The sequence below is a fragment of the Rissa tridactyla genome, chromosome 3 (genome assembly GCF_028500815.1).
Source record: "Rissa tridactyla isolate bRisTri1 chromosome 3, bRisTri1.patW.cur.20221130, whole genome shotgun sequence".
NCBI classification, from domain to species: Eukaryota; Metazoa; Chordata; class Aves; order Charadriiformes; family Laridae; genus Rissa; species Rissa tridactyla.
This window is the reverse complement of record NC_071468.1, coordinates 68,192,436-68,336,614: the sequence shown is the minus strand read 5'-3', so window position 1 is coordinate 68,336,614 and position 144,179 is coordinate 68,192,436. Positions and strand designations below refer to the sequence as shown.

The 144,179-nt window shown below is 42.3% G+C and overlaps 3 protein-coding genes across 12 annotated transcripts in view; 2 read left to right on the top strand and 1 right to left on the bottom strand.

Annotated features, from left to right (window-relative positions):
- Nucleotides 1-50,794, top strand: part of RSPO3 (R-spondin 3) — a 60,788-nt gene extending 9,994 nt beyond the window's left edge. The window contains exons 2-5 of one of the 2 annotated variants that reach the window (XM_054197185.1): nucleotides 24,941-25,132; nucleotides 26,650-26,796; nucleotides 29,182-29,379; nucleotides 49,754-50,794. In XM_054197185.1, coding sequence (XP_054053160.1) covers nucleotides 24,941-25,132; nucleotides 26,650-26,796; nucleotides 29,182-29,379; nucleotides 49,754-49,947 — 731 coding nt within the window. In that variant the 3' untranslated portion in view covers nucleotides 49,948-50,794. Of the gene's footprint in view, nucleotides 1-24,940; nucleotides 25,133-26,649; nucleotides 26,797-29,181; nucleotides 29,380-29,464; nucleotides 30,195-49,753 lie in introns of those variants that run through there. The other variant, XM_054197184.1, reaches the window with a different exon arrangement.
- A 25,600-nt stretch (nucleotides 50,795-76,394) lies between these two features.
- RNF146 (ring finger protein 146) lies at nucleotides 76,395-87,791 on the top strand. Of its 6 annotated transcripts, XM_054196016.1 has the most exons (4): nucleotides 76,472-76,534; nucleotides 82,165-82,321; nucleotides 85,417-85,549; nucleotides 86,021-87,791. In XM_054196016.1, the coding sequence occupies exon 4, from the start codon at nucleotides 86,022-86,024 to the stop codon at nucleotides 87,078-87,080; it is 1,059 nt and encodes a 352-aa protein (XP_054051991.1). In that variant the 5' UTR covers nucleotides 76,472-76,534; nucleotides 82,165-82,321; nucleotides 85,417-85,549; nucleotide 86,021; the 3' UTR covers nucleotides 87,081-87,791. The 6 variants fall into 6 exon arrangements, with proteins under 6 accessions (XP_054051990.1, XP_054051993.1, XP_054051991.1 ...); XM_054196015.1 differs by lacking the exon at nucleotides 85,417-85,549 and having other exon boundaries at nucleotides 76,395-76,525; XM_054196013.1 differs by lacking the exon at nucleotides 85,417-85,549.
- A 4,295-nt stretch (nucleotides 87,792-92,086) lies between these two features.
- Nucleotides 92,087-133,152, bottom strand: ECHDC1 (ethylmalonyl-CoA decarboxylase 1). 4 transcript variants are annotated; one of them, XM_054196009.1, is made up of 6 exons: nucleotides 133,043-133,152; nucleotides 125,191-125,412; nucleotides 120,093-120,235; nucleotides 115,546-115,598; nucleotides 113,562-113,642; nucleotides 92,087-95,033 (listed from the first exon to the last, which is right to left on the bottom strand). In XM_054196009.1, exons 2-6 carry the CDS (start codon nucleotides 125,408-125,410, stop codon nucleotides 94,628-94,630), a joined length of 903 nt encoding a protein of 300 aa, XP_054051984.1. In that variant the 5' UTR covers nucleotides 125,411-125,412; nucleotides 133,043-133,152; the 3' UTR covers nucleotides 92,087-94,627. The 4 variants fall into 4 exon arrangements, with proteins under 4 accessions (XP_054051984.1, XP_054051986.1, XP_054051987.1 ...); XM_054196011.1 differs by lacking the exon at nucleotides 133,043-133,152 and adding an exon at nucleotides 130,677-131,638; XM_054196012.1 differs by lacking the exon at nucleotides 133,043-133,152 and adding an exon at nucleotides 130,707-130,729.
- Between the last annotated feature and the right edge of the window lie 11,027 nt (nucleotides 133,153-144,179).

The window sequence follows — 144,179 nt, the reverse complement described above, 5'->3', positions numbered from 1 at the left end:
ATGGTTTTGTGGTCTCTTAGAGGTCAAAGTGGACTCGGTCACCCCATGGACATGACGATTGTGGAGGAGGTTTCAAATAGTCTTTCTTTTACCATTTTTCTATGTACTGTGGCTGGATACTTCGATGAACACAAGTCTTCCCAAGCTTTATGGAGGTTAGAAGCACTGGGTGGGGAGCGAATGGAGTGGGGGGGTCTTATTCCTATTTGCCAGGATCTGGCTGGCCACAAAGGAAACTAAACTGTACGCTTTCAAGACGAGGACAGGTTATTCACCTCTTTCTGAGGTGAGTTTATTCAGAAGAGGTTATTCACCTCTTTCTGAAATCACATCTTTTCCCAGCTACCCAGTGAGCAAAGTTCATTTCTTCCTCAGCATAAATCACACCTGTGTCCAGACAAAATAGATTGATCAAAAAGAGTAGTCTTCTCTTGCATTTCCATGCTTCATTGATTATGTAAAAAAAGAGCATTCTAATGATAGCTACCACAAAAAGACCACCAAGCATTATGAAATACAGTCTTTTCTGAAGCCTTGCATAATTTGTTGAAAAATAAGTTATTCATCTATGGAACTTGCTGGTTGAGCCTTCCACCCTGGTTCCCTAATTGACTGTGGTTACTGCTGTGTGCACCAAAAAGGGCCTGTGTTTTCCAACTGGAAGTCTGCATGGACCTTGGACACATCTTGTCCAAAAAAGATCAGCCACAGAAATTACAGTACTGCATATAAGAGAGCTTATTCAGAAGAAGAATCTTCCATTGCACACTCCCTCACTCCTACATAAGCCTTCTCTGGCTTACATACTTCATCCCCTGGAACCCCCTAAGCCTACAGCTGTAGTCCTAGAGCTGGAAAAACTCATTTACTCAAGCCCATGATGTGCTAAAAAGACCTTTTTGACCATCAGCATATATAATACTAGGCAAAGGTGTCAGAAAACAGTAAACCTACCAAAAGTGCAGGGTCACAATATTGATAAAATATCGACAAAATTCATAATTTTGATGGGAAATTTAAAAACATTTGATAAACCATAAACAAAAATTATTAAATTTAAAATATGAATGATAAATAAAAATAATGGAAATGCTCATACATTTAGTCGTCTCTGCCTTCTCCCCTACACATTCATATCTGGACCTGTATATACACGTTCAGATACATACATACAATTTCACACAGACACAAGCAAGAATTAAAGGTTCTTAAAGTATTTTCACTTTGAGATTGTCTTAAAATACAGGTTGAAGGACACCAATAACCGCAGACAGAGGAAATTTTATTTCAAGCCACACAAAGCCCTTTGTTTTATTTGAAAACTCCATCTCTTCTCCCACTTCTTATGGTCTGTTTAGTCACGGAAAACGAAATCATTAGTTTTATACAGGTTAAATCAAACACTAAATTAAAAAAAAAAAAAGGCATGGGAAGCTTGGTAGGGGATCCTCTTTCTGTTGAGCCTGGCATGCCTAGAAAGTTATATGGACCCTTCCCTTTTTGGGTGTATACAGGTGAAACCTTTATGGCTTTCCATATGATGTGTATCACAAAGCTGGAAATTTTCTTCAGCCAATAAGGAGGAAAATAACGTTCCTTCAGCTGGGCTCTGGGCAGGGGAAGTTGGTGGTGCTAGAGAAGAAGCATCTTTCCTTGCCCCCGTGGCAATCCAGCAGCACTACTGCTGATGTTCTCCAGCGGTAGTTCGTGTGTACGGGTGTATGTGTGTGCCTGCATCTGTGAGTCTGCTGAGGGAACAGCAAGAAAAGTTAATATTCCTTCCTTTTATCAGAGAACAGAAATGTCACAATCGTAAGGCACATGCCCGACTAACACAAGGTTTTCAATTAGAGCCTCTGCATTGTTTTTAATGGGAGTTGTTTTAGGCAGAATAAACATCTCATAAAGGTTAAGGGATTGATTCTGCTTCTAGTTAGAACTCGTGTCAGGAAGCAAATAACTCACAGAGTTCTGCCAGCAGAAAATTTGCATGTGCTCAGAATCCAGCCTAAATGTTTATACAGGCTATTAAAAAAACATGATAGTTGGTGGGTGATTTTTGTTCTCACTCACCAAGAAAAGGAGCAGCAATGCAATCTGCGCTTCTCTTCCCGAGGTGCCGGTAAAGGTCGCGAGGGTATTCCACTGTGTCTTCCAAGAGAACAGCTGCAATTTGCCACTTAAAAGTGTGGGAGGGATACTTTTACTGCTTTCCCCATGCTGTCCTTATTCACCCTGCCCAGCACTCATGAGCTTTCTCCAACTTTGCCATATGCTCAGTTACAGTTGTCAAGCTTCCCTCTTCCCTTTCTTCCTACAGGTATTGAATTTGGGAACTAGTTCTCAAAGTACTGACTGAAGTAATTTGCAGAGTGAGAAAATACAGCAAACCAGACTAGCCAAATGAGTGAGCAGAGGGATAGACCTGAAATGCTGCATTTTCTGAAGTGGCAAGTGGTAGAGGAACTCTAGATCAGCACCATTAGGCCGCCTGATTTAATACAGGCATGGTCCACGTCCTCCTCACTATGCATAACATGCCTGGATCCAACCCAAGCCCACTGGAAACCAGAACTAGCAGGTGAATGTAGTGAACCAGAGCAGACACACCAGAATTCACACGCAACAGTGTTATGTAAGGTATATGATAAAGTGCCCTTTGTCAAACGATTTTTTAAATTTTTTTTTTTCTCATTGTCCTATCAATTCCTGTTCTTCCTTAGTGTCACCCCAAAGGAACACTCCCTTAGTGTTCCCTCTCCCTCGCTCCCCTATTCGTACCTATTAGCAAGTTTCCTCCTCAGCAGACTTTTCCCTTTTGATGCCAAGCCACACGCGACTCACACTTCTGAGCCCAGGTTTCTGAGGAGAAATGGTGGAAAGAGAACGGATGCCCTTGAGCTGTGGTGTGATGACTTGATGATAGCAGTGGGTTTCCTGGTGAGAGAAAAGAAGCAGTGAACAGCTTCTTTGATTTACAAAGACAGATTGTATAAACAAGCTATGAATCTTTGCATATACAAAAAGATGTGAATCCTTGGAGCCGTTGTCAGACATGGCCTGGTAGAAGTAAGGAAGGAGCTGGAAAAGTTTGCATACTGTAACAGAGTACGTAGCCCTGTGGTCTATCAAATACAAAAATATGAAGGTCGGAGCCTGGAAAGTGGTGAACTATTCTGAATGTGTCAGTTGACATCAAACATGGCTATGGCTGTTTGACCAAGCACAGATACCAAAATATTCACCCAGCTGGTCTACTGCTTTCCAAGCAGCAGTGCAGGGCCCTTCTGGGACTAGCAGAAGAAGTTCACTTTTTGCAAAAATATTGGGGGGAGGTGAATGTCCCGTCCATAATGCTTTACATTTCCCCACAACTTTGTCAGGGGGTGCCATGATGGACGGCAGGGCAACTGGCCTCAATTTGGTACAACTTACAAGATCCTTCTCCTCAGCTGCAGAGCAACGCGGTGTTGCAGAAGGGATGGGCAGCGGAGTTCATCAGCCGAACTGCAACGTGCAGCACTGCTTGCTGCTCTCTATAAGCAATTCCCAGCTTTCGTAATGCCTGATGGTCCTAACTTTCCCTACGCCAAGCCCTTTCTCTGACACATTTAATTCCTCAAAGCTCTGCACATCTCTATTCTCTCTTGTGACAGCAGTTGAATAATGTCTACAAATGGAAATATCTACTCCTCCTCTTGGCTTGCTTTGGAGCCATAACCCCCTCCCCCAGTATATTCAGTCTAAGTGGATTTACAGAGTTAGTCTGACAGTTTCTGAAATAGAAAACCTCTGGTTAACAGCAGAGCCCAAGCACTGCTCTCTCTATAGGCAGGCCGGTGGTTCTCGTGTCTCTTTAAGATGGACCCCCTCTGATGACGTTGGGACAGAGGAGATACCACACCCTGTCCAGTCGTCGGCCTCTTGCTGAGACAGCTATCACGACTGCCAGTTCTTCTTGAAGGTTTTACAATGCATACAGTTTCAAACAAACATCAGATGAAAGCAATTTTGAGTCTAAACCAAGCACGGCCAGGTTTGCACGGGTGATTTATTGGTGAAAGTCATCAGGTCCTATTACCTATTTCTTGAGCCATCCAGTTCTTTGGCTTCCGGCCATTCCTAGGGCCTGATTCTGTTCCTATTGAAGTTAATGGGAGGTTTTGTCACTGATTTCAATAGGAGGCCTTTAACTTTCCAACTTTCTGTCTATAGAGGCTTGAAGTGCTTCCAGGTTTCCATCATAGTCTGCGGTTCCCCTCTTTAAGTCAAGTGGACATTAACGGATTGCCTGGGCCCACACCTTTGGATTTAGGAAAGCTCTAGATCTGATTCAGCTCTCACTCACACACCAGCTTTATACCTCAGTGGAGTCCCTCCTGATTTATACTGGCAGGAGAGCGAGGTCCAACGTTACTTATGCCTGGGTCACTGCCAGCAGAACGCGAAGAGAATTCAAGTCACTTGTTATCCCCTTCCCTGCACCTCTCAATCACAGCATATGCGTACGTATATGTATGCGGATATATTAGAATCATCTGGACTCTTTTAAGTTATTCACCATCGAAACTGACTTCAAATTCAAGTTTTAAAGTTGAAATAACAAAGAAGGAAAAAAGAGCCAGAAGGGAGCCAGCTGCAAGGGTACTCACAATTTTCATCAGTCTATGGGACACTCCTAATAACATATTTTACTACTTTGTAGTGAACTTTCTTTGCTTCTGCCATAAATATATTCCCTATGCTGTAAATGAATAGCTTGCAAGCTCAGTAAAGTTAATATAGAAGAATAAATCTTAACTACCTAATGTCAGGTCAGAAATATAAATCTTATCTAATATGCCAGGTCAGAAGGAAAGAATACTTTTAGCTGAAAATAGCAAATACTTTCCAGTGCAGAGTAGGAACTTATTTTTCTCTTTAAAAAAATATGCTGCCCCTAATAAGATGAGTTGAACAGTCTCCTTTTAGAATCTCCAAAAGAAAAATAAACACATAGAGCAGAGTTAATTTATAAAATGCTCCAAAGTTTATCTTGGCAGAACAGTTTTAGGCAGTGAGATTTCTCTCCCTCTCGCACATGCATTCATAGACACACTCACACACACACACGCACGCGCGCATACACACACATCTCAAAATCAGGACAGGCCCTTACAATAGCCAATACTACAAAAAACTTCTATATCTGGGTAAATTCGGAGATCCTTATTCAGGCAAAGCTCTCATTTTCAAATAAATGGGAATTTTTCCAGAGCAAGACAACAATCCTTCAAGCCTTTCTGTGTAAGTGCAGACCTGCTGTGTCCCAGTGAGAGACAGCAAGCCACACAAGTGCCTCCTGTCCCAGGTCCCCCTCCCATGCGCTGGCACTTCTGCCAGCTGTGAAGCAGCGATTCAGTTGCTGTACCCTCCTCTGCCCTGTCCGGGGGCTCCATTTGTTGGGCACAGGTGGCTAGCCTGGTGGGTGATCTGTCAGCCAGCTGCTGCTGGCACCAGGTTCCTCCCAGGAGCCACAGGCTCCCACTGCTGTCCATCCTCTTGTTCCTCCTCCACACCTTCTTCACACACATCTTGCACATCAGAGCCAGGCAACTTCAGAGGCTGTGGAGGTGAAGCCCACCAAAGGCTTTCTTTCAGCCTCATGGTCTTAGCTTTTCATTTTCTTTTTTTTTTTTATTGTCCGTATGCCTGCAATCAGCCTGTGCCAGGGAGCCACAGAAACAGAGGAATACTGGAGGCTCCAGATCTAACAGCCAAGAGTCCGCCCAAGTGTAGGGCACAATGCAGCCAACAGCAAACAGCACTGTGCGCTACGCTGACACCCCCAAACAGCTGGAATCTCCTCCACCTCTTGGTGGAGCACCCACTGGCCTTTCAGACACTTTATTCACTTCAGGGTCTGCAAAGCAAACAGTCACTTCCCTCAAGATTAGCAAGAACAGAGGCAGTTTTACGTGGCTGAGGCACAACTCGAGGCTGGTGCACACACAATTGTCTGGACCATCCTTGCTCAGTGCCACCAAATTACAGAATGCAGACCCTGACTTACTAAAACCCCACATAAGAATGCAACGACGAGTGGGTTCCTTTTCACTTCTCTTCTCTTTCCTTTTTGGCTGCTGGGAGGTTGCCAGTAATTTCCAGCATTTGGTCTGACAACTGTTCTACTGTAAATATTTAGAAGAATCCATTAGAGATTAAACAAAGTGTAAGTAACTGCTCCTAAGTGATAGCTCTTATTAATGTTTGCAGCAATAGGCGATTTACAAACGCGCGTGAAAGTCCTACCTCTAGGCTGCTTGTAGGAAAGGGCAAGATAGAAGGCAGCAGCCAGAACACAGTGTAATCTGAGCATCAGTGTGTTATCATTATAAATAATCAGTGCAGAGACAGCATTCTGTAGTGTGTGCACCATGCTTGCAAATCTTCTAGACAGCAACGGGTAGAGTGTGCTATCCCGACTGATGTATTTTAAATGATCTCTATCAGGCTGAATACTCAGAGCCCCAGTTTGGACTTTGCCTTTCTCTGCTCTGCCCCAAAAATACATACATTTAAAAAATACACAAAACCGCCAAGCCCCCTCCCACCCCAAAATATATGAAGAATTGTCATGTTTACAAAAAACTGAGATGAATGAAGATGTATAAAGGCATCTACACTCTAGCCAATTTCTTTGCTGAAAAAATACACGATATTCTAGGAACACAGTGAACAGCAGTTATACGTCTATGCATGTGCATATCATAGCAGAATTTTCTCTCCCAACAAAGGCTGGTGATTCTGATTTTTTCCCCGTTTAAATTGCATTACGTATTGTCAGTTCATGGTGAGTAGAGTGTGCTGGTTCCAATACAGAAGAGGTTAAAAATGGATCACAAGGCTTGGCTGTGGTGTCCACCTTGCACCAGTTAGGTCCTGCAAGCAGAGAGGCCTGTGGCTTATCCAGGCCATCATGATGCTTTGCTAGGGTGGTATGTCTGATATTCAGAAATAATGCATGTAAGGCATAATTTTTTTTAAGCTAGCAGCCCCTTTCTACTTTCCTGTCCCCTACCTTAAACAAAATGTCTACATAGTCTCTAGGAGTTATCTGAGTTGTTCATCCTTTCATTTTAGTTCCATAGCCGCATCTGACTTTTCAAATTTAGAGTCACCATTTTCTGTATGCAAGTTTATATCTTTTTCTGAGGAAATAAATAAAAAGCAAGCTGGGTAACTGGGAGAGTTGTGTGTGAGCTGCTGAGCAGGAACATGCCGACTTGTCGGGTATTCCCATCACTGACTGTGGCTTATGGAGTTGCTGGATTCAGTGTTACAGCAGGGAAGAAGGATGAAACTTGTTAAGGTAAAGTTTGGTGCTGCAGGTTCCCCAGAGAAAGAAAAGGGGAAGATACAATCCTTGTGATCACCTGAAGCAGACCTCAGCAAATTAAACAGAAAGCATGGTGGTAAGAGAAGTTACTAACAACCTCCTCGCTAGTTCAGATGCTCAGCTGGTGTCAAGTGTGAAGAGGAAGATAACATCTGCTCCTACTTCCCCTCTGCACTGTCAACTAGTACCCAGCACAAATGAAGTAAAGGTGCTGTTATCACCTGTTCCCAAGTACGAGATGGACTCGAAACACCGGCAGCGATGTGCTGGCCTCCAGTGGGTGCAGTACATTTTTTGAGGTGCTGCTGAGGCAGGGCCACCTCTGACATTTGGCTGAAGTTAGTAGCTGTCTGCCAGAGAATGACTGCTACAGGCTGGGTCTGGCCTTGCACCACACATCGTTCATGTCTGAAAGCAGGAGACAGAAAGCCATGAAGTCTTCTTTAGGCCTTGGTCTTTCTGAACTTGTTTATAGGCTTCCAGGTGACAACGCTCTTCCACCTCCAGAGCCAGTAGCCAGCAGGGGGAGAGAGTGAGGAAACTGTCCTGAGCTTCTTGACAGTGGCAAGGATAAAGAATGTCAGGTAGGATGTAAGGCGATTTATATTCTTCTGTATCTCCATGTGTGCATGTATGGGAGCTTTGGGAAGTCAGGTAGAAGAGATGCTCATGCTCTAGAAAAGCTACAAAGGGGCAGACTAGGTGGTCTCTTCAAGGAAGAGGAACATTAGCAACGAGTGTTTCTAAGCTAGTGGGCTTGGATAGCTGAGAGCAACTGGAGATGTTCTGCACAAAACTCCCCTATGTGACTGCATTCATCTTAATATAAAAACAATAAGAAGAAGCATCAAGAATGCACCTTTCATAACCTGTACAAATATCAGTTCTTTTTTCATATTAATCCTCTTGACAGGTTTGCAAGAGGGCATTGTCATAATTTTTCAAAAAGTGAAAAGGAGGTGGCAAATCTTTCTGAAGTCCAGGTGGTCAGACCTCTTATGTACCTCAAGGAACAAATCTTCCACTGCATAATTTGGCAGGGCTCTGTTGATTTTTACAGGACAGTGACATTTGACCCAAATAAATAATTTGAACATCTCCCTTGACTGCAGGCATCGAAAGCATAAACACCAACAACTGAGCTAGTCATTGGACATTACATGGCAATTCCCAGGCCATCTCACCCTCAGGCAGAGGTTTAAGATAGTTGCGATGGACTGAGCCGCAGAAGTGTCTGTTTGCCTCCAAAGACTGCAAAGTCTGATGTGCCCAAGCCCAGAGGATCTCCCCCTCTCTGTCCATAGAAGAGTTAAACCCAACAAGACCCATGCTGATGCTTGAGAAGCCTGGACAGCTGGGTCAATCATGGATGTCCAAATCTTCAGTGCCTACAACCAGGGGAGATTAATCCCAGCATGGGTCCCTAAGTGCAGGCACCTTAATTTTTAAAATTAGATAAAAATCTTTCAGAGGTGCTAAAATACAGATAAAAGGGAACTGAACCTCCAGAGCTCTTAATTCATACTCTGGGGTCATGCTTGAATGTTGAAGGGCAGAAGATATTTTAATTATACCTCATTTCAGGGGGGTTGTTGGGATATAGTTTCTCCTCAAGTTTGTGGTGCTGTGGGCCATTCCCATTTCTCTTACCATGTAACGATCACAATGAAAACAATTGTTTCTCCAAATTTGCTATTCCATTGCCACGTGGTTGGTTACGGTATAAGCCCATGCAATTTGAGTGTGCAACTGCTGATTGAGAATAGAAGAACTTTACAGCCACTTAGCCCAGAAGTGAATGCATACCTCGGCACCAGTGGGAGGGGGGATCTAGTCCAGAGCAGCGCAATAGGGATGAAAGAAAAGTGTAAAAAGAGAAGCTATAATAATAAAGGTAATTTTTCTTCTTTTGCGCACAGCCATGCTGGCTGAGGGAATGTGCTGTTTAAGGTAATGTTGTCTCCAAGTTCAGTATAAGACAATACCTTAAACGCTCCTCCCAGATGCTAGTTTGAAGAAACAAAGTGGAATGTATGCTGTAGTGCAGAAAAGACAGAAACAGTAAATAACTTGGCTTGTTATTCCTTCTGCTTTTTGAAAGAGGAGAAGCATTCCATCATTTCACTCCATTTTTACATGAAAAAACATTCCATCTTTGCATCCTCTTTAAAATACTAATTTATTAGTGCTTTCTTAATTTCCTCTGATACAAAGAATAAACAAACTGAGGAAGAGACCATATTGCTGAATAATTTAGATACATGTTTAGGTTGCAAAAAATGAAAAGGTACTTTTAATTTTCTTTTGTTTTGCCAGTAATTTCATATGAATGTTAAACTGCGTTAGACAAGTGACTAAGACACAGCAAGAGAGAATTATGTGAAATCAAAAGGATACTTTCTTGAGATTCTCCCCTTCTCTATCCTGCACAAATATATCGTGGTAAAATCAACAAGTCTCCTACCATCTGTTTGCTTACACGATGCCTCATCCAGCAGATATGCTACATTGAAACCTTATGAGACATAAAAATCCAATTTTGTTCATAAGGCAACAATGTGGAGTTTGTTTTAAGGAAACTGAAGTTTATTTTATTTCTGAAAACTCCTGTGAAGCGAGTAGTTCTCAAATCACAAAGAAAATATTGGATGATCGGCCTATATAAAAAATACGGCATTTCTATTTGCTTTTTTGCACAATTATTTCATTCTCTTTTTTTAAGTCATCAGAATCAGATTGATGAGCATAATACAACTCACTGCGAGTAAGAAAACGATGATATTGCTGATGCTATCTTAAGGCGAAATGCTAACAAACGGCTGGCTCACTAGCACGTGCAGCCCCTAGCCAGGGGCGCAGCGGCAAGGGATGTCTGAAGGTACCGAACAAACACTGTAGGACCCACTCAATGGTTCCTCTCTCAGGCACAATAATTTATGGTTAAACTACAGCATGCTCTTGGAAAGATGTCTGACCTCTGATTTGAAGCATACATGTGACTGAGTTTATACTGCCTCCCTGAGACGGCTGCAATGATTTAACTACCAAGGCTTTCTGAAATTTGTCTTGGATAATGCAGTTGAGACTCACTCGTCCATTGATCTGTTTTACCTTTAATTCCAGTAGCATCAGATATTTTAGGGGCAACGCTTAATTACAGACTGACATTTTTTCCGCCTGGAGAAAAAGGTGGTGGTGTATAGCATGCCTCAGGCAAGGCTGGTTTTGGAGAAAACACTCCACAAAGCTAGAAGGAGTTCTTACTATGCTTTTTTATCTCTAAGAACAGGCATGACTGAGGCTTTAACGTATCTGATCTCAGCGCTGTTCTATGCCAGTGTAATTCTTGTGGTGTTAAACTTTCACGGAGCTGTTTTTTGCTTATAAAACCATAACAGAAGAATTGGAGCAGGGTCCACCACAGTGCTGTTCCTATCTTGTGACCAAGCAACTGTTTTCCTGATGGAAAGGAAGACCATGAAAACATCCCAGTGACACTTTCCCTCATGCCTGTGTCCCACCTACCACCAGCAGCTCCCAGGCAATATGTAGCATCAAGACACTTAAAAGCTTAGAGATCTTCAGAGGAAGAAAACAGCAGTGAGGCGATGCGCTGACCCTTCTGGATCCCTAGTACTGAACTATTGCTTCAGCAAGGGCATTGGGATGGCTACGCCTCCTCCTTGCAATACAAAGTGGAATCAGGCCGATAGCAATCATGCTGGGTTTGCTGGTAAGGGCCAAAATTTCAGCTCCAGAGGTTCCCCAAATGTCTCAGTTCAGACTGGTTCTAGCAGATATCAAACAGGAGGTGCATTCCGTTCCTTCTCCAAACATGTGTTGTTAAAGAGCTGCTGCAGTCACCTAAGAGAAAGGTAAAATGACCCCTAAAGGCTTTACTTACATCATGGAGCTGCCTCTTACCTCATTGCTATAAAGTGCTTTGAGGACCACTGGGTGAAAGGTCCTACAGAACTGCATATATATTTGGAGTCTTACTGTTATTGCTGCTGTTGCTATTTGATTATATGATGTTCTTGGGGGTTTTTAAGGATGGTTGAAATCACAATACAGTTTGCAAAAATTGTATATATTCTCTTTTTCACATGTCTGTGGAAAGCTCTGTAATCATTTTCCCTCATGATTTGGCCTGCTTTTCACTTGGCTTCCCTTTGAACACCTCTTTCTAATTTTCTGTGAGAACACCTTTGTTGCACTGGCTTTTTTCCATATGGAGTGTTACATATGATGTTGGTATGGAAAGTATTACATAGTAAACAGCAGATTTAAGCTGAAAAAGATACTTTAGAGATTAATGAACAGGCTTTGAATATGTCCTTTTATAGGACACCAATTTGATTCTTCCTGAAATCAAAGCAATGTTTTCCTTCTTGTCAGGGTATAGTTTAGTAGCCCCTTATAAAATTATTCAATAATCTCAAAGTTGAAAATCTTTATATTAAAAAAGCAATGAAATTGTCATCTGTGTTGGATCTCCTGCTGAGACACAAAGAAACAGGGCTGCTAACTCCAAGCACTGTAGAAATCTTACTCCCCGATATAATGGCAGTGATTTAAAATGCATGAACATTAATTTTAAAAAGTTAATAAATTAAAGTAGTACTTTTTGAATTCACATAGCTATGCTTTTCTCTGCAGAATTAGGGAAGAGAATTTATTTTTTTTAAATCTTTTAAAAAAGGAGAAAAGAATAATGGTTTTGTTCTCTGGAACACCATGAAAACATAGTCATTATGTTTAAAATATTTGATATTTCATTTTCTCCACTACAAAATTACCTAAAAATATTGAAAAGTTAAAAAATGAAAAATAGTTTAAACTTTGAATTAGTTAATGGCTGAGAAGTTCAAGGCATTATTTTTTCAAAGTTAGTATGTTAAGAGTTAGGCTTTTGCCTACTTCAGGAAGATATGTGTCTGCTCCAAGCACAAGAGCCTCTATTCAAGAATGTGTCCTTAATTTTAATCAGGTATTTAAGTCTAATTGAAGTCAAGGGGTCTGTAACACATGTGTGAAGGTAACCATATGCTGATGTGCTTTTTCAAATGGGGAGGAATTTAAGCATGGTTTTGCACAGTAATTGTTCAGGGTTTTTTTTTTGCAATTGGGTCTGGGTATGCAGAAAGTAGCATAAAAGGGATCAACGAACACTAAAGCTTGTTAACTTGGTGCTCAGTGTAGAGGAGAAAAAGGCTCTTTTATTTCCCTGAAATTTCTGACCGTTTTTGTTATTTTTCTTCTCCCTGGTGCTCTTTGCTCACCAACCACAGCCCTCGTTTGCTGTGGACAATTCCCAAAGGGAACATTCCTCGCTGGAGTAACTTACCCAGCTCTTTTCTTTAATTTACAGCGAGTACAGCACCCCTTGCAGAATGCATAGCAGACCCTTTGGCTGCGAGCCAGCACTAATAGCATGTTTTCCAATAATCTAATCTCTTCAGTCACAGAGCAGAAATCAGAAAGTTAAAAGAACTGGCTTCTCAACTTGTCTCACTCTGCCTTTGAAATCTGTGCATGGAAAGGTTGTGCGAGTGACTACAACAAATTGTTACCACACTTGCACCCATGGCTCGGCAGTTGTGTTCATAACAATCTGATGTATATGAGAGAATCCCGTATAAAGCAGGGTTTAATGTAGCGCCAGGAACAGAATCGCACATGAAGGCTTACATGTGCAAACAAGCCAGGAATTTCAGCCAAAGCTGAGGACATATTGTAAACATCCATGAATTAAACACCTCAACACTCCTAAGAGATAGGTATCATTTCTCCTTTGCAGATGAAGAAATTGAAGCCCAAAGATGACAAGGCCAAAACTTTCAAGTTTGGCTCTTAAGTAAAGCAGCAATCCTTTGGTTGGACTCCTAAACAAATAGCTGCATTTTCAGTCCTCTGGCCATCTGCATCTTCCACAGGCACTCTGAAATTCAGGTTATATAGGTAGGAATGAAGCAGGAGATTAGTTGTCTCACTGGAGGCCCTGGGTTTGGAAATGCGACTGCTAATACTTTTGACTTTCCAATGCTAGAAGGGGACCATAAGCTGGCAACTTCACCAACCTTCAAATCCAAGAACCCCTAGCTTTCTCCAAAAGCACATAACTCAGCGGTGCTGTTAGGGGGGTTTCAAATATAGGAAAAGATAAAGTACCTAGATGTGGAAAGTTCACCTATTTTCTTCCATGCTGTTTGTTTCTTTTCTATGCGTACTGGATTGTGTATATGTTTGCTTTGGGGGTGGGGAACCCATACCATCACAACCATTTTTCCTCATTTCTAACATTATGCAGACTTACTGTGGTCTACAGATTACAGGTTGATAACTGGGTCCATCACTCCACCCCAGGACAGAATCCCCTATACGTCCAATTTTGCTTGCTGTCATCGGGGGCATGTACTTGTGGGGAACTGCCACCTCTCTGTGAAAGCAAATTGCTTGACTTGCTTCATGCAACTCCGTGAGGTCAAGCAGTTAGCTAAGAAGGATGTTTTCATACTAGGGCACAGTTCAACCTTTCCTTTCACTTATTCCATTTTGGCATCTGTTTGTGTCATTTTTTATCACATTTTTTGCTGCAGCAGCCCAGCATTTGGAGTGGTGTTGTTGCGGTCATCTCATATCCGAGCCCTGTCTCATGGCAGCCCAACCAAGTGGTGCCGCAAGCCACTAGCCACCAGTCGAGCTGCCAAATATTCATCGTATTGGATGCTTTAAAAATAACTGCTGTGATTTCATGTTTTTCTAATATCTAGGGGATGTTTGGTTTTCACCGAAGCCTAACTAATTGTTGGTATAACTTATATTAGACAGTTCTATTTGCAGTAACAGATTCTATTTCTATCATTTATTCTGCATCATCTTAACTTAATTATTTTACAGCGTGACAAAACAGAACTGAACAGTCCTCTCTTCCTCATTACTGTAGCTATTAGAAAAATGTTCTTCAACGGAGCACTGTTGCAAAGTGCCAAGGGTATTTTGCAAGCTGGCTAAGGCATCCAACACCTGAAAAAGCAGCTCGCTCAGGCCACGAAACAGCAAACGGATCATTTTGTTGTGCAGCAGGTTGCGTAGGAAGAGGTGCCTCACAAATTTGTACTTGCACGTGCAGCGGAAGGTTAAACATGTGCCCTCAGGATGCTGCTGTGATCCAGCCTAAATTACGTGGCTCCTACCATTGCCATTGGTGAAATACTTTGGCAAAAGTTTATTTTTAAGACCACCTGTTCAAATGTGCATAAAAAGTATCAGATATCATTTTGGATGTGCATCAGCAATATTAAAGAACATATCAGACAAACAGAAACCAGTCATCCCTAAAAGTTATAATTCTTAAATTAACCATTAATCTTTCCAAATGTTTTTTCTTTAGTTTAGGTTAAACTGGTTTTAAAGACACATAAAGCTTTTTTTTTTCCATATTTTTTTTGCTATTGTAGAAAAACATTAAAGTGGCTTCAAAACCTTAGTTCTTACCATACAATGTTTAATAACACTCATAACACTACTCTAAATTTCCTGGATATTTCATTCTTGATTTCATATATAATTAGATAACTTTGGTTGTTTGTTTTTCTTTACCTAGTATTGTCAATAGGTGGCCTCAGTTTATTTATTTTTTTACTTTAGAATTTCCTTTTAAATTGAAATTCTACATCTTACCATTCTTTATCACCTTTACGTTGTCACTATTATAATTTCAAAATAACGGCACTCAGAGAATCATTGACAGAACAAAATTCCATTAGAACGCATCAGTGTTTAAAAATAGAAATATTTTGTAAAAAAGATTCGACATAATTTTGTCAAAATCTTTTTCAAATAACTGAAACCAAGTATTCTTTTGTAGAAAATTTCGTAATTTTTTTTGTAGAATATTTCATAATTTTTTGCATTTTACAGCAATTTTGCATGAATCCCAATTTGAAAATCCTTGTGAAATAGCATTGCCATCATCCCCTATAGTGTGATCCTTACAGGCAGGCATCGGAGCGGAGCAAAACATTCATAGAGACCTTTAAGCAATTAAACTGATTTCACAGTTGCTGCACATCCTCTCCAGGGCATCCTCAAGAGGCTGGAGCAGCCTGACAGCTTTCAGCCTTAGGTTGCAAGGGAGGTGGTGGCCATGGGGCTCCTCTTAGTGGGAAGAACACTGGTGAAGGTGGGTACGGGGGACCTGGTTTCACCCTGCGTTGACCCAGCAGCTGTTGGGGGGTGTCTTCTACGCTGGAGGTGGCAGCAAGGGGACAACAGGGCATCCTCTGCCTGAACCTTTGTACCACTAAGGCACCCAATAGGACTGGTGCAAGCAAACTAATTTAGGAGGGAAAGCTCTGGTTGATTGGCTTACTGACTGCTGAGGTCATAATGGTGCTGCCGGCCATTTCGCTGCGTGGCTGACCAGAGCTCACCGGGTCTGCGCAACAACTGGCCACAACAGCCACTAACCCCATGCAGTCTGCTGTTTCTGTTTTCAAATACAGCCTGTGCATAAACTTTCCATTAATCTGCCTATCTGGAAAGTTTGATGGGTCAGCGTTTCCTTGGTTTTCGGATAAAGAACATATTTTTACAGATGTTACGTTAAAATACCCAACACAACAACAACCAGTTTTAATTAATTTTAATTCATTTTCTCTTGCAATCAACTGAGCTGATTGGCGCGCAAATCCTCAGGGAAGTGGTGGTACACCACCACATAAAAAATGAACTGTATCCCTGCTTAAGCACAAAATGGACGACAGCCTTGATTTCATCACCAGCACCCCAATAATTCAGCTCCAAAACTTCCTAGTGTGGCTTTAGCTGGACCGTAAACTGCCTGCTGTGTATCACTGCAGTGATGTTAGATGTATTACGGTTTGGGGGAAGTGAATGATGCTTGGTGTGAGCGCTGAATTTCTTTCATGTGGGTCAGCGTGTGAGGCAGCGAAGCCGATTGGGAGGGGAAGGCTCAGACTTCAAAGGGAGGGCAGCGCAGAAGGGGTGATGAAACAAGCCCTAACTACGTGCCATTCATAGTTACTTCACAAGAAGAGCCAGGCACGTGGAGCTGTTGAACTCAGTCCGTTTCTCCAGAATCAGATGCCTACTTAAATCTCGCCAGTCCTATTACTCTAATCCCAATGAAAACAGGCTATCCAATCACACTGCCCTCTAAAAATCAGATAGCTGTACTCTGAACCATGGGCTACTCTAATGCTGATTAACAAATTAGTGAAACCCTCACTCCCACCTTTTCGCAGGAGTTTTGCCATTGACTTCGGTGGGCCAGGACTTCGGTCAGCAAGTCCGAGCACACCGGTGGCAAAGTTTCTTGTCTGTTTTCCATCAGAGTTGAATTTGATTTCATATCATACTGTTCATGCTTTGCACTCAAAAACCTTTGACTTCTTTTTTTTAGACTGGCATGGGTCCCAATGGCATGAGGAAAAGTGAAAATAGTTGGGTCAGCCTTTGCTGGGTGTTGCTAGCATATGCATCGCTACACCGCGCTACAGCAGAGAAGCAGTCACCAGAGCTAGCAATTTAATCATTAATTTAAACTTGGAATTTTGGACAGTATTTTATGTCACTGACAGATGTATGGTCCGGCCAGGCTGGAGAATTTATCCTTTTTTCCTTTGCGAAAAATTCACATCAGGGTTTCCCCTTGTCACATATTGTAGCAAACAATTTTTAGAGACCTTCCAGCAGTGGGATACTCCTTAGTATCTATACTCTGGGTTCAAGTCTTGATGCGAGACTTGAATTTAAAGAGACAGGTTCTGCTTCAGTCTTTGCGGGCATCAGTCCAGAACAGTTCCACAGCAAACAACATACTTCTGGGTTTTTAGTTAGCTTCAGTGTGGTATGAATTTAATAGTTACACAGAAAAAATTATTTCATTCAGTACAAACTTTTGATCAGTTCCACTTAGGAAAATACACAAAATTGACAGGATATTAAGTAATTGACTAAAGGCACATCTGACCAACGCCAAGGCAGTGGGCTGGCTTGCTGTCTGGCTTATTAATTTTTTAACGCTGTAAACATGGTAGTAGAAAATCATAGCTTCGACATGGGATTACAGGCTTTTGCTGTCTAAACCCTTCTCCCTACTCCCCAGCATGGAAAGTAAAATCTGTTACATCCTGCTGTTCTTTCTGTGGTTTCTGAAACAAAACTTTGAGAGAAAAACTCTAGTCTCAAAAGACCCTGTGGGAAACAAGAAACTTGCAAATGCTACTGTAGTTGTGTAATGTTGACAGTATGAGCTGAGTGATCCTTATACAGCTTGGAAGTACACGAGCATCTGTGTAATACGCAACAATAAAAGTCTCCAGTATGTTAAAGGAACAAAACAGAGAAGCAAACGGGGGACAGGCTCTGCTGACACCAGAACAACCCGAGCACCAATGAGGTCTTTTAGAAACACATAAACGGTAGATGGGACACTAGCATCAAGCAGAAAATCAAGCAGAAAGACTGCATATTTCAAAGAATCAGCATGTGCAATATACAGCTGTGCTTTTTTACTTGATAGATGCATGCGTCTCTTGTAGGGAAGAGGCCGGGGAGTCATGGTAGTCACAGTGACGTTGGCAACTTTGTTTTTAGAGTTCTGCATGCATACGAACAGTGTAAAATAAACCAGGGAGCTTCATGACAGCATCTTGCAGGATTAGAGTATTAAAATACTGTCTAAATATACATGCATCAAACATAATCTCTTTCCAAAACTCACACCTCCTTTTTTCATCTCAGCACAGATGCTTTATTTGCAAGTAGCTGAGTCTGACAAGCGTCATGACACTTTGGTTATACAACTACTAGCTTACACAACTGTTAGGTTACTATTCTTTATAGACCCCATACTTTCCTTTCTATAACAGGTCTTCTTATCTAGACAATAAGGAGGAGATAACGTAATTCAGTTTTCCATTTTTAGGGAAGATTCATAATGTATAGCCTTGAAGGCTGGGTATTTGTAAACAGCTGACTCTAAAAGTAAGATCTGTAGTTGCTTATAGGATTTAGAAGTTGATGTGAGACGGTATTGCGCGACTGTGAGACGGTATTGCGTGACCTGGTCCTACCTTTACCATCACTACCAGGGTGCTTAAGGCAACTTCCCTCAGCGATCTTCTTTGGTTCCTATACTGGTTAAACTTCCTGGATCCCTGAATTTTGGTGGTGTTCCGTAGTACATGGGAAAAAAAAGTCAATTTCCCTTCTCTCTCCATGAAAAGAATTTTTCAGTTTATTTACAAAACTCTCTGGAATGAGAAGGAGCCATTTGTGGTTGCTGTGGCTGATTTCTGTTGTGCTGAAGATGCTAGGAGACTGCATAAAACTCTGCACCCCTGGTGAGATTTTTCAGCCTGTTGATGCTCTTTCTAACCAAATTCAGGGGAAATGTGTTCTGGCAGCCAGTATACTTAATTTTCAGGATCACTTTGCCAGACATGTGTTTAATAATGATGAGGCATTCCCCAGTGAGATCTTGGCCATTGGGCTGAGGGCCTCCTTTCTCGTAGACACCACTACAGAATGGTTACGGATACTCCCTCAGACTGTGGGACAGTCCCATGCTCATGTTTCTGTTGCTCTTTAGAACTGTTGACATTTGGTGAACAAAATAGGTTGGTTTCTTTTCCCTCAGATGGGAAGTGCCTCTTGAGGAGGAAAATATTCTGTCAAGCCAGGCAGATGTTTGAGGAAATTTTTTTTCAGTCGTTATGGGATCTTTTTCCTTCAAAACACAGGACACTTGAGGATCTTCTTTTTTATGTGTTTTGTACCGTAGAAGGCAGCAATGCTCTGAAATAAAATTTAAGTCAGGCAAATCTCTGGAGGAGCTACCATCATCTTAGAAAGAAATTTTAAAGTATTTGTGAAGCACAAATCACAAAGAGAAACAGAAGATATTAAGCCTTTAACAGTTGATGTTTAGACTGATATTTCCTTTTTGCAACTTTTGCAACTGCCTCTCCTTTCAGGCCACCTCAGAGTCCTGTAGGTACAGGGGAGGCTGGATGGAGAGTCCCCGTTCCTCAGCTATCACCACTGGTTCGGTTGCATCCCAGAAAACTTATGGCCAATCCAATATAGCAATTGCCCTGTATGGGTCTCTTTTCCCTGTAGACGCCAGCTGCTGCCCCATCATGATGTGTCAAGTCCCTTGCCTCCCTGTGGGTGATTTAAGGCCACGCGATCAAGGGGAGCTTAGCCTGCAAGACTGAGCTCAGGTTTCATCTTGGCCCAGGCTGGCAATCTGTTTAGCAGAGATAACACAAACTTGTCAAACCCCTGTGTATTTGCTCTCCCAGTGTTGTCCCACCACTCCTGGGCTTTCTCCTCGCTCCACACTGCATGTTGCCTACAAGTTGGTTCAGAGTTTTTGCCCCACCATTGTCTGTTCTGCTTCTAACATATTTCCACACAGAGAAATTCTGTCCAAGAAAGAGTCTGAGGAAATACGCTGTGGTTTGCAAACTGAATTCCTTAATGACTTTCTCATTAGAAGAGCTCGCTGCCAAATGCTGTTTGAGTTTGCCTAAAGGACGGTCCGCATGATTAAGAGTAGCTCTGCTTTGCATGAAGTATTGTTTTCAGGCCACTGCCACAGGCAGCTGCTTCGCACCAGGAGAGAGAGAGAGAGAGAAACAAACACCAGTGAATGCACGGAGCGATCAAGCAACACAAGAACCCATGGGCTATCCCATCCCAAATTCCCACCACCACATGGGCTAATGCCCGCATGTGTGCCATGCGGTGGGTAAAGCCGAGGCAGGGCCTGGGTCTCTTGGCGAGGGTCAGCCCAGCCGGGGAGGCTGAATTCCAGCACAGCTCTGCTGTGAAAATATTTCCTGTGAGAATGCGCAAGCCCAAGAAACCAGGAGTAGCAGCAGCAGCTCTCTAGCAGGGATGGATTTCATTTGTCTAGCACATCCATTTCAAGAGCGAGCCTCTAAATGGACTTCATCTTGTGGTTGAAGGTTGGTGATGAGACAGTGCACCTCAGCTGCAGCAAGTGGGCAAAGAATCTTCCACCCTGAGCTTTTCCCCTGGCTGTCAGAACATACATCCACCTGGATTCCTCCCGCATTTTCTTATTTTCTTTTTTTGATCCCATAAATTTTAATCTATATATAAAGTAAAACTGATAGAAAAATTTCATTGCAAAGGTTTTAGAATTTATTTGATGCATGCCGTCAAAATCTCCTATCATCTTGTCATTGAAAGTTCAGCCTCAAATTCAGCTCCTTGTCCCTAACTTTCTATTTTTAACACAGAGGCCACAACTCATTGTTTCCAAAGCAGGGCTTTGGAAAATATTCTGAGAAAGGAAAATCCCCAGTGATTGCATTTGCTAATGAGGCTTAAAACGAATATCTGGACAAACAGTTTGTACAAAAAAGGGCTTCCAAGCCAAAAAGGGCTTAAAGCCAGGCAGGGGAAGAGAATAGTTCAAGATTAACTTAGTGTCTTCTCTGATATCCAGTATTTACGCTCTATAAAAAGAAAAATGGAGGGATGGATTCCGGACCTAAAGCCAGTCATGAGCCTTCACATACACACTCTGTACCTGACGAGTCAGAAGGCCTGGCTGTCGCTTGTGTGATGGGGAAGAACTTGTCTGTGGGACTCTGTGCTTCCACCCTTCGCTTTGCCCATTGCTGTGCTGTGTTTTCCATCCTTATTTCACTGTGCTCAAAGTACGTTTGAATACAAGAGGGCAGACTGATGGCAGACATTGCTCCTAACAGCCCATGCACAGGATACTTCATCCTCATGGAAGTCAGTTCTGAGGGCTGTGGAGAATTTTTTATATTTCATTCTATTTGTCTGTATAATGGAGCAGGTAGCACCAAAGACGAAGCGGTTACAAGCGAGAGCATTTCTTGTACCTATTTGCAATGCTAAAGCCTAGACCTCCTAGTTCTGTAGCCAGTGCCTAACCCACGAGGCCACAGTGCCTGCCCCTCTGCCAAGAGTCCGGACGTCTCTCTGCTCCACTTACCACATCTAAAACTTGTGGCTAACAGGAGTGGTCTACACTCTCCTAGTGCTTTTTCACCTGTAGACTTCAAAGTATTTCTTGAAGTGGAAATACATTACTTTGCCCATTTCTACTATTGACCTAAGTATAGAAATTTGAAGCAATGCTTATACCAGGTGCGCTGTGGCTGGATTTCCCAGATGGGGTTTATGTTCCCAGCTTGTTGCAGCACATCACTTATATTTTGAGGTCACGGTGTCTGAAAAAAGGGTAAAACTTCTGGTTGCTTCCTCACGGTTATGGTGTGCAGTTGCTGAAGTGCTTGAGATCTGCAGGCACTAACACCTTGCTGCAATGAAAGGGGAGTAGTAAGGGCCAGTTCTGTACCCAGCAGTGATGAGTTCCCTCCCTGTGGCAGGAAGGAGTTTCAGAGCCTGAGTTTGCCCTGTTTCCTTCTGGGATCCCTTCGAACCCACTTGGCCTCTGCAGGAGGGGAGGGACCAGCCCCTACATACAGGGATCAGGCATGCACCTGGATCTGAACCAGAGAGGGAGGAGGCTGAGAGGTAACGAGAATGAGATCTTCAGCTGGAGCTTGGAGACGCCTTATTTCAAACATGCTATCTCATTCTCTAGACACAAATATTTTTCCTCCACCATTTATTTTCTCCCAGGTTCAATGACAAAGCCCAGTGCTCTGCTTTCAAACAGTACCAGTTCCTGGAGCATTTGGCTGTCCTTGCTTTGCTTCTTGCCTGAGCCAGAATAAGGCTCTACCCAGCATTCAGAGCAAACGCAATGAGAGACACTTTCATTACATAGATACAGGGCTCCAAGAAATGCCAGGCACAATAGGAGACAATCAAAGTAGGATCTCTTTAATAGCTTTTAAGAGAAAAAATTTCTGTCTTCATTTAAAATGTCAGTTCTACCTTTTCAACAAGAATTTTGCTCTACGCATTTCCAAGAACGGGAGCTTTTTTTGCTTCTCACATTGAGTTACAACATAGCATGAAATCAACCTTTAAATGGAGTTTGATCTACATATTTTAACTTATTCCATGCTACATAATACTAACAATACGATTCTCCATTTGGAACTACAGGCTTTCTTCTTTTGCTGTGTTGTTTGCATGAGATGTATCTGGGATGCATGAAAGGAGGCAGAAATTGTGAAAGTGGCTAGGAGTACACTTTATTTTATACTTAATACTTTTGGAGTTAAAGGGGAGATGGAAATTGGCCATGTAATGGATCTTAACTATAGAGAATTATCATCTTTCGGTAATAAAGTATTACCTGTCTCAAGGGCTCACACACACAGCTTGACCTCAGAGCACGTAATGTTTTCTCTGTCAAGAGAATCTATTCATAATGACGTGTCACAGGTGCTCACACATAATATGTTTCCCGTCAAAAGTGATCATCCATATTTTATATAGCAGCTTTGATGACAAATATTTTGTACTTCAGCTGCTTTTTCTTCCTTCTGTCAGATTTAATGAAGGAAAGTCACGGATAGTTTTTAAATAATGTCAGCTCCTTAGATCATGTTACTGTGTCTGCCTTTGAAAGTAGTTTTATACAAGAGCCGCAAGACAGGGGAGAGAGAGACAAGGACACTTTCATTTACTTAGCTTTAAAAAGAAAGCCAATTTTTCAGGCTCTTAATTTCAAAATAAATATATCCTCTGTATCTTTGGAGTCTTCTCAGAAAAAAATATGCTCTACTTCTTGAGCGCTCAGCATTTTGAGAGTCTAGCGAAAGCAAGTCTGGTAACTGAATTGGAGTTGCAGCTTCTCACTATGCAGAATGCTGTTTATTCTCATAGTAGCAGTGTGTTCAGGTGGTAAAACACCTTCCTCCAGGTTGCTCTACAACGTGAGTTCCTTGGGGGGCACAGAGAATTGGGTTCTTATATTCTCATTGAAATTATTTTTTCTGCAGCAGGGCCAAAGTTTGCTCTTCTCCTATGTGTTCATCCCTACGGAGTGAAATAACCCTCATTCCTCATTCTATTAATGAAAGAGGAAAAGTGAACTTGAACTCCCTTTGAGGTTTCTCAGATTGCGGGACTGGTCATTGAAACCTCAGAGCATAGAGGAGTGCTTTTCCCATTCATGGGCTGTGTCTTTTCTGCCAAAACTGTGAGTGAACAAAGTACAGAGGTATTCCTGAACGTTCCTGCTGCCAGGCAAACTCCCCTGAGCTAGCAGAGAGTGGTGGCTTCCAACCTGTAAGCCATGGATTTGTGGTCCAAGGGATCCACAGAAGGGAGCTGACAAAAGCAAGTTCATCGCTTATGCAAGCTATTTATCAGTGTCTGCAGATAAAAATAAAATCATAACACTAATATAGGCAATCAAAGTATGGCACGTGCATATTTATAAAGTTATCACTGGCCTGAGGATAAGGCAGAACAGGAAGACATTATTTATAAATAGGACGTACAACTGCAAATGAGGACTGGATTTCTCTAACATATGAAATATAACCAGATGTGTCAGGTTGAGAGATGAAAACTTACACTTAGAAAAATGCCTGGGTTTTTCATACAAGATGAGACCAAAAAAAAAGAGGGGACAGGGTCTGGAGCTGTTTGATGATTATTTATTTTTCAGATCCAACTGCTATTTAAGAATGCAACCAAGAAGGAATTAAAAGTAGGTAACAACTTCTAAAGTACAGGAAGATGCAAAACATTATTCTCTACGACTGAGAAATAATACACTGATTCATGTCTGCTCCTGAGAAGTCTGCAATAGCATCCTCTTTTGTGCTACCCCACACCCCTAAAGAAGAACTGAATAATCTTAAGCAGTGAGCGCAAAAAGTTTTCCTTTCCTTGTCTGAAGAATTAGAACAATTCAATTTAAAGGCAAATATAATCCTACCTATGCTCCATGCTGGGACTGGAGCAGGGTAAATGCCACAGTTAAGTCTGAACATCAGGTTGTAATTGTTAGAGATTAAAAACATGCCAGAGAGAACGTTCCAGGGAAAGAAGGAGGGTGAGAAGGATGGCTCTCCTGTGTCTTTTTATTAAGGCAAATTAGCATCAGATCTTACAAGGGCATATTCCTGCACAGCAGAACTCAATCAAAAGGCATTTAGTCAATGAAGGAAATGATACACTAAGTTGATTTTTAATCATCCAGCTAGGAAAAGCAAAGATAAGTGAACATGTATTTATCTGCTGAGACAAGTGCATACAAGGCAGAAAAACCACTGAAAAGAACTAAAAGAAAAATAACTGTTCTCTAGGATGCTGCTGTTCCATAAAATCTATTTCAAATATAATTTGCTGTTAGCTATTTCTGCAAGATGTGAGCACATCAGCTGAGCTTCTCATTTTTATGCAGATGAAATAATCGCTGAAATGAAATGTCAGGTCATAAGAGACACAAGAAAAAATGAAGCAATCTTTAAGAGCTGTCGGAGAGGTGGATGGTCCACCCTTCCAAGTACAGAGGAACCGTTATTTCATGGTCTTGTCTAATATCTTGTTCTCTCACTGTTTTTTTTTCTCTTTTTTTGATGCTTGTCTTCTCAGTGCATTCTAACGTGAGCCAGGGTTGCCAAGGAGGGTGTGCTACATGTTCTGACTACAACGGATGCCTGTCATGTAAACCCAGGCTCTTTTTTGTTCTGGAGAGGATTGGCATGAAACAGATCGGAGTATGTCTTTCCTCGTGTCCAAGCGGATACTACGGGACACGGTATCCCGACATTAATAAGTGTGCAAGTAAGTGCTGGGGAAAGGGGAAGCGCATGGATTTGTTCTCTTTTGAGTGCTGTGTCCCCTTAGGAGTCAAGTCAGCAGAGAAGCAAACAGACAGGCCGTGTCTTTATTTGTTCGGTTCTTTTATGGTAATGCAGTAAATATTAACCCCAGCAAGAAGTTCAGGTGAAAGATCACAAAATGGCCTAAAGCTCAGGGATCCCGGCTCTGCATGAGTCACCTGCCTAGGACCCAGGTGATGCTCTCCTCCTCGACACCCCCATGCGAAAGGGCAGCGCCGGTGGGCACCAGGCACTGCCCTCTGGCAACAAGAGGCAGCGGCAGCAGCTCCGAAGAGCGGGGACCGAGGGATGCTGAATCTCGGTGGCTGGAGCCGCTTAACCCACTGCCCTTACCCGCCCAAGCCCTGCGACAAGGACAGAAAATGGCAGGTGGCATTCTTTGGAGACGCGATTTACCCTGGTCTCTCTTTATAGCTTGTCTCACACTCAGTGTAGTCCTCTAAATGCCTGTAGCAGCTGGCCAGGTTTCAGCCTGATTTGGGAGAAGTTACTGATTCATGTCACCTTCGGGCTGAGGGACAGAGAACTCAACTCTATTCTTTACTGCTCAGGCAACATTTTGACCCCACTATGTATTTTGAACCATAAATGAGCTGGAAAAGATCGCAATGGCCTCCCCACTTCTCTTTTTGTTGTTGAATTCACTGTTTTTGATCCCGCAGGTGACATAAAAACGTAAGAGTGACGGCCAAGCAACTCTCCCAGTTTTAGCCTGGTAATAAAAGTTATTTAATGAACGGACCCCAGAGTAAAGACTTACAGAGTAACTTGACACTGTAAAGTATTTGCTCACTTTTTAGCAGTGTGTGGCATTGCATATCAGACATGAGCTGTGCCATACACAAGTTTTTATGTATTTCTTTTAAAAATATCTGAGAACTGGGAAACATACCACTAATGGCAATTTTTGTAGTCATGTAGAGAATACATAAAATACACCAGGACATCTGATTCAACATCAGGGAGTAATTTAAAAAAGAAAAAGATGTTGATGTAAAACAGTCTTAGGCAGATTCTAAATTCTGGCATATTTTTATTTCTCCTGGATGAATGGAGATAGATAATGTGGAACTGTCCCAGCGTTTGTGCCCTGTGGGGTTAATTAGTACCTGTGCTGTGTCAGTGGGGTTAATTAGTACCTGTGCTGTGTCAGTGTAGGGCAGAAGCAGCATATTGTTATTCTGATGGGCTGTGCTCTGTCTTCTCTTTGCATAGGTCTGCAAGAAGACAAGCAGTGTGAGGCCATTCAGCAGCAGGCCACCCTTATTAAACCCTCACTCGTGTCAAGGTCACTTGTGGCTGTCCTCACTGTGTGTGCAGGCCACGAAGAAGATCTAAATAGAACTTGCTTCCTTTGAAGATTGTTTAACATTGCTAGAATTGTGTGATTCCGGTATATGTGAGAGGGCGTTTCATGGCAAAGAGCAACAACATTGTTGTTTACTGTTTGTATTTCAGAATGTAAAGCCGACTGTGATACCTGCTTCACCAGAAACTTCTGCACAAAGTGTAAAAGTGGGTTTTACTTATACAGCGGAAAGTGCCTTGAAAAGTGCCCTGATGGGCTGGAAGCCAACAATCACACGATGGAGTGCACTAGCATCGGTAAGTCCCTGCCTGGTTTTCTCACAAGGGATGGGGGATGTAAGGAGGACATGAGTTGCAAGATCAGTTGCACCACCAGGGAAGTGCAACTTAAAATGGAAACGTTCTGCATCACCAGATGTGTTCCCTAGCACAAAAACGCTCAAGGTATTTCCCAAGTCTGCCGCTTCACAAGAGGCACAAGCTTGGTTGTGGCCCACAAACACAGCCTTGACGCTAAGGGCGATCCTGCCTCAGGAAATACGGCCTGTTTGGTCTGCCCTGAGGCAGAATGACATCCATCTCTTACTTGCTCTGTTACGGTGTTATGCAGCACTGCTAACATCAAAGGTTCAAAAATCCTGAGCCAGACCCCACATGTAGTTGAAAGATTAAAATACTAACTGCTTTGCTTTAGCTCCCTCGTACTACCTGAGCCTTCAAAGCATGCGTGCGTCAACATTTTGAAGCTTACCTTCACTAAAGGTGAAGGCTAGAAACTAAAACATTCATGAAAAAAAACTCCTAAACCCCCCAAACCGCAAAATGGTATATGTGCATAATCACCTGACTCCAGAAACCAAGGATTAAAATAAAACACCAAATAGTGTGGCACTGTCACTGAAGGAATGAGATTGGCGACACTGGTCCTGTGACTCACTGGCTGTGGAGAAGAGACCTGCTTTTGTATCTCTCCAGCCTCTGACTCACAAGCTCCGATTATTCACGCTGGGGCAATTTTGGAGGTCACCACACCTAACAGTCTGCTCCATCCCTCTGCCACCCCTCCGGCTGACAGCAGAACAAGTGATATATTTGCCTCTGGGCTGCTGCAGTTGACATCCCCTGCCATGGGCATGCCGAAGCTGCGGCAAGGTTCAGCTTATTTTAATACACCGGCTGTGAATTGTGGTGGCTGAGGGCTGCGAACTGCGGTGGAAGCGGTAACCTCTTCAGCCACCAGCAACCAGGGAGCACTTAGGCGCAGTCTGGCCGTGATGGAAATCTCCTCCCCCACAGTATCATGCACATAGCTCTCCCTGGCATCGCCTGTTTTGGAGGGGAAGTAATGCAGGAATAAAAATAATGTACAGTAGTTTGGCATTTTCCTTCTCAAATATATATTAGTTCAGGTGGTAGTGACGGTTTTTATGGTTTTATTTTCAACCAAAGACTTTCATCTTTGAAAGAAATTAAAGGGATCGTTTTTGTTTCTTGATGGCTGTTTCCAAGTGCTGTAGACTTAGCTGCTTTAACAATGAGTCAGTCTCAACTAGGAAAAGCCATTTAAAGCTACGGAGGAAAAACAGAACCTTTTTGTGCACGTGAAGGCCAATTATTTTAACAGGAGAGCTCCAGTGTAATATGAAAAACAAAATGACCCACATGACAATTCACTGGAGGAAGGCTCAGAGATTGCCTGAGGTCAGTTATATTTTCACGTTTTGAAAAATTTGGAAATAAATTCTAGAGCTGGAAAAATGTTGACTTACAAACTCCTCCTTATAGAGCGGCTGTAAGTCTGTCTTTCTTCAGCGGTGCTTTATGGTCTTAGGCCCGCACATGAACATAAAGTAAATATAAATGTTTACTATCTTTTTTCAAGAGAAGGATACTGAGGAGATGGCACAAAAGAAGGATAGTTATTAAAAGCACATTGTTAAGCTTCCAAGATTCCTCCCATTTTTGTCTACACTGTTTGGACAAGTGTCCAGCTGCACACCTTTTGAGTTGCCAATAGTACAGGATGCACATTTGGATCACTGTGGTTTATAAACTGTAACCCGCCCTTTTCTGAAAAGTTTGCACTCCCCTGACCCAAATTCTCCTCTGCTTTGCCTACTTAGAGCTTGTATATGCTACAGATGATGGTTCTTTCACTATTTAAGCTGAATACCAAGCAGCAGATCTCCAAAGATATTTGATTCTTAATGTAATGCATTTGATATCAGTTGGTCCTTTATAACTCTATTGATTTCTAAATTCAATACCTTTGAGACCAGCTGCAGCAGCTTGACCCCATGACTTCACTCTCCTTTCACATAGACACGACCAAAGTTTGATTCCACTGAAGCTACAAGGTTTTATACCTCCACAAAACCAGAGCAACCTCAGAACAAGCCCCAGTAACTGATTTCATTGAGATCAATTGTGGTGTTGTTGCCCCGTTTCAGGAATGGAATTACAAAACAGCGAATACAAAATAGTAACTGACAATTATTTGACATTATTTTGTGCAGTATATCCTCAGCAGCCCAATTTCTGTCAATTCACTGCTGTAAATCCTGATTAGTTCCACTAATTTTTGCCACCTTTTGGCTGATGCAGAATAAAATTAATGTACCATATGCATTGTGTATACAAAAAGATATTGGCCAGGCTCAGCTTGTCCTATGTTTATTGCAGTGCACTGTGAAGCTAGTGAGTGGAGTCCGTGGAGCCCTTGCACAAAGAAAGGAAAAACATGTGGTTTCAAAAGAGGAAATGAAGTAAGGGTCAGAGAGATCGTACAGCATCCGTCAGCAAGGGGCAATCCTTGCCCAGCTACAAGCGAGAGCAGAAAATGTATTGTACAAAGAAAGAGATGTCAGAAGGAAGGAAAAGGTACCACGTTATCATCATCATAATATGAGATTGGTATTGTGCTTGTTTAATAACTCACGTCTGAAATCCCAGGCCTTGATTGCAGGCTTCACCAAAGCTCCCATTGATGTGGTGGTCTTTGGGCTGGAGAGAACTGTGCCCTTGCCTGGAGTAAATAAAGTCCTAACGCTGCTCAAAAAATGTGCTTTGTGTGATCTAGAGAGGACAGGGTGGGCTGGATGGGAAGGCACATTGTCTCTCGGTTCTGCTGAAAGAGCTGCCAAGATGAGGAGTTGCATGTGGAGCTCAGAACAAAAAGCTCCGTCGTAAACATGTCATGGTGGGAGTTGTTTGTTGGGTATCAGGCAGCCAAGTTTCACCCTTCAACCATGGGATTCCTCCAAACCAATTCCTATTTCATGCTTCCCTACAGGTAAGACCATAATTCTTGCGACTGCAGCGCTGTGGCCTCTCTCCCACCCTGAACTCCTTCTACTAGCTCTGTCTGAACATCGTGGCCTGATCCTGCCATCTGCATCTGGCTTATGGAGTCCCAGCATGGGAGAAAGACCACAACACTGCAGGGCAGCCAAGGGAAACTCCACTTGGTTTCACCCAATAAGCAAGAGTGCCAGCAGAGCTGCCCCTCCATGCAAGCCAGCTTGTTGGACTTATTCCCCATCATGGCACCTAGTGAATGGTATCCCACATGTTAAGAATGGGAGATGCTTAAGAAGGCTATGAAATAATAATTTATTCAAATTCCACCCAGTAGAGATTGTTGTTCTACTGTTCCCTTTTCTCCCCTTCTTGCAGCAGGGAAGTTACTTGCTCTGTCCCGGGTGCAGTTACTCTGGTTGGCACAGGAGTGTTGATGGAATATTTCCTTTTCCCCATCCCTCCCATTTTCCCCATCCTTTCCTTTTCCCCATCCCTCTCATTTTCCCCATCCTTCCCATTTCCCCATTGCTTCGATTTCCCCCTTTCCTCCCAGCTCAAAGGTTTCACCCCTTTTGAGGATGAGCGGAGCAGGTGGAGCAGCTGCCCTCTGTGTGACCATCTGTGAGCCAGCATGAGCTGCTGATACCAAGTAGTAACTTACTGTTTCATTGTTAAGTGATCTCTAGGGTTTAAATGATCTCTAGTAATCTCTGCAGATTACTTACAGAAACGTTAAAGGGGTTCGGAGCTTGTAATGCTCTGGAAGTTTGGCGTGTTCCCTAGGGATATACCTCATGAGAAGGAAAATACCTCATGAGAAGGGAAATAACATTGAAGGAGGATCTTATGAACCAGATAGCTACAGGTGCCTCCTCCCCCTCAGCCAAGAACTGGGCAGAGTTACTGATTTAGGGAACCTATAGGGTAGATGTCACCTCCTCCTCCTTGTGTCAGGCAGCGCCTTGAAGAGGTAGAGAGGTGTATCTGCCTCAGGGGAGCAGCCAAGGCAAGCTATTTACAAATTCCCTTATGCTTGGAATCTACATCCAAAATGCCCGTGCTTGCTTCTGCTCCTGCTCCTGCCCAGTGGCACAACTTGAAACACAGACTCTTATTAGCCCACTGTAACTGGGGGAAATATCCTCTTTTTTTCTACCAAAGCTAATTTTGCCAGAGTGAAAAATGTAGGACTGAACCATAATTTTGGAACTGTGATGCTGTTTTTTTTTGAGGTGATAATGACGTTGTGTTATGGCAATTTGGCAGTCTCTTCAGATTGGACAAGCCATTTCTCTTTGACGAATGCCTGCTGTTCCCGTGTAGTAAGTACTTTAGAAGAAGTACTCACGTATTTTACTGTCAGTTCTTATTCTATGGGATCTGAGCCAAACCATACTTGAAAAATACTGCGCACCACAAGAATTCATTCACAATCATGAATCTTTTTTTCCTTTTTTTTCTTGCAGTGTGCATAAAGATGGGGTTTTTTCTTCCTTTTGAGCAAGTCACCGACTATATTCTACCACTTAGTAGACAATTCCTTCGAAATCAATGCAGACAGATGGAACTAATGTTCCAACTCTACCCATGCCCTTGGGATTTATATGTCTACGTCCGAGAGCCATTTTTTTTAATGTTCTGAAATCCTCCATTATATACTCCTCAGTATCCACAAAAGCTTGTCCCATTCACTTTCATACAACTTCACAGGGAGATGAATTTACATTTTTTTAATAAAAGATTATTCTTAATAAAACTGAGAGAATTCACACATAAAACATTAGGTTAAAATAGCTTTAAGGGGTGGATTATGGTGACAAGCCAGGAAACAGAATTAAGATAGCAGTTTTCCTTCTGTTCCTACTGGAATGGGGAAATGAAGCTTTCCAACTTAAACTCCAGGCAACTTATCTTCCCTACTGCTAGTGTCCCTTATTACATAGAGAAAAACTTCTATTCCTTTTTGAACAACAGAATAATTGCATGAGAAAGCAAGCCAGCCTCTGTTCTTATGGCTAGCTGCGTCCAGTCAGTGAGAGCAAAAGGGGGTAACAACAAAAACACTTTGGGAAAAGGAAGGGAAAGTAAATACGTTTGTATTTACTGTTGAGAAATATCAAAAATGCCCTTTTGTATTGTGTGGCTCCCCATTGTCGCTCAGGCATTGCTTTGGAGTTCAGCTTTCATGGCATCGGCTTTTGAAGTCTAGCAGCAGACCCAGCAGTCTGCTAACCTTTCCTCCGCGGCCATGAAGAGAGAGTTAGCTCGGCCATTTCCATGTTGAATAGATGTCTGTGGCCGAGGGAGTTAGGGCAAAGACCACATGATGACGGGGTATGCTCGTCACAGATGCCTCAATGACTTTGCTCGAGAAGTTGAGGTCAGAGGCAGGATGTTAGTCAGTTAAGTCGCTGCTATCACACAGAACCAAGGACATGTTCCTGGAATGGCTACATAAAACAAGATAAAACAGACGAAAAGGGTTGTTTTTTTTTTTTGTTTCTGTCTGCTGCGGTGTCATTAAAGCTGGTGAGATCTATTACAACTCGTTTTTTTCCCTCACTGGCTATAAAATTAAGTTTTACTGGGAGAAGGTGCTAGCATTTACAGAATGAATAAAAACAAATGGAAATAATGAGGATACAAATAGCCTAACTAGCTTAAAAGGTTCTTTTTACTCATTTTAGCACTGAATTAGTGGATCCCAGTGTATTTGATGCGGTAATTCCCATGCGTTTCACATACAGGGTCCTTTTATACCTCAGTCCCATCCAAACCTCACTGGATTTTATTTCATAATTCTCCTCTTTTAATCCCATGATGGTGAGTTCTTTTTAGTCTGCACGACTATATGATTTTAAGTTCCAGTTTCTTCTGCCTTTCTTTCTCTCACACTTTTTTTTTGTTCCCTCAGTGCAATGCACTGTTACTTTTACTTTCCCACACTTAGCATCTTCTTGACTCCCACCTGTCACTGATAGACATATGTTGAGAATCAAGTTTCCTGTCCATTAATGCCAAATGGGGCAAATAGATGTATCGGAAAAGCATAACTTGCAGGGCTCTTCAAACACTGCAAATTATCCATCAATATTATTCCTTTGCCTTAACAAATGTGCTCTAGCCAAGCACATGTCCCTTTGAACTGCTGTCAGCAAATGTGTGAGATTGACTTTTGTTGGCCAAATATCAGAATTGCATATGAACGTATCTCTGGGGAAAGAATTGCACATTTTCATGCATGAGCAATTCTGCCAAAAAGAGAACATTCACCGTATGACTTTCTGTTGAGTCCCAATTAAACCCCCCAGTGAGCAGACCGTTTTAAGCGCTTTCAGAGAACATGTTCTGATCAGTTTGAAGAGACTAAAAACACTCACCAACAGACTAAGTGTGAAGTCATGAGCAAGGAAAACATCTTAGAAAGCTGGGTATTATGCAACAGATAGGCTACATTGGTTACACAGTTCTATTGTTGTAAACAAATAAATAATACATTTCAATTGTTGCTTCTTCATATCTTGATTTATTTGCATGCTGGTGGCATTTAGATGTTCAAAGGAGACAACCAATGTTAACTGCGTCCAGTTCTGTGCAAACATAGACCAAAGAAAATTCCTGTTCCTAACAGGCAAAAGTTGAAGCATTAGACATGAAGACATGGTGAGATGAATGTAGAACGGCATATTTCTTTTTCACCGTGGAGTGTAGGAATTGTCACCTTGTAGAATCTGAAAGCAGAATACTGTCATGAAAGGAAGAGGGGCAATTTTATTTAAAATTCACAAGACTGCAACCCCCTGGAGGCAAGGTAGCTTGTCAGCTAATGGTTGGTGCTGTAAGGGGAATACAGATATTATGCTGTGAATACACCTGCTTATTCAAAGGTGAAGTGCCCTTTAGAGAATAAGCTATGAATAGTCTCTCCCTATACACTCCACACACCAAAGATAAAGGTCTCTTCCCAAGGCAAAGGAGGCCCACACCAGCCCAATAATTCCTCAGTGTACTATTTTTAAACAAAAAAAAAAAAAAAAAAAAAAGGAATTGGGGGAAATTCTGGATATTATTTTTGGTACTGAGTATTTTTACTTAATCACATTTAAGTCCAAATTGGGAAAATAAGATATTCCAACCCCAGCTCATCCCAAAAGTCGCATCCTCTCCCTCATGTATAGCTCAGTGGCATTTAAAACAAGGGTGCTGGAGCACATGAGCCGGGGAGACATCACAGCCCACAGTTCGCTCGCGTAACTGTGAGAGATGGGGTGTCCTGTGTGAAGGTCACTAGTGTGGTTATGGTTAATGACCTTACTCCACGGCAGGTCACAGGACTTCTGAAGCCTCAAAATGAACACAAAGCTAATTACTGCATCCCTGTGTTTACATACTGCATACGCCAATGGGTCATAACTCTGGCCTTTGCGAGTCTCTGTTACTATAATTGAGGAATCTGTCTTGTGAAGAGTTGGGTTGTTTATTTTCTGTTTGTTGCTGCCAAGGGGACCTCTCATTTCCTTTCCTTGAAGGGGTTTTGACTCTTTAACTTTAACACATTTCCAGCCTCCGAGAGTTAAGGCTGTTGGGACCGGGAATCCGCTTGTTGCAACATGAAGTGAAATGGCGTCCTGGGGATGCCTTGAGCAAGGACAGCACAGGGCTGCCCACTGCCGCCGGCCGGCACACAGAGGGGTCATCTAGAAAAGAGATCTGCGTGAGAAGGGTAAAGAGGGGAAAAATAGGACCAGCAGGAGTCGAAGCGATTTGTGAATCCAAAATAGCAGAGGATGTACTGTCACTACAATGCAAGGGTTGAAAAGGTTGGGAAAAGCCATTTTTAAGCTTTAATCATGGCTTTCTCAAAATTTAAACACAGGCAGTTTTGAAAGTCTTATTAGGTTACTACCTGCAAACGGAGACCTTAAAATATGAACTAATTCATAGTAATACTGCGTTTTTGTGCAAGTATGTTTATTTTGTTTGTGTTAGTGTGAACATTAAATTCTCATCATACCTCCCAGTTCTGAGAGACGCGTTATCAACCATGCAAGCAGGTAATACATAAACGCCGTGTGCCTCTGCACGCATGGTACTATATGCGTATGCACACCCTGTGTACATGTGTGCCATGCCAAGGCTGTATTCTCTCAATAATATGCATCTCGATGACCAGTCAGGCTGGAAATGGCTGTGGCTATACACCAACCTGTCAGGCCCTCAGGTATCAAAATTGGGTTTAGCCTCACAGGGCACTGGGCTGACGCTGTCTCTGTGCTCCTCGGGAGATGTTCTCCTCTCCTGCTGCCAGCTCCTCTCTTGCCACCTGCCATCTCCCCCCTGTCCCAAGGGGCCTGGGAGCAGAGGGAAGGTCACTCAGCAGCCCTGAGGTCCTCTGCAGCATGCTAGAAAAAATGTGCCGGACACACTGCTGAGAAACAGCATCCACCTCAAAGTAACAGGACTGGTATCAAATCTGAGAAAGAAGAGTGTGGTCAATTGCTCCCGTAAGGAAAGTGAATCAGAAAAAAACTGATTGCATTCTTCCATTAAATTGTGAACGATGTGAGAGCTGTTATCCTCGTATCGCTAAACCAAATAAGGGATAGAAATCGGCTCTTTTTTTTTCTCTTTCTGATCTTCCCTTCTGGTGCCTCCTTGTGCTCCAGAATTGGCTGGCTGACTATCTTTTAGATGCCTGAGCTGTGTAGGAAAAACAGGAGGGAATACAAACTTCTCACGAACTCCTCTTCCTCTCCCTTCCAAAGTGCCCAGCAGGTATTCATTCAGCGCCAAGTTTCCAGCACCTGCCTAAAATCTTCCCTCTTGATTAAAAATGTTTGGGATTGAGAAGAGCAGCTCCAGCTTTAGAAGGTGAAATCCACAGCTATGTCTATACTGCTACAGAAAAGCAGGCAAAGGTCCACTCCTTGGCCACAAGGCCACGGGCCACCTTCTGGCTTGTATCCAAACTAGCTGAGGCTATTCCCTCTGTAGCAGATTTGACTGGGGAAGAGGGATGGCTGTTGCAGGTCAAACAGGGTTCTACAACAAACTACCAGTTATGCTGTGCAGACACACAGGAGTCTGCCTGGTCTCCAACCTTCTTCCCTGGTACAGATGTACTTGACGTATCTATGGCACCTTCACCTTCAGTGAATTCACAATGTTGAGTTTCAGGGAGAGGCAAATAGGAAACTGTGGAACTGTGGCTTCTCTCTCTTCTCAGCTCAGGGCAGAAACCACATGCGAAAGAGCTGAGTATTGTCCTCTCTTACCCCACATCACTTCCTTGCCCTGCCTGCACATCCTCGCTTGCCTGTCTTTCTCTCCACCCTGGTCTTTCTATCGCTTTTCACAGCTGACGCTTCCAAAGTCCTTGCCCTAACTTCTAGTGTTTTAAGGAGCTCTTTCTGAGGGAGGGACATTTTTGTCACAGCTGGAAATGGAAATGAACCTCTTCCAGGCTGCGTGCCATGGCAAGATATCTTGACAACTTCTTTTTCTTGACTCTCCAGAAGACCACAGCAAGCTGTTTCCTCACCTTTGGGCAATATTACCATAAAGTAAAGGTGAAGGGAAGTGGCTGCTGACAGCAGGGCTCACCCAGCCCTCGCCACCTGGAGATCTAAACCCCTCACTGTTTTGGCCTGTGTGTCCTGGAAAGAAGAACAAACTCAAGAGAGAAGTTTGCTAGTACATCTATCAAATTTAGTCCAAGAATGCAAAACATTTGGGGTATGTGAGCTACAGAGTAAATCAGGCAGTGGATGTTCCAAGTCTAATGGTGACACACGCAGCTCTGTTTAATGAGCTAAATCCTGGGCTGTGGAACACTTCCATGTATAGCAATGCTGTTATAACACTGACAGTCATGGACAGCAATGGCACTCATTCACTATTGTATTATAGCCACCCTTCTTTTAAAGGGCCGGATCCAAGACCGACTGAAATCCCATTGACTTCAGAGTACTTTGGATCTAGCCACAAAGAAGGGATTTTCAGCATTCCTTTGTAACAAAGTGAAAACAAAGGAGCACTTTTTGGCTGCTGTTTCTCCTCATCTTACTGGATATTTGTCTGTTCTTCCCCACCCAGGCAGCTCTGTTTGCTTTTCCCCACCCAGGTCTCTGCATCTCCAGTCTTGTCGTCTCTTCTCAGCTCACTCTCCCTGCCAGCTCTGACACCTGATGTAGCCTTTGGTCTGCTTAGGCTGCCACCTCCCATCTCTCTTCCAACCTCAGAGCTTTGAAAAAGAAAAAGCTGGCTGCCATAACTTTCCTTTACAAAGGTCCAAAGGAGCTTCAGAGCGTTCCCAATGAGATGGCAACATCCAGTGTTATTATCAAAGATTGTAAAGACCAGGAGAGAGGTTGTGGGAATCTCCATCATGGAAGATTTTTAAGGAGGTTAGACAAACATCCATTGCAGCCAGTCTAAGTATAGTAGTCCAGCTTCATAGCCTAGTAAGGGACTAGGTAACACTTTGATGCTTTGCCAGTTGCCTTCTGTAAGACTTTCACAGAGAGGCAGCCTACTGCACATTTACAGAGCACAAATCCAAGTATCTCTATCTATTGACATCAATATAGGGCCTCCTGCTGTCTTTTTCAGGCTCAGACTTTTATTTGGGCTTGACCCAAGGAACTGAAACCAACTTCCCTTTCATTTTTTCAAGTTTAGTCATTTGCATTGCTGATATATCCGTTCATCTTCCTCTTTGCATTCATCAGCTTTGAATCATTGTTATAGGAAGTGTGTAGGGCTGGATTTTCTCACAGAAATTTTCAGTGAACTTGTTACACTAATTAACCAGAGATATAAGCTAGCACCTCTCTGCCAATGAAGCTATGTATATTTTAAGAGCAGTTGAAGATTTGTCCCATGAGGGCCATATTGCTGTATGCTTAGGCCTGAAAAGAAATGAGCTAATTTTAAGGACTGATGCAAACAAATATTATTTTTCAGTAATTTTTGTTGACGCAATTTTGCAGCGGCAAGAAATTAAAGGGGAGAAAAAAAACCCCACATTTATCATTTAAGGATGTGATGGACACGCAAAACTGAGAAAAAGCATTTCCTACATTTTCTATTTTTAGTTCGTTGAAATCCAAAATGGTATCAAAAGAATTAACCAAGGGTCCTTGAGTGAAATATACACAGGTGATATTAAAGCTGGAATTTAACGATTAACTGTGGGTTTTTTTCTATCAGTTTTTGTTTTACAAGCAAAGTGACCCAGTAATGAAATTTCTCAATTCTAATCTAATCCTCCTCAATATCTGTGGCAAACAGTAGCCCCAGTATAAAGATTTACAGCTACAGTTATGTCTCTGCTTTGTTCTTAAGCATGTATTTACTTCTGCCCATTTGCTTTCTGAAATTCTCTCTCTCATTTGTCATCTGAAGAACTCCATTTAAAAGGAAAACAGGCTTCAGACATGAAACACAGCTACATTCCTGAAACATGAGATGAACAACCTTTAATTCACGCAACCTTTCATTTACAGTAATGTTTAATGGATGGGCCAGTTTCATTATGGACAATGCCTCTCCCTGTCATTAGCCTGCAGAAAGGTCTAAAACTCTTAAGCATTTAAGGGTACGCTGTTTCAGGCTCTGTGCTCTCTCCTTCCCTCCCTCCCCCCCTCCCCATCACCCATTCTGACTGCCCTTGTTCTAAGTGCGTAATCTAAACGCTGTACTCTGCAAATTGCACTTATTGTTGGCTTGGAGCTTCGGAGGACCCTTCTGAACACTTTTTATACAAACCCTAACAAGGTCAGAGTTGGAAAAATCTCAGCTGGTGGACTTGGATCTCATGAGCTAGTGACCATTTATAATTAATATTAATGAATGGCAGACGACAGATGTTTATTGCTTAAGTAGAAATGTGCATTGCTAAACCAGAAGGATTTAGTTTAAATCCAGAGGAACTGACTTTATTTCTTGTACGGATGTGGGTGGTGGGAGGGAATGCCAGTGGGTGATCCAGTCCCTGCTACCTTTAAGCACAACCAAGGAAATGATACTCCGTAAAAAAGGATCCTGAGCTCTCTATTTCATTGAAGCATGATGTTTGGTCCTTCAAAACATTAACTGAAGTAAGGAGGACTCTCAGTCCACTTCAGTGGCTCTGATTTGCAGCAGTAGGGGTTTTTATCCATAGATCCCAAAGCGCTTACCCAAATTAAGGAACTCTTATCTCCATTTTACAGTTTTGGAACTTGGGGAAGTCATATGAAGACCATATTATAAAGAAAAAGAGGTTTGTCACTGAGATGAAGGATCACATTCCCAGCCACAGTATATTTTATGTTGCTGGTTTTTTTTCCGCAGTGGTCTTAAATCAAAATAAAGCTGTGATGGATAAATCTCTTAAGTTTAAATGTGACACAGTGGAAGACGCAACACGGAGATGCAAGAGTCTCTGTGAATCCCTCTGAATGCTACAGGCTTGAGGTTGATGGAACCTCTGTTTTCTAACTAAAAGCAAGTCATTCTTTCAGAGCACATAAACTAACTTCCTGGACATAGAGACAGCTTGGGTAACATTTTCAAAAGTACTTTTTTAAAGTAACTTCTTAGAGTTTCTGGTTGAGGTTGGCATAAGGGTCTGTTTGCTCTGGATTCTTTGGACAAAGCATCCTGCTCCTTTTGGTATCTTACCGCAGTATGTGTGTGCCAACTGTTTGCTGTTTTCTTGCCCCTGAGGTTTCTATGCTTCTGTATGACAGTCTATGAAGTGTTTCTGAGCACGTCATACCAGACCTTTGCAAAATATTATTGGTTTTAGTGGCTACAGGGTTGGTCTCAGATGTTACAGAAGAGTGCCTAAGGAGTTGCTAGCTAAAGCAGGTGGCGCTCAAGTCTGTAGAAATAGTGAGTAGTTTCTCCTTTTGACTAATATAAAAGTTCCTGGACCAAGCAGGACTTAGTTTTAAAGAGAAGCATGAACATATTATTTGACTGGTGTACAGTGGGCTTCTTCATCTGGAGGCAGGAGGCAGCTGGAAAAAGAAACCACTGGTCCCCATAGTCACAGTTTTCAGAGGCTAGAGAAGGTCCTGAGGTCCTGACTTCTTGCAATACATCGTAGTACAGAAAATATCACTCACTGAACTTTTGCTTCAGGTTCCCTAGAACCTTTTTGCAGCCCTACAATTCGGGTCCTGTACCCATCCCTGCCGTATGGACTGTGCACACCCCACAGGCACACCTGGAAGTGTAAAGCCTAGGATTGTTACCAATTTACCAGCGCCACTGTCGCACTCTTAAGACACCAGCCAAGCACCAAGCAGAAAAACAAAACTTGTCTACATGCCATTGTATACTGCTGGTGGGAACTGTGCTAGAGAGGATGCAGGACAGATCTCCTGGTGGGGTGGCTAAGGGGCTACAGGCTTTCCTTAGCACTTAGTGGTTCCCTGTGTCATGAGAGGCTGCTTTCTCATCTTGGTGGGGGCTGCATCTCCTCTAATCTTTGGGCCATGCGACCTCCTTCGTATCCAATCTAAATGGCGTGGTGGTCAGTTTGTAAAGTATACTAATTGAAGCGGACTCCAGTGATGCACTGTCACACGGCTTACTCATTCTTCACATTCCACTTCAAGCTACTCATAAAGCCGGCGGCTCACTTCAGTGTGCAAAGCTGTGTTACTACAAACAGCTCTAAACGCACAGTTCATTCCCAGAGGGATTTAAAAAGAATAAACTTATCACATTCTTGGAAAAAAAAAAAAAAAAAATGACAGCAAGACAGCCTGGATAAAAATTACATGGACAATTTCTATCTGTGATTCATTTTAAATTGAAGACTTACGGGCAATATTAAAATACTTGCATTCAAGATTTTTTCATGCGTGTCCTCCATGACCCCTACTTAGAAATCTTTTTTAAAAATATTTTATAGGGCTGAATTTTGCAAAGGAATGGAAAATACCAGATTATCAAAGTCATCACATTTCCCAGAAACTCGCTGATTTCAATGAAGTCACAGTGGAAAGTAGGCAGGTTTTGAAACAACTTTGCCTCTGTGTTATCCTGCCGGCTTGTCCATTGGGTTGGCCTTTGGCAACCCACCTGGCAGGCTGACAAGGACTCGAGAGCCTGAAAACCTGAGATCCCTTTGACAGCATCTTGGTCACCCCAGTTCCCCAAGCTTCCTAGGGCTAAGCTCTGAATCACTTTGGCATAAAAACTTCCTGGGCCTTTTACAGACACAGCCCAAGACTCTTGGTGATCCTGATTCCCTTTTCCACTGGCTGCGCTCTACCTGGTGAACTGCCAGGTGTCCTCTCAGTAGGTGAGAAAAACTCTTCGGAAACTACGGAGATGGCCAAAATGAAATGTCATGTCACCCTTTTTGAAAGGGGACCTTTGGAGTCCCTGATCTGTATGAAATTTAGAAACCTGACCTGTCATTCTAATCAGTGTGAAACTGTATTTGGAAATGCTAGCACTACCTAGAGAGGGATCAATGCTTTGACCAGCTGAAATAGTACACACAAGTTGGAGACACGAAACAGAAAGAAACAGTCATTTTTCAACACCTTGTTTTGAAAAGTATCCTTAAAAGAAAATTGTCCCTTCATTTACACCAGAGACCAACCTTGGTGACCTCCGTGTGTTTGAGCAAGTACAACAGAGGGCAGAATTGGGCCTCCAGCAAATTTAAGTAATAGCACCCTGGCTCTAGGCTGATGGTTTTGCTGAGTGGATCCGTCAGGAGCTGCCATCCCCCTGCGTGTTAGCTACTGCCGACCGGCTGTTCCATCTGTCAGGCTGGCCTGGGTTACCTGTGGGACACACATGGGCTCCCATCTACCTGTCAGCACAGGTGTCACCCCAGGTGGGAACGCAAACAAACCGCGCTTAGAGTGGAGGGGACAAGTGAACCGTGCAGAGCAGGGCCAGAGGGGCATCCTGTTGACTCCTCATCTTCCTTTACCTTCCTGGCACACTAGGAAACTTAAGGAGATGTAAGGAGGGGGCTCCAGGGGGAGCATATAGCTGCACCTATACCAGCAAATGAAATGGTGGAAGATGCCCAGGTTTCCTGGTCCCGGTGTCCGGTACCGGGGCAGGAACTGCTGGCCTGGTCCGAACTTTAAGCGTCGGCACTCGCAAATCCCCTCCAGGATCCGTACTCAGTCATTGGTATAGCCCAGCTCTGAGCCGTGGTCGCTTCGGGAAAAAGGAATTCTTATGGATGCATCCAAACATTGGGGTCATATCAGTATCTTCTGCATTGGCAGGTTACTTTAATGCAATCGGTTTAAGTAAAGCCAAGCAAAACGTCTTTTCTCATTTATCCCTCCCTTCAGAGCACTCCAAGTGCAAATTTGAGTACTAAAGAAAAAAGTTTCTTTGGGGGTTTTCTCCTTTTTACTATTGTACTAGAAAGAGTTCAAATGTCTGCTGAGGCACTAGCATCTGTCTCTTATCATGTATAACTTTTCTTGATTATTTCTAGAGAGGCAGACTAAACATGCAGCTCTGACATAATGCAGCATCACATTTTTATTTCTGGTTTGCTGAAAAGCCTGCACCAGCTGAACTGAGTCTCTAAAAAAGACTATATTTATGACCTCAATCTGGGCTAATGGGAGGGCTTGGATTATTGGTGCCTAAAAGGAAAACAAGCTATTACAGATTTGTGCCAATATCCTGACGCTCTAACAACAGGGTAAGGGGTTTCGGTACCAATCACTGCTATCGCCAATCTTTGTATTGGCATCTGATTCTGTTAGTCTTAAAAGAGGCTTATAAGGTGGATTTGGACACTCATCTACCTTTTTTGCTACTTCTAGGAGAACTGTAAAAAATAAATCCCATTCAGAAGCCACCATTAATAATCTCAGAGCAAGCTCGGCAAGAAAATGCCACTTTCCGAAATACCAGCATGGTGTATGTCACTTCCCATCCTAAGCAATGCGGACTGGTTTTTCTGCTCTGCTAAATAGCCATTACTTTCCTGTCTTTGGAAGCTGTGTTCAAAGTTTATAAGCTACGGGTTCTTAAAAGATGAAAACTTATGTAATTATAAAATTGCCATTGTTAGCACAACACCAGTCCTGATTAAAACAGGGCTGCTAACAAATTCCCTTAGTCCCAACAGACAAGTGCAAAGGAAATAAATCCCCACAGGCTCTGGTTTGAAGACACAGCAGTAAATGTCTCCACAAACAGCAAACAGAACTCATTACAGAAATCCTCCTCCTCTGGCCGCTTCTTTGACTGGAGGATATTCTTGTATTTTCAGACACTGGCAATGTCTTTTCTGTGGCACAAGAAAGGCAGATCCAACCCATTTCCATTGCAAAGAGGTCATCACAAAACAGTTAAGCCAGGGGCTTTCCATAAGCCTTGCTTACAAGCTCAGGAGTGTAGCAGTGTCTTTTCCCAAGCAATCCACAGAAGAAATGATCCTTTCCTGCTTCCCATACACCTAATGGGATACAACTTGCTCTTTATCTGCTACAGCAGCCAAGCCTGACATCGCCTGTCTTGGCATAGCTGATCTGCTCAGCCTCCTCTCTTTCCTCTCTGTCTGCTTTATGCAAACAGCTGTTGCACAGGCCTGAGTATTCCTGTGTTTAGACACAACGTTCTTGTTCCCTGTAACGTGTCTGTCTCAGCATTGTCGTCTTCTTGCAAGGACAGGCTATCACACACACAACATAAATAAGAACATTTTTCAAGTGAATACAATCTAGCAGTCCAGATCCTATTTTCAGAGGCAAATGACACTCAAGGATCCTAAATCTCATAGAAAGACTTCTGCAGGTGTCAGGCTCCAACATTGCCTAGAGTCTACATCTAAAGAACTATTTCCATTTTCAAGAGGAGATAGGGCATGTAAGTACAAGTTAGTCACTAAGTCCCCTAATGCTGGTGGGCAACCATAAGTGTCAATATCATTTGAGGTATGTTGGGTTATCTAAGATCACCACATAGGACTGTGGATATGACATATACCTTAAGACCAAATCCATCTGGAGTGGTATGTAAAAGCCAGTTAGTTAGGCTTTCCTCATACATCTCAACAGCAGGAGAACCTATGTCTGGCCATATTAATTGCTCTTTGCATGCCTTTGGGCCTTAGCTCCTTTAAAATTTTTACCCATATTCACTTCAGCAGTTGGTGCATCTTCAAGAGTAAGTAAGGCCAGGAAATGCACTGAGCTGTGCAGCATCTAGGTAGTGCTAAAGTTGTTGACCCTCACCACTCTGGTCACCTGAAAATCTAGTGATTATAAAATAGGGCCACTATAACTAGGAAAACAATGATTGCTGCTAAAAAAGTTATGCTGTTTGAATATCTAAAAGACATATCAGATGAATCAGCCTCTAGTGACTTGTGAATGAAAGGAGAATGCCCTTTGCATCACTGGGCAGTTGGGGATTTGGAGGCTTATTATTTTGGCAAGTAGCATGAGTACATGCTACAGCCTGTGTTCCAGAAAAAAATGTGTCACTTTTCTTGAAAATAAGAGTGATCGACTCATTTGCATAGTATGGCATGACTGTGTTGTAGACGGAACTGTAGTAAGTGGGTTTAGAGCCTGGAGCATGCTCCTCTTACTGGTATCTTCACTCAGCACATGTCATGCTGTTGTTCAGGTTGTGTCATGAGGAAAGGCTGGCAGACTTTTAGTCTGAGAGGGCTAAAAACGTCTCTGAGAAGGGCGCAGATAGGTGGGAAGGAGGGCGACACCAAGTGGTGGCACTTAGCCCCCAGGTTTTGTCCCCCTACGAGGTGGGGTACAGAGGAGGCATTGGGGCACTGGTACTGGAGCTCCAGTAGGCAGGAAAGTGCTGAGAGGTCAGCCAAGGCTGGGAGGGGTGTGAAAGAACACTGTGGCACGTTACAGCTGTGGCTTGTGGTCTTTTATTATAGCTCTTCAGCTTATTACAGTGTAGTGGGGAGGATTTTGTGGTCCGTGGTGACATGCACAGTAGAAGCGCCAGGACCCATCCAGATAGGGGCCTATTACGTCGGTGCCTGCAACCCCAACAGGCGCAGTGCAGTGACTCCTTTTGCCCCTTCTGCTCTCCCGGGGTAAATTTCTTCACAGGATTGATCTCTCCAAAAGAAATACACTCATTCCAAATGCCTGACGCCAGCTTCTGATCCCTCTGGGGTTTCCATGAGACCTACCCCGTGACAACCCCCCAGCAAAGCGAAGCAGTTTGCACAATCAGATTTTATGCCTTCCTATGGTGGTTTGGGGTTTCAGTGCCCGCGGAAGGGAGAAGGGAACAAATATGCTGCTCTGAGTTCCCTGTAGTAATTACAGCTGAATATAATAGGGTGGGACTAAGTGACAATGCCTAAAGTAGGTGAAATCTGGAACCTGCAGTAGTTAATCCACATCAGCTGTGATTTTTTCAGTAAGTAACTCTCTCTCGCATGGTGGTCTTAAGTACCAAGTTCTCCCAAGTCGTGACCAACCCTTCCTCCCTTTCGTCCATAAAATACGGTTATAGGTCTGGTGGAAACACCACATCCGATGCGATAATGCAAAGACATCTCTGAAATACTCTGGCTTGCATACTTAAAGATGTGTTCAGCCATGGATTGCATAAATACAGACGCTGTGATTTCTTCGACCAGGGGCTATAAATTAGATTAACAAGAACTCAGCACCTTTAAGCTGATTGGACATGTAATTATATTGTTGTCTGAATTAATTTCATGCCTCCATTTAATTTGAACTACTGCACTTCTCAAAATTATAGCATGTCTGTACATTTTCTTCAATATACAAAGTTGCTATTATTAGAAGTAGTAAAGTATCCCCTGTCTACAAGCAAATTCACTTGACAGTGCCTACAGACTAACTCTTCCACTACATCTGGCTGTACGAAGTTTCGTTTCTGGAATAAAAGCTATTTTAATGCCAAATATATACTTCACAGAACTATTAGAATCTCGTGAATCCACATCTTCATGAGCAAAACATTCTCTTGGAAAATGTTTTAATATCTCCTGTCTAAGGAGAATTCTTTTCTTTTCTTTTCTTTTCTTTTCTTTTCTTTTCTTTTCTTTTCTTTTCTTTTCTTTTCTTTTCTTTTCTTTTCTTTTCTTTTCTTTTCTTTTCTTTTCTTTTCTTTTCTTTTCTTTTCTTTTCTTTTCTTTTCTTTTTTCTTTTCCTTCCTTTTCTTTTCCCTTTTCTTTTCCTCTTTTCTTTTCTTTTTTCTTTTCCTTTCTTTTCTTTCTTCTTCTTTCTCTACTTTTCCTTTCCTTTTCCTCGTTTTTCCTTTTCCTTTTTCTTTCTTTTTCCTTTTCCTTTTCCTTTTTCTTTTTCTTTTTCTTTTCCTTTTCTTTTTCTTTTTCTTTTTCTTTTCTTTTTCTTTTCTTTTTCTTTTTTTCTTTTTCTTTTTCTTTTTCTTTTTCTTTTTCTTTTTCTTTTTCTTTTTCTTTTTCTTTTTCCTTTTTCTTTTTCTTTTTTCTTTTTTCCCTTTTCCTTTTCCTCTTCCTTTTCCTTTTCCTCTTTTTCTCTTTTCTCTTCTGAAACGTTTTATCGAAGCCACAAGAAGACATAGCCGCCACCAGCGCTGCCTAACCCCCGCCCCGCGCGCCCCCGCCGCCTCCCGCGCACGCAGGGGCCTGGCGCGGCACCGCGGCGCCCCCTCGCGGCCACCCCCGGCACCGCCCCCGGCTCCCGCTTCCCTGGGGAGACCCTCCTTTAGATACAGTAAAGCCACGTGAAAAGGCACATATACATAAACACACATATATGTATATGTATAAAAGGTGACATGTTCAAACACCAAAAGGTTTTCTAACAACAACATTCTTCACAAAGGAAACTGAAGTTTCAGGAGAATACTATCTTCTAAGTGATATTATTGCATTGTTTGCGGCTTTGATGAGCCTCAGTTTTAATGCTGTCCTTGCCTTTTCTTCTCCAAATGCGAAGTAGCTCAGAGACTAACTTGTAAACGTAACGGCCCATGTCATTTTTGCATTTTTTGTTTCACAGATAGCCAAATGCCCAAATTTCTAATGAATTTCCACAACTCTGGTGTCCAGTTCAATGCGCTGCTAAGAAGTGGGCTCCAGCAAGCAGTGGGAAGAAGGAAAAATATTCAGGAAGAAGTCTCAGGGAAGAAGAGAGCAGGGATATGAGCAGGGAGAGAGATGCATGCAAGGACACAGCTCCAGCTGCACCCCAGTGCCAGCAGATAACTGCTGGTACAATCTTCCCTTGGCTCTAAATTGAACCAAGGACTGACTGAAATTAACATTATACTGTCATATAAAAACTCTCATTTTTTAAAATAGCAGTGAAAGGAGCAAAACAACCAGGAGAGGTGACCCTTCTATGCGTTGTTGCATTAGCAGAACAGCACAGGTCCAGAGGGCAGACCTTTTCACAAATGGCAACAGCACGGGGGTGATGCCATTAAAGCATGTACAAAATTGCACAGAGGACTCCAAAATAGTCTTCCTCAGAGCAGAAGAGAATTAGGACTGAATTTTAAGCATTTTCCAGAGAGCAGTTTTGCTTTTCCTTTTATAATGACACCAGTCTGATTAAGACAGAACCAGTGAAGCCGTGCCTAGATAACTCTGCAGCTAGAGAGAGGCAGTGTATTCTGAGACACATACATATAAATACAGACGTGCTCATCCATGACCGAACGGGAAACCATTACATGTCATTCCAATATACTTAAAGGATCGTGGCTAGGAAGTCACAGCTGAAGGATTTTGGCTGATCATCAAGTGAACAATGTCAAACAATGAATGCCTGGACAGTTTCCATTCAAACAACATTTCATCTCGGGCCAACTGTATTTACAAACCGCTGGAACGAAAGCCCGTGCTGTCATTTATCCATTAGTAAGAGACAGCGTTACAGCTGGGTGAGATGCAGGCTCGCTTCTGCATGGAGCTCGCCCTGGGGTGGCAGCTCCCGCTGAGCCTCCCGTGCCCCTTCTGCAGGTCTCCCTTGCTCATCTCTGCGCATCTTAGATGGCATTGCCAAATTCAGAGAGGGATTCTGCAGGTATGTGGGCATATATTAGGGTAACCTCTGACCGGTTACCTAAAATTCGAGGTGCCATTTTACATTTAAAGCTTTACTGCATGTTTCAGAAACAACAGATGAGGAAGGCAGGTGTTTTCCCTACTTGACTTAACATGCGTATCTAAACCTTCTCTTGCTCTCTGATCTCAGGCAGCGATGGTAAGGAAAGGAGAAGCTGTAAAATAAGCCCATAGAGCTACACAAGAAGAGGATACAGCACATCCTGACAGCTTCGTCTTACTCCGTGCTTTCTGCTTTCTCTCCACCTCCTCTGAATTTCTCTCCTTTTATCTGACCTTCTCCTCCTTGGATGGTCATTCGTTCTCAGAACAAAGTCACTGTCCCTGTACCTACTCCCCCACTGTGTCCTACTCCCAGAGAGCCCACTGAGGCACCAAAAAGCTCACAGCTCTGGTTTTGACTCTGGAATGGGCACAATTCCCTGCACTCGGCACCCTCAACATGAGCTATTGCCAGGTTTCTGTAACTCCCACAACTTTGGTGTAGGAAAGCCTGGATTATCTCTGTTGACATTTAAAAGCAAGAAGTATTTTTGCCGTAACAGAGAGGGATAGATTATTTTCAGTAATATCGTTACCAGGATATCATAAAATAGTTTGGCCAGATGCTTTCCAATACTTGTCCAGAAATTTCTCCATGTAAGGAGGCATACAGGTCAGTATGACATTGTCTCAGTAAAGTCTCAAGCAAGGTTGCTTTTGAAGACGTCATCGGGATTCATCTAACCACAGGTGAATGTTAGCTGCATAGCTCTGTAGATGAACCAGTTCCACACAGAAACAATCTTGTGTGTATGTACAAGTTTGATTCAATGTCATACCTGCATTGGTTTGTAAAGTAAATAGAAGGAATAGAGTCATAGAATCACAGAATGGTTTGGGTTAGAAGGGACCTTTGAAGATCATCTAGTCCAACCCCTCCCTGCCATGGGACAGGTTTCACTAGACCAGGTTGCTCAAAGCCCCATCCAACTTGGCCTTGGACACTTCCAATGATGAGGCATCCACAACTTCTCTGGACAACCTGTTCCAGTATCTAACCACACTCAGCATAATGAATTTCTTCCTTAGGTCCAAGCACAAACGCACTACACAATATTATCTCCACAGCCAATACACAAAGTTTTAATGTTCCTAAGGGGATGGGAAGCTTTATTGGAGAGGTCTGTAGCAGTGACGACATCCTCAACATCTTACCTTTATAAGTATTTAAAGCAATAAATTACTTGAATACCTAATTTTGTAACGATGGTCTAAAGCTTGACTTGAGATTTGGAACACCACTTTTTGGTCTGAAGAGGGTCACATGCCTGTGCCGGAGCTGACACTTTGTCGTGGAGTTCATGTTGTAATACGAAGAATCCCCGGGGATGTGGATGTGGTGGGCATTAAGGGAGGGGAGAGGGGTTTTTAAAAGGCACGGATGCTGAGCATTGGCAGTGACGGGGAGGAACATGATGGCTACTTTCCTCGCACCATATGCCCTGGGTCCCAGCCCAAGATAAATTTAGACCAGTCAATAGTTAATGCTACCTGGCTTCAGCCATGGGTGTCCCCAAACCAGTTGTGTTTTGGTGGAGTCCATGGAGCTGTGCCCCTGGCTGTGGGAGACGGGCTATGAGCGTGTGAGATATTTATACCAGCTCTAAAGCACCGGGAATCCCCAGGGAGTTCTCAGCGCTTTGCTCGGAGTCAGACTGACAGGAGGTGCTAGTCCGGTGGCCGAATTTAGTAGTTTGATGAAGAGTTGGACATTTCTAAACACTAGTACTAGTGTCCAGCTTCTATTGGGAGGTGCTAATCCAGGGCTGGTTTTATAGGCTATGGCAAAGCGAGGGAGTCAGAAATTGCAACAGCCTGAGCAAGTCTTCTAACGTGCCATCATTTTTATTTCAGGGAAAAAAAATAGGGAGGAGAAAAGAAAAAAATCCAACAAAGATGAAAGCAAGGAGACAAGACAGGAAAGCAAAGGGCGAGCAGCCCGAAGACAAAACCGAGAACAGAGGGAAAACAATAACAAAACGCAGCCGAAGAAAAGAAAAGCCCCAAATAAAGAAGAAAACCTGGCACCTGTCGACACTGCACACTAACAGCCCTCCATGATTGTTTAAGTCTTATGATGCTGCTATCTCTACCAGACCGCCCTGACAGGTGCTCCAACTGTTCAGGCCGCAAATGGACAATGCTACCAGTTATTATTAAACTTTAAACAACATTCCAAATACTTACTATATTCTCCAAGCAACCATAGTTTATTAAAGAGATTGACATGAGCCAAGGAAAAAAAAATCTAAAAATGGGATACTTTAAAACTGTTATATTATATGCTTCCATGCATCTGTAAAAGGCAATTAAGAAATTTTGTATATATTAATAATAGGGTATAAAATATAGCAATATAATAATGAATGACATTCAGATGAACAGTGTTCTTTTTCTTTGTAAAATATTTTTCAAGTTATTGTTTAAGTATGAGGCAAGAGATATGTCTAAATCAAAGACGCAAATCGTATCCCTTCATATATTGTACATAAATATTAAGAGAAGGAGGAAAACGTTTCTGAAGAGCCAGTAGGAACCCAAGGTTTTACAACCTCTGGTGGAGCAGGGTGGGATTGCCCTGTGGTTCCCCAGTCCATGGGGGAGGAACCCCATAGGAAAGCCGGCAGGGCTTCACGAGCCAAGGGAAAAGAAGGAGAAGCATCTGCAGCTTTGAAGACTGAACCCCTGAGGCAGAAGGCGACGGAGCTGAGTTTGAAGAGTGCTCTTATCCGTGGGACAACACAATGTTTTCTGGTCTAAAGAGTGGTACCGTATGTGCTGTTTTATGCTTTTTATACCTATGTGTAACTTAAGTCTACATTTCAAATCTTCTGGTGAATGACAAATCGTATTTGTAGGAGACAATGTTGAGTTAATAAAAACCAGAAAAATAGATCATGCAAGTATGTGTTTTTCACAGTGGTGGTGTCTTCTTTTGTACTGGGGGAGGGAACCATTTCATAGCTTCACAGACAGAACAGGACACAGTCCATGATGCCATCTAGTGAAAGAGTATCCATGATGATAAATCTATTGAAGGATAGAAATTACAAACTTCTGCTCAATTTTACTTAAATTCTTGTTCTAGTTCTCTCTGATGCAGCAAACGTGAAAACCTCCACTGCTTAGAGGCCAAACCAACCCCCTTGGTACCATTCTGGCTATATTAGTGGCTAGAGTGACCCAGGAGTGAAGCACAGGCTATGCTATACACCGACTCACTGCTCAGAAATGGATGTACCCTTTACAGGAATACGTTGAGGACCCAACATGCTTCACGGCAGGTGTTTTGTTGCCATGCTTTCCCCAAGGGCAGCTGTCATAGGGGTAACAGCCTGCCCAGGGTGGTGCGTGGACTAGAAAACGTGTCAGGTAAGCCTTCACAGACAGTTCCCGTCCCTATTCACTATTTCTGTTTCTCACAGTGCGTTTGACCTTAAAAAAGACTTTGCCTTACACTGAAGTTTGTCTCTCAGGTTGAGGAAGCCTGAGTGACAGGCTTCAGTGACTTTTTGACGAATATCCTAATTATCCAGACAGTGAAGCAGGATAGTTTCCTACATTTTGCTTTGCAAGAGCTTTGTCTCTTAATGATACATGTATAGATGCAGTAGTATAATAACATGGGGTTTTAAGACTCTTACAGCTTGCCTCCAACTTTCATGAGAATTAGTCAAAACTTTCTGCAACCAGTCCCTGATTATATGAATATATTATATCTTTGCTGGTGAGAAGACCTAAATGCTACCGGCTGAATTTTACAGAGATGAGCATTGTATGCACATAACACTCATCACATACAGTGAAGTCCGAGTGGGTGAGAGAGAAAAGCAGGGTGTGCTGACTGCCTGTGAGGGGCACCTAACAGTGGGAAACTGGGGTGGGGGTGCCTATCTGTGGGCTCCCAGCTCCATCACATAACCTCTCCTCCAGAGTGAGCAGGTATGAGGCTCCCACTACTGATTCTGGCAGCAGCAGTCGTCTTCCTCCACCAACACCTTCCCACCTTATTAGCAGTAGCAGCTGAGGAGAATCTGGTCTCAGAGAAGTGGAAGGTGCAGGACCTGTGCTGATGCTGAAGGGAGGCAGAGAGACGAAAGGAGCAATCCTGCTGCTGCCAGACTCAGAGGCTGGTACCAAAAGATGAGGTGCAAGCAGCAGCTCTGGGCTGAGAGGGGTTAGCATCACCACAGAAAGCGGCACCCGGTGCTTCAAGACCCTCTCCTGCAGCTGCTGTCACCCTTCTGTCAGGGGTGCTGGTGGGCAGACAGGGATGTTCAGCTGCTCAGGAAGATCTACTGCTCAATTTACTGCTTCCAGGGATGGGTTGTTGGCTAGACAAAGTATCCCTCGCTGGATTCGGCAAACTAGACCATGAGCTGGCCCACACGGATAACTGAACCCAAGGAAACTTTGTCTGCAACTCTTAAAACTAAACAGTAGGACTGTGTCTTTTGCCTGCCTTAACTAAATATGTGAGTTAAATGGCAAGGGGTTTTCAGATGGAAGAATGGCTCTCGATAAAAGCACAAGGAAAAACTGTAAAAACGAACAAGTGTGATTAGAGGGGAACTGAAAAGAGGGAAAAGCAAAACAAGGAGCTAAACCCACAACGTCCCTGATCTCAGTTATTCTCCACTACAGCACTTGGAGGAGTAAAAGGAATACCATTTATCTGGCAAAGACAGACAGAAGACCAGAAAGGCAGTATCAAGTAGTAGTTCAAGAGCTACAGATTGAAGTTAAAAAAAAAAGAGGGTGAAAGGAAGAGAATTTAGGATACAAGTGCGAGATTTGTTATGCACTGCCACATAAACCTTTATTACAAACTCCAGCGTGCCTCTCCCTGCTTACTCAAGTGTCAGTGACAAGAGAAGGTTTGTCTTACCAAGAGCAGGACTTGGAATACTATCACCTTTCAGCAAGATATAAAAATGTAAAAGGAATTTGGCCCGTGGCAGTAATAATTCATAGCAATAATACCTGAAAAACCATGATACAACTTTTCCTGGAAATGATCAAGGAAGATGCTGTCATGTTGTTCCCTGCCACACAGGATAATGTTTGATAATATTGCCGGTAGCCATGGTGAAGCAGTAAAAACTACATCCAACTCATCTGGGCAACTAACATTTTCTCCAGTCCTGGCACTGAATGTAGACTGCTGTGATGGTAGGTGAACTACTCCACTGGGAACTCCCAAGAAACTGAAGAATAATAAGGACCTTTGTAGGTCGAATATATATTGCAATGACACCTTTTGCCCACCCAGTAATAAGTACATAAAATCAGGAGTCAATGATCTTACATGCTAATTGAGAAAGTGCTAATGGGGACTCATATGACCTTACTGGAGAAGATCTGATTAAGTTCTGCAAGTAGCTGTCACTAAATTTGTGTGAAACTTCTTTCCTGACAATTGCTTCCTAGTTACAAAATACCTCAAAAGCTTAAGAGTAATTTTTAAGTAATTTCCAGAGGATTATGAACAGAGTAGGATTACAAACAACTTTTCTTAAAATGGGACCTAAATTGAGTGGGTGTCAATTGTCAGCCAAATTCATAGTGTGTTATTTATTAAAGAACAGGTCTGGAATAAAATACTAAATAGCAGTTATGGTCAGTAGATAAACACAAATGAGGTGCTATTTCTGACAATTAAGCTGCTCAGGAAATTATAAACAGTAACAAAGAGACAGAAAAATGCCAAAAAAAGTGCGACTGTTATGGCCCAGGCTTCAGATCTGTCTGACCAAGCTGTAGCTTGTTCTCTCACCTGGCCCCTTCACATGTTAGTGAAGACCTGAATAAGGGTATCCAGTGTGCAGGTATCATAAACAGTTTAAGATCTGAACGCTGAACCCTTCATGGAAATTGTCCCAGCAGCTTTATTCTGAGCCACCAGAGCAGAATCATAGAATCATAGAATTACAGAATGGTTCAGGTTGGCAGGGACCTTAAAGGTCATCTAGTTCCAACCCCCCTGCCATGGGCAGGGACATCCCCCACTAGACCAGGCTGCTCAAAGCCCCATCCAGCCTGGCCTTGAACACTTCCAGGGATGGGGCATCCACAACTTCCCTGAGCAACCTGTTCCAGTGCCTCACCACCCACAGTTGTCAGGCTGATCAATGCACTAAATAAATGACAGGGTTTTGCTCTACCCAGTAGGTAAAGTGGCTGCAGAAGGACCCATCAGCAGAATGGGACCATCACCAATCATCCCCCACAATGAAGATCTTGTGTCATACCCTCTACCAACTGCCTCTGGATGCTTGTGGTTGACATGCTGATGGGAAAGCAGCACATGGATATTGTTATTAATTCAGAAGTATTCCTCTATAGCCCTCATGAGTCACTGTCATTTATTTTTTGTTTCTGTGGTTTTAGGCTCTGAAACTTATTGAAGGCTTAACTTTATGATGCCGCATGAATGTACCATGACTCTTCCACTTAATTGCTATGCATTGTTATTTTCAGAAGCTGCAGTTTCAGGCTTTCTTAAGCCCAGCAGCGAGGGCTTGGGTGGTACCGTCACACTGTCAGGCTCAGATCTGCTACTTCATTGCTGTTACTTAGCCCAAAGCTTTCCGGGTAAAGACCTTGCAGTCTTATGCAGCAAGCATACTCTGCAGCTACACGTCCTCAAATAATTTTCCCATATATCCTCTTGTTAAACGGGGAATAGATTTTTTCCTACTGTTTTGTAATTAGTATAATTTAAAGAGAAGTTAAGTCAGCATGTTTGTTCACCATTATAATAACCCGTCTGTCCCTTACATCTTCTTCTCCTACCTCAGCTGTGACATTTCTAGTGGATTTAGGCCTGCTCTTTCAGATCCAGAATGCTAATTGCATTTGCCTTTGAGAAACAAGAGTATCCATTCATTGGTTTAGCACAGAAATTTCTGTTTTTTCATGGGTAGATGAAATTTTTGTTGATATTGTTCTCTAGAGCATTTCAGAGTACTAATAATAATGTCCATACCAATCCCTCATACACAAGACAGTCATTCAATTTCTTAAAAATCAACTCTCTGCACTCCTGCAGAAGGCTGTCTGGAAGTCCATCTTGCTTGAGGGACATTTGTTAAAAATCTTTTTTAGATATAAAGCTGTCTGAGAATGATTATGCATGTGTCAGCAAGAAAATGGACCTTTAAGGATCTTTGAAATTGGCCGTTTGGTGCTGCTTTTTAGAATTTTCTAAACATTTCCTAGGAGTAGTCTTAAGACATATTTCATCATCTTGTGGCTCTGTTTCCATCTCAACCTTACGTCGTCCAATCTGGGCTGTTCATGGGAAGATTAATAACAGGTACAGTACTCTCCACTTTCCTCTCTCAGTGGACGTGCATGTCTGCACTTGTGCATACATCTAAAGTAGTCTGCCCTGCTTAGCTCATGTAGACACTGCAGATGGATTTGAGTTTGGATCATTAACCATTGTCCTTTCTGACTGGCTTTTCTTCAGTTAAGTGCACGTATATTCTGAATTTTCTGTCTCCAAATGAACTTTTGAAGCTCTGGTCATTGTGGCCCCACATAGAAGGAAAGAACAGTCTCACATTCACCTCTATTCTTTCATCTTCCTCCCTGTCCTCTCCACTTTCTGGCTAAGTGTCCTTTGCTCCCCCTTGCTTCTTTCTGCATTACCGCTGTTCCTCTCCTCCTTCTGATCCACCTTGAGTATCCTCACTGACAAATCCAACTGCCACCTGAGTGGCAAACTGCTTGACTTCCGACTGACTGCTTGACAAATTTGACTTCCGAGTCTCCTCTTTTTCCTTCCCTTCCCACCTCTCCCTTGCTTATCTTACTTCAGTTGTTCCTTCTTACGAAGGCTATGAAGTAAAGCGAAACCAAGCTGTCTTACCACCAGACTTGCTTGCAGTCATGGCCCCCCAGCCTGGAGAATGAGGGTAGGGTAAGCAGCCTCTCTTCAATAAAATTGCCAGCACAACTTTTTCTGTCATCGGTACTGTGGAGGCAGGAGAAATTCTGAAGGTACCACAAAAATAGGACGCGATATAACAGGGACTGGAGGGAAAAGAGTTGTCAGCTGGTCTGCTACCTTTAAAAGGATGTTGTGAACAAAATTAAACTAGCAACAGCAACCTCTTATTCTTGTGTAAAGGGAATTAAGGACTAGGACAAATGATCCCAGAATGAAACCAATAGGTTTTGATTTATCTAGTTCTTGATGTGCCTGTAGAATGAAACTAGAGATGAGACAAATTAATGCAGAGATGGGAACAGAGGGATGTCTGGCTGCAGATAAGCAAGAAGCTGAAAAACATACTGTCACTATTATTTAATCTATGCATTAAATAACCTCTACTCAGTCTACTCCAGTGCACCTATGGCTAAAAAGGTTCATAAAGTTCTACAGATGTCAGTATAGCCATTATTATCCAGGGGGAGCCAGTACAGCAACCAATACCTGGCACTACTGGAACAGGTATTTTCCCAGAGCATGAGATTAAGGAACTGCTTTTGTGATTTTGGGTTGTTTTTGTGTGACTGAAAAACAGGAGGGCAGTTCCCCTTTCTCCTTTATGCTATAGCAGAAAATACCTGGTTTCAAAAATGGTTTGATCCTCACTATAGCATCAATGCACTGGATAAATACACATCAGTCCATAAAACAGGCTTCTATTAAAAAGGAAAATGTGCTTAAAAATTCTTAGTCAAATCAACATAACCTGTTCAAGGGTATGTTCCTTTTTTTTTAAGAAATGACATATTGTTTTATTCTGCTGTCGAAGTTGAACAATGGTAGAAACTTCGAAAAACACCTTGCAGCAAAAGCATAATTCAACATGATAAAGGAAGTTATTTTTCACGGTGATGCTTTGTTCATAAAAGAAACCTCCAGTGAGCAAATGACAACAAAATCTGCCATATAGCTACTCTAGTAATTCTGTTTTCTGGAAACAGGATTTACAGTTTCAGACAGCAAGAGGGGACTAAAAATGGGTAAATTATCTCCACATGACACTGACAGATATCAGTGTACCCCTGCTAGTTATTGGAAAAGTAATGTCTGAGATAATAAATAAACCCAAGTTCATCCTTTTACCGCCTTTTCTCCCCACTGTTAGTAGAGCATCTTGTTTTGCAAGGCAGAGGCCGAACAGCTGGGCAAGGAGCTGTCACTCACTCTGTTTTTAAGCCAGGAGATTTCTTGAACTGTGGCTGAAGTGGTGGCATCACTTTTGGTGAGGATGCCTCCACGTCAGGTGCATCACGCTGTCACGCTGTTCACTAGCAGTATTTGAGATTTTACTCAAATACTCCCTTCCATTAAAGAGTGGCTTTGACTATTCCCGGAGTGTGATGAGCTTCTATTTTTTCCAGATCCTAGTTACTTCTTTCTAAAACACATTTCTACCCACCAGCCCCTGCCTTCTGTTCAGTAGATGGGCCATATGTAGGGTAACTAACCCAGTTCTGCTGACAGCAATATCATGTGATTTGGATGTCCCATGTGTATATGGATGCACACTGGGGTCAGGGATGGAAGGACTGGTGGAGACTGGCTTTTGGATCAAATCCCTCCAAAATAGGGAGGACATTAGATGAATGACCATTATAAACACCGTGAAAGCCTGCATTCACACATCTTAGTCTTTTGTAGTCATCCCTGAAATGAATCCCAAGAGCACAGCCTGACCTCTTGGTTTGGTCCGTTTCTACATGTTTGCAATATATCATGTTATTTCTGTGTCATTCTCCTCACTACGGATGCTCAGCTCACTTCCTAATGGGATTTGTAATAAATGAATGTTCTTCCTGAATTGTTTACATTACTGTTAATGAATAGCGAGTGCCGAACCACTCCTGGTTCTCCATCCTGACAAATCCTCTTTGGAGTATCTTTTGGTGATAGCTCTCCAGATCACCTGAAGTACAAGTACATATTCTACTCTTTATGAGAACTTTTATTTTACTGGTATTCTCTGAGCTCCAGTAGCTCATCAAATGATGCAATTAGCATCTCTCATCTGTGATTTCATTTCACATCCTGTTTCCTCTGACCTTACATTTGCTGTGCCTAATGCATTACTGAATCCTAGACATACTGTGCTTGCTGCTTAGAGGGAAGGAGAAAAGAGAACTAAGTATTCTCATGGTAGTAGCAATCTTGCTCAAGAGATCAATCTCTTGTTTTGGTTTGTTTTGCTTTTTGTACAAGGGAGAAATGTCAACATAAGACAATTTCTTAAGCACATGCACCCTGAGACTTACATTTTCAAAATTAATCCCAGGGGAAAGAAAAGAACGACAATTAAAAGTGAATATTTGAAAGTCAGCTGGGCACCTTAAGCTGAGATTCTGGTACACCATTAGGGGGCCATCTCAATATAAGATCTTAAGAATGAAGCTTTTAGAAAGACTTAGAAGTTTTATTCAGCCGAGACACACTTGCTCTGGGATAAGTAAAAATTCTTTGCAATTTTCTCATGGGTCCCGCAGAATCCTAGGAGCAATTTCATACATTAGGAAATGCAGGTCCACTGCACTTTAGAGACTGTCAGTGGGTGGTTAAAAAGCACAATGTCCACATTGTACCTAAGCTGTAATTAAAGAGGTATCAACTATTTTTCAATATAGAAAGCTTTGTCTTCTGACTAGAAGAATAAATAAGTCATCGGTCAGGAATGCTGGATAGTCATAATTTCAGGCCTATAAATCAAACTTAGTGTGTTTTGTAACCAGCTTTTACTGAAATGTTACTTCATAAAAAACCACACTAGCAGCACCATGCATTGTATTATTTATTACTATGAGTGGGAGCTGCAGAAGCATCCTCATCATCCTTCAGCTATCTCCCCCTGGGGGAGAGCAATAACTGCCATGTTTTGAAAAACAGCTGACAGTATCATGAGGAATTTCAATATTAATTTGAAAAGTGGACATTTTTGGCTTGCTATAAGGCAAAAGTCAATGCAAAGCATCTTGATGAAGTGGCTTATTTAGAGGATACATTGACACCACTGCGTATTTTCTTAAACATCTTTTAACTTGTGGTTTGTTTTTTTTTAATACAGTGACACAGATCTGTAGTCATGGTGTCTTTGCATATCATTTTTTTGTGTGTAAGCAATAACAGTGACTTATAATTCCATATAGAGCTGCCAGCACAAACACGTGCTCCCTTGCACGAGCTCTGCTGAAGCGGGTCTGAAGCTCATGCAGTCTCTTTGCTCAGCGAAGCAGAAGAAGGAGTCTCTCAGAAGGCTGCAGCCAAAGGCGGAGAAGGTTCCCACGAGCTTCTGCGAAGCAGCAAGATGAAATTCAAAGGGGAGAATGCAGGGCACTCCATGAAGGCAGGAATGTACAAATTCACGGACTAATAAGAAAAGGCCCCTTAGGTGGCAGTGGTAATTCAGAGCTGAATGCAAACAGTGTCATGATATCACAAAGAAAGCAAATATCACACTGGGACACACACGCAGGCATATGGCCTGTAATATATACGAAGCAATTCTTCTGTTCGACTCAGCACTGCTAGAAGTCTCAGCTGAAGTGCAGCGTCCCCTTAAGGTACCAGAGCTCAAAAAAGAGCTGGTCTAACTAGAAATAGTTCAGGCAAAAGCATGGAGAATGGTCAAAGCTCCAGAAAAACGTTCCCACATCTAACTGTACCTATGAAGCACATAATAGACATAGAGCAACACTGCCAAGGATGAGAGGGATATGGGCACGAACGGGAATCGTTTGGAGGGCAGCTGAAGGAAACAGGACTAAAGAAATCTTTATATGTATAAAATCCCCCTTTCTGGATATAATAAACAACAACAATTGCTGAAGGCAGGGAGCAAAAATAAAAATGCAGCACATGGCAAACACACTGAGAAATCTAGGTAGGTAAAACTAAAATATCCCTTCCATCCCATTTGTAGCCAGTTCATAATTTTACCCCTTCTCAGGATACGCAGTGCTTGCATTCCTAGCTCCCCTATTCATACATTTAGACAAGAATCACAGCTTTCCTATTCTTTTCCAAACAAAATTTACCGTCTACCCTCCCTGTTTCCCCACGACTGAAATGAACGCCAAAGCCTCCAAATTCAGAAGACAAATACACAACATAAACTTTATAATCTCCTTTCTTAGAGGAAAAAACCTTATGCTGTCATGATGGCTGGCTGGCAGCTACCTGTCCCAGCAACTTTTCAGTTTGCTGGTCAGTTTCACCCTGGTTTGGAAGAAAAAAAAATCCAACAAAATTAAGTTTGTAGAAGGTAGGCATTCAACAGCCAGATCCTGGGCTGCCAGGCAGCAGGTACAGACTTGTAGACCTGTCTGTGAGGGTGCCGTGGGGAGCACGGAGCAGAGGCAGGGTCACTAGGGAGAGGGGGAAGGGAAGGGCTGAGGCCCAAAGACACAAATCCAAAGGAAAACTGGCCTCCTTATTTTTGCTGCTCGTTGAGTGACCTGCTTTACTTTCTAAACCGGATCAGTGGTACCTGTTAGCAGCCAGGACATCACAACTGAAGGATGTTGCTTGGAAGAGCAGAGCCCCCTCTAACATGACACCCGAGCCTCCCCCCATCTTCAACAACAGGAAAATGATATCTGGAAGACCCCGTTAATGGCCAAGGCAGCTGAACTGCACGTACCTTGTACCACAACCCTGTCTAGCTCAGGGAAAGCTTCTCCACCATGGATTTGTGGCCAGAAGGCAGCCGAGTGCTGCAGGTCGCTCCAGCCAGCCTGAGTGCGAGGGAAGAGACAAGAGACGGAGCACACTCATGCCACCGTTCCACTGGCTCCCCTGGGCACCCACCTCTGTGTGCAACCCCCCCGGTGTCACTCGGCGGAGAAGCCGATGGGGTACAGCAATGCGGAGCCACCCCAGCAGTCCTCCTTTAGGTAGGCAGATGAGATGTTGAGAGCTGTTGATTCTGACATCTTAGGATATACACATATACATTATATCTAAAATTAATGAAAATGAAGTACTGTCCCGGATTTCTTGAAAGCCTTGGAGCTACATTAGAAATCCAGCTCCTTCCTTCCCTGTCACATATGGCACTTCCCAATATCGAGATAGTTTCCCCTCTCCTGGCAGGGTATCCTGAATGCAAGGTCCCTACAGGGATCCTCAGAAGCAAAGAGCTGCCCAACACAGTCAGAGTTGAAAAGCAAATGTTGGGACTGAATCCCCAGCTGGGTCCATCAATAGCTACATCCACCCGAGCAGGTGTGTCATTTCATGCATATGTTGTGATCTGGAAGTCAAAGAAACACATGCAAAGGGACAGGGAGAGACCTCTACTCCAAATACCAAGATCCAGGACAGTGACATTTCAGTGGACGGGCAGACTGCTGGGTTCACAGCTGAGTGTCCCCATTTGTAGCGGAGATGGGAACACAGCAGCGTTCCTACCGTGTGACTGTCCCAGTTTAGGCCGTGCACGCTAAAGCAATTAGGATCACATGGCTAGGAAGTAAAGGAACGTCTACTTAAAAAAACCCACCCTGTTTCAAGATCTCTTGGACACGTGGGTGGCCTCAGCACTCGAGCAGAGTTACACGTGTTCACCAGCCAAACACGGGTGTGCAGGGCAGAAAGCGGTGTGGCTGGAGAACTGATCTAGGCACAAGGAGCAGTTTTGAGGAAGGCAGTGGTTAAAACAGCCACTTCAAAGGCACCACAGGAGGCAAAAAGAGAGCCTAGTTACTGGTTTCAAGGCTGTGCTGTTCACAACTCGCTGCAAAGGCAATGTTGGCAACGTACAGTGTTAATCTGAGGCAGTGGAGCTGAGGGATGGACGTGTTTATGCACTTGAGCAGTCACCGACTTTTCACAGCACTCTTGAAAAGATTACAACTTCTCTAGCACAACAAGCTTCCTCGTGATACACCCAGTGCCAAAAGACATTTCCTTACATCATAACTGAAGGATATGAAGCGCAGGAGAGAGCCAGTGTCCCAGATCAATACTTATCAGCTCTTTGGCTGGAGGAAGTATTGAGGAAGAATGAAACAACATGAATAACAGATGGAATAGAAAATTTGGCGATGATAATATGCCAGTAAAACATAGTTTACCTGGAACTTCTTTACTACTAGCTCCAGATCATGTTTTTCCCTCCAAGTTTCTATTACAAAACCAAAAAATAACCCCTAGTGATCTTGGTTTTGTTTTGCTCCTACCCATGTAGGGTATTCCAGACTCTTTTCTCAATCAGTTTCAGCCTTAAACCTCGATATAGGATATGAGTGAGTCATGTTAACATTGTTCTCTGTATTTTCTAACTTACTGCAGTTTTCTGTTTCTAAATTTGAAGTTTTTGCACCATCAACCATTTTAGATCATGTAGCAAATTCCTTAGCTACAGCGTTCTCACTCATTTATTTTCTATAGAAGCTTAGGCGATCTGAAAACCTACCAAGGGACTTCTTAGTAACTTTTACTATTTGTCACCATGTTCAGATGATCTGAACAATGTCTTCTTTTTAAATTCAATGACACATTAATAACACATGAAACATAAGATTTATGAAGATCTTGGTTTTAACATCTGACAAATGCATACATACACACACACCTGCATATTCTCAATTGTTATTTAAAGGGCCTGCTTGTGGTAGAAACCTTGAAAGATCAACTTTGGCTTTTTTTACTCTATTTTCTATTATTCTGTTTAGACACAATGACCAAGACTCCCAGCCGCACCCAAAGGAAAGTGAAATGTCACCCTGAAGAAGGGCATGAGAAGTGATTTTAGCCTGTTTTTATTAGCTCAAAAAAATCCATGACCATTGTTTACCAGTCGAAGGGCTCCTGTACAGTTTTCTGGTTTCCAGTAACTAACAGAGCCTAAATGACCTCTCAGGGTATTTGAAGTACATCCCAACTAGACTTCGTCTTTCCTGGCAATGTCCTGCTTGGCAGGTGGGTAATGAGAGAAGCATTACACTGACTCAGCTGGCCCATGGGGTGATGTCTCCATAACTGACAGAGTCAGGAGAAGCAATCCTCATGTGGGAGAAATTTGAACCACTGATTCAGGGGTTGCTAATTGGGGATCTGAGACTCAGAAGGGCCTAACACTATCATTTTCTTCATTCTTGTGTTGTGGACTCATAATAATAGCTTAATTATGGTTTTAATTTTTGAAATACAGATTATTGTTCTTCAACGCACAGGCCAGACAGATAATGATTTCTTTGTCGCAAGTCTGGCAGAAGACAATGCTTCTTGTTTATAACAGCAACTGGATAATTTATTTGCATGCAGGAGGTATTTTGTTCCACTGGATACCCTTTACCCTTTACTTCTCCATTGTACAGAAATAACACAGTATATTACAATTACAAATATATTACAATAAGCCTTCAACTACTGGGTAAACCAATTTAATCAAACAAGAGCATGGCTCATACATAGCTGCAATTACCTGTAAAGTTATGGGTACTGGCAGTTAACAATACTGTCTTTCACTGCATCATGAGAAACAGCATCTCCTAATTTAAATATGCTCAACTATCAGCAAGACTTCCATTGTTAAAGAATATTATGGTAATTATTCTATTATGGTATTATTCCACCTTACTACCCACAGATGTACAGCGGAAAGATGAAAACTTTGGTGTCCCTTGTATACATTGTACAGTCCCCTCACTGCCACCATGCAGCAGAAATTTTTATGTACAACTCATTATATATGAAAAAGATCACGAGCGTATGCTCATGTGATGCAATTCTTCAGCATCTGCCGTCACGGCAGAAAAGCCTTGGCAGCCTTGGCCAGTGCAGCAGCTACCAGCCCTGTTAGCAACAGCATCTCTTTTGCTCACAGCTGCCCTGAAGACCTTTGGCTTCTACCAGCACACACGTATTTTGGCATGGGCAAGTGTAATTCCCAGCAAGAAAGGACAGTCTCAGGAGCAGGAGTTGGTGTCTTGCTGGGGCACAACCCTGTTGGCTGAGTCAGCCTCTGTGCATGACCTCTCTGTTTCAGCTCTGAGGGAAAGGATGAGGTTCAGTCTATGATTAGCATACCTAATTTTCACCGTCTCCATGAAGGTTAGGTGTCTGAAGTCCTGTTATTGTCAATGGAGAATTGGTGAATCCAGCCAGTGGAGTCTGGAGGGTGATTCAGTTGTCCAAAGGCAGTACCCAGGGCCATTTTACATTCCTTACCATAAGCCATCTGTCTTCCAAACAGCACTTCAAAAAGGCCATGGGTCTCCTGTAAGGCCTGTGTCATATCTCCAATGACACATGGTTCTCCCCTGCCCTCTGAAATGGCATTAGATGTCACAGCAACTGTGCCCCACCTTTGGCGTCTAGAGTAAACTGAATTAATTTAGAAACTCTTCCGACTGTATTGCCCAGGAGCTCAGTGCAGCTGCCTGAACACCACGTGGAGCGCCATCCAAGGTGCCCTGGGACATCCTGCCTGGAGTCCAACTACCACTGCAGAGGAAAATGCATATCCCAAAGACTTTGTGTCAGATGTACAAGCCCCAGGTGGGTGTCTCAGAAACTACAGCATCTCAAGTGGCACAAGACACCTGTACATGGGCACCTGAATCCTAACTACATCTCCATAGACTTAAATGGGTAGCATATCTATAGAAACCTACATATAGAGGCTGAAGTATGTATTAAACTCATACTGAATCTCATCCAGTGTGACGTAGCTTTAACCTACTTCCTTCTGGTTTAAAAGTTTATACAAAGACAGTTATGGGCACTCAACTAAGAGCATCAGCTCTTAAGCTGTCATAACTGGACTATGTGTCTAGCCTAAACCAAGTTAACAATTTTAAATGAGTGTAAAATATGAGATCTCCCTTCTCTACCCTTCTCAGTCTACTATCACCCCAGGCGCCTCTCCAATAAGAGCGTTCATATTTTCCAGGGAGATCTTGACTGCTAATGCATCTTAGCTGGATGACCAGTTAAAGAATGTTCCTTTATAAATTCTTGCTCTGTGTGAAGCTGCAGGCTCTCTCACCCTTATTTTAGCTACAAGAGCTTTCTATCCCATTGCTGGTCATAATCTTAACGAAAAAATCAATGCCCCAGAATCTGGTCTCCTAAAGAAAATTCAGCAGCTCTTCAGCTAATTGAAAAGGAATGATGATAGATACCATGCACCTCACTGAAGAAAGAGGCCTGATGTTATCAGGTAGAACTACAGAATGAGTAATCATACCACTGCTAAACTTTTCAGCAAAAATATCCAGCTTCCACACTTACCCAGCAATCCCAAACTGTCCACGACATCTGTCCAGATACCCTGAGTCCCAAACACTCATCTGCAGAGCTGGCAAAGCTTTCTGCTCCTCCTGCAGAGTTCTGTAATTTATCCCTCCTGATGCCATTTTACAGCAAACTAGAAACTGAAGTGGGAGTAATGAGGTATAATAAGCTAGATAATGCAAAGAATTGCTCCATCAACACAATTAGTCGACATCACATCAAGCTGAACCAAAACTACCAGTGCTAATTTACTTGAACGTACACAAAATATCTGCTTCGCTGGGTTGAGCATCACAGAAATTTTGCCACAGAACACCAAACATGAAACATCCACAACTGTATATGTGAGGACGTATACAACTGCACGCATTCCTTAAAAACCCACAGATATTTTCCATGCTATGGAAATGCAAATGAAAGTGCAGGTGCATTCATCATCTTCTCTCAAACCAAGCACACTATGCCTCCTATAAAACATACTGCTTAATCTTTGCAATCTATAGTCTTGCGGATTCTGTAATATGAATCAGAAGTAAGTTAATGCATTCATCCATATCTGCTCACCTCTTCTAGCCCTACTGCTCACTCTTTAAGACATTGCAGTCTGATTCCACTTTGTTTCACTATCCAATTGTGTTGGAGTATTGGATGAAATCATACAAATGTATCTGCAGCAGGTGTAAACCAGTGTCACTTCACTGGAACTCAAGGAATTATATGTTCTTACAGCAGCAATGAAATAAGTCCATGATCTGTGGAATAACATAGTTGCAGCATCTTGCTCAAAATGAGTAATGGAGACAGCTTTAAGCCCCCAGGTAAATAGATGCCATAAATTCAGCCCTTGAATAAGTCCAGGAATATGGGATGGATGCAACCTAGTCATCTTGCTGTTCACATGCTCTGTAGTTTAAAGGCTAGACATTACTCATTGCTGACGTGAGTAGCTGAAAGTCTGCTAAACTCCACGGAATGGCACTGAGCTATGCTGGCTGTGAGCATGTCCCTGTGGCATTGCCCAATACACAGCTGAAGTCAGTGGTGCCGAATGGTGACACAAAATGGAGACATGCAAAATGAGATTATTCAGAGCTCATTTCAAAGTTAATGGCAATTGTGTAGCCATTTCCTTTACCTGAATTGAAAGAAGCCTATCACAGCTCCCTTGGAGAGAGGACAACAGCAGTGGAAGAAGGGATTATTGTATGTTTGAATGAATTAACTGAAATTGGTGAAACTAATTCTGGAGTAAAGTGCTATCCAGCAAGAACAAGGGCCACGACTAAGCCCAAAGTAAAATTTTACTCAAACCCAGAAAGGGTGGTGAACTGAGACTCCTCATCTTTTTCTAATATGAACCCCTCATGGGTTCATATCAGCACTGCTGGAAGTCAAGAAGCAAGAACACCTGATTTCACTGCTCTTTCCCCAGCTTTCAATGCTCCACATAATTAGAACACCTCTAAAAATGCAGCTCATGTGAGGACTTTGAAAAAAATAACAAAATGTATAATCTGTTTACCTTAGCCCTTCAAAAGAATACACTTCCTTTCACATTAATGGTGCATTAATACATCAGAAGCTTTTCAGGATTATTAAAAAGGACCTAAAACCACAAACAAACTCAAAGTTAACATTACAGATGCACCAAGAGACCTAATTCACGCAACAATAAGCTCTGGTATAGCACTCTTTATCTCACTTAAATTCCATCGAGAACAATAATTATGAACTGACGCACACAAAGGCTAAGGCTCGGGTGTAGCAATCCCCTGGGCAGCGTCGCCACAAGCTGAACAAATGAATTTCATCTTGAGATCCTATCAGCCCTACGAAGGAGAAAAAAATGCAGTAGAGAAAATTCAAGTAGATATAAACTCAAGCATACATAATAGACAATTGACAATAAATGGTAAGTAACCAGTTTAGAAACAACTGCTCTCCTCAGAGGGTCCTCTGATGACACTTAGGAATCTGGAGAGGATTATGGTGCCAGCAGAATACTACCACTTCGCACTCTCCATCTTCAAAGGATTGTAACTAACGAACCCTCACAGGGCCCCTGTGAGACAGGTAAGTATTATAACCCATCTCACAGGTAGATAAATTGATTACTGATTTGGTAAGGCTTATGCCAGAGCAGAGATTAGAAAGCTGTACTTCCTGAACTCGGGATCCCAAAGGTACAGTAATCCTTCTGCGAACTTTCCTTCCCTGCCTTCTGCTTTCTTTTGCCTGCCCTCTTCCTCTGGGTCCAGAGAGGGAATATAGTGTCGCTGCAGCTAATTTTTGTCATTCAGTGAAATCCGCAGAACTGACGTGCACTCCATCAGAACAATTAGGACTACTAGAGCAGACACGATGAGCAGGAAACGGCCAAAGTTAAGGCATTAAGCATACAGAAGGAAAGGGTATTGCACTCCAGGCCACAGAAAATGCATCCCTTCCCTGGAGATTACGAGTCATTTATCTTCTACTGGAGTACCTCTTCCTGACAAATGGTGCTAGCAGGGCAGCCTGCTCATGCCATTTCTAAACGAGTTTGTCAGCGAACTCAACCAGGATGTAGATTTGTCCCTCTCTTCCCCTTGGGGAAGATCTACACAGGGGTTAATTGCACTCTCATGTTTTTAAACCTTTTCTTGTTCCCTTCTGTAGGATAAGGCACAAAACCCCCTCAAATGTGCCCAGGGCCAATCCAAGTGGATTGCAAGGCAGCAGGCAGTTAAACACACAGATATTCACGTGGGCAGTCTATCCTGCTGGATCTAATGAAACTACGCACAAAATGTAAGGTTGTGTGTAAGTAAGTGCTGGCTCAGGGGCTATGCGGGTAATCAGAATTATTAACTTTTGACTTTGTTCTTTTTAACGTTCAAATGGTTATTTTGCAAGCTATGCTGAACATCCCTTTATCATTGCTTATGGATGCTATTTCCCTTCACTGAATTTGTTAATTAAACTCTAAGACATAACAGGCAGTGCAGCATTATTGATTAATGCATGCCTCAAATCCTCAGTGAACTCCTATCAGCTCAGAGTTCATGCCACTAAGAAATGCACTTTTCCATGCTATGCTGTCATACTGTCTGAGAATGCTTTATAAAATAGACGCAAAAGATACTGTGTCGCTTCCATCTGCAACACCACCTTTGCATTCATTGTCCCACTCTGTGTGGCTCTTACAGGTGACAGTCATTAAAATTGCAATTATAATAATTATTTAAGCATTGATTGACATTGATTTTTGTCTTAGATTTTGTCAGAACAACTCTGTCTTCTTTTTCTTCTTTAAGGAGAAAAGCCTGGTGAAACCACGGAAAGAAACTCCTTCTCACAGACATTTATTTAGTCTACTTTATTGGCATTTAAAAATTCAAATAACATTAAGAAGCATTTCTCCACGGCAATACTACTTCAACTGCGTAGCTGAAAAGTGCATTACAAGTCTGACCTAATCCTGCACTCTCTGTAACATCAGCCATTATAGGCATCTCGCTGGGAGACGTGAGTGTACAGAGAAAGAAATGAGACTTCAAACGGGAACATTTACCCCAGTTATTTTCTTTACATCACGATGTTATTGCTCACTGAAGAAAGAAAGAGATGCTGCCATGCTACACGGTTACCTGTTGTAGCCAAGGTGAACGCTTCTTTTGGGTGGCATAGCTACTTACTCTCACTTTTCTCTATCATGAGCAGGCAATGCACACTTGCAGCCCAGAAAGCCAACTGCATCCTGGTCTGCATCAAAAGCAGTGTGGCCAGCAGGCCCAGGGAGGTGATTCTACCCCTCTACTCCGCTCTCATGAGACCCCACCTGGAGAACTGTGCCCAGCTCTGGAGTCCTCACCACAAGAAGGACATGGACATGTTGGAACAGGTCCAGCAGAGGGCCATGAAGATGATCAGAGGGCTGGAGCACCTGTGCTATGGGGACAGGCTGAGAGAATTGGGGTTGCTCAGCCTGGAGAAGAGAAGGCTCCGGGGAGACCTTACAGCAGCCTTCCAGTACCTAAAGGGGGCCTACAGGAAGGATGGGGAGGGACTCTTTATCAGGGGGTGTAATGATAGGAAAAGGGGTGATGGTTTCAAACTGAAAGAGTGTAGATTTAGATTGGATATTAGGAAGAAATTATTTAGGGTGAGGGTGGTGAGGCACTGGAAGAGGTTGCCCAGAGAAGTTGTGGATGCCCCATCCCTGGAAGTGTTCAAGGCCAGGCTGGATGGGGCTTTGAGCAGCCTGGTCTAGTGGGAGGTGCCCCTGCCCATGGCAGGGGAGTTGGAACTAGATGATCTTTAAGGTCCCTTCCAACCCAAATCATTCTATGATTCTATGATCATAGCTCTATACATCTTCAGAAAACATTTTCTCTTGCTGGTCTTAAGCACTACAAAAATTGATCTGTTCCCTGTGTCCAGAAACCGAAATTTGCTTTAGGGGGGACTCCCGTTCTGACAAGGATATTGTAACAGGATGGTGCTGCATCTGCGACTCTCTTCTCCTCGTTCGCCGCCTTGGTGCAACGCTGGGGGACTTCACGCCACACAGCACGTCCCCCATTCCTCACCCCCTTCCCTCCCGAGATCCGTTTTGTCCCACTCTTTCTCTCTGCCACTGGGGCAGAAAGGACATACCACCCAAGAGCACTGCCCTGCCAAACTTCGGGGAGAAGACTGGGGGGAGAGCAAAGGCACAGCGGGGCTGGCTGTGCAGAAGGGAGCCCCACACGCCGAGTCCTTCTCCACGGCATTTCATGTGGCTGTGGAAACTGGTGACACTGTGAGAAGCTGTTGTGAAAGCTTCAGATGATAATGAAAGGGTCTCTCACCCAGAAAGCCACAAAGTCTAAGCACAGGAGAGATCAAGGGAATGCAAAAAGCACAAACCACCAAAGAGCAAAGTAGCCTCCGAAAACTGGGTGCTTTTTTTTTCTTTTTAATTGCTAAAAAGCACCAAGAAATTGTTGGCTCCTCTACGGAACAGGAGAAATAAAGATTTAACTACAGAATTGTGCCCATAAATCTTGTTAATGTTACCCTTTACACACAAGTAAAGCCTAGAGGACAGAGTCATCCAGAGATGTTTAATTTTCAATTGAAAACTTTCAAACTAAAATGTCATTGTCATAATTGAAAAGCAGAAATAGGTCCCTTTAAGCTGTTGAACTGTTCAACCAAATGGAACAGCATAAAATGCTCTTGGTTGTTCTATAAAATTATAACAAAATCATCTCACTTGTTAATTAAAATACCGGGGTGCTTGTTAGTTGTTATCTTACTTGTTAGAAGACTTCTCTGCCCTGAGGCTGCAGTGTTTCCAGGCCCTAACAAGAGCTCAGGCAAGGAAGGTTTCTTCAGTCACATCAGCCTTTTAATGGATTCTGCAAGAGAATTTTTCTCAGATGTTAAAATTCACATTGATCTTCTTATAACATCTATGAAAAAATATTTTAACGGAGTTTTTTTAGCTATCCTTTGCTCATTTGTTCTATTATTTTATTTCTTTCTTTATTTTCCTATTCTACCTATTTTTAATCCTTTTTTTTCCTGTTTTGATTGTGCTGTTGTAGCATTCAAAAAAATTACCTGCAAAGGTAATAATGTGCCCTCTAGTGTAAAAGTAGCTGCTTGCACGGCAACTATACGATACTTCATATAAGCATAACTAAAATGGCAAGCCTGTATTTCCATTCGTTCTGTCTCGGTAAGGACTTTCAGGCCTCTCAAGAGCTCACCAGCAGGTAGCTCAGAGGGTCCAACACACGCAGTTTGAAGACTTTGCCAACTTTCCAAGAAAGTGTGGGTGTTTTCAAGCGTTTGGAGACAGAGTTCCTCTTTTTAAATATAACCCTGAGCTAGGGGCCTAACTAGTGTGCCGTTTCCTAGAAGACGTCAGCACAGAACCAAACCACTCGGCAAGTTTTGCCACTGACTGCAATAGGACCCGGGTTTTGGTATAAGAAGAAGCAGTTTTAGTTGTCAGGAACAGCTTTGCACGCATGTCCTCTCTAAGCCAGGAGTCTGGTCAGTGCAACAGCTGGATCGGGAGAAACAGCAGCACCTACGCTCTATCAAAAACTTTTTTGAAGCGCTCAGCTTCCCTACAGCTACCATATACCATCTAGTGATACAAAAGGAAACTGCAATTTCTAATTCATTATTTTTTAAATGAAAGATGAAGATGGCACCAACATGTTTTTAATATTTTGCTTTCCTTCCACTAAAGTAAAATGTAGTCCTGAGTGTGCCATTTCCTCTCTGCAATTAACAGATTTTCCATCTATCAAGAATCTTGTGACTCTGGCCAGTTTTCAAGATTTAATCTCTTGTAGATGTATGATTATACAAGATGTATGATTATACAAGAACCTCAGCTTCAATAAAGTTAAAATAAAGTCTACCTTATAGCTACAGAACTGCATTTTATCAGTAGTTATAAGTTATCCTAAGTCCTACAGATGTAAAACTCTGGGAAAAATTCAAAAGAAACCCAAAATCTAACCTTGTAATTTTTGTAAACGTCATGATTTTGAAGGTCCAAAATAATTATTTTATTTTTTTTAAAATACGAGGTTAATATTCCCTGTTGATGGGGAGGAAGTCAAAGAGAAAGATCTTAATGATCTTGACACTAAGGCACAAGATTCGCGAATGGGAAAAGTAGGCTTTAATCCTGGAAACTCTCTGCCTGGAAAACTAAAGGATTTAAACACGCTGTATTGTAAGGCAGTAACTTTTTTTGCAGTGTGTTTTTTTCTGCTCGTCTGTATCGCCATATGGATGATTTCAGTTCAACAGCAACATACACTGTGATATGATTCTGACAGCTGGGATAATGGAAAAAGTCAATGTTTACTTATTGGAGGAAGAAAATTTTACCTTGCCTGCCAACTGGGGCAATAAAATAAATTTGTTTTGTATGCTGTGTGGAATTTTTTACTGCCACTAAATGAAAGCAAAACAATCAGGATCTCTCCCTGGGAGTTCACAGACAGAATGGGTACAGATCCAGCGAAAGTCACAGATTGAGAGAACTGAGAAAGAGAACTCGCCTTCAGCTCCCCTTCTCCCACTTCCCTTCCTCAGCATGGTTCGACTTTTCTGTTTTTAGAGCAAAATGAGATTGTTCTTATGACTAACCAACACAATCCTTCCAAAACTGTTAAGTAACAGCTTATTTGGCAGAGGTCGCTACGTATCCAGATTATGTAAGCAAAATACAGAAATTATATGAGGTACAGTAGCTGGACTTTCAGACGCCAATTCAGGCTTTAATACTTTGTTCTGAATCTACAATTAGTGACTAGAAATCAGTTCAGCTACAGCACAGCGGGACCGTAAGTGCAGACTGCTAAGACAGACAACGAACCTCGACAGTTTCCAGCTAGTCAAAATGAAAAGCCACTTGCAAACCCAAGACCAGGCTTTGGACTCACGTCGATCAACTTGCCTTTTGTACATCACCAGAACAACTGCAATAGCATTTCAAGGGATGTCATTTTGTCTCAGTGACACCGTCTTGGGCACTGCTCTCACACTCTTTGCCAGGACTGCCAGGGCCAGAGACTGATGGAGGCAGCCTGATGTTGGTTGCCCACTGCCAGAGAAGTCCCTGGCTAGCCCAACTGGCTGTCAGGCTGCTCTGTGCTGTTAGCACGCTCAAACTCAAAACACTTGAAGCACAACGGACAAGCTTGTGTCACGGACTGTAAAAACTATAAGCATCATTTTAAAAAAAAGAAATAATTCTGGAAAAATTGTGAATCTTAGTCTTCAATGACGGTAAAAAAATTATCACTAATGAAAATCACAGAATCATAGAAGAGTTTGGGTTGGAAGGGACCTTTAAAGGTCACTTACTCCAACCTCCCCTGCAATGAGCAGGGACATCTGGTAGTGTAAGATGTGAATCCTGCATTCTACAGCAGCTTAGAGAAAAGGAACACAGTGAGTGATAAGCAACAGGCATTCATGGAAGAAATGTGCCACTGGAACACAATCGGGATTTGTGTTTAATATATTTATTTACACTTTGTAAATCAACTTGCATCCCCTCCTCTGGCTGCCAGCACAGAAGAACCAAGGGTACACGTACACTCGAGGGACGCATTGCTGACTCTACACCTTCTCTGTTCAGTACAGAGAGTTTGCTGAAGGTGCAGGAGTGTGGAAAGCAGGAGCATGATACCACTTGTCATCCACCCCTTTACTGCTAGCGTAACCTGCAGCCATTCTGAGGGTCTCCACACTAAGTCCCCAAACTGCTATGACATAAACTGACTCAAAAGCACAGCAGAAGGGAACTGGTTTTCTCCCCACTCTCCTTAACTGCGCCAAGATTGAGCTCTTGGTGAATATAAGACATTGGCATATCTGCAAAGGTTTATATAGTATCACATACACTTGAAGAAGCAGAAAAAGTGTTTTATAAATAGAATCACTGAAATATGGATTAATAGCTCTCCATTGTCAAAGCATCAGCAAAATATTAATGGTGGGACTGTAGACACTTAACAGGGAAAGCAGTGTCTTTTAAGGATTAGTCTGGTGATTCTTTACTTTTCAATCCACTATATTCATTAATAATTTAGTGGCAAGCATCAGACATACATTACAGATTGATGACATTGTAGACAACAGTAAAAACAAACAAGGAAAAACATGGGAGAGAACAGAACTGTGAAATAAGCAGAGGTAGAAAAGTTATAAATGAGGTGGTTTCAATTATAACAGAAAGGTATAAACTAGTAAGTGTCAAGGAAGCCATTGCTGGAATAGATGGATTCATGCCAAAAATAGAAACAAACAAACAAAAAAGAGATATGTAAATAATACACATTCTGACTGAAATAAGAGCTGGTAATAAGGATTGATAATAGTGTAGGTAACATTTTAGAAGGTATAATCTTACTAGAATTTAAGCAGATAATTTCTGATCCCCTTATTCCAATCTATTCAACTAGATACCTTTTGCTCCTTATTTCTTTAGTCCAGTAAAGTGCAATCCATTTAATCCCTTGGTTACTAGCTTTGGCACTGTCCGATATTCCCTTTAACTGCCGTGTTTGCTCCGTAACTCATGGAGTGTAGAATAAAATCTTGCCTTCTCTAGTGCATTTTCTCAGTCGACCTGCAGCTACAGTGAACAATCACAAACCTGTCCAAACACAGCCATGGACTTCTTTTTTTACAAAGAACAGTTTTCCAATGTGCTGCTTCTATTACGAAGCTGCACACACTGAGAGTAGCTTTGCATGAACTCTTTAGATCTCTTAAGAGCCCAGGCCTGCTTTCTTTTTTTAGGTCAGATTCTAACCAAAACCGACAGGAATTTGGCCTCAATAGCTTCAACAGGATCAAGGTCTGGTTCAGTAAAGGATTAAGCCTATTGTTGCTGAACACACACTGACAGTAAGGGACCTTTCCTTTTCTCTAATCTCTATTCTTTGACTCAGCCTCACACAAATCTCTTTAAATAGCCGTAGAGGTTGCCATGTAAATGTTTGTCCTTGGATGCCATCATGTCACATTTGTTAAAACCAGTGCTAATTACGGGTAGGCTCTTCTAGATTTTTTAGAAAAAGTCAGTGGTTTAACCAAATGCATTTGTTTTAGTATTCCTGTTCACATTTAGATTTTAGTATTCATAGATTTTTGATCTTTAATGTTCTCTGATGCTCATGATTTCTGGGTGTTAAAATACCAAGAAGAGCAGACAACAGGACCTCTAGGTCTATCAAGCCCTTGACTAGACAATTTGCACGTTTAGTCATGTTGAAACATTTTGTTTTCCATTGATGTGCAATGAGTACCCAGACACACAGCCCCTCTTCCCCCATCTAAATGATTATCATTCCATCTTAAATGACGCATGGATTATTGTTTCCCACCCTGGTTTATTCAAGAATTAATACAGCAGACTTTTCAATTGTTTCTGACAACAGCGGGCAACACAAGCCTCCTCCCCGCACCCCATCTCAAAGAGAGTAGATCAGCTTTGGGACAGTACGAGCCCCTGCAGCTACACCTGGGTCGTGCCCAGGTCCATCTCCACCTGTGGGAGGCCACTGAAGCAACCAGCCCTCCACCAGCCACCCAAACACAGCTGGGCAGCGTACAGTGGCACAAGTCACTGGCCTGGTTAAGTTGGAGCAGTGACTTTGCCAGGCTGCCACGCCGTTAAAATCTTCCAGCAAATGAGCCACAAGATGTGCTCCTGGAAAGGCCGGCAACCCTTCTTGTCTCCTGCTGGTTCTACTCTCTGGGCTCATCGGTGGGCAGTTACACCTGCAATCCGCCTTCAATCAAGCGTAATGGAGCTGTGCCAGTTCATTTTCCCCCAGCCCTGTCACCTGCCTGGGTCACCAATGCCATGACAATTGACAAACCTCAAGGAAGCATGCCCGTCTACTTTCTATGCAGAAAGCTCCAGGAAATCATAGACCCATAGAGTGGCCTACGTTGGAAGGGACGCTAAAGATCATCTAGTTACAAATTCCCTGCCATGGGCAGGGACACCTCCCACTAGACCAGGCTGCTCAAAGCCCCATCCAGCCTGGCCTTGAACACTTCCAGGGATGGGGCATCTACCACCTCTCTGGGCAACCTGTTCTAGTGCCTCACCACCCTCATTGTGATAAATTTCTTCCCGATATCTAAGTCTACCCTCTTCCAGTTTGAAGTCATTACCCCTCATCCTATCACTACCTGCCCTTGTAAAAAGTCCCTCCCCATCCTTCCTGTAGGCCCCCTTTAGGTACTGAAGGCTGCAATAAGGTCTCCCCGGAGCCTTTTCTTCTCCAGGCTGAACAACCCCAACTCTCTCAGCCTGTCCTCACAGGAGAGGTGCTCCAGCCCGCTGATCATTTTCGTGGCCCTCCGCTGGACTTGCTCCAACAGGTCCATGTCTTTCCTGTGCTGAGGGGCTCCCACCCTTCCACACCTTTGCTCTCCGAGGGAGGGGGCTTCTACCTGAGCAGGGGCCCCGGGAAGGCCGGGCCGGGCCGGGCGCGGTGCTCCCCCCAGTCCCAGGTACCTCGCCGGCCCCACCACCACGGGCTGCTCGGAGGGGCCGCAGCCGCCCGGGAGCGGCCCCCTCCCCGCTAGCCTAGGCACTGCAGTCCCCGGCGCCATGGCGGCAGCGGCGGCGCCGCCGCGAGGACGGGACGGCGCGAGGCGACGTCACGCAGCGGCGTCACACCCGCGCGCGCGCGGCCCTCCCCGCGGTGAACTCACCCCACCCCCTCCGCCGCGTCACAGTGGCGCGTTCGGCCCCCCCCCCGCCCCAAACGTTCCGTCCCGCGCGTGACGTCGGCGCGTCCCGCTGTCCCGGCGGCGGGGCCGAAGGAGGCGGCAGGTGCGGGCGGAGCGGCCGGAGCGGCGCGAGCCGGCCGGTCCGGCGGGTGAGTGCTGAGCGGCGGGGACTATGGCGGCGCCGCCGGGGAGGAAAGGGGATGGTAGGAGGAGGAAGAGGAGGCCGCCACCAACGGTCGCTCCAGCAGCGCCCCTCTTCCACCGCCGCCCGAGGCTGCCCCCCCCCCCCCCCTCCTCCGCCGGCTGTGGCGGCGGTGGGGAGCGGAGGCCTCACCGTGCGGGTGGGTGCCCAGAACAAAAGGCCGGCGAGCGGCGGGGCGCGGAGCAGTCCTGCCGCGGCGCCTCGGCCGCGCTGAGGGGCGGCAGGCCCAGCGGACGGCCGGGTGCCCGTTATTGTTTTGGCGGCGGCGGCGGCTGGGGGAAATCACCCACCGCCGCCCCGCCCGCGGGGTCACGTGATGGTGTCGGGGCCGCGGCGGCGCAGGGCGCTGCCGGCCGCCCCGCTGCCCCAGCGGGCAGGCCCGGCCCCCGCCCCCGCCGTGCTGGGAGGGGAGAGCCGGGACCGGGCTCCGGGGCGAGCCTGCCCGTCCCCGCCGGGTCCCCTCGGCCGGGCCCGGGTCCCTCCTGCTGCCGGCGGGGCTTCGCCTCCGAGAGAGGCGGCGTCCCGTGCGGAAGGAGGGTGCGGGCGGTGCGGCGGGCCGGGGCCCGCATCTCCGGGTTTCGTTGCGTTGTGTGGTGAAATAGGTCAGGAGCGTTCGCTGTGGCCTCGTCACGCGTGGCGGAGTCCCCCGAGGAGACGTGATTCTCGCACCGGTGTGCTGAGATGCTTCAAAAGGAGTCCCTGCGGGTTGTCACTTGCCTTTCAAAATGTCACTTTGGTGGCTGGTAAGGAGCGGTGTCAGCCTGGCAGGGCAGTCCTACAGGCAGGCACGGGAGCGCAGAGCAAAGCACGTAAAAAGAAGTAACTGGTGGTTTTTGGTGTTGTTTGGTTTTTGTTTGTTTTTTTTCATGGAAGTGCTTGTGTTTCTTTGTGCTCAGTGGTTTCGGCTCAAGTGTTGGGATTGTGTCCCTTCAGCACGGTAAAATGGGACACGGAAATAGGTCCGGCTTTTGGTGCAGTACATATTGCCACCACTGAAAAATTATTACAAAGTATTTAGTAAATACGAGTTTTTCATACAAAAAAACCCAACCAGCAACAAACCGATAATCAGAATGGTGAAATAGTTAAAACCAAATAAAGGTGTGGGGGTTTAAAATCCTAGTATAAATTTTCAGTGATATAAACTAGAAATGCTGTAGGTTTTGTTACTGGAGGTGTAGTATGCGAGCATACACTCAGTAATTACAGGGAGTAGAGCTCTGCTTTTGTCAGATTGTAACGCTAAAAATACGGTCCTGTGACTTTGTTAGCTGCTGCCTGCGGACAGCGGGCTATTTAAAAATAGTTCTTAAAGCATCTCTGAAAATGCACTACCAAAAATTACAGTTTGTAATAGTATTGAAGACACAGTGAAATCTGAATATTGATTTGGTCATTTTGAGTGAATCTTAAATATTGAATGTTTGCAAGAACGTGCTTTATAGTCTTGTGTGGTTAATACCGTGGTTTCTTTCCAAGCGAATCAAAGTACCAATTGTTTCAATTGCTGTAATGCAGAATCTGTACTGAGTGAAAGGAAAAGTTCTGTTCTTCTTGTTTCCTTCAAAATATACTGCATCAATTTAGATCTAATTGAACTGTCGTTTATTTAGAGAGCTGGAAGTGCAGTATTTTTAAAGGCTATTGAAGAGCAGACTGCTGGAATTGGTGGGGGAAAAGTCTTTTTGTTGAAATCGATTTTTTTTTTTCCTCTCTTCTGTGCATGCTAATCAAGTCTATATATATATGAAGAGATGTTCCTGTACTTACTTTCTGTTTCTAACATTGATAACTTCAGATGAACCAGTTTCTGCTTCATTTTCCACACAATATCATTTTATTTGTGTGAAAAACTAACATTTTGCTCTGTTAAATAAATTGAAATGGGATGTATGCTCAAAATTCAAATTCAGCGCTCCAGTTGTAGCACAGGAGAAGAACCTCATTTTGAATTAATATGTAGCAGTTCAATACTGAAATGGTTGACTGTTCTGTACTCGACTATTTTTCTGTGCTTCAGTTCCAAATGTACATATACGGGTTCGTTTTTTTATAAATGTGCAATAGCAAAGGATAAGGAATGACAGGCAACTTGAAGCCTCATTGCATTTGGCAATTCCTGAAGATATTCTAAATTTAAGAAACAGATACAGAAAAGTAGGTAACAGGAAACAGTGAGGTTATTTATCTGTTGTGCTATCCAGTGCCAGGGACAGTTTAAAAAAATACCCAATAGGCTCAGTACCTTGAGCCAATACTATACTGACAGTAGCGGACCTTCAGACAGGAGAGTGATTTTTCCTATTTAAAAAGCCAGCCACCTTCCTTCTTTTTTCCCACAGCGTTTGGTTTGTGGTGGCTTGTAGGGAAGGGCAGAAATCTGTGATGCTTTTTCCCCTCCTCCCCCTTCCCCCAATAACTGAGCTACGAGTTAGGGAGCTTGATGGAAAAATCCCAAGTATTTAATTACAGAAGAATATTTACTCTTTTGAAGTAATGCTGTAGCGGTTGAGTTTTCAACCTATGGCGGGGAGGGGGGAAATGGTGAATTTGTGATAGATATTTTAGAGTAATGTGTACAGAGCTGCAGAATTTGTGAGATCATGTGTCATTTGGGGTAGGACTCAAATAATAGTCTTTGGCTGGTTTGGTTAGGAGCTGGTGTTAGTTGAATTTATCAATGATTTATGCTTGTTTGTTTTAAAAAAGCTAAGCTTTTAGTTACAGAAAAGACTTCTTAAGAATGTAGGTAACACTTCATCGACATCTAGAGCTGGCTTCTTAAATATGTAAGTTACTGTCTTCTCCAAAGAAGTGGAAAAGTGGAAAAAATTGTGTTTGGTCTGATAGTTTGCTGGGAATCCACTGGGAACAAGAAATTATTTCATTCCATCTTGGTCTAGTAAAAGCTTGAAATTTTTCTTAAGGAGAACTTGAAATCATTTTTGGGAGGTCGGTCTGGTAGGAAGTCCACTACGTCAATGTCTTAAAGTTGGGTGGAAGAAGCAGTTGTGACTTCTCCCAGCCAGCATCCTGAGAGACTTTCAAGGGGACAGAGAGAGCGGTTAAATGGTGGCTGAGCCTCAGTTTGGGCGGGGATGTTGCCCAGTTTAAATTCTTTTTCCTGGTCAGTGGGGTTGTCCTTTTATCTGTTGCATCTTGAATGTAAGTCTCAAAATCAGTGTGTGATAGGATGCATGGATTTAATGAGTGTGCAGAAGGAAGGGATTCTTGCAGGTTGCTGCAGATAGCGTAACTCCTCATACTACGTGCTTTGCTAGCATAGAAGATTAATTGCTAAGTTTAGAACATGGCCCTTACCCACTTGACTTTAAAGGAGTCATCATCATCCAGGAAAGGGTGTGTGTGTAAGTTACCACAAGTGTCTTTTATCCCGTTTAGTAAGATTTTCAAGACTGGCTTATTAAATAAATAACAATGTCATGAAATATAGAGGTTACATGAAGTCAGTTTGTGAACTAGTTCTTTTTAAAAGCTATGCAGCAATTAGAAAGTTGCCTTACCATAATCCTATAATTATGCCCTAATTGGATTCTTCTAGGTATAATTACATACCTTGGATACGTGCATATATTTTTTTATTTCCTAAGAAATCTGTCAGAACTGACCCAACCTTTTTCTCCCATCTCCACATAAGATCTGGGTTTATGATGTGCTACCTCTAATAGTGGATTGCGAGAGGTAGTAGATAAAAGGCTTCAGTGCTACCTACAGAAGTAACAGAAAGCCAGCTCCTAAGATGAAGACCTGAACACCACACCCACAGCATCAAGCGTGTTGCAACTGTCCCTTTGATCGTAGCAAACATAGTATCTTGTCTGAGTGGATTAGTAGAGCCAAAATTTTAATGCAATTGCAGCTCTTGGTTTGAGATTGATGTGTGAAGAAAGGGGAAGCTGCTAGAACCATGAGGGGAGAAAAGGTGTGGATAAGCTTGTTAATTTTCGCATTTTTCCTCAGGAGCTCTTTCTAAAAATAGCTGCACAGAATGTTACTTGGAGCTCAGCTATAAAGAAAATAACATAGTTGAGTAATGTGTCTTATACTGAAGTTCTCTGAACGTTTCACTCTGATGTTGTTAATGATAAATGTTCAATCCTTCGATGAAGGACTATAACACAGAATACTATAATACTAAATGCTCCATGTTCTTTCAAGGGACTTACCACTCCTTGACTTTACTTGACTCTGTACATGTCTGATCTGCACTGTATTTATACTGAAATGATTCTTTCCTTGAGCAAATTGAAATCCAAGCTGTGACATTCTTGGGTCTGCATCAGATCATTCCTGTATTTTGCAGCAACTGGAAATTGTGGTTCAAAATGCTTAAAAATCATCTTGAAAGCTACAGCCCAGAAAGAAGATATAACCCTATGGCTCATCAGTCTTTTTACAGAGGATTCCCAACTACTTTCTGTAACTAAGGGTGACTATTTTAGGCCAAGACCTTCCTGGTTAGGGTGTGAGGATGCAACAGTGAAATCTTGATGGTCCTCCTGCCTTCTCTGAGTTTGCAGATTCCTGCTTCCCTATGGTAGAGTTATTTAGGTATTTGTTAGACACTCACTGGTTTCCAGTGATTATTATGTATTTGTGAAATGGCTTAGCTCAGATTCTGGTTGGTGACATACATAAAATATATTGTGACTGACATTACCTGCTAGCCTGGAGAGAGGTATATTACCTCAGAGGTGTGGAGGCTGAGTTGTGTCTTTGTCCCCTTTTTCAGAGACCACACGCATTCATTACATGAATGAACCTCACAGCACTTTCTCAAGAAATAAAGGAAGGTTCTAATTAATCCTTTTTTTGTTTACCTTGTTAAGCATCAAATCTAGGTCATAGAGTTTGTTTATAAGCTAGTATGAGGACATACATATGTAGACTCATTAAGAAAAAAATGTGCTGAAGAGTTCTGAGGTTCATTCATGAAATGAATGCATGTGGACTCTGAAAAAGGGGACAAGGATGCAAGGCTCTGAGCTACAGACTGCTTGAAATATGGAGAGGACCTAAGGGAAATCAGCTGTTTGCATGCACTGTTTTCTCCTCAAACATCTGACACTAGCCCCTGTTAAGAGACAAGATACAAGCCCAGGTAGTCCTTTGGAACGATACGATATGGATGGTTTTATAAACAGGTTTAGGAAGGTGTTGTGGCTTTTTAAACTCTCTGAATATAAGGAGTCATTTATTAGAGGTTAATTTTGCATATGCATAACGTGCTCCTAATTTTGGTTTCTCCTTTTGTGTACGTGGTCACTTTATGGAAATGAGCCATTAACTTATAGTTAAAGATAATTGCCTTTTGTAATACTTTAGAAAAAGATACTTTGCTTAAGTCAGACATCAAAATAATTAACATCAAAGCTGTGGGCTAAAATTGATTATTGCAAAAAAATAAAACAGAATTCTGATGATATTTTTTGTGAAAATCAGGTCAATGAAAGCATAGTAATGTCTTGTCTCTAACAGGACCGTGGCATTGTATTTTGCTTGCTCATACCTCTGTACTACAACATTGTAATGGTGATATTATTTGCTTTCCATTAGTTTGCAGAGAAGCTGAAACACCGTAGCGTACCATTGGGCAGGACAAGTAAGGAATGAGCCAGCCTTGGGAAAGAGGACCTGCCATCCTAGCTGGAGACATCTGAAGAGAGGACATTTTAGTCTTGTGGCATGCTCCAGTAGGAATTATTCAGAAAAAGTAAGCTCTTGTTTTGTTAATGGACTTATACATGTCATCTCCTTGACAGACTGCTTAGTTGCAGCTAGAATTTGACCTGGAGTTTGAAAAACTACTCAGTTTTGAGGTGCTTTTGTGGGAATTTACTTTTTCTTCAGTAGAGTCCTAGAAGGCCCAGGGCTTTTTCATATAGATTTTGTACATCACCTCTTCCATACTTGGTGTGTTGATGAAGGTGCTCTAGGCTGTGCATCCTAAGCTTACAGATTAAATACGTTTTAGTATTAAAAAAACAACAAAAAAAAAACCAAACAAAAAACCCCCACAAAAGGATAATAGAGAGGTGGGATCTGACAAGATTTTGGACTAGCTGCTTCTAGGTTGGCTTTAGGCCGTATTTATGTTAAAATGCAGTGTTCAGATGCTTATTTTTCCCTTATTTATACATGAACTGAGGATCTAACTACTTCAGATAAAATAATTTTTAGAACTTGTCTTTCAGTTTGATTAATTTTTAGTCTCCCTATTCAAGAATGTAATTTTCCCTGTTGCCATAAGTGAATTAAGGGAACCCAACCCTCCAAAACCCAGAGCTTTACTGTTTGATAACAGTTCTAATATGAAGTCGGTTTTGATTAAACGTTGTTATGAAATATTACTCTTAACTTCAGGAAAAATATTCTGCGGTCAGTTTTGTTTAGTTCTTAATACCATGAAGTTGCAATGGAAGTGCTTCCACAGCCATAATGTAGCAGAATAGCAGTCCTAGATGTCTTTCCTCCTTTCTGAAGGATTACTTTTTCAATAAGAATCTACATGTACGTTCTCATACCAGCTTATAAATACTCTCTACGACCTAGATTTGATACTTAAAAAGGTAAACAAAAAGGGATTAATTAGGATCTTCCTTTAAAAATAAAAAGTGAGACAGCCTCAGTTTAGTTGATACGAATCTTGAAGTGCATAATTGTCCTGCATTCTGAGCACATGCAAGTGCAGTTGTGCTTATCTTTTAAGAGTTTTATGTTGCTGGGTAGCGCTTGCTTAGAGATAAGGGTTTATTCCTCCAGCTGTATTCATTTTACACATCACATTTTCCTCTGAGCATTAAAAATCACATAGGAATTTAAAGATAAGGCATTTGCTCCTTTCTTTTCATATCCTGCATTATTGTCTTGATATAGTAAGAGTCAAAGAACCCTCACATTGATGGGTGACCTATTGAGCACAGTTCAGCTGTTTGCATTTTTGTGCTTTTGGTGAACAGGTGAGAACTTTCACTCTGCTTTTAGGTTATGAATAAGTTAGCTCATGGTATCGGAATTTGATATGTCAAAATGCATTGCATTTTTAATTACAGCATTGCATTTTAATCTCCTCCAAAATCTTAATTATGATACGTGACTTGTATAGAAGTTACTTATCTACATGTTGTTTTAATCTTTGACTCTGAAAAGTATAACCTTATAAAGTGTATTCAGGAAGAAGGAGCCTTTTGTAAAACTGTAGCATGGAAGTAAAAATCTCTACTGCCATGCCTTTTTGCACAATAGTATCTCATTGTGGGTGGGAGCACTTGAAAATTCAGATCCTTTACTTCACCCATGGTTAGCGCACATTAATCAATACATGGATTTCTCTTTCAGCTCTTCTGTTGTGAGATACTGGTTGGGTTGTATTTGTGGGTATTCTGAAGTCTCAATAGCTTTTCTTCTCCCCTTTTTTCTAATGAGTTTCTCACTCTAAACCCCTAGTTTTGGTGTGAAAATCTGTTGCAAAATATAACCTCAAGAGTGAGACTCCCAGAAAGCAACTTGTTCACAACAATGTTAGCATGGATCTCTCAGATAGATGTGTACTGTACAGTAAAAAGACAGTTATCTGGTGGTAGGTAATGCTGTGTCTCTATCTGGCATGCTGATTTAAGAACTGGTATGCAGATTTGTCTTTAATCTCAGAGAAAGAAATTCAGATACGAAACTGAAACATAGGTAGATACAATTATGTGCTACTTTAGGAAAAAATATTTGAGCTATAGAGCTTTTAAAAGAATGATCTGATAAAAAAAAATGGGATTAAAGAGGCATTGGTCTTCCAAGAGGAAATTACAGTGATAGAAGGGAACAGACAGCATACAGAAATACATTTTTAAGTAAATAGCACTTACATGTTACTGTGAAGCTAAATACAGATACTAAAGCCTAAATCTTTTTTTTTTGTTTTGTTTTTTTAATCCCAGCATGTACTCATAAGATGTTTAAAGCGGTGAAGGCTTTTACAGCAGCACTAGGCATTTTCTCCTGAGGTAACGCAGTCTGCTGGAAATGTCTCTAACACTAGAACAGGCTGTCTGGGGAGGTTGGGAGGTTGTGGTATCTCCATCGTTGCAGGTTTCAAAAAAACTCAGCTAGACAAAAGTACAGCTGATCTGGTCTAGTGGTGGTAGTGCCATGAGGAGCAGGAGATGGGACTACATGACCTCTAAAGGTCCCTTTTGGCCCACATGCCTGTGATAGTTTTGCATTAACTATTCCTAGCTGCTTGTACAACAAAGACTAGTTTCACTGAAAGGCTGTTTTGCTGAATATTAGTCCTATGCCTCAAAGTTCCTTGGGGATTTGAATGAAAAAGGCACCTTTTTAGATCCCATCCCCCAAAGCCCATTCTCCTCCCTCATTTGATACCTGGTGTTTGGTTTTGATTGCTAATAAATAAGAACATAAAAGGGAAATTACCATGAAACAGACTGTGGAAGATTGCCATGGCAAAAATGTAGTTGACAAGGCATTTGCATATTTAGGCTAGAATTTTTCAACTACTGAAATCCTACGCAATGCTAAATTGACACAGTTTTGCATTCCCTGCTCTCTTACAGTTGCTACAAAAATCATTTTTAATGACAGAGATAAGATATGGCCAGAGAAGGCAGAGGCAATGACTTCACAAACCAATCAAATCCTGGTTGTGTGTCTTCTGTGATATACTGCTCCTTCTGCTGGGCTGCAACGATTGCTTTTGAGATGCACTCAGCTATATCACTTGGTCGTTAGGAAAAAGAAATACAGGGTAACTTTTGAAAAAGCCACCTTAGTTTTCAAATCTGGTTCTTTCTGCAGCACTGTGGTTGTTGTGAGCCCAGTCTGAGGGATGGTGTTCAGTGGTGCATAGGGACTAAGAAACCGAGTGGGGGAATACTTCAGCTGGGTGCTGCTGCCAGACGTATTTTCCACTGTGGAAACGTAGCCTGAGGTACTGTTCAGGCAATCCCTTAATCAAATGGATGATCACCAATACCGTGAAGAGAGACTGTTTTAAGGTCAATGTTTGCAGCTAGATCACCTCTTGAGGAAAGAATTGTAGCTTCTTTAAATTTCCTGAGGAGGCTCCACAGTAACTGGCTGGCTGGAGGTTCATTAACCAGCACTTACTTCAGAGAGAACAGAGGAAATTCCAAAATTTGTTTTCTAACTTGGCATGAAAATGAAACAGATAAAGATTGGTGATTAGCAAAAGAAATTCTCCCAGTACTAATTTAGTCTGTCAGCTCAGGAAGCAGAATGTTAACCTGTCAGTTTCTTTTAGCTGAGCTTCGAAAATGATACCTTACCTTAATTTAGGGTAAGCATCTCATTCTGTGGATGTTGAGGTCAAAGGTCATGTAAGGTGCCGGTTTAGGTTGATGCAATAAACTGATTTAAATCTATCTTTGATCCTCTGCAGGATGGCTGGCTGTGGCGAAATAGATCATTCGATCAACATGCTTCCCACAAACAGGAAGACAAATGAGTCGTGTGCTAACGCAGCACCTTCCCTGACAGTCCCCGAATGTGCTATCTGTCTGCAAACGTGTGTCCATCCAGTAAGTCTGCCTTGTAAACACGTTTTCTGCTATCTGTGTGTGAAGGGAGCTTCTTGGCTTGGGAAACGATGTGCACTCTGCCGGCAGGAGATTCCAGAGGATTTTCTTGACAAGCCAACCTTATTGTCACCAGAAGAACTCAAAGCGGCAAGCAGAGGCAATGGAGAATATGCCTGGTACTACGAAGGTAGAAATGGTTGGTGGCAGTATGATGAACGTACCAGCAGAGAGCTGGAAGATGCCTTTTCCAAGGGTAAAAAGAGCACTGAAATGCTAATCGCTGGGTTTTTGTACGTAGCAGATCTTGAAAATATGGTTCAGTATAGGAGAAATGAGCACGGACGCCGCAGAAAAATAAAACGGGACATAATAGATATACCAAAGAAGGGAGTGGCTGGGCTGAGGTTGGACTGTGACGCTAACACTGTCAACCTGGCAAGAGAGAGCTCTGCTGACGGCGCAGACAGCACGCCCGCTCCGGGGGCCGCAGCTGTGCAGGCGCTAGCATCCATTTCTGCTAGGCCCCTGCCCTCACTAGATGGTCAGCTGGTGAGTCCTTCAACGCCATCACCTGATGCAAGCAATTCTCTTGAGAACTCTTTTGCCCACTTACAAATAAATGCAGACAGTATGGCTGAAAGGAGTCATAGAGGAGAGGGAGAAGAAGACCACGAATCATCATCTTCTGGTAGGGTGCCAGCCCCTGACACCTCTGTGGAGGAGACCGAATCGGATGCTAGCAGCGATAGCGAGGATGTGTCTGCCCACCTTCAGCAACGCCCGTCCTCTGTCCAGCAGAGACACTTGAACGCGAATGCGAGCCAGTCAGGAGCAGATAGACCAGTGGCAGGGGGCGGGGTGGTCAACACAAGCGTAAGATCTAGAAGGCCAGATGGACAGTGCACAGTCACTGAAGTTTAAATCTAGAGCCATGCGAATAAAAACTCAGTCCTGTACCTGTAAATTTTCTGTCCACGTTGGCATTGCACTCAAACCTAGCAGTGTGTTTGGTGGGAGGGTGGGGTGAAGGGGAGAAACAGATTTTGGCCTGTTTAACTTAAGTCTCTTAACATGTCTCAGCTGGAAGACTCTAACTGTAGGAAACTGGGTTGTCCTGCTAATGGTTTGAAAGCTGTTTAGCAATACCCAGTTTTCTTGAAAATGTCTTGTGTTTATTTTGTAGCATTTTCCCCTTGGAGATACTCGATCCCTTTTTGGCCAATGTGTATCTACTGTACAACTTGAATTGTCTTCATTATCTGACTGTTGCATTAAGTGTCTTACTACTTTCTGCATGGATTGATGTATGAAAAGAACACTAAAGCAATGTGGGAGCAGGCAAGATGTTGGGTGTGAGCAGGATGCTTAATTTAATGTGAGAAAATAGATGTGAGTTTGGAGTTAAAATGTGTTTTTACTAGACAAGAGCAATCATTTACCTTCCTTCAATGGAAATGTAAAAATGCTGTTAACTTTTGTTGCAAATTCTTACCTTTACACTCTTCATGGCATTTTCACTGGCTTTGCCATCTAGTCCTTGTAGTTTTGTTTTTGAGGTCTTTCTTGATCTGTCTCGTTTTTGTTACGGAATTTATAATTTAATAAAACTACATTTTATCAGTAACAATCTTAGATATGTCTCCGGTTTAATTGAACTTCACTGGAGGAACTTTAAAGAAAACTATCATAAAACAGCTTCCTGTGTTTGCCGCCAAAAGGGAGGACTGGCTCTGAGTGGTACCTCAAAGTTCTTGCATCCCTGGCTGGCTGGCTCTCAAACACAGCACTGCAGGAATATGTCTTTCTGCTGAAAAATCATGAGTTGCAGTCTGAACGCTCACTTCTCATCTGAAGAGCTGAATAACTTGCTTCACTGTTATGGTGGGCAGAAGTATCACACACAGCCTTATTTTAGCAGCAGAAATGTTGACATAAAAGAGCAAATGTTATCAAACTTGACCCTATAACAAAGAACACAGATGTTAAGGACTATGTTGCTGTTTATCTGATCTTCGTAGCAAAAGTAGTGGCAGCACAGGAAAGGTAGCTTTGTGCTTGTATTAGAAATGCATCTCCTGGATCGGCCCCCACTTCTGCAAACTGACTTCTGTGTGTTAGAGGTTAGAATCTTGAAAAGCACAGCTTGTCTTTTCTGTCTATGGCAGTTGTTTTATTTTGGTTTACTTTTTTTTTTTTTTAAATGAGAAACACCATCAGCTGATTCTGGACTCAATCTTTACAATAAAGCTAATTAAACTCCAATTCTTCATACATGTTTCCCTGAATAGAAAGGGACAGCAGCTGATACATGAAAGTACTACATATCTTCATACAAAAGGTGCTGTAGGCATATAACTGTTTGAAGGGAATTAAATAGACTGGTTTTAAAAATGTTAAACTTCTAAAATATTCTTTTTACTGTAATGATGGCTGATGTGTCTAATCTTGGGCAAAGCCAGTAGTGCGGACTTCAGAAGGAAAGAAGATGGAATGTTTTTTCTTCTGTTTATTAGGTGCCAGCTGTCCTATTTCTCTGTTCGGAGTTAGCACGCAGTGGCTTTAATCAAAGCCTGACTTTGTGCTGCAGAAACCTTCAGTAAGAACACTTCTGCTATCACGGAATCACGGAATCTTCAGAGTTGGAAGGGACCTCTAGAGATCATCTAGTCCAACTCCCCTGCTAGAGCAGGGTTGCCTAAAGCACATCCCTCAGGGTTGCATCCAGGCGGGTCTTGAAAATCTCCAGAGAAGGGGACTCCACAACCTCCCTGGGCAGCCTGTTCCAGTGCTCTGTCACCCTCACTGTAAAGAAGTTTTTCCGTGTATTTGAACGGAACTTCCTATGTTCTAGCTTGTGCCCATTGCCCCTTGTCCTGTCGCTGGGAACCATTGAAAAGAGCCTGGCTCCGTCCTCCTTAAACCCACCCTTTAGGTACTTGTAAACATTAATCAGGTCCCCCCTCAACCTTCTCTTCTCCAGGCTAAAGAGTCCCAGCTCTTTCAGCCTTTCCTCATAAGGGAGGTGCTCCAGTCCCACAATCATCTTGGTTGCCCTACGCTGGACTCGCTCCAGTAGTTCCCTGTCCCTCTTGAACTGGGGAGCCCAAAACTGGACACAGTACTCCAGTTGTGGCCTCACCAGTGCAGAGTAGAGGGGAAGAATGACCTCCCTCGACCTACTGGCCACAGTCTTCCCTATGCAGCCCAGGATGCCATTGGCCTTCTTGGCGACAAGGGCACACTGCTGGCTCATGGATAATTTGCTGTCTACCAGGACCCCCAGGTCCTTCTCCTCAGAGCTGCTTCCCAGCATGTCCGCCCCTAACCTATACTGGTGTTTGGCATTCTTCCTTCCCAGCTGCAGGACCCTACACTTGCTTTTGTTGAACCTCATTAGGTTCTTCCCTGCCCAGCTCTCCAGCCTGTCCAGGTCACGCTGGATGGCAGCACGGCCCTCTGGAGTGTCGGCCACCCCTCCCAGCTTGGTATCATCAGCAAACTTGCTGAGGATACACTCTGTCCCCTCATCTAGGTCATTAATGAATATATTGAACAAAATTGGTCCAAGTATTGACCCCTGAGGGACACCACTCGTTACAGGCCTCCAACTGGACTCTGTGCCGCTGATCACAACCCTCTGGGTTCTGTCACTCAGCCAGCTCTCGATCCACCTCACTGTCACCTCGTCTAGCTATGTGCGTGTATTTTACTTCATATGAGGGTATGTACTGTTAAAGAGAGTAAGAAGCAAGAACTTGACTGGCTATGTACTTAATTTCAGGACTTTCAGCCCAAACAGTGTACAAATAATTTTATCAGTGATTGATTATCCTTCGGTCAAGAACGGCCAAGTAGAGAGGCAGACCTCTGTTCAGCCAAACACTTGTGATGCTGCCTTTGGCTCCTGCTGCCTGACTGCAGCTGTGAAGTACTAAAATTAGTTAAAGTAAGGTTGGTGAGAGCTTAATAGCCAAGCATTAGAGTGGCATATGCACTCCCCCGATCAAGCCAGGAAAAAGTAGTAACCGGTAATTGCTATCTTGTATTTACACCATTGCTTTCAGCAGGAGACGTGTCAATTTTAGCTAAGCCAGGGCCACACTGCATTATGTGGTTTTCTGGAACTCCATGCATTAAGTGATTTTAAACTTGTACAGCATAGCTAGAGAAATGCACAGTGGAGCAGAATGGAAAGGAAAAAGCAAATTAAAATCCTATAAAATCTACCGCATCTCTTCATTTCCAGGAGAACAGATAACCACAGATATAGGAATTCTATGTCATCATAAAAAAAAAAATCACATAGTGCATCAAGCATTCAGCAAAGAACACCTAGCTTACCCAGGGTGCCCATTTGGTAAGTATATTTCTGTCAGCAGCAAATATGATAAAGTATCTGTAATGCTAAAAGCGATATCCAGCATCAACCCTTTAAACGCTTGGGACAGAATCCACACCCCCATTAAGCACGCAGGCTGTCCCACGATGCAGAGGCAAGGGAACAGGATGGGTATTTCACAATATAATAGGAAATCTAGCCCCTAGGAAATACAAAAGCTAGCACTCCATGTAATTAGGAGACTGGGAGTATCAATTTTGAACACAGGTTTCTAATTTATTTTGTGCATTTAGCACTTGGGTTTTTTTAGGCCGTTTCTGACAGGGAACAAAAACTGAGATGAAGCGTGTAGTCTTAAATAATTGTAAAGAAAATATAAATGCTTATCAGCTGCTGGTTACAGATATTTGTCACTTGAAGATGATAAGCATGTATTCTATGAAATAAAACATTTAGGTTTGAAATTGGTAAAATGGGATTCCATTTCATCTCACTCAGTCTGGAGCTCTCGTGCTAGCACTCACGGTAATTTAGTGGGGCTGGTTTTCATACGAAGGACTGTATTTGTTTTTAAAACAGAAGAGAAACCAGGAAATATGGTATTAAGCTGCTCATAAAATCCTTGATCAAAACAAACAGCTGCAATTACCTTCAGAATCTCCTGCAGCTATGTTTGGTATATTTGTGATTCCAACAGACCAGAGGACAAAATGAGTTTCTGTAACCTTTTCTGAAAGTGTCTTACTCAGGACTAGTTAATTATTTGTCCCATTCTTAGAAGCAAACGTTGGCCCTTCATACAAATTGGAGAGGATGGCTGGGGAAATGCATTTGCTGAAGTGAGAAGTAAGCTCATTGTCTACAAATGAAAATAGAAAGAGGCCCCTAATAGATGTAGGTACAGAGTTTCACTTACTGGCAGCACAGGTCTAGTTCAAAACGTGCAAGTAAAACAGATTCTGCTTTTCTGCTGCTATTTCCTCCCTTTCAAATTTTTATCACCCAGTGCAGAGAATACACTAATGAGCCTTACAGCCTGGCACCTGAAAGATCAAAAATGATTCAAGGGGCTTGCTCACGTTCTAAGCAATTTTCATACCCATTTTAAAAACATAATCACAGTATTAGTAATGGCAAGTTTATTCTTCTTACAGCAAAGACATAACCAGTTACCCTTTAAAGCACTAACTTTTTGACTCACGACAACGTGATGTGCTATTGCTTCAAAAAGTTGGAGGAGTATGGACGGGAGCGTGCTCTGAAGATTCAGTGATGTTGGCAGTCTGGAATCCCTCACAAGCCTTGAGGAACTTCATGAAAAGCAGAACAGCCTCATTACTAAACAGTCAAGTACGGCCTGACTATATTAAAACATTCATATTTCAGAAGTAATGGGTTTGAAGTCCTTTAGAGCACGGGAAAGAATATAGCCACACAGGGCACTAGCAGCTGAGCTACTGGATAAAAAAAAATGGGTGCATGGCGGGGAAAGAGGCGCAAACCAGAACACTTTCCCCATGTTCCCATTCCTGTCTCTTCTTTAACTTGGAAGTAAAAATTGAACTTCTTTTCTTTTTTTTTTGGGGGGGGGGGGGAGGTTAAGAGAGGTTTGACATCTTCCTCTAGCAGTAGCTTCAGGTGTGAAGGCAGAGGCAGAGTAAGTTCCTTATCCTCCCTGAGGTGCCAGCTCAAAACATACCCTTTTCTTCAGCACTTCTTTTGGTTGCTTCAGGCTATACACACTCCCCGCCGTGAAAGCCATATAGTAAAACATCCCCAGCAGAGCACAGCATCTGCTCAAAAGCTACAGGATCTTAACAGGCAATCCAGACCTAATTCCCATCATTGATTTGTCCCAAGTTCCTCAAACATATGTACAGTTACCTTGCTGTCTAAAAATCCATAATCCTGCCACACTGTAGAAATGGTAACATGGATTTCCACCCAAGGAATCGCCTCCTTTTCCCTAAAGGAAGCTTGTTGCATGTATCTAGAGTTAGTTATGCCTGATCAGAGCAAGAATGCATGTCAATGCCATCTAGTCCAGGTTCCACCTTAACAGGCTCCCCTGGAGTACTTCGTTCCTGGGCTCAGATCTCAGCCCCTGCTGGATTTAGAGACAAGCGCATCCTAACCAACAGTACAGGAAACTCTCAGTCATCACAGAATCTTCATGGTTGGAAAGGACCCTTAAAATCATCGAGTTCAACCAAACAACCTACAATCTCTGCCACTAGAGCATGCCCTGAAGTGCCACCTCTAGACGTTTCTTAAACACTTCTAGGAATGGTGACTCAACCACCTCCCTGGGCAGGCTGTTCCAGTGCCTGACCACTCTTTCAGTAAAGTAATTCTTCCTAATATCTAATCTAAATCTCCCCTGCCGCAACTTCAGACCATTTCCTCTGGTCCTGTCGTTATTCACCTGGGAGAAGAGGCCAACACCCACCTCTCTCCAACCTCCTTTCAGGTAGTTGTAGAGGGCAATGAGGTCTCCCCTCAGCCTCCTCTTCTCCAAGCTAAACATGCCCAGCTCCCTCAGCCTCCCCTCATATGACCTGGTCTCCAGACCCCTCACCAGCCTGGTAGCTCTCCTCTGGACACGCTCCAGCACTTCAATGTCCCTCTTATACAGCAGAGCCCAGAACTGAACACAGCACTCGAGGTGAGGCCTCACCAGTGCCGAGTACAGAGGCACGATCACTTCCCTGCTCCTGCTGGCCACAGTATTCCTGATACAAGCCAGAATGCTGTTGGCCTTCTTGGCCACCTGGGCACACTGCTGGCTCATGTTAAGCTGGCCGCCCACCAGCACCCCCAGGTCCTTTTCTGCCAGGCAGCTTTCCAGCCACTCTTACCCAATCCTGTAGTGCTGCATGGGGTTGTTGTGACCAAAATGCAGGACCCGGCACTTGCCCTTATTAAACTTCATACAGCTGGCCTTGGCCCATCGATCCAGCCTGTCCAGGTCCCTCTGTAGAGCCTTCCTACCCTCAAGCAGATCAACACTCCCACCTAGTTTGGTGTCATCTGCAAACCTACTGAGGGTGCACTCAATCCCCATTATGGATACACCTGTGTGGTTTTGCTCTCACAGATGTTTTGTTTTAAGAATCATCTGCCAAAGCAGGGACTTGGTGACAGTTTCTAATTTCTAAAGGGAAAAACTGTCCCCATTGAGTTATCTAATTACTTGCAGCTTCACCGGCTTGAAGTGGAGACCAAGTTCCAAATCTTCTGGTCAGCCCAAATACACCCTACCGGTAAAAATACTCTGAAGTAAGACATAGACAAATCCACACCCAGGTTCTCTCCAGCATGCTGAAGTACTCAGACCACCCAGTCAGTCAAGGACATCCCATGTCGGGGCATGATACATCACAACCTTTCGAGGTTTCAACTAGATTCTATGTAAAGAATCGGGTCAGCAGCTCTGCCATGTGCTCAGCAGCACTGGTCCAGGCTGCAGGAATGTGCAGATGTGTAAGTAGTTGGTTCCTCAAGCAGTGAGGAGACACCTAAATGCATTTAAAGACCTGAACTGGTGTCAGTGACCGAGGGCTATAAGCTCCTCAGTGAGTTAGAGTTTCTCCTGTAAAAATCATCATTAAAATTGAAGTACCCTTAGATACTTTCTCAGCAATTATATAAAGAACTGACTGAAGATGAAAAAATAAAAACTATCATCTCATCAGTTATCATCCCTTCCAAGCTGCTTAAAGACACCGGTCTCATGCTGGGGAACTCATATTTTGCAGCCTTAGATGCACCTGCAAATAAATAAACCTCACATCTTTCAAGCAATTCATTTCCATACCAGCCAGAAAAACAAAACTCCAAAGAAAGTAATCTTCAGGCTCATTCCAAAAGAATTATAGTTCTATTCTCAGCACAGTATTTACCTTTACATACTAATTTGACTAATCTCCATTCGGTTGGTGATTAGGACAGTAAAGAATCTGCCGGGGATTTCTCTGTTGTTGCACACCAAATATGTCTGCCTGACGTGAATGACAGGAATGTTAATGCCAGTTTAAATGAACAAGTCCTCAAATGATTCCGTTTAATACCTGCTTTAGTGAAAGCTTTGTTTGCGAAAAGGTCAAGAACATTTCTTATGCATTGACTGTCATTTATGTTTTGGTCTTCTAACCAATGCCTGCAAATTGGCAGGCCCACCCCATACAGTTCCGAAAATATCCTTCTCCGTCCTTAGGGCAGCTTCCAGTGGTAGCTCTCTTCCCGCTGTCACCACCTTTTTCACAGCCCGAATCACGCTGGCTGGACCCTCTGTGTACTGGCTCAGCCAGGCGCGGGCTTCTTCTAATGCTCCGGTTTCATCTGAAGACGCCAATGTCTCCTCCGAGAGCCCGAGGCGCAGAGCTCTCTCGGGGTCCACCCTGGCAGCCCCGCTCAGCAGCCGGAGGGCAGCCCCGCTGCCGACAATCCGCACCAGCCGGGCAGCTCCTCCCCAGCCTGGCACCAGACCCATGTGCTTATGGACAAATCGAATTTCACTCCCAGGCGTCATCAACCTGTCAATGAAGAACAAACACGCTGAGGTCAATCTGTGCATCGATGTCCGTATTCAGCTCGCTCGCACTCAATTTTCTATTTTCTCCTCCCCTCTGCTTCCAAAGGCTGATACAACTTGACAGCACGCTGATTACAGCCAGAGCTGCAGTATCTTAATTTTTGCATCGCCTCGTGCCTTACCTGCATCTTTTGGACCTTCTCAAAAGGAGAGACGTAGGCTGCCACAAGTAAAGATGCTTAGTGCCCACACTGACACCTGTAGCCAGAAATCAGTTCTAAAAAGTGTTTGAAAACAGAATTGCAAAGATGGAGGGCACATTACGCTTATTGACAGTGCCAGAACTGCCTTGCTAATTCATCCCTGAAGCAACAGGGTTTGGGGTAAAACCCAAGCAAACTAACGCACAAAACATATTTCCCAAGAGGGTGAATCGTGGTCTTGGTGCTGATCTGTGCTGGGGAGGTTCTGCCAGCACCCTGGTGCTTAATTATAGCATAGTTGGTATTTTGTTTGTTCCATACTTTAGAGGGTCCACGTGAGTTTGATTTTTAACCGCTCACTACAGCAAGGGAAGTCAGGATGGATGCTTGACTTCTGGCTCCCAACACGTAATAGAATTGCTTTCTATTTATGCCTTACAGTGTGTAATAGAATTGCTCCCCTCCAGAAGGTAAAGTCACATTCCTCTGTTCAAAGATTTCACATCTTTGCTTCTTTTCTACAGTCTGTCACCTCCCTTATTTAAGAACTCACCCTAGGGCTGATTAAGCTACCTCCCTGGAGGAGCTCTGCTGCAGCGGATTGTACTCTCTCTGCACAGTGTTCACACTGACACACATCAGGTTAGTGGAAAAAGCCTCTAGAAATAGAAACATACAGAAAAGATGTACAGAAACAGACCGGTACTTCCTCTTCCTTAAGACTATGTTCTGCAGTGGGGTTGTTTGCTGCTGCTTATAAGACAAGGCATGTAAATTACACTTGTGAAGTAGATTAGCTTCTACTTCAAGCACTAATTGGCTTTCCGAAGATAAATCATGTAATACTAAGATCTACACACAAGCCTGTTGCCTAACAATGCAGTTTTCCATAATGAAAATACCAAGGTGAACAGCTTTAAAAGGGGAAAGAAAAGGAAAACCTTTAAAAATGCAACTACTTCTAGGAACTCACTGTTCCCAAATCTGCTTAGTTATTGTTAATTGTAAGTTTGCTTGGTTGCTTTTTTCTTAACCAGAGCACCATCAGCATTCATGCTGTACTATAAAGCACCGGGGCTGAAGAGCTTACGCTTTATCCCAGACCCAACACAATGCACAAAGGCAACAGCTGACATGCCAGATTGCATGAAAGCCTTTTTGTAGAGATAGCGGAGGAAGGTCGTGTGACAAAAGGAAGAAAGCAGAGTATTGCAGGGGAGGAGAGGCTTTTAGCTAACACTAGCAACTGCTTCCCAAACCCAGCAAATCCCAGGGAGCTCAGGTCTCTCCTCTCCACAAGGAAGAGTCCGCAAGTGTTCCAAAACTCCTTCACTGGCTCAGCGTACTTTGCAATGTGCTGACACCCAGTGTCCCACTGGGAACACAATAATGAAAACATTATTAAGGGTTTAATTCTAGCTGCACTGAGCAACATGAAGCATTAAAAAAAAAAAAAGTGGTCATAGGCAGGTAGATATCTGATGCTAGATTAGCTGTAGGCAGTCTCATAAGACAGCCACCACAGGGCAGTAAGGACGATGTTGTGTTTGTTGAATCTGAGTCTGTCCCAGGCACCTGGGTTCAGGCCTTAAAGAGCAGGCATTTCAGTGAGTGTCCTGTGGGCAGCATGTGGACTTATCTGGGAAGTTGGGTCAATGCACTCTGAAGTTTGCACAGGAAGTCAAATTTTACATTAGAAGCACTGCCAATCCATGAGCGCCAACAAGAAAAAGCTGAAAGCACTTAGTATATGGGAAAAGCTCTGTTACCCTGCACAGTTTTCACCTCTCTCTGAGAAAATGGAACCAAACATGATGAAAGGAAAATAAACGCTTGACAGCTAAATCCATGGAGAGACCATGAGGCTGCACCTTCCCGGATCTCACTGAGATTCACCCCTCCCTACAGTACTCCTTTGAACATGCTTCTCAGAAAAATACTAAAATAAGTGGTGGTCAGTAGAACGTGTAAAGGTAGTCCCGGACTGCCCTCAGGCTTAAAAAAAATAATCTGTGTTTTTTCAGACTTTTCAACTATGAATCTTCTCCTGAAGTCACGCCATTTCTTACAGAAATGACCCATCACACTCTCTGTTAGGTACCCCACTCACTGCCAGTCCCCAGGCCCAAAGCAATGGAGACCTGAGCTCAGATTTGCAACGGCGTATGCCTCTGCCAAGCTAGCCTGGGATCAGCCTCTGAACATCACCAGCTGCACCCTTGCATAAATATTTCCCTTTTTATTTTATGAAAGGAATTGAGCCTACCTTCTGGACATGATAGATCTGATCCCCCATTAGATGAATTTATGTAACAAAAGTACATCAAGCATTACTAAACACAAAGAGGCAGACATCAAAAAGCTGAAAAGACAGAAGTACTACTCTGTTCCTAAACTGTTTATACCTTATTCACTCAAGTACTGGCCCTGCCTGAGACAGAGATGAATACAAAATGAACCCTGACTTGACTCAATGTGCCTGTTCTTGTCTTCCAGGTCAAGGGAATTAAAATCTGGGTCTCCTGTATCCCAGGGGAAGGTCACACCACGAGGCTCCTGGACACATGCCTCCCCCGCCCTAAAAAAAAAGGAGAAAATCTGTTGCACGACAGTAGTGAAAAAAATGTTTGTTAAATGTAATTCATGTACAAAGTAACTGAAGACCTTGCAAGCAAAGAAACATCCTTCAGAAATGTGAAGGGTAGCAAAATCGTCATAACTTAAATGGGAAACAGGTTAAGGTAATAGAAGCACCAAAGTGCAGCTGAAACCTTCTTTAGGAACGTTATATTTCTATATTACAAGCAATACAACACCCCTAGGAAGAAAGCACAGGCACCATGGGCCACATCCAATTTTGGGTTAGTCATCTAAAGCAAACAAGAGCTACAGCAAATGCTCCTGCTGTACATTTTAAAAAGTTCTCAGAAGCACTAAATGTTACAAACCCTCCACCTTTGATCAGAGGATTCCTTCACTCCGTGACATCTCATTGTGCCCACTGTCACATCGCATCACATCACCGGCAACGCACGTGAAAAGAAAAGCTTGTTTGCCATTAACACTGCAACCTAACAAATCCCATCCTTAAACAGGTACACTTGCTTCCTCAAAGGCGACACTTGCTGTGAGCTAACAGCTATGCTTTCCTTCGCTAACAAATTTCCCAGATACTTGAAGCTGGAGTAGATACAATGAAAGCTGAAAATGCAAACAAGAATGTATTTCTCAGTTTTTCATCCCTGCCTTTTATAGTACTCCCATTACTGAACTGTTCCAACAGGTATAATCAGTTCCTTGGGCAGAATTAATTAAGATTATATTAAGGTTTGTGCTGGCCCTTACATCATCATTTCCTGGACTTCAGGGTTTGAATTTTATTCAGCATTCTGACAAGGCAAGGGCACTAATGGAGTTTACTAGGGAGGGACAAACACCATGCTCAATTTTCTGCATTTTAAGAGCTCCTACCACTATGTTTCTGAAATCCACGATGTAAAAAAGGATGCCTGAAACATTAAATGTGTTGTCAGCAACCTGACAACCTGATTTTGTTCCCATCCCTGTTTGACTCCCAGTGTCACGTAAGGACACAGCTCCTGACTTCCGATCCTCTCCTCCTAGCTGGCGTGAGACTGGCACACCATGGGGAGAGGCAGCCGGCATCACGCCGTGCTGCAGCACCTGGCTCTCAGCTACGGTTATACCGAGAGAGGGCAGCCAGAACTGCAGGAGGTAAGTCATCTTCCCCACAAATACTCTGGTCTCCTGCTCTCAAACCACCAATCAACATAAGTGATAAGCAAAGTTTATGCCTTTGGGTCATGGTAAGTTCCCCCATCAAATCTGCTGCCTTTTATAAATTTTGGTAACACCTATCTATGAGGTGATTGAAACAAAACAAAGTGGAAAATTCTCCAAAGACAGAGTGAAAGGCCTTGCAACACAATTAAAAGACAACCATAATTTTAACATGCTGTAAAGCAAGAGTTACAGAACCGGAAATAATAAGTTTTCAAATACAACTAGACTTTTTTGCAAAACATAGTTGCAAGACATGCAGACACATGAAAAGCTATGGCCATGGTCAGCCACATGTGCATTTTGGACGACTGTCATCACTCAGTGAAGACAGCAAGAATACAGCATTGATATCAAAGGTTTTCAAAACCATCCAAACCACACGTGCAACTATTTTAAGCACAGGAAAAGACAGACATTAAAGAAAAAAGAAAACTACCAGGAAAATGGTAACAGAAAAAAGGCTATCAAGGGCCAAACATTTGTTTTAACCAGCAAACAACAGAAGAACAAAGTTCATGTACAATCCAGTCATACACTTTCCCAAACGTGCATGTTTTTCTAATACATTAATCAATATGACATCAGCTTAATTAACTCTTATTAAATTAAGTAACAGCCATGCTATGCTGACATGTGGCAAAACCAGGTTTTTCAAATACACACTGCTGGGGAATGCAAGCTCAAGAATTTGTTAGAGGTGACATATGACATTATCTGTGGATGGTGTTTATCATGCAAATGGAACTTGTTTTGCCAGGTGGGCATGAAAATTTGATGACCTTGCTTGCAAGTGACAAAAGCTCAGGTGTGACTAGTTCAGGATTTTGTAACTTTGCCTGGCAAATGCTACCAGGACCATCCACCGCAGCAGCAGCAGCTCTCAAATACACGCTGGACCTTCAGTGAGCAACAAAGCTGGAATCCGTTGTCCAACTCTTCCCTGTTCTCCTACTGCACCTTCACAACACTCACAATACAGTCCCTGTCCCATCACTTCACCTGCACGTTGGACCTCATAGTCTCACTTCATCTTCCTTACACTTCTTCAGCATCCCAAGGGGCACAGGAGATCCCAGTATTACACAGAATCACAGAGAATGGTAGGGGTTGGAAGGGACCTCTGGAGATCATCTAGTCCAACCCCCCTGCCAGAGCAGGGTCACCTACAGCAGGTTGCACAGGAACGCGTCCAGGTGGGTTTTGAATCTCTTCAGAGAGAGACTCCACCACCTCTCTGGGCAGACTGTTCCAGTGCTCTGCCACCCTCAAAGTAAAGAAGTTCCTCCTCATGTTTAGGTGGAACTTCTTGTGTTCAAGTTTGTGCCCGTTACCTCTTGTCCTGTTGCCGGGCACCACTGAAAAGAGCCTGGCCCCATCCTCCTGACACCCACTACCTATTGGTAGTGGATTCTTGCAGCAAGTGACTGCGACTCAGGCAACAGATAGAGAGTTACACAGGTAGTATCTGTAACCTGATCTCCTCCTCTTGCTGATGCATGCAACCCGTGTCCCCCTGCCCCCAAAGGAAAAAAAAAAAAAGTGCAGCTCTTACACACAAAGTGCTACTGAACACATGCAGTAGATGTGATGGTTTTAGTCAACTACAGTGTTACAGTAAGTTAAAACAAAGCAAGGGAGAGTTGCGATTCTTGAATTTGTAGCATCAGAGTAAGAACTAAACTACCTGTTCCTTTATCTGTACAACAAAATCCCTGATTTGAGATTACACAGAAGCCCTTTATTTCAGGTTGGCACAGTGCACCACATAAATCAAGTAATATCTTCTAGGCAGCATTCTACATCTCTGGCTTTGCGGAAAAAAGAAAAAAAAAGTCACCTTGAATCTTTGATTGGAGGCAAAAGCATTGCCATAGGCATCTAGAGTTCAGTACAACTATAGGATCTGACTGTGGGATCTCCCATACTGTCCCTTCATGGCACATGAAAATCCAGGTCCATCTGTGCCTGACAAGATGCAAGTGTGCAAAAGGGTCTTCAGCCAACGGCAGGATAAAGCTCTTCCCATCTTCCCACAACAACAAAAGGGCTGAGCAAACCTATGAGCAGTGTCTGCAGCACATGCTGGGAGCACCTGTCCTGCCCAAAACCCCAAGTCCTGGTGGTCTCCTCTGATACCTCCAGCCCCTTCACTGCAAATGCGGCCAGCCAGTTCTGGAGCTTCAGTTCCTTGATGTAGGCAGGGGCACCAGGATCTTGCCCTGGCAAATGGCAGCCCTGCAAGCTGGACTGTAAGGAGCAATTAATTGGGACTCCAGGTGCTGTTAGCCTGAAGCTTGGGAAAGGACCACCCCACAAGTAGTCAAGCACTGTTGCAACTGCACACTGTCTTGAACAGTTCATGTAGCACACACTGCTGTTTGGAAACCTCCAGGCTAGCTGCCTCCTCCCCGTTTGCTTTAACATGGCAGGTGGCCTTGCAAGTTTTAACATGGTACCTAGCACTCAATCCACCTCTGATATCTGCCTTCCAAATCTTATAGTCAGAAAGATACACCAGGAATCATGTACCTTTCCCATTTAATACATCTAAAACCTATCCCTCCCACCACGCACAGGCAGGTGTTAACGCACACGTAAGAAACTACAGAACTTCCTTAGCATTACGATAAAAATTCTTGAGGCCTCATATAAGAATGCTCCTTGGCAATTTGCTGCCATCCCTACCTTCTCTAGAATCTTTTTCACAACAAAAGGAATTTCTGAGTATAGCCTTGAATACAAGGCCTAAATACAAACCACTGCCTTGACATCTTCACAAAGCCACAGAAAGCCCAAAATTAAAAGTACTTACTAAAGTTAAGGCTACAGTTCACGCCTGCAGAGACCTCACCTGGAAACCTAAATACTGATAGTTTAACCACATGACAACATTGTGTTCTAATAGTGACAACTTGTCTTGTATAAGTATTTAGTCTCTCAAAACATTCTTAGGACCATAAATCTTACTGGAAATGCTAGGAATACTTTCATCAGTATTTAATTGCTGAGTGTACAGGCTTTTATTTTTAACTAAAGAAAAACAGTTCTAACCTTGTTCAATATTACAACACAAAAGCCTTCCATGGTTTTTACAGAAACTCATCTTAAAACAACTGCATTAACCAGTCATTTTTACAATAAAAAATGAATTTTGAAGCAGCAAGGTACTGTGGGAAGGATATTCTGCAGAAGAAATATGCAGTACTACACTAAAATAATTTAGCTAGTCAGCAATGCTGCTGATGAGCAGTTTCTAGTCCTTACTTCAATTTTCATGACAGATGCTGTTAGAATTAGACCCTCAAGAATAAGACAGTCTCCTCCAAAAAGCAAGTTGGGACTAATTAATCTGTTCCTGCCTATCCAGTGCAGTGTCTTGTCAGTCTCTTTATCACTACACCATCAAATAATTACCCAGGTACCCTGTAAAGGGATTATCTAGACAAAACAGCTAAAGATTTTTCTGAAATTCAGCTATCTTTTTAAAAAAAAAAAACCCACCTAATCCTCCAAAAATATTAACAAGTGGATTCATCCTGAGAATAGTCAGTCATAATTTCACTTACCTTTCAATCACGCTTGATTAATTGGATAGGTTTTGAAGGATCAAAAAGCCTCGATTATACATTTAATAAATAACTCCTTGCTAATTATATTTAGCAGATTTTCAAACTATAACAATGCAGTGAATATCGGCCAGCCACGACTGCTCTGTGCTTTCCCAGCACAGCTTGCTAGTATTAATTCCCCCTGCTCCTCTCCCGCATCTTCTCTCTCATGGAGAGCTTCTCATGTTTCTGCCCCATGCAGAGAAAGAATAAGATCACTAGACATTACAGAAATTGCTGCTTCAGAGCTCTGGCAACATGAAATGAGATTTTCAAAGTGAAAATACTGTAAAACTGATAAAACTAAGGATTTGTCCTACATGCTTTTGGTGATAGTCCATGCAGACTGGCATCATAAAAACAACCCCCTAAATTTTGCTCTTTCTGAGAATCCTTTAGTCACAAATATTCACTTGACAGATGCCTAAATGGTAACCACTAAAGAATGTAAAAATGAAGACAAAATGGTTTAAGAGAGTTTGGGGAAACCACGTCCCTTGTGCGTATCTTGTATACAATTGCACAAAGCAGCTCTGCAATCCCAAATTTCAGCGGGATAAGAGAAGACTGTGCACATTACTGTTAACAATCTCTCCTGTTTACGAGCTTTAATCTAACCTTTACTACAGGAATGCAACGGAAAAAAGTAGGTCCAGCTGCTATTTTATAATAACCCACCAGAAAGTCAGTCATTTCAAATCCTTTCAGTGATTAAAACAAGACAAGACACTTTCTTTACTTGAGGTTTAAATAAATTAAAATGATACCCAAATGAACCAAAATAAAAAAATCCTATCTAGCCTCCCAAGTACAGAGTGTTCTAGACACGCTCTAAAACTCGATGTCAAAGGAGTAGGCTTGATGCCAGCCTAAGAAATCTCACCAACACGAGAGCTCTCTTTTCTCACAGCTCTTTTCAGATTGCCTTACAGATTATATGGAATTTTATTTATAGTTACTGAATTATTTTGCAACACTCAGTGCCTCCATTTTCCCCCCCACTCACAACAAAAGCTAACAATCAAGGTTTACATAAAGTAGCCTAGGGGAAAATATCTCAAGTCTCCCTAGCACGTAGCCTTTACCACCTTATTTTCTGCCCTCCAGTCAGATTTTCCAATGCATTTTATGGAGCCTTAAGAATCAGGGTCAAAATCCAATCCAAAAATAGACCCTAATTACAGATGCATTTTCTTGAGCAAGAGTTAACATTCTCCTGGGTTAGCTGGGAAAGCCCAGGCCACTTCCCAGAGGGGAGCAGGTGAACCTAAACAGTGAGAGATGCACTCTTCAAAGGAAACCTTCAAATAACCATTTATAACGTGACTCTATCATGCTTTGTCACATCACACAGAGTCAAACGAAATGCAGAAAAAAGAATGACAGAGTCATATTTTCATGTAAAGGCACAAAACATTTGGTTGATGCTCAAATCCTGAAAAGTGGAGTCCTGGATCATAAAAAGGGAAGATGTGGTAAGAAGAGAAGAGTTTGAGGTAACAAAAAACTCAAGCAGAGATGGAAAACAGGGACATCAGTGCAGAAGCTGCTCAATAGACATAAGGGTTTTTAGGAGAAATATGGTCTCCCAAGAATAAACAGGAGCTTAAGGTGTGGATAACTCCACTGCTTATTGCCCAAACATTTGGATATTCGATGAAAGATAAGCCTCCAAAAGGAAGAGAGTCAACCGAAAGAGGCTGCAAGATTACCAATTTCAAAGGGAGCCACCCCAGGGAAGAAGCATAAAAATAATATTGTTACTACAAAACGATCCCATGGATAACAGCAGTTAAATTATAACATGCAGATACAGAAATCTGCATGCCCCAAAAACCAGCATCTCATCAATACCAAAGCCTGCACTGAGAAAAATTTTAAAAAGGCCTATCAGCAGCAAAACAGGAGTAAAGTGGCTGAGCACTCTGTGACCCAGCAAGACCCAGACTAAAACTGGTCCAGACATGATTGCATAAGAACAACCAGAGAAGTGAAAAAAAGGTTTATTTCTCAAGCACTTCCCTGATCAAAGGAGAGTGGCTAAAAGAAGTGGCCAAGACAGACTGTTAATTTGAAAGAGGGATTATGAAAAGAAAGAAACACAGGGCAAGAAGCTGTTGCTAACACCCTGCAAGGGGATTGGTGCAGCCTCAAACAAAACAAGGGCCCTCCAAAAGTCTCCTGCAAGTGACACTTGCTGTCATACTGGCTGCCATCCCTACAGACGGCTCTTCCAATCTCATTTCTGGACCAGAATCTCCCACAAGTCGGCTACAGATGGAGGTTCGCCCAGCAGAGCTGGATTAGGGTTTTAAAATCTAATGCTTTACCTCCGGCTTGACACTTTCTCACTTGTGGCTTCACTGAAGCTGGAGAGAGAAAAGTATGCTATAAAAAGCTACATTTCTTCTAAAAGGGATAAATGAAGCTGAATATTGGAAGTTACCAAAAGACTTCTTCTGTAGCAGGAATGAAAAATTGAATTAGATGACAGATCACAGGGCAAGAAATAGGGGCCCAAAAAAGCATGACTGATTAAAACTCCACAAGCGGTATTAAAGGAAGTAAGATGAGCCTTTTTGGGTTTTTTCGTTCATTCTTCAATAAACTGTCAGGAAAGAAAATTATTTGGTCAAACCACAAAGCAAATCTGCCCCGTTTCCCAGGCTGATACTTCTTGAGGTCCACACTCGATGCTTACAGGAGGTTCCCACAGCCTGGGGTACTATTCCCCCCCACCCCATGGCGGGCTGGGGGTCCCAGGAGGTGGGCAGCACTGTGCAGGGGGGCTGCAGAGATGGGAAGAGGGCTGGGCAGGGCTCGTGCAGTCCCCCCCCACAGCTGTCACACAAGGCTGCGAGTGCTGCACACACGCATCGTGCAGCCCCTTTGCAAGCTGCCACGCGACATGAAAGCTGTGTGAGCAACACACCGTTCCCTCATCCCCACTCTGGTGCCTGATCACTCGAGTAAGTTGAAGACACCCAATAACCAGCCAAAAATGTAAACTAAAAGGCCGTTCCCAAGTGGGAGAGACATAGACTTTTTACAATTATACAGTTAGCAATAAAGAGTCCCCAGTCCATGGGTGCTACCCCATTATCTGTTTGATAATACGCCCTGTGCACACAGGGGGAAGGAGCAGCATGGCTTTACAGAGGCTTATGAATGCACACAAGGCTCCTACCACAATTTAAGAGCACACAGAACCAAGAGAATAAAGCAGCTAGTTACACCGCGGAGCTGTTAATTCCCCTGAAGTGTGTACTATAAACTCTGAAAATGGCATGAGTCACCAGAGCCATAACGTGGGACTGAAGACCCATCATTCAAAATGTAGTGCCTGGATCCTCCTTTGTCCCTGCAGTTGTACGACAGCAATCCGCGGGGTACCACTCCATTTCTCCTCCCCTGCTAACGACCAATGTCTTACTAACACTCTGTCTCTCTTCTAATTCCCCGCAATGACTTTTTATCTATTACCCTGGTGTCAATGGGTCCCAGGCACAGGCACACTGCAACCTCTGTTACCCTACAATTATTTCCAGAGTAGTTTTCATCTTGACATAGCGCTCAGGTCTTACTCATGAAGCAGGTTTTAGCTATTCTGTACAGGCTGCCAAAGTCTCAATACACAAGCAAGTGAACGCCAAAATAATGCTCACATAAAAATTACTCATGCTGGAAGTCTAAAATGTTACATGAGTCTTTCTTTCCAAAAAAGGAACTACAGCTATTTGGATTTCATTCAAGCAAGCATTTTCAACAACAGATACAGCTTTTAGACTAAAGCAAAAATTTCCATTAGAAAAGATCCAATGATATTTTACCAAATTCTTCGATGAAAAAAGACCACTTGGAGGTAAAGTTGTTCAATAATTGAAATTTTTTGTCAAATCTGAATGGCAGTATTCATCTAGAAATCAAAAAAGTACAATGGAGCTTGTTTTCAAATTGAAAATACTGTATTTTTTAAATTATGTGCACACATTCGTGCAGTGTACAACCCCATGTTTATAACATCAGTTTCCCACACCTGTATTTCCATCATAGATGTTTATCAAGACCAAAGAAAACAGAACAAGCCTCCTGCACCAAATTCAAGAGTCTCTTAAAGCAGGAACATTTCAGTCATACTCTTTGCACATCTAAGCTGCTCATACAGAAAGGGGAGGGGGAGCATCAGAGCTTGGCATCTAAAATGTCAAAAAGGCAAAGATCACCTCACTTGCCTGAACTCAGCTGACTGGAAAGGAACAGCATTTCTTGACATCAGCCCTAAGAGATGCAAGGTTCGAGCTGCTCTAAGACTTTATGATGGATTTGACATATCATATTTCTGCAACCCGCAGCATTAAAGGATTTAAAATACGTCGTAACATCACAGTAACTAACAAGCTTTTGCAAGACCTAGGGTAACAAGACACACTTTGAAATTCATCTGTCTCTGCGTGCACTGCTACTGATGCTGCATTTGCACATCCTACACAACAATTTCTGACTAAAGCAAAGAGAGAACATACACTTATCTGAAATCACTGGTGATTAAGTTATAATGAAATGCTGCCATTTTGTCAGTATACCAGGTTAATAATGTCAAACAAAAAATGCTGAGGGTTGTGGGCTTCTTTTTTAAATCATCACAGTAGCTGGGACCTAAGTTTTAAGTTTTCCAGATATGACACATGATTTCAGAGCTTTTTTTTTTTCTTTTGGAGGGGGGAGGGATGTAACACAATGACATATCTCAAAAAAGGCATAAATGAGATAGACAATTTAACATTACAATTCTACATTAAAACAGTAATTTAGCTTCTTCACCTCTACTTTTTAATACAGCACATTAGTTATATTGACAGGGAACCAGTTAAGTATAATTTTTCCTGTTTTCTTTTTATTTACAATCTTTCTCTCACACACACACACACCTGCACTAATTGATATTATTGTTTTTTCCTCAGTCTGCGTATTTTCTTTGCGTTTATGAGTGCATCAGCACACAGAACTGAAAGATAACACCTAGTAACAGACTATGAATACAGTAGAAGTTCTTACACATAAACAGTTTAAGCATAATAGGACTTTATTTAATATAAGAACTTATAATTTGATTTATTCTTACTGTGACTGCTGAGTAGTAATTAATTTCTTATTAACTCCAGAATCCAGGAAGAAGTAGGAAGCTGAAGCCACCAAGACTCAAACAAGGTTCAGTCTGCAGTCGTTCCACACAATTTGGGTAAGTTTGTAAGGAACAGGGACACAGAGGTTGAGCCTGCAAGGCTCCAAGTCTTCACTAAGACACTGGGTTGCTTTAGATTAGAGGGGAAAAAAGAAACAGGGGGTGAAGGGGGAGACTGGAAGTTGCAATTGTGAAGGCAACGTTTACAATGAAAGTAGGTTGAGACCTACACAGCAACACCTGCTTACATTTGCAAAAACCCAGGGAAATTCTTCTCAGCCTTCACATTAACCAACTTGTGGAGCTATCTGCTTATATACGTGTATTTTAAAAAGATTATTTTGGTAGTGAAGATCAGCAGTGGAGCGTCAAACTCATACCTGCAGGCAGTTTATCTAAACCGGGAATTAATCACTTCACAGATGCAAGCATAATGGACAATTCCAGTGCATTTGTACTCTTCCTAAACGGTTTCTCCTTGAACCCTGAATGCTTCCCTGCAGTGTACCACCAGCCCAGTGTCTCAGTGAGAACCAGCATGGGTCCAGCTCTGCATTCCCTAAAATCTGCCTTACCTAAGCTTCCCATTACCTGGGCTATCTCTGTTTATTATTACTGTGAAGCACAGAATCAGCTGCAGTCAGGATTGTTCAACAGAAAGGACGTAAGATTGAATAGTAGAAGCGGTCTAAAATGTAGACACATGCTGATAACAAAAACCTCATTCACCCAGGATAAGGACAAGATGGTTTGGTCTTCCAAAGAAAAAAAAAAAAAAAAAAACAGCAACTTGGAATTAAGTAAATTCTTAAAAAAAATACAATCTCAGAAAGAAAACGTCAACTCAAATTCATGGTTTGTTGCCATTATTTACACTACCAATTAAATCAAACAGTGGTAAATTTGAATTGTAGACCACGTAAAAAATTCTCTGCCTGGAATATTGTAAATACATTAAATTCAAACCCAAATGAAAACTGGTAATAAAGAAAAAAACAATATGAGTCCATAAATACAAGCCCAAAAACACAAGCCCTCAAGTCCATTTCTAGCAGTGCTGCGATTACTTAACCAGATGTCAAGTGTGCCATGTCAAAAATAAGAGCAGCCTTCTTAAAGGCAGGCAGCGTGAAACTTTTAAAACCATAATCCATCTCCCTGAAAATTCATCAGAAAATTGTACTAACAAACCTCCCAGGGCTCTAAAAATGTGAAGTGATGCATGACCGCAACAGAATTCTAAAATTGCCAAATGATATGAAGGAGGTTTTACATATATATACACACGTGTATATATTTATGTATATATACTATACACACATGTGTATATATATGTATATATACACATGTGTGTATATATATGTATATATACACATGTGTGTATATATACACACACACACATATATACATACATATATATAGTAGAGAGGAAAATTTTATAATTAAAATATAGTTAAAATAAAGTTATCTGTGGCATATAGCAAGCACCTGAAGCTGTGAGAACCCACTCTCAGATTCGGCTACTGATTCTTTTCCTGATGATGTGCAGCAACGTTACGGAGTCACATCTAATGACAAGTGTTTTGTCAGCCTGGACTTTGCAAGATCTCATGAATATGGGAATCCCATCCTGTTACATTCATATCATGCTCTGCCCAGTGAAAAGAGCTACTATGTACTGAGGCACCCTTATTTCAAACAGCAGCATCTTGTGCACCTAAAAGCTCCTCCTGATAAAACTAAAAGCCAAAATCCTTGCATACAGCAAAATATTTCCAGAGATGTTCGTGTCTTGTGCTCTGACATTCTGAAACCTATTTTTGGAAAAGCTTACTGTAGAAAAATAACGTCTTTACAGTTTCTCCCCCCCTCTTTTTTAAAGGGGCAACAACTGAAAAGCTGGTCATAGCGGGCCTACATCTATGTAGTGGTTATATTATTTACTGCTCCCTTCATTTTGTATAAATTACATTTAATGCGCTAAACGCATGCTTGTAAAAGTAAACAAACACAAGTCATCACAAGAACATACACACCAAAAGCTATTCAGTAATAGTACATTTCATTTTATCTCTTATTAGGCATTTTTTGGAACATGCCTAACGCCTTAAAACATAAAACTAAACATGCCTATATATTTCACAAAAATAAAGAAAATAGCCAATTAAAACACAGTGAGGCCAATTTGATAAATGCAGTATTGTTAGCACAAGCTTCATCCCATGTTAAATGCTTGATTCTGCCATTCCTACAGATACAGGTCAGGAGTCTGTAAAAAGCACCATCGATTTAAAGAGGTGCTTGCTTTCTAAGCAAAGCGGGATACTGCTCAGCACTAACAAGAATAATGAAACTGTCCCTTTGTGATTTCACTGTGCAACATCAACTCCAACTGAAGAAATTATAGTTGATTCATTTATTTTCTAAAAATGAAAAGGAAAATACTGATGCCTCTACCCATGAGCCCGTTTTGAGGTCAATGGTAAGAGAAATAGGTAGCTTTCCATCGTTGCATTCTCATCCTCTACCTGGAGACACCATCTATTAAATTGGAATCACAAGGCAGCGACATACCTCTATTTTGACTGCAGTAGCATTAGACAGGAAAGGGTAAGAGACTATATTTTCCAGAAGCACTCAAGTACAATGGAAGCCCATTCGCTAAGTGATATAGGACCAAATTTTCAAAGTTGTAGATGTGCTAAAAGACCTACACAGACACTGCCCCAGAGAGATTTCTCAAAGGCACCAATGTGAAATAGGAGACAAGACAGCTCATAGTTCAAAGTTAGTTATTCTGGCTATCAGCTGGTAGCACTCTGCACCTACGGTGCTCAGAGATTATTGTGATCTACTAATTGCACTAATAGATTCATTACCAAACTGTCTCTGCCTCATATCTAACTGTTAGCTTATTGCCCAACAACCCACTACAATTCCTGTCCAAATTCCTTAACCAACCCTGACAAATCAGTTCTCCTTAACTTCATGCACTGTGCAAGTACAAGATACACTTCAAGTTTCTATGTATAGGGAACTCAGAACAGGTACTTCATTGCAATTATTTGTAAAATTGCATCACCAAATCCAACATCAGTTATTTGTGCACTTCACTGAAGTGTCATGTGGAACCAAAACATACACTGACATTTGGCAGCAGAACCCACGAGCCATCTTCATGGGCTACGGCACACTGAAAAAGTCTAGGTTTCTTCAAACTGTACCAAAAAGCTCAGCTCTCCAAACAAGTTTCATACCTGCATGGTTTTACATTACTGTTTTACAGAAACAATTGAGATAAATAATTACAGTGTCAGAGCCTTATCTTCCCAATTTTCATATCAGAAAAAAACTGAAAAGATTTTAATTACCTTGCACTTGTCTGGACAATGATTTTTTTTTTTTTTTCCAATCGTGTTTATGATCTTTATAAGGATGTTGCTGTTATGGAGAGTCATACTGCAACAATCCATAAAGCAGCTAAGACTGAAGAAGATGTTTTGAGAAGACCTCTTCCTCCAGATCAAAGGTGGAATGACCCAAGATGCTTTCACTTTTCATCACTTCCTTTGTGTCAGCAATAAACGTGCCAGAGTTCATGCAAGCCCTCCCTAATCCAATTTTAAATGAGATGGCTTAAAACAGAGTAAGAGACAATTAGCCACAAGAACTGCCACTGGAAGAATACATCAATAATATCATAAATCACCCCAGCTATTTTAAAATTGGATTTGTCCACACCCCTACTTTAGTAGAGATGTGTATCATACTGCCAGGGGACATTTCAGAGAAGGGACATAAGCCATTTTGGTTTAAGTGAATCCCTTCCACAATATCAGTATAGTTAACATAATACAAACTGGCAGAGATAAAAATAAGAAAATATTTCAGGCCAATACCATGCAGTTTGGTAGTTTACACGGTAACTGTGAAAAATAAAGTAGATTTGAAAATTTAGAATTAAAAGCAGCTAAAAGTCACTCATTTTGTTCTTAATAAAATAAAATGTCTAAACAGTTTATTCAAGGAAGAAAACAAACCGCTCCGATTTCTGTTCTCAGTTTCCTCTTTTGGCATCTAGTGACTCAGGAAAGAATACCTGTTCAGCTAATATCTACTGATAGTCCTCCAAAAACCCCGGATTTTCTCCCTTAGTATTACAATTCTCCAGTTCAGGAGCAATAGCAGCACAGAGTATGTTTCTCTTTCTTGTTGTTGTTATTAAGTCCTATTTCCTGCTCCTGAATTGCTATGATTTAGTTGCACTGGATGGGTGTGTTAGAAAGTAATGGAAGAGGGATCAACAGCTGTAGTTATTATGAAAATTATGGCAGCACATCAGAGGAATTGCAGCTGCTCAATTCATGCAAATAAGAGCTACTTGACAATGACTATAATTACACAGTATGTCAAACAACATAGCTGCAGTAAAAGTAGAGAGTACATATTTTAGAAAGCCAAAAGATTTCCATTTCATTATGTTCACATTCCCTAAACTCCTCTTTAGGTATAACAGGACTCACTTTCTGTCACTGGACTCACAGATACAGAAAGTCTCCCAGGTGCATTCTCCTGTCAGCGCTGCTGCTGTCAAACCCGGTACCTCTCTGCATGTTTACTGGGCATTTATAATACAGCCTGTACTCGGAAGCCATAGCCAGAGCTGAGGTTGCAGTTCACCGGCTGCCGTGTAGACAGGAAGAAAGATCTGGCGGCATCTAGTCTCAAAGCAAAGGAAGATTGCTTCTAAGCATCTCAGCCAATGCAGATACCATCTCCTCTATCAAGCCTGTTCCTGATAACTAGAACAGCAGTGTAATGCTCTAGTTTACTTTGCTTAGTAGTACTTTTGAATGTAAGTACTTTCAGCTTCTTCTGGACAATTCCTTTCCTACTGCAAGAGCTGAGGCCCTCTTAAAGGGAGCATTTCCTTCTCTTAGACAGAAATTGCACTAAAAGCTCCTCATTTTCAGAGAGGCTGTGCACAGTGCTTATCCTGTTACATCTGTAGGCTGTTTGCACATTAGCAACTGTTTAAATAAAGTGACATTTTATTATTTTAGTTTCTCCCAGTTCCTGTTCTGCATTCAACCTCTTTAATTAAAGCCGTCTGTTTTTTACTAGTGGTTTCATGCTTGCAAATCCCTGCACCTGTATGGAAAAAAAACAGGGACAGAACCTCATTTGCCTTCGTCTGCATCTCAAACTCTTGTTTCAGAAACTGTACAGCACAAAGTTCTGTTACAAATAATAAACCCAGAACACAAAGTACCAGACTAATGGAGAGTTTTACTTATTTATGTTTACTTATAGAATCATAGAATCTTCATGGTTGGAAAGGACTTTTGAGATCATTGAGTCCAACCATATACACATACGACAGCCACACAGAGAAACATAAGAGGATATACAATTTAGTGGTCCTCCTACCTCTCACTTGGGGGTGAGAAGTTGAACCCACTTGGTCTATGACACAGTCAGTTGCTAAGCTCGTCACTGCTCTTGTTTGACACAGTGATCCAAACTGTGTAACGTGATAGTAAATAATCTGTCCTCTGTACTATCAGGAAACCCAAACTTCCCTCCCTGCCCCCCATGAAATCTGCTGACAGCCCAGTTCCAAGTGCCTTGGAATTCAGGTAAAAGTGGTACCCTCAGGCTTCCCACATTTCATAGGTGCCGTCATTAAATCACTGACCCAACATGGCAGCTACTCAAATTGTGGATCTTACCTGAAATCACATGCTGTGGTAAGCTCTGCTCCCCCTCCAACAGCTTTTCCTTGGACTAGTGCAACACTGATCAAAGGCAATCTACACAAGAGAGTTTTGTAACAAAAATTCATGCTTTTAGTCTTCTAGAAATTACAAAAGGATTCAAGCAAACCATCTCTACAGTAAAAGATCAGAAAAATATACTGTTCCAACTCATTCAAATAACTACACCTTTGCAGATAAGTAGCACAATACCAATTCCACTAATGTTAAAATGAAACAGCAAGACAGATATCAAATGGAATCAAAGTAAAGAACATGGCCTATGTTATAAAAATACATCCTACAGATTATACCTAGAAAGACTATCTGCAAGAAGGAGTAACAGCACTGCGACACAAGACCCTACACTAAGCCAGTACACTACAGAAAGCAGCAGAAAGGGACACGAAGAACTGCATGGTTGGGTTATTTAAGAACAATGAGATCCAGCATAATACCTTCAGCAGCTTTTTCAGAGTGCTACCGTATCAGTCATCAACAGAACTTCTTTTTGGAGGACAAAAGCATCCTTTGAGGATAGCAACAATCTGTTACCTTTGATGGTGTTGTATTTAATGATGCTTAAGGTATTTAATCTTGTTCAAGGTAATTCAAAGGACAGAGGGAAGGAAGAGTGTGTAGGGAGAACCTCTTTCCCCACTGCCATTGTGAGATGAATACTAATGAACAGTGACTGACTTAGGATAAATCAAGTTCCCTAAGAAATGCAGCTAACTGGTTAGTCCCAGACTTTGCATGCTGATACAGCTGTTTTGTCTTTTACTACAAAGACACATTTAACTCATTGAGCAGTTTTGAAACCACATTCAGAAGTGAGCTTCCCAATCATGACCACATGTTTGGTTTTACTTCTACTTTAACAGAAGCACCAACAATTTCTTTTGGCCTAAATTCACTTATGGCAGAACACTTCATACAATACATGGCCTAAGTGAACCCACTAGAAGGGGGTAACCTCATTTTTCCTGTGGTTTATGGTGAATCAGAAGATATAGGTCCAAGTCCTCTACATCCACGCTCTGATCTATTTGAGGTGCCTCCTCCAGGATCACAGCTGGTCTCAGCTCCCTCTGGGGGAGAATCATCCCACCTACAATAGATGTCCCCAGACCGCAGTTCAGCGCTCCCCTTGAACCACAGCTTCCACATACTCTAAGTCAAGACACCTGAGGTGAGGGCTTAACCTTCATACATCTTCCTCGTCTTTGCTTGCCCCATCGATTTTGATTATACGGAGACCAACTTAAACGAATGATTCCGATCCTGAGGATTCCTTACAGTACTACTAAGTCTCCAATCTCCTGGGCAGTTTTAAAGAATACTGTTAACTCATAACACTTTCTCATATAGATTATTTGAAAACAAAGAATATTTATCTTCAAAGAGCTCTGAGCAGAAAGAGACAGACACTACCGCACATGGATTTAATAGAAATGTGATTTCTGAAGGGAAGCTAAATATAAAGGAAAGGAAAAAATGTTTTTCAGAAGTACCAGATGGTAGAACTGAATACATTCCTCTTATGAAGTGGGAAGATTAAATAAATATATTAAATAAATGTTACCCGTGTAGGCTGCATAAGCTGGCCCTGCTTGTTTTTTAAGAGCTACCGATTTCCAATGAGTTACAGAAGTCAGCTTCAAAAACTTTGAAGTCCTAGATTTCCTTAACTCTAGCTTAACTTAACACTATATAAGCCTATAGGTTTGGTTTTTTTTCTGTTCCAATCTCTGGAAAGTCTAATAGTTGCAAAATGTCAAGACCTAATTTAAATCCATAAATACCCACACTATTAACACGTGTGAGCACAAGCTCTGGGATTCAAAATTACATACTCAAAACTATGTATTTAACTTTAAACATTTTGTTAAAGAGTTAGCCAAAACATATTCCAATCCTTATAATTACTTCATAAAGAAGGGTAAATAAAACATATTACCTCATAAGTCTGGTTAAGGTGTTTTGCATAAACATGCACATATTCATCCCATCCTACAACGAATAGGAAATTAAAAAATGTTAAGTAATCCTAATGTGAAGCAATTAAACACACAGATGGAGTAGACAGGAGTATTCATTATATTTACTCTAGCTGGGTTTTTTCTCTTTGGTTAATCTTGCCCAAATTCCAGCCCAACGCCACTACGCACAAATAGAAACCCTAATATAAATTAGGTTAAAAAAATATCAGAACCAAATCAATTTATATGAATTTCAGTTATATTTAAGCCACTGTTAAAGTAATTGCCATACTGAATTTCTATGATGTGAAATTTTACATCCTTCCCTCTTAATTTCCTCTTCTCACTCCCAGTTAAACGCCCATAAAGCTGAAGTTTTAAAAGTTTGTACAGGACCGTAGACCACTGCATACTTTTTACTGTTCCAAATCCATAAAGTTTTAGACAGATACAATTTACTAACTTCATTATTTATTGTTTGGGCCAAAAGCATTTCAGACAAAAAAAAAAACCAAACAAAAAACCAAACAACCCTGAAAGAAGATTCTTCTTATTTCTCTCCTCCTTTATATTTTACATCAGCTTGCAAACAATAGTGAATAGAGAACAATTGTTCCCTTCTCTTCCAGAACAAGAATGAAGGGGCTACAAATTCAGTTACTGCTAGGTCTTACAACTTGTAGTTAAACTGTGGAACACTTTGCAGCAGGACACAGCAACCTCCACGTGAATTCAAGAACAACTAGATAAACTCTCAACGGAAAAATCAACAAAAAATGATTAAATACAAGGTAACACATCTAGTTCTAGCAATTTTAGTCACAAATTGCTGGGGACTAAGAGAATATTTTGAAGCAAAATCATTATCTATCTGCCTTCCCTGTTCTTATATTCTTTCTCAGATATCTGGTGTTAATCAGAAACTCAAAAAATTACTGGGCTAAATGACCCAGTATGACCATGTTCGTATACATACTGAACTGCGTACACTGAACTACACATGTGCCATTTAATCCAGATAAAAAAAAAAAAAAACACGAAAAAAAACCCCAAACAAATGGTAGGAAGAAAAAGAACAAGCAAACGTCTCTTTATTGGCATTTAGTAATTTCTAAAACACAGTTTTACAGGCGTTGGCAGGTTAAAGAATCTGCCTTAATTAAAAGCTTCTGACTCATACCTCAGGGAAAGAGAAGATATGCAGTAAGTCTTCAGTACATCTTGGAATAAGACCTTGACATCAACTTCAGCTGATTTATTGCCCTTTTTTTGATGCATTCCCAAGACCTACCCTGCCCTACACCAACCTGCATTATAGTGTTTAGGGACAGATCTCTGGCAGATGTAAGCTGCCACGACAATCACTACACAGGAACCAGTGAATTCAGTTTCACCACATTAAAGGCCTGCTTGAAACTTTCAGCACATGCTGATTTACAAAGCGGCTTTTAGTTATCTCTGTAGCTACCTTGTACAGCCATTAAGACCAGTATCAGTATTTCCATTCCAAATTAAAGAACAATCAAATCCTCCATGATAGCTGTCTTAACAGGTAAGTTCAAAACCCACACAAACATACAAGGTACCAGTTCTCAGACGTGGACTTGCACAATTCCCACACTACATTCATCGGGATGAAGCTGCAATGAAGCTCTTCAGAGAAAGTAATTTTTCACTTCATCACAACAGTCCTTGCATTCAAATTGGCTGTCTCAATTCATACCAAAATCCAAAGTGGTAATTAAAGATTAATGCCAGAACAGACCAGCTTGATAAACAGTTATGGCTGAGCAGACAAAAAGAAAAGTCTTCATATTCTCAGGTGGTGGAGAGATTACTTGTGTATCACATGGAAAAAATGCCTGCACAGAAAACACTCTGAACAAAAATTACAATTACTTGAGTCCTGGCCAACATACCCTTCAAACCTTCCTGATAAGAAAAATAAGGCTACTAGTCAGAGTATTTTACCTGAATAAAGAGAGGTGTTCACTGTAGTCTAGTGGTATAATCACATTTTCAGCTCTAATACTGTCCTTGGAGTAAGAAGAAATCTAACAAGCAGAAAGTGAGGTAAAATACAGCATGCACTGCATATGTAAGAAAAGGATTAGTAGTTTGCAGTAGGGCTAGGGGAGGCAGGGAAGAAGACAGTCAACTTTGCAAAGCAGAAAACTGTACCACCGGCTCTTTTTGCCACAAGAGCTCAGAGTCTGCTTTCACTACAGATAGAACAGTGTTTCCAGACCATCTCCAACTGCTCAAAAGTCCTCCCTCTGCAGTTTACTGCTTGGGAACCTCTGTCCTAGGGCTACTAGACAGGGACCAAGGAAAGTGAAATTCTCCTTTGTGCCTCCTTCCTCTCAGCTGCCCTTTCAAGAGCCGCTCCTGCTTTTAAGCTATCCAGCTCTTCAAGACTTGGTCCAGGATGAGGTTATCGCTCTTGGGAGCCAGGATTACAATGAAAGAAAGAAAAAAAACATTTTATTTTTTTTAATTCCACTATTAATTTACCTTCTGTGATTTGCTCACATAATGTTAGCACTCACCGAAGATGACCAGGCAGGGGACCTGGGTTTATATCAGGGTTAGGAACAACTGAAAATGGGAGGATGAGGATGAAGAGGAAGAGGAGGAGGAGGAGGAGCCACTAGGGGGCATGAAAATCCTTCAGCATTCTTGTCCATTATTCTGCCTTTCCTGCACCACAGGGAAAGGCAAACTGTATCATAGATTATAAGAAATACAATCTTCCCTCAACCAACCAGCTGAATAAAATAAAAGTGTTTTCTGTAATTACTAAAAGCTATGAGGTAAAGCAGCCTTGCAAAAAAAATAAAGGCAAAACATACCAGTTCAGGCACAAAGCTGTTCACTTTTTTTTTTTTTTTGCCTTAGGGATGCCTGTGGACAGAAAACTTAACCTGAAGTTCTTTTAACCTGAAACCAGACAAAACTTTCTCATCTGCAGCAAGTTAGAGAGCAGAGTTCTGCAAGACTGAAGCGCAGCAAATGCTATTCCTTATTCTATTAAAGTTTTATTTAATAAAGACTATTAAATCCCACAAAACAGATGGGTTAAGAGTTGGCTATTATAAAGAAACTTTCAGTTCAGGATAAATATTTTTAAGTCTCCCAAGGAAACAGAAAGCAACCATGTTTAACTTCTCTTGGAGCATTTCTGGAGACTCTTTCAGTACTAGCATGAGATCTAGATTCTTTGCGTAGAATTTTCAGCAAAGATATAATTAATGCTAATGCATTTCATTCTGCCCTGTAGATTGGTTATGGACCCAAATCCTTACAAGAGCCCTTTCTGCCACTGCAGTGGCTCCAAGTAATTTGTATAAACATATAGACAGAATACTAAACGTCAAAGAGACTATGGAAGCAGAATCACTGAGAATTACTGAATGCAGAACTCTGAAGAAGAACCTGACTGCAGATGAGAAAAGAACTGGCCCATGCTTGGTTTCAGCTCCTTTTCTGTTGCTGTAATACTAAAGTTCAGATTATAAATATAGATGTACCTGTGATTTTGGTTGGGCGTTTTTTTATTGAATTTTTTTTTTTTAAATTACTAGTGCTTATAAGGCATCCAAATGAAAACTCCCAAAAACCCATTTATATCTATAAAGCATGGTGTCTCCATATTAAAAAAAGCTTACCTCTCATGGTGTTTCACAAAGGAAACAAAGCCTCCTACGCCTTTTGAAAACTGGACCATTGTATTTATTCTATCAGGCCAGAAATATTTAAGATATTGGGTTTTTTATGATATTTAGTTTCATCGACAGAAACAAATCATCACCACAGTTGCAAACCGGGATGTAAGAGTAGCACAGGAAGACCCCTCTCCCCTGCAGTTGATGAAGTCCTATTTCACACATTGCCAAGAACCACATACTAACCCACAGAAAGAACTGCAGCACATGTCAAAGTTGTCAAGACGGGTGGCACGAGGGAAGAACTGCTATCAAACCCTGACCTCTTCAACTACATAGTTACACTCAAGACTCACCTCACCTGACTGAACTACAAGATCAATGCCAAAGCTCCACAGCACATGAATTGCATCTGGCCTTCCATTTCATGCAGGTCCAAGCACAGTTTTGACAAAATTGAAACCTTTCTGTAATAGCAGCCATGCTACTTAAATTTGTTTTTGACTTTAGAATATATGAGAAATCATCACTTGCATCTGCTTCTAAAGGCCAAACTACTGAAGTACAGATTATTTGATGTGTAAATTCACCATAAACTTCTCTGAGAAACTAAACTGACATTTTTAAAAGAAAAAGCTAAACAGAGTATGTAATGTAGGAATTCAGACTTATGAATCAATTACAATAATGCTTAAGCCATGGCTTAAAGGGGTTGCCAGCATTTTTTCAACCATTAAAAGCTGCATTCTGTGACTTGCATGTAAAATTACAGCAGAACCATAGAACCTCTGTCTGAAAAGGATCTCAGAATATCAAAAAGCTCATTTTTCTCCAAAAACTTAATTTGTATCACTACTTGCCTGGGAGTTGGATATTGCTTTGACAGCATTCAAATCAGATCCCGAGCAAAAAGTGTTTCCTGCACCATAGATGATAAGGCCTTTGCCATCCTTCCAGTTTTCCAGTTCAGTTACCCTCTCCTGGAGTTCTAGCATCATAGTACCTGTCACAATAGAGGAGAAGCGAACTTTTTAACAGGAAATTATTATCATCATCGTGTTTTATGTTACATTTTTCACCACCAAAACCAAGTTATCGTTAATAAGCGATGGGCTTAAAAACACAAGGGAAATCATCAACTTAAATCCTGCACACAAGCACTGACATACTTTTTTCCTCAAAGATGCACTTCCTGAAATTCTGAAGGATATTCTGCATGAAGGATATTTGTGTTACAAATTTGTCAAAAAAAAAAAAGAAAGTGCAGGGAGGCAAGCATAAACTGTAACTGATTTATTCTTGTTTGCAATTGCATACATTCAGGACACGTGAACTTGTATATATCCATCTAAATCTGTCCATCTAGTCATTTTGATGTTACTGCAATTTCACCCTGCTCAAAGAACTGGCAAAGTATACAGAAAAGAATCACGTGCAAGGTGGGGTAAATGTACGACCAGTCAATGTTAATAAAGATTCCTAAAAAAAAGGCCAAAGAGCAGACTATGTTAGAAGACAAAGACATTTAGAAGTATACATGCAAAAGAAAATAAAGATATATTTGATAGTAGGAGTAAAGTGCCTTTCATCTTTTAAAAGAACATGAAAAAAAAATAAAAATCTTTCTAAAACATCCTTGATTCCCTCCCCGATACCCTTCTAGAAAAGGTGTCTTTACAAAGTATATCTGAGGCTCCAAATATATGGATTGATATGTTTGCTTAAGTACCCTTCCTGACATGGAACTCTACAAACTCCAGTTTATAGAGCTCTTCCTAGACTGCAGTATCTTCCACACCAACTGAACTTACCCAGCATTAACTTAAAGCTCTTCCTCTCTGAATGTCTATGACTCTCATTCAGTTATATTCTTAAGAGAAAACATTTACAGAAACTAACTGCAGAAAGCAGGCTACATACAAGCTGATGACACTATCAGCTTTACACTCCTTTGACAAGAATTTAGGTGGACGGGCCTACCTTCTTCAGACAGAAATGTGCTTTACATTAACACCCTCAAGGGCTCTTTCCTTTTCTGCAAAGAGTGTTGGGTGTTTTGACCCCACACCCGCATGCACAGAACTCATTCTGTTCTGAAATTGCCTGTTAGCAGCCATCCTCATGTGGGAGATTATTTTTTTTTCCTTCCTGCTTGTTTTCCTTGCAGTTCCTTATGAAGTAGACTTCCCAGCACCAGCTCAAGAGCGAATTCTCAGTCAAGCACTTCCACCTTGAGCTTGGTCTCAGCATTGAAATAGCACATTTTGACAATGTTCACAAGGAGGGCAATAATTAAGTGGACATCACGTATTATATACAAGAATGACATTGGGTCGGGGTTTTTTTGCACTGTCTTCTGCATTTATAATTCGGTCATACTTTTTGTGTGTGGCACATCACATTTGCTTTCATTGAGTTTAACCTTGCTGATGTTGAGCTCTTTGTAGCACTTAATCAAGATCACACTGAATTCCTCTCCTCAGCTCCAAATAATAATTTTCTTCCAAGCTCTCCCAATTTGGGGTCATCTGACAATTTCAGCAGTTCATCTTCTATTCCATCATCCAAGCCATGAATGAAAATACCCAGCAGAACTAGGCCTAGCTGAGATTTTTGTGGGTCTTACTTGAAATGCTTTCCCAGCCTGACGGTAAACTCAACAATGACTTTTCTGCAAATGTTGTTGTTTAAATAGGTGTGCATGAAACCTGTGGATTTAATTTTTTGCATATTTCCCAAGTTTTCTTACAAAAAAGGTGCTTGTGCTGGCATCCAAGCTTCGCTGGAGTCAGATACAGCACAACCACTGTTTGTGGTGCTTTTAATAATCAAAGCAGCGAGGTATTAAAGAGTCTTTCCACGGAGTATTACAAGCCAAATATCTAGTTAACTGAAAAATGGAGTTTACAAAAAGGAACCGTATGAGCCAGTTACATGCAACAGCAGGCGACAAGAGACACTGGCCAGAGCCTGTCCCATCCTCCTTCCATTACTGACAACACTGAACTATTATTTTACCAACACGCATAGTCCATGATGTTTGATATAATGACGAGGACAAGATACGAAAGCAAATACTCATTCTGCCAGTCTTGGTCTTTCAGTATTTGTTACCAGTAAGTCTGTGCTCTTCACAGAACTAAATCCACTTGAAATAATAATCTGTTTGCATCTTAATTATAATCTGAGAATAAATGCTTTAAAGTCAATTCTAGAAAATAAAATTATCACCATTATTATCTAATTCCTGCAGGCTGGCTTCCTTCTCTTTTAAATTAAGCTCAACCTTAGTTCAGCAAGAGGTTGGGCTGCTGAAATTGGTTCCACCAGGCTTAAACTGACATTATTAGCATTTGTTTCCAAAGAGACCATTTCAAACAGGTGGCTATCAGATTCCAATTAATAAGAGAAAAAAAAGCATAACAACCTCCACATTGCCCATTAGCAATTTGCTAACAATTTTGTTCTGCTTTTTGTTCCATGAGTTGCTCAAGCTTAGAATAAACATAATTCCTTTGAGACAAAAAGCTGCTGTGTAAAGTAAATGCCTAGGAAATAGGATTTCTCTGAACAGTTTAATGATGTTTTGCAGCTTTCTAAAGGAAGCTTACACGTATACAGAAATTCACATCTGCCACTATCCAGAATCTCTGAGGCAAAAATCAACAGAATGTATTTGAGGGGGAGTATTTACACACTGTGGCTGATGAAGTCAACCAGGTCTTGCCAGGGCAATTTAGGGGTTGTGCATCCCATCCCTTTTCATAATTCTATTGAAGGGTATTACTTGATACACAACAAAAGGAAAAGGATCAAGTGCTTGCTAGTTCCTCAGCAACTACAGTTTACAGACAGTAACGTTAAAATGAAATGAAGAGCAGTATGAATTACTATGTCATACCATCCACGACAGCGGCCAAGGGCCCAGCATGATTTTGCTTCTACTCTTCCCGCCTGTAACAACAAAAGTCTCTGGCAGGCAGAAATGCACAGTAGAAAGCAGCAGTAATCTCTTGAACTGCCATAGTAAGATCTTCCAGAGCAAATTTTTGTGGCTATTACCTAGCAAAATGGAGTACTGCTTTCTACAGGGCTCTACATACTGCTGTAAAACAGAACTGCCTGATCCCATGGCTCATTTGCTATATGCTAATCAGGGTCTGCAACAAAGACAGAACTATTAATTTACTCACAGGTTTTTGTAGCCCCTCTTTGCTACTGGAGCATCTACTTCAATTCACATACACTAGTAATTTATTTTCACAGCAGTCATATAGGAGAGAAGATATTTTATAGAGCACTAACTGAGCCAGAGAGAAAATAATCTGCTGATTTTGGGTGCTCAACTTGAGATGTGTGATATGATTTCAGTACATTAACATTATATAGCACTTTGTATAGTCAAAGAACAGCTGCCCGTGGCCTAAAGAGCAGCTGCAACTCAGCACTTCAACAAATCAATTCTGAGCCCCTTCTGCCCAGCACCCAGGAAACAGAACAAAGTTGTAAGTTTCTATGAAGGTCTGATTTAAGCAATTTGACTTGTATTACATCTGATCTCCCTAGCAGACTGGGCTTTATCTGTCCTTTCTCGTTTTGCTATTACATCTCGTTTCTCATGCCCCTTTCAACTTACACAACAAATAAGCTAACACACAGTCTACGAGCTGTACATTGCACAGCTCTGATTTGAGTCAAAAATAAAAATCAATGTGTCGAAAAAGAGGAAATAACAATGTGATTATGATTGCATAATAACATGTATGCTGACAGGGAGGCATTCAGAAGGACAATCTCCATGCTAATATCTTCTAGCTTCAACTTCTCAAATTAGGTAATGATTTTATACATGAGCTTTTAAAGGGAAACAAAACAGAAACTGCAGAGACATCTAGGTGCGTTACCACTAACACTGTTGTTCTGTTGCGTTCTCTTCCTTTCAGCTAACAATTATTAGTGGAAGGAGCAGATTGACATTCTCCATGTAAACAGCTCTATGCTTTGCTCCTGGGTTGCAAACATATTTGCTGACAGCAAAGGAACAATAAGAAGTGGGCAAGAAAACAGAACAGCAAAAAACAAATTAATAAGATGATACAAATGCATCCACTTCAAAATATTAAGAGATAAAGGCGTTCTTAGAGTAAAGGCTCATGCACAGCTCAGGCTCAGGCAGATGCAGACCCTGAACCTGTGCCACTTATGTCTGAAGGCATAAATTGGAATATTCTAGACAGTTAAGGAGAGAAAGCAAATATACCTATGTTGGAGATCAAAGCCTCTCATAATACAAGATTAATAAAATAGGGCACTTGGTTTTGATAGCTAAGTATTGTCCAGTATAAAAGCATATTAAATAGATCCCTGACCTGTAACAACTGAGAATACCAAGCTCATCCGATCTTTAATTAACCAGTCATTGGTATTTAAGACATAAGGCAAATTAAAAAGAAATGGAAGCCAGTCTGAGTGACTGGAAAAGACCAAATTACAGAAGCTTAAGTTACAGGGAAGGCTTTAGATAGAGAATAAAGAAATAAACTCACTCTTTCTACACCACCTACAAAGCAAAGATGGCATCATCCCACACCCATAAAAATACCCTACATGTTTCCAGAGCAGTAGGGACAAAATGAAAGGAGATACAAGAAAGAGCACAGTAGCAGAACTGTGCTGACTGAAAAAAAAAAAAGGGGGGGGGGGGGGGGGGAAGAGGCATGTTCTGCCTGACAGTCCATGTGTCACTGAGAATTTCTTACATTCTTATGACGTTTATGGCAAACCTACTACGCAGAACAGTGGGCATTTGCTGCACATCTGAATAAACCTTAAACATTTCTTCTTCTAACTAGGGAACGGTAAGGCATAGATTTTCATTTTGGTTAGGCAAAATGTTAAAATGGGTAACTGCAGGAGAAAAAAAACAACAAACCAGCAACCCTATCAATGAATTAAGACCTGTGAAGGCATTCATTAGCTTTGGGTTGTTCAAAGTAAGTATTCCAATGCCATTGTCTTCTTTGGAGAGGTTGATGGATCCACCAGCAAACTGCTGAAGTTTCTTCTTTATCAATTCTTCCTCATAACCATGAGCACCATTATACAGTGACACCCTTCGCTGTTGTAATATCCTTTCCTTTGTAGTCTGAAGTAAGTTCTTCCACAGAGAAATGGCCATTTCTGGAAATAAACGGAGGGTAAAAAAATAATCAGGAAATTCCCTTTGAGATTCACCTCAGTCCTTTGACAGAGAGGGAAGGAGGACAGCAGAAACTAATATAAAGGTGATGCAATCACAAAAGTCTACAGAAATCACTGCAGACTATATTTGCAAAACTCTTAGCTTGAACCTATTCCCACAAAGTTAATAGAAGGAGTTTTATGAAGTGACTTTGGTGGTTAAGAAATAAATTAGCATCCTTTAAAGTCTTCTAAAAATTACCCAAAAGTATTTGGGTGCAGAACATCAAAGAGGCTCAAAAACTGTATTAAGACACTTACATATGCCATTAGACCAATTTACTCTGTACTAATCTTCCAAAAATTTTCACAAAAAAAACCCCACAACCCCCACCAACACACCTGTGTTGGAGACGAAATCCTATCAAAGCCCCTAGTTTTCAGGATCTGGATCTCCTGATTTTCTGTAAGCAACTATCAACTATTACACCTCAAGACCTTTCTGAGAGAAATACCTGAGGAACACAGAATTTAAGAACCAAAGACCATTCTTATATCGAGGTCTGTTCCCTGTCACCTAATTCCATTAGCACATTTATCACTCTCCATCTTAACACTAGTTAGACTTCCTAGCCTCTGGTAGCTATGTGTTTTTCCCAGTTATTCCAGTAGCTCTTGTTCCACTTTGGACTGATCTCACTTGGACATGGAACACTAGAACCTGTACAGTAACCCAAAGGAGAAAAAACAGTATTATACACAGAGCATCACATTTGCCTTTTATACAGCTATATAATATTGGTAGTTTATTTTAATGTACAAGTACACCCATGGTTTATTCCTCTGCTATTTCCACTCTACAATGTATGCATGTAGAGTGGAAAATACCAGGAAATAATACCAGGAAATAATATGGAAGTCATTATCAAATATTATTCTTGGTCAGCAGCTCTGCCGTATTTTACTTTGGAAATGGGTCTACTGGAGAAAGTGACTGACAAGTGATTTGAAAGAAATTGGGTAAAGCCTGAAGCAGAGACAGCTCATCTGAAAAAATCAAGTCATCTTTAGAAGGCACTCAGAGTGGGAGTCAAAAAAACCACCACAGGACACAGAAAAATGTTTACTATATTTAAGTATTGCAATCTGCTAGACTAGTCCTAGCTTTGCCCCAACCCCCTTTTTAATGGATACAGCTGTTCAGAAGACATCGTAGATGCTAACCTTTTGGAGAACTGGGAAAAGACTTTCTTTGTTTCTTAATCATATTTGGCAGAAACAAGACTCTCTCAAAATTGGCAAGAAGCTCCTGGAAAGTTTTTCTAAGGTGAACCCAGGACACAAACATATTCAGAGACAGAATTCAGTGACAGCTACATTTTGTGCTGTGTTCAGGGCATCTTACAGTTTACAGACTCAAAGTTTTTCAAACATTTATGATATATATGAACAAGCAAACACATGTTAAAAAAACACACACAATTAGTTTCTAATGAAAGACATGAACAATCTTGTCAGGTGTACACTTATCTTGTCTCTAGCTGCACCATCCCACACTAAAGTGGAAAATGCTTCTGTTGGGTCAGGTATAATCCTCATGGAAACAGGGGAGTCTGCACAGCAACCAGATTACAACTTGCAGAGGAGTATGCATCGTACCAGGCAATTTCAAAGAGAACCACCTATGCCAGTAGATTCATACCTGTCCTGTCACATCACATCCACCAATACAGCACTATCTCACAAGTTCAACACAAAGAAACTAGTAAGGCCTATAGGAATCTATGCATTATAACGTCATATGCACTGAAATAGTTAAAGGGATCGTTTTTTCACACCTGGTGAGACACTTCAAAGGATCTTCTGAGTTCCTTACTAAATTTGAGGTTTCAATCTGTCACTATCAACGTTCCTACACTCAAGTGTAAACTAACAAAACTAATTAAAATTAAATCAAGTTAAAATCTGATTGAATACGAGATTCATTGCTTCTTGACTATAACCCGACTGCTGCTGCACCCCGCCACACTTTCCATCTATGCACATTCTAATATTGTCTGCAATATTTCAGCCATCACCTTGCAGAGCTTTTAAAATGGCTTCTCTTGGTGAAATTTTATTTAAGAGTGTTAACAGGTTTCCAAAGCTCATTTCTCAGCTAAATGATTCTTTTATATTCAGACTCAGAAGAGAAACAGCCTTCCATTTTCTTGAAAACTTCAGCAGTCATTCCCCAGCATACATTCATGCAATAAAACTTTCCATCCAGCTACTAGTTTTTGCTCAGGAAAGAACAAACATTAAAAAGACGGATAGTGCAGGCTCTCATTGCAAAGCGTAGCTTGAACAATTAGCTCCCAATTTTTAATGAATACAAAGCCTCCCCAGTCCTCATAAGAAGATAGGCTAGATTTAATTCTCTGGGAGGCCACGATGATTGGCCTGAAAGCAAAGCAAAGTCTGTTCTGTGAACTGAACTCTGCCAAATTATAGTTGTTTGATCACTTTTATACTACCTAGATTTCACATGTCATAAAAACATACAGAGGAAAACACACTTAAGATATGGAAATTTTATTCCACCAAAAAAAAAAAAAAAAAAAGAGTCTGTCATTTTCAACTGCGTGGTTATATGCATTAACAGCTCTTTAATATTATCACTATGGTAATAAAGAGCATCAGCAAGTGCGGGATTAGAAAACAAATTGGACATCACTGCCTGCTGATCATGACTCATGATTAATGACTCATGCAAGGTATTATCATTGAATTATTTTCTTTAAAACCATCTCTTTCAGTACTGGCCAGTACCCAGTACTTTTTTAATAAAAATAAGATTATTTTAACAGCTCAGTCTGAGAAAGCTAACCACTCAGGAAAAGTGTGATATTTAAACTACAGCTCTCTCAAACTAAAGGGATTTCTGCTGACTTCTGACAAACAATATCCAAAATTTCAATCAGTACGGAGCACTTGCAATCCACGGCATGACTGAGATTGATTTTCTGTACTGTAAGTGAAAGCAGTGCAAGAGTAACTGCAGTAAATTGCAGTAACCTGCACAATGGTATAGGACAAGCTAAGAGATACTTATCACACTAAAATTTTCAGATTTTCAGTTTAACATAATTACATCTATTTAGATACACTTACAGAAATTAAGTCTTAATCTAATTTTAAAGTCAGACATGCTATATCCATTAACATCTGTAGTACACACAGTTTATCCACAGTTTTTACAGTGAAAAAAATTCTGACAGTACAGGAATAACAAACACTGTGGGCAATTAGCATCTTTCAAATGTTTTAAGAAGTGCTGCAGCTTTACATGTCACTGGTGATAACTAAGATAAGCCGATAGTATGGAGATCAATAGTTGTTCACTCCACAGTTATTGTACCTCTTACATAAAAAAACAGTTTAAATCCGATTTGGCACTCAAGTGATTTTATAACACCCTTGCCTGTGGGCTAGCAGACTGTGGGTTAATATGAACACATCCAATGTCAGCACTTCAGTATCAAAGGAATGATACACATTACACAAGAGCAACATATGTATCGACATGCAGATATTCACACACAGTATATGTATTTTTGTGTATGCATATGCCTTCTGAAAGCCTCTGGTAACTGCCTAGTTAAAATTCAGCTCTCACTACATTAATAAAAAAAATAACAGGGATAACAGCGGCACTAATATTCCCTAACTGAGCAGATTCTTTGGGAAACTAATAAACCCCAACTCTTGAATATTTGCCCTCGCCGTTCACCACTAATCTATTGCAACCCCATTTTTTCCTCTTAAAATACGCTGTATTAAACAGCAACCTCCAGCAGTGTTGCCAGTTGCAATTGCCAGCAATTTTACCCATAGCCAGCCAGAGCACTGGATGCAGGTAGCAACTTACCGGGTGGGCAGAAGAACTAAGATAAACCAGAATACTGGACACTGGGAGCCCAAACAAGCATTTGAGCTGCATGCACAAACAAGAAATGCTGCCCTACAGAGCAGCTACAGAGAAATTATCGGCAAGTTAAAATACACGAGCGGGGGGGGGGGGGGTGGGGAAGAAAAGAAAAAAACCAACTCAAAGATAGTGCCTGAATTATTGACGCAAGCAAGGAAAAAAGAAGATGGGGAGAAAAGATGCAGGGATGTGTTTTTAATACATCAGGGAAATAAACATGGCCTTTCACACAGGGCAGGAAGTGAGAGATGCAATGTATCTCTCTCTGTATCACAAAATACAGACTTGTAAACCACCTGCAAAAAAAAAAAATCAGCTGAATTTCTGGGTTTGGATGAAGGTATACTGAGATAAACTGTAGCAGAGATAAAGGGATCCAACACACAAAATCCACAAAAGAAATTTCAGGGAGAAGAAAATATTCAAATAACAAAACAAAAAAACAATTAGAAAGCCACTTTTGTGAAACTGCCAAAAGCATCAAAGGCAGCTGATGGGTTAAGAAGCACAGAATTTGACTTGATTAAGACCTTCAGCAGCTGCAGTTTCACTGACGAGCACAGAAGAGTGAAGACAGGGATGGAAGATGTGAACTGAAGATGATGATGATATGACTCACAGTTCAACCCTGCGTATTTTACCAGTCCCTGTACGAGGCATTCATCTGTATTACAGAGCAATGTGTGTGACTATGGTATGCTTCAACGGGTTCCTGCAGTGACTGACTAATGAATGGAAAGCAAGAGGTGACCCAGTGCTGAGGACTGGCACAACTGACCCTACAGCTGATGCATGAAAGAAAGAAGAGCAGAGTGAAAGAGAATATAATCAAAGCATGAAAATAGTCTATCTGTACAAAAAAAAAAAAAAAGTAGGTTGAAAATGCATGGAAATCAGTAACACCAACTGACTGGAACCTGGGCCAGTGGGCTGGTGGGTTATTGTGGGGAGAGGAAAAAAAATAAAAATAAATAATTCCAGTGTTGGAGAGAGAGAAGGAATTCAGAAACAGCAAGATCAAAGGGGGCCAGCCTGGAGACAAATCAAGACAACACCATGGATCTCATAGCAAACAGGAGTCACCAGACCCTGCCTTCAGATACAAGAAAGGTGTAGGAGGGAGGTCTCACCTGCAGGATTCCTCCCCAGCAGTGGCTCAACAGGTCACCGTTGCCAGCTGCTTGTCACCACCCCTCACCTGAAGGTTACAGAGCTCTCCATCTACCTCATCTGCTTATGCATCTCTCTTCTTTCCCTCAATGATGCGTGGGTTTGGTTAACTTAAACACCTTACCTGACAGGTTCTTCCCACTCTGATAATTACCAGCTGAGGCAAGCTGAGGGCAGTCACCTCTCCAGCTGGCTTTCCTTCAGCTGGAAGAAAGCAGTGAGCAGATCTTAAGCATGCTAAGGATCGGCAGCAGAAAACCAACTGACAAATACAGAAACTAAACAAAGCATGGGAAATTCTGCCTCCCCAAGAAGGAAAATGCATCTCGTCTGTGGCATCTCTACACAAAGCAGAACTCCTACTAAGTTCAACAGGAGCCACCTCAAGCTCATGCCTTTCTCAAGACACTGCGGCTCTCAAACTTGATGAGCCCCGTTCAAGTTTTTAGTGTATTGTCTCTGGTAACCGCATTGTAGACAAATGAGATGGGATCAGTCGTCTTTCCAATTCAGCGTGATGACACTTAAAGAGCTTTGTCACTCCTCTAAAAGTCAGCTTTAGAAGTAGCTGGTATTATAAAGGACAGGGTTTTTAGCCTCTACGTTACTTAGAGAAGAGAACAAGAAGCTTAGGCCTCCTAGTTTCTAGATGTCAGCATTAGAAACAACGTTTACCTGTTCAGAAACTGAGAGAACAAGAAGTCAGGTGTCCAAATCAACCAACTGAAATGGCTTCAAATCATGCATATGTGAAATAAAAATAAATTGTGTAAAAAAAAACCCTTTTCAACAGTGTAAGTAAAAACCCCCTTTGTCTGTGGTTTCAGTTTTAAGCTGTCCTACCCTTTATGCCTCTTTTCTGCTTCTACCTCTCTTTTTTCCTTGGTTTTTTTTTTCCCCATTGTTTCTGAGCAGCTGAATTCCAGGGACAGCAAGCTATGTGTTTTCCAAATTACTTGTTCTTTGTTTAGTTTTGTATTTTTTAACGGTCCCTGCAGGATAAGGTTTACATGTGAATTGTCTCTCTATTCCTAACCAATTATGTACTCTTTTAATCACATTTTAATTAATTTGAACACCTAGTAAACAAATCACAAAGAAACATACCCACGTCCAGTGAAAAATAATGGCATTCAAGGATGCAAAACAGCTGACAAAAGAAGTCTTTCCATAAATACACATGACACTACCTAAAACATTTGGGTTTGGTCACATAGTGAGTACAAGATCTTGAGTTTCACAGCAGAAGGGGAGAGCAGGAATCTGTTATCTTCTGCAAAAAGCACACATACCCTTTATTTTCTAACGCTTTGACCTAAAGAGGTTCTCTTTGCCTCTGTAACAGTGACAGAAAACACTTTTAAGTTCACATAAACCTCGCTGCCTGCTACATGTATTTTGGACACCTTTAAAATGAACAGATGAGCTGCTTCACAGGAAGGGAAATCACCACAACTAACTCACCATTCACTTTTTAATTGCTAAATCCTAAACCATAAAAAGCATAAGGATGAATTCATTGCAGTTGCAACTGCAAATACTGATGCTTTCCCAAGGATTAATTTGACTTAAGAACTATAAAAAGTTTTGTAGTCGAGCACTGCTCCGAATTCCACTTGGTACAGCGTTCTTTACTATTGGTCTCCTTACCACCATCACCACCAGTGAATAAATGCTCCTGCTGACAGCAGCAGGAAAACTGCATCCTAATGTCGGAAGTGGCCACGCAGCATGATTCTCAGGGGCGCATCTCCTGCTCCCCTGTAACAGCACTGGGAACCAGCAGAAGCCCACCACGACAGCCTGTCACCTGGCTCCTTGGCTCTACACACCAAATTTTGGGAAGCAAAGCTATCCTGCATGGTATCACCCTGGGAAGAAAGTGAAGAAAGGCTCGAGGGGGAGAGAGGGGAAGCTCCTTCCCCAGCAGAGGTTTCTTGCTGCTGACCTTGTGCAATGCCAAAATCCTGACAAGCGTGCTGTAGCACTTGGCCTGACCTGGGCAAGCACTCCTGGCACGGACCATTTTTTACGTATTTATACATTTTAAATACACAGCCAAGGAAGAGCTCTGTGCCCAGCAGAGCTGAAGGGGGCCATAACCGGCTGTTCCCAAAATAACACCCGAGGTCTCTGGGCTGAAGCCGAGCAAGAGCATAACATTTTCAGGCAGAAACACCAGCGGCCGCTCCAGCACCGGCGAGGCCACCTCGCCTTAGCAGCAGCGGCCCCGCGGGGTCCGGGCCGCCCCCGGCCCGGGCCCAGGCCCCGGGCCCCTCCTCAGCCCGAAGCCCCGGCCGGACCCTGCCCCTGCCCTTGCCCTTCCCCATCTCCTTCGCCCCAGGGCGCCGCAAAGGCCCCGAGCCGCCTCACCAGCCCCGGCCATCCCCTTTCCCCCCGCGACCCCGGCGAACCGCCAGGGCAGCCCCCGAGCGCCGCAGGTCTCGGGCCAGCCGCGGGGGAAGCAGAGGCCCACGCCCGGGCACTGACCTGGCCCCGCCGCTCCCCTTTCCGTTGCCGGTCGGTGCTGCGGGGAAAGCGGCCCCGCCGGGAACCGCCGCCGCGCCGGGCCGGGCCGGGTAGGGATGGCGGCGCCGGGCCGAGGCCTTGGGGCTTCGCCTGCAGACACCCCGCCGTGGGCAGCAGCAGGTGCCGGGCAGGCCCCGGGGAGAAGTAATAGCGATTAAAGAGAATATTGAGCCCCTGCGAGCCCGATGCTGCGTGGGGGCCGGCAGCCGGGTGGCCTGAGCCGCAGCTGGGGAGCAGTGTCCCTTGCTCCATGCCACATCCACTTAGGGGTGACCCCAGGCACCAAACCCGGCCTAAATTTAAGCGGTTTTGCTGCAGAAGGTGCTTGTTAGCTCCAAGGTTGCTAAGTACCACATAAGCAGCTCATTATTATTTTTGTTTCCTGCCCCGGTAGCCTGCATCGCTAAAAAGCAAGCCCAGGATTTCCACCCAAGCCAGTGTAATTAAAGATGCTAATTTCACCACCGTCCCAGAACAACGTCTTGTCTCAGGTTGCTGGGGTTCAGACGCAGGCCTTTGCCGGGGGGATTCAGCTGGTGCAAAAGGGCTGCTCACTGACCTCCCGCCTCGTGCTGGGGAGGCATTAATGCTGCCACAAAGAGAGACTCAGGCTCCTCATCTTCATATATATCTATTTTATCTATCAATCAGCCCTTTTTTATCTGTCAGCCCTTTCCTGCAGACCTGCTCCTGGCCACTGCCTCCCCAGCTTCAGGTGCTGCTCACCTGCACCCATGCTCTGCCAGCTGGGACAAAGTGACCAGCCGGCTGCAAACTACCCTGGCATCAAAAGGGAGTAATCCTTTGGGTATAATTTTGTCTAAACTTAAAGCTGGCATGAAATGGCACCGTCACACACAGCCCTGCCCTCTCTGCCCTTCCCCTGGCTGCTGGTTTTCCCCCGCGGAAGAACGTGTGCTGCCATGCCAGGAGCCAGACCAAGGGAAATAAATGCTTGTTTCAGTGCAGATCACTTAGTGTAGTCAAAGCAATATGCAAATATGAGCCAGTCTTTATTACTACTTCCTTGTTAATACACATACATAAGATGACTCAGTTTTAAATATTTGTAGCATGGCTGAAAGATGTATCTGGAAATACATCTTCTCCACCTTATTAAAGCTGTTTTTCAACCCGACTGTCAATACAAACATCCTGAAGTTGGTCCAGTTGATGAAATAATATGATTGAATATGTAGAGGGTTTCAATTATAGAGGGTTTCAATTAATCATACATTTGGAAAAACAAAATCTTTGCACTCTGAAGAGATATTTTAAATTTTGTATTGTTAAGAGAATGCTATGACGATATGAAATATTCTAGTCCCAGGTGGCAATATCTTTATACAGCAGAAGGATTCATTCCCTTATTATGACACTCCCAATATAAACAGAAATACTGCAACATGCGGGCTCCCCTCTTAATTTTTCCTCTTGGGTTCACAGAGGAGAGATTTTTCCAGTAGGATTCAGTTCTGCATTTGTTTCTGGAAAATCTCAGTATCAAGTTAGAAATCTGTGTGCGTGAAGCAGCTCTCACCAGGTCCTGCTCCCAAGGCCTTGTCGCCTTTGGAGCAGAGCAATGGCCAGACACATCCCAGCTAGGTCTGAAGCAGAGGAGAGTGATGGTGGTGGGAAGCTCGTGGTTTTCTAGGTAACATATTGCCACCTAGCAGCACTTAGTGAAAGTAGCACAAACCTGACCTGCAGTTCCATAAACGGCAGTTTGCCTCACTTTTGCTTTTATTGCATTGTATCATATACGACATAATGATTAGAATACGATATATTAGGAGCATTCAGAGTGCAGAATGAGGACTGTAGGAAAAAGAACAGACAAATGGGATTCTCTTTGAAAACAGACACTAAAGATCCTTACAATATTGTAGGATGGTGACAGCAGGATGGCGACAGCAGGATGGCGACACTACTCCCTGCATGTTTGACTGTACAATAAGAAGGAAAAAAAAAGACCAAAAAGACAACAAAAAAGAGGAAAAATATGCCCAATCCTGCAAAGTTTCTCATTCTTATTCATGCAAATAATCCCGCTGATTTCAGTAACACTTTCTGCTTGCATTGCTAAAGCAGTACTGCCCTAGGAGAGTCAGGTCACCGCCTGAATTATTTAGAATGTTCCCATTCCCCAGCACTGACCCAGAAGCTGATGACGGTGTGCTGGCTAAAAGAGCAATGCCTCACTCTTGGATCCAAGACTGCCAGACTGAAATATTGAATTCCTATAGGTACAGAGCTCCCTGGTGCTATTTTTACAAACCCTTTTCAAAGCCATGGAACAAACTGATGACAGATCTGGGCTTAGATCTCAGGAATTATTGGATACCAACTGACACATAACCCCACCGCCAGTTCATAAAGGGTTCCTTGAATGTAATTTTTAGGAGGCAAATATCATCAACTCTGTGTAACAGGCTAAAGGACGGCCTAATGCATACTCCAAAGACTACATCCACAAAAATTATGCGGATACCTGCATTCTATTTCTAGATTTCTGAAATCTTTCTAAAATTTAGATTTCGGGATCCAAAATCATGATATTCACTTTGTCCTCACAGCCTAGCCCTGGAGGCTCCCAAATCCCGTTGGTGCCTGGCAGCTGTGATTCACGGGAAGAAACAATTTATATCAGGCTAGCTAACAAGACTACCGCCCCAGCTGTCTGTCCCGTCCCCACTGCGGATATCTGAGATGCCCCTGAGCTGCCGCAGCTTTCTAAACACAGCCCCACATGCCAAGTTAAATTTGGTTTGATTTCGTTAGGCAGGGGCTGGTTGGGGACAGGGCAGTCACCGTGCATACCTCGGGACTGCAACCTTATCAGGAACTTGTCCGTCTCATGAATCAAAGCACACAAGACTGGGATTATTTCCTACACAAGATTCAGTCACTGGACATGTCCACATCCCACACAAGATTTGGTCACTGGACATGTCCACAAAGGGCTCAGCTCTTCTCAGGTAGCTCCATACCAGTCCTACCACAATGTTGATTTGATATTCTCTGCCCACGTTGTTTAAGGGTCTCCTCCTGCGGGATCTGTGGGAACCAGCAGAGCTGACCCCAGGCTCCACCAAGACATGGCTGGAGGAAAAGGCAAAGAAATACCTGCTTTCTGTAGCACGGCATGGGAAAATGTCACCAGGCCGGGTTGAATGTCATCTTTTGCCCAAGCAAACCAGCTCATTTCTCTGGGGAAGGTGCTCTGATCGGCAGGCTGGGGTGTGTTGTGGGGAAGCTGAGAGAAAGGAGCCCAGGCCTCCATGCCAAAAGCTGTTTCACTTGAAATATAATGAAACATTGATCAGGCCAGAGAGCAGGAGAGAGGTTCAGCATGGCCACAGCTTGGTGTTTGCTCAGTCTCTCAGTGACCCAGCAAATACTGATGTATTTAAACATTAATAGCTACTTAAATTATTGCATGCAATATGGAGCAGTTCGAACAGGTCAGGTAAAGCATGTTCTTGCTCAGCAAAGTCCTCCATCTGGTTCCAGCTCACCACTGGAAGGGTGGGCTCAGACCAGCTCCTGCCAAAAGGGCCAGCAGGCCCCTGCCACGTGGTCCCACCTTTCACTTTACCACACTGTCATTTGATGGGACATTAATTTTCTGTCAGGAAATGTATACAGTACAAAAATATGCTTGTGAGTGGTTTACCTTCCTATACAAGATAAGATCTTATTTCACAAGATTGCTCAACTTACAGCACACATTAAAATAATAGTTCATCTCTGCTGATGGGTGGGGGTCCCACTCTTCTCCTCCTTCCTTGGAGTGAGGACTGAGGGCGACTGCCCAGTGAGCTGGTTGAGCTCACCAAACTGGCAGAAAAGTGCTTTAGCACATTTTTATTCCAGTGCTAAGGAACTGAACCAGCCTGGCTTGCTACCAGACGAGCTGCAGGGACACGTAACGGGGGAAAGAAGATGGGGAAAACCATATAAGAAAGGCCTTTTTTTCTTTTTTTTTTCTTTTTTCTTTTTTTTAAAGTGTTGTTTTAGCAGCACTGAGCTGTCAAATGGGCTTGGTTGTATTATTATGCCTGACTTTCCCCATGGCATTCAGGGCATTGCCAGTTTGAGGAGAGGGAGCGGGTTAGAAATATGTGGCCCAGGGTCGAAGCTGAGAGATGCCTGAGCAGGTGCCCTTCTTTTGGGGGGGCAGCCAGTCCCTGGGTCAGGCTAATTGTACTGGAAAACTCCACCCTAAATCCCTTTGAAGATCCATCTGTGTTTTCTCTGTCTTCCTCAATTCTCTCTCGCCACTCTGTTCTGTAAAACTTTCAGGAAAAAGAGGCATCGTGCCTTTTTTTCCAAGAGCATTTGAATCACACAGAAGTAGGCCAGGTGATAATTGCACAGCACATTGTAGTGCTGCTTAAATGTCAGCTGTTAATTAAAAGCCTCTCCTGAAAATGGGCCATTAATTAGGGCGAAAGCAGCCATTTTTTACGGGTTCTGACTAACCAGTGAGAAAAAGCATTATTTCAACATTGGTATTGGAATTGTTCATTTTTATTTGTCTGAGGTGTGTTTACTATTTAAAGAAAAACAACTGAAAAAATTACAACTCACTGAATTTATTGTTCTTTCCTTTAAAGAGAGTTTAAAATAAATATTTTGGCACAAGAATATTCATGGGCACACAGATTGCAATAGGGAACATTTCAGTATTAGGTCCAGATGTCTCTAGCAGTCGTATAGCCTTGGTAGGAATGCTTAAATGCTGTAGATATTAAAATACAGCTCTGACCTGCGAGAACAGCCTGTTGTGGCACTTCACTCGTGTCTTTCTGTTCTTAAGAAAATGGCACTATCTGAATGAATAATGTTACACAGACACCAAAATGTTTGCTAAATCTGGGCCAGAAAGTAAGGCATGTGCTTCCTTTGAAGCTTTTCTGAATTATTAGGGAGAATCATAATATTGATAAAGGATCTAAGTGTTCCAGACTAAAGAGATATATATATCTGAGCCTTGCAACATAACCATCTTGCTTTTTGTCTCTTTGGCCTGGATTCAGCAAAGCAATTAAGCCCCTAAATAGTCCCATTGATTTCAGTGACACATAAGCACTTTGCTGAATCAGGTCCACTTTTGCCTGCCAAACCGCATTCCTTCTTGTCTCACAGTCTATTAGAGATTTTGAAAGAGCAATTCCAGTTGTTATCAGCAGCTGTAACATGAAATCAAGGTAGATGTTGGCACTTTTATGCCCATATGCCTATGCAGGAGGTCCATCTACGAGAAACTGTGCAGAGATCTGATTGAAGATTTCAGTCTTTCCCTGTTGCAGTATTCCCACAAGGCGCGGTTCATCACACCGCCATGGACACCAATAATTGCTTTTACAGGAAGATCTTTATCTACGGAGCAGTCACATCACCCCAGCTACAGCAAAGACAAGCCCTCGAAGCTGGACTGATCTCTTGAAATCTGACCATGGAGAAGAAGCCCCTGAACCAGCCATGCCGGAGGTGCCTCTGGGCACAGTGCCCACCTCTCCCAAGCCATGGCTCCTGCGGCCACTGGTGGTGCAAACACTAAGTCAACATCAGTTTTGTTTCATACATGGCTCTAGTTCCTCTTTTCACGTGAAGAGCTAGTAAGTGGTTCTGGGTGAAATGGCAAATGCTGTGATGTGAGCTGAGAGTTGTTGCTAAAATGAGCAGAATTGGAATATTTTTTGGTACCTTATTCCCTGCTTTCATCTGCCTTTTCATCATTTCTCTTCCTTCTTTTCTGGTCACATCTATTTTTTGCTCATAATATTTTTCTAGTTAGCACTTTACAGAGAAAGAGAAAATGGTGAGAACGGAGTGGCGGCAGAAGCTGCAGAGCTTTTCTCTTTAAAAGCAGAGATGGGTTTATTTTTCTGAAGTACACGTTATGTAAGTGTATCATTTCCACAGCTGAATTATTTCAAAAGATGGATAATGAGGTTCTCATCTGGGTCAAGACAGAGCAGCCTGCTGAACTCTATGACCCCACTTTCACGGGAAAGATGACCAGTGTAGAGTTTATCTTGTAAAAGGCCACATTAAATAGAAACACAATGCATGTAAAAATACTGTAATGGTAAAAGAGGTAATTAATAGAAAGAAACTTATGATTATCACCAGAGATTTCATGGTATTAAATCTAGATATTTTAATAGCATGAAAGAACTGTTAATGGCTGCAATCATGTCGCTGAAGTAGTTAATTCAGGAATAAATTAATTTATACCTACATGTCAGTATTTTTTAAATATTGTAAAATTCTGGGTTTGTATACATTTTTTTGTTTGTCACAGAAAAAGTTCTTGATTATGTACTGTTCTTAAAGCCTTTAAAGATTAACCAGGCCCTGCACTTTTCCTGCATTGAAAGCATAATCCTGTGCAGACCTGATGTTCTAACCTATCACTCTTTTTTGCAGTGTCAAAATTTGCTGCTTTTGTGATCCAATTCAAAGCTAAAACCAAATGCAGAGAGATTTGGAAGGAAAATAAACCTCTTGAGATTCCTTTTGTGTTACTGGTGCTTCCTGTGCTGACCCGTTTTCCCCTGTCAACAGATGACAACCGGACAAACAACATACAGAATTTCAATTAACTGTTTGGGTGTTTTTAAATAAATAATTTCAGCCTAAAATAACACCTAACATGAATAACACTGGAATATGAACATCTGTGACTTAGCTTATCATTCTCTCTATGTTTTCACTAGCAGTGCAGTGAATCTTTATTTTATTTGAATTGATCTAGATAGGTGCATGTTGCCAGCTGGCCTAAAGTAACGGGGATGCAAAATCCCTGGACTATCAAAGGTAACCAGGGGACGGCAGGCTGGAGTCAGCCTGAGCGTAAATTTATGTGGTCTGTGTCCCTGAGGCAGGGCTGCTCCTGCTTGCGTTGGTTGTGCATAATCTGGTTGTACATTCAGACAGATTTATTTCAGGATGCTGCTGAGGAGTGTATCTGAAAATATGACCAACCTATCCTGACAAGAAAAGGCATAAAGAAATGAAAAGACCACTTCATCGATTTTATCATCTCTCTTTATTGCCTTTTAGATACATGTGAATAAAACAGGATTTAAAATATTATCAGAAAGCATGAATCTTCACACAATGCCTTTCTGCCTTTCTGGTGCTTAACACATACTTCCCAAGAAAACAAATTTTACAAGCTCTTAACTGCTGAATCAAGTGAATAAATCACAATTAATAACTTATTTAGTGCAGACAGATTTATTTTTCTATTCCTATAAAGCTGCTGATGAGGTACTATCTCATCATTTCCAAAGGTGTTTAGGATTTGGGTTGGTTTTCCCTCCATGCCTGTTAGTCCGGTGTTACTGGGAGGCTGGGTGAGCTCGGTGGCTAGCTGGCCCGCGTGTGTGTGTGCCTGCACGCCGGCACAGCGCTGAGCTAAGGACAAACCTCGGCGCAGTTTCACAGGAAGACAGGGGAGCTACCTGAGCTGGCAGTGGGGGATGCTCTGCCCAAGCGGTTGAGCTAACCTCTCTGCCGAGCGAGCAGACTTTCCCCGTCGATGACGACAGCGGGCACTGGCGAGGGGAGCCTCCTGCCTTTCCATTTGCCTCCCCTTCCCCTTCTGCAGAATGGCAGATGGATGGCTGGACAAACATCCTTTGCAGAGTGTTTTGTAGCATTAGGTATTTGTATTATTATTCATCAAATGTGATCAGACATTTGTGGCCATATATATTTTAGCAGCTTCTAATCTAGCATGCTGTGCAGTATTCCGTTTGCTGTTTCCCCATCCAAGCAGAAAGAGATTGGCAGGGACCGTAATCACATCTTTTAAAAAAAAAAAAACAACTGCAAATGAAAATAACAGAAATGAATCTTTCTATAGACTTGGCACAAGGATGCTGCATGGGGAATTAGCGTCATCTCAAGCCCCAGGTGGTTAAAATCCTGCCTGGGGACCTGGCACCCAAACTGCCTACAACAGTTTGGGAGCCTCAGAGCAGCTGCCGTGCTCTAAATGTCATTGAGGGAGCATGGGACACCCAGGAAAAAAAGTGAACCAGAAAATCTGTCAGGATCCAGTGCATGAGAGGGGCTCTCTGTCATGTGCCAGGTCACGCAGCAAGGGCAGATACCCGTGTAAGTGGCGTGAGCACTCCCATGTATTTATGCAGCTCCCGCAGCACTTTGGTCTCTTCCTCTGTTGCTCCATGGCTCACCACAGCTCTTTGTCAAACAGCTACAACACCACATCCTTACTGAGAGGCCGAGAGGCCAAAGTGCAGTCTTAAATACATGTGATACAGGTCTTTGAGAGGAAGGTGGAAAAAGTGTTCCACATAAAACGCGGTGGTAGCTGGCAGATCCTGCCTCCCAGTGCAGTGACTGATGGGTCCCCGCAGTGGTGCCTGGCTCCTGCTACGGCCCAGACTCATTCAGAACCAGAAGCTGAGCCATTGCTTCTCACAAAGGTTTCTTAGAAGAGATAAAAGGTTTTTTTGATGCCATTATTAAAAATCTGTCCTGCTATGACTCGTAAAGCCTTTGTGAGTACAAATTATTAATGCAAATAAACTCTTCCATACTAGAAGAGGGAAGGTGTATTTGTTGATTGGCCTAGGAGCAGAAGCCAACGTTTATTTTAAGAGGCCTTTTTTTCAGGATCCTTTTTGTCAAACACCACAAATAAAAAGTAGAAAACACTAGAAGTGATTCTCCAAAATTTTCTCTGCATTAGCTGCCGTGTGAGTTCATTCCTCTTCCTACCATGCCTTGCTACCATGTGGCAAGCTGGGATGTTGCAGGACCCTTATATCCTACCTTGTCCCTACTCTGCCACATTGCTTTTGAAGTGGAATCAATACCGTTCCAAGCAGCACTGAAATTCCATCTTAATTTACTGAACCATAATGTATATTTAAGGCTGTAAGGTGAGAGAAGACGACGGACCACAGAAAGACCAACATTCATTACCCCCTGCACTCGGACTCTAGGAGGCTCAGTATTGGGCCTGACCGGTCACTTTTTTCTGTGAGTGAGAAAAACAAGGACATGTGCTTTCCTATGGATTTGTGCTTGCTTGGTGGCTCATCCAGCTCCTTTGCAACAGCCCAAGGCAGAAGCAGCGCAACACAGCATGTGTGCTGGGTGGCTGCCAGTGCTCCTGGGTGACCACTGCCGAAATGAAGGAGTAGTGGTTGTTTTGCTTAACTTTCTTTTGAAGGGGAATTAATTTGAGTTCACTAAGGTGATTGACCTGAAGCTTTCAGGAATCTGAATATCTTTGAGACCTGGAGACCTCTGTCAGACTTGGCTGACATAAAGCAAAGGATTCAGAAACTGCTGTGCAGACAGCATAATCCCATCAAACTAATTTTCAGGCTGAAAGTCATGGTAATAAATGTGACATTCACACATACATTGTGTTTCTTATCTGGATTCTTCAGAGTCATTATGATTATTTGGATCACATTTTTGAGACTGCCAAAGAAAGACTAAAAATGAACTTAAAAAATTTTAAAATGTATATTCTCACATAATTATTTGACTTATGTTTGGAAATTTAAACTAGCAAAATTCCTTGGAAACAAAGTCATTGAGTAGGAAAGGATAAGTGCACATTAGAGTTTGCCTACTTCCAACAGATGCTGCAGATTCATGGAAGTCCTTGTGGCCATTTTACAGGTAAGGGTTTTCACTGGGAGAGCTTTCTTTTGGGATGGCATCCTTGCTGGCAGCCCCTGCGGCCGCTGTCTTGCAGTCTGGTAGAGGGAGGAATGCTCACAGCCTCCAGGGCTTCCCGCTTGCCATGTTTGGTGCTGTGAGAGAAGGTCAGCAGCAAGGATGGACCTGTCAGCCCCTAAAGAAGGGGAAGTCTTGGAGCGAGCCGGATCACCTGGAGTAGAAATTTACTTTATGGCTTTTTTCCCCACCTCTACCCCTTCTCTTCTTGATAACTGATTTAATTACGACTTTCGTTTTTCTCCTGGCTCCTGCAGTAAAGGAGGTTTGTCTATCTTTGCTTCCATTTTGAAAACACAAAGATGCTTTTGTAAGATCCCACCTGGCCAGATGGCTGCTACTAGCCTTAGTGCTTCAGCAAGTGATCACAAATTGTCAGATCACCCGATTACATCACCCTCTGAACATACAGGCATTGGAATACATTACTTGTTTTAAGCATAATCTCTTCAGAGCTAATCAAGACGAAGCAAGAGAAGCGAGGCCAAGGACCGGGGCCCATTAACACCTCTCAGCACGCATTGGACCGGACTACAGACTTGTGTTCATGATGTACTGGGCTAAAGAGACCACTAACCATGGCTGCAGGGACTAGAAATATTGCATTAACAGAGTTTACTGCATTTGGTAACAGTGCTGCAGCAATTTATATAGTACCCTTCCTTCCTCTAGGAGCTCACTCCTAACCCAGTACCTCCTCCATCATGTTTGCACAAGGGTTATGTGTCCAGGACACGAACCGAATCGATGTTTTGGTTTGGCTGAAAAGTTGCACAGCCAAGGAAATGAAAGTTGACTTTCAGACAGGTCAGTTCTGTGATCTAGTTCATTGCATGACTATACAAGCAGTTATGCCAGGCACAAGGAAGGAGGGAAGTGTGGTGTAGGAACAAGACACTAAGGTGAGAAGGAAGAAAGGGCCACTTCAGCAAGCATTGCTGCAGAATAAAGGTCCACAGAGCCATAGGCCAGTCTGCTTTAGAAGAAACTAGTATTTATGATCATTCCTGCACCAAGTATTATCTCCTGGTTCAGTAAGATGTAGAGACGCTAGCCCTTCTTGGCAGATTTTCCGTCTTCTTAAAAATAAAGTAAATTTCAACAATAATGTAATATATCTGTTACAATGACACGACATAGCCGAGGCATACATCTGAGCTATCATAACAGCTTTTTCAACAGAATAAATATAACGTTTCCTGCTTTCTCTGTTCCCCAGTATGTTAATGTCTTTTTGACATTTCATCCTCATTGCCCCGTGCTCTGAGATCTCATTCTGGATCCAGTCAGTCTGATACGTGGAGCTACATGTACCTTACAGCAGTTCACATCAGGGAACTCTCTGCTTTTTCCTACAAGC

Bases quoted from the DNA above. Each gene is read 5' to 3' on its own strand.
- RNF146 (XM_054196015.1), top strand. From the start codon at position 86,022: ATGGCTGGCTGTGGCGAAATAGATCATTCGATCAACATGCTTCCCACA.
- ECHDC1 (XM_054196009.1), bottom strand. From the start codon at position 125,410: ATGGCCATTTCTCTGTGGAAGAACTTACTTCAGACTACAAAGGAAAGG. The intron at 120,236-125,190 runs GTCTTAATTCAT...CTATTGTGACAG, and splicing joins GCTAATGAATGCCTTCACAG to GTACTATGATGCTAGAACTC. The intron at 95,034-113,561 runs GTAAGATCCACA...CTTCATTGACAG, and splicing joins ACCACAGCATGTGATTTCAG to GTTGATGACGCCTGGGAGTG.